We start from the raw sequence: 141,257 nt of genomic DNA, 5'->3' as shown, positions 1-141,257 counted from the left end.
GGCTCGGGGGCGCGGAGCCCCGAGGCCGGCGCACTGCAGTGCCTGGCGCGGGCTTGCGAGGCCGAGGGAGCCCAGCTCAGCACCGTCAACTTTGGCGAGCTGGACTTCGGCGAGACGGCCGTGCTGGATGCCTTCTACGACGCGGGTGAGTGAGGGCAGCTGGCGGAGAGAAAGGAGGCTGGAGGGGCAGCCCCTCCGTGCAGGGGAGGGGGCGAAAGTGAGGCGCCGGCTCCCTCAGCAACAGGCGCCCCCCAAGGCGCCACTAGCGCTTCCAGCCTGCCTGCCTGGCGGCGTGTTTTCGCTCAGCAGCTGAGGAGAAGCTGTTTCCTTGGCCGGGCGAGGGCCGCCCAAGCCAAACGCCTGCCCTGCTGCCCCGAGGGCACGCGAGGCAGCGGGGACGCTCGGCAGATCTTTGAAGACTGGAATCGCTGGTTAAAAACAAAACAAAAGCCCTTCCCCCGAGGTGCGCCCTCTGATCTGGTTGCGCCCTTTGGCCCTTTATCCCAGGAAGGTTGTCTCGGCGCCAAGAGATCACAGCTTTCCCCCTCCTCCCGCAATACGTGTGGATTTCTAAGCAACTCTGTTCAATGCATGAGGAGAGGGCTCTCGTGCTTTTAGAAGTTGTGCCGAAAGGCGGGAGGGGTTGATTTCTGCAGGCGCCGCTTTTCTCAACTTTGCAAGAGGACCGATGCTGCACGGCTAGCGTCAAAAGCGCAGGAGCCCGGCCTTTCTCTGCGTGCTGCCACAGGCAGGGGTGCCAACTTGAAAAAAATATTGGGCGTGGGGTGGGGGGCAGGCGAGCCCTGCTCTGCATAATCAATCACGTGACACGGTGTGCGCACACTTTTTGAATGGCAATGCTCATCAACTTTTTCGGCGGGGGGGGGCAGCCCTTTCAAATATTTTATTGAAGGAAGGGGCGAAGTGAATTCGGCCCCTAGGAGTCGCACTGACGATCCCATGTTCCTGTATCAGGTTGTGTATGCATGCAAATGTTTTAAAAGCTTCTATTTAAATATATTTCCAGCTGTGAAGCCTCTTGCTGTCAAAAAGGCTGTTTGCAATGAAGAGGAGGTTGGCATTCATGCTTAACGCGCTGCCTTCTCCTCGTAAACCGTTTAGGTGCAAGATAAAGTGCATCGTTGCGGTAAATGGGTAGGGAGGGAATCTAAGTATCTCCTTTCCTCACTGTTCCAAATAACACCCCCCCCCCCTGCAGCTTAGCAGCAGTGAAGAAGGTCGGGATTTACTTTCACGTGTAACCTCATGTTGTGGGGGAAATGCATTATGTACATGCATGGAGGCAATAAGCCTAGTATTCGTTCACATCTTCCAAGACAGCGCCTATTGCAAACAAGTTACACGGCCAAGTCCTGAAACTAGCAGGGAAGTAGTACAGAATAGGAAGGAAGTGACATGGAGATGCTCATTTGCTGTCCTTGAGCAATAGATATTTCAGCCTCAGTTTGTGCAAATAGAATTGTAGTGGCTAAGCAGGGTTGTGAGGCTATACGGGCACGGAAGAAGCCCTGCAAAGAGCTTTGTGCAGCTGAAGAAGCACCATAAACAAAGTTTAATGGAAACCAGGATAATCAGCCATCATATTTCAAAATGTGTAGTGAAAGCACAATGCAGGGGCACTTGTAGGGGCTGCAGAATGCTGGGTGCAGAATGCTGCAGCGAGGCTCCTCACGGGGTCTCTGCCATGGGAGCATATTCACCCAGTGCTTTTCAAACTGCACTGGCTCCTGGTAGAGTACAGGGTCAGATTTAAGGTGCTGGTTTTGACCTTTAAAGCCATTCACAGCCTAGGACCCTCATACCTACGGGACTGCCTCTCCCGGTATGCCCCACGGAGAGCCTCAAGGTCCATAAATAGCAACACCCTAGTGGTCCCGGGGCCTAAGGAAGTTAGATTGGCTTCAACCAGAGCCAGGGCCTTTTCAACTCTGGCTCCGGTCTGGTGGAACGCTCTGCCTCATAAGACCAGGGCCCTGCAGGATCTGATTTCTTTCCGCAGGGCCTGTAAGACAGAGTTGTTCCGCCTGGCCTTTGGCTTGGAGCCAATTTGATTCCCTCCCTCTCTTTCTTTTTTCCTTTCCTTCTCCTCCTGCGATGAGGCTACATTTTAATATTTTAATGTTTCCATATTTTCATGTTGTATTTTAATTTTGTTTTTAAGTTGTAATCATTCAGCTTGTTTTTATTATTGCTTGTAAGCCGCTCTGAGCCCGGCCTTGGCTGGGGAGGGCGGGGTATAAATAAAAATTATTATTATTATTATTATTATTAGGAGTGTAAGTGAAATTTTATTGGGAGGGGATAGCAGTTGAACAGCAACAACTGAAAAGTAAGAAGAATCCCTGTATTTAAAACACTCAGTAGCTCCTGCTGTACACACATATAGGAAGCCACTCTGCCATGCTTCCCATTTGGCCCAAGACACCCCAGATCCTACAGAAACGAATACACAGTAGCACGGGAAAGTCAAATCACCAAGAAACCCCTGCAGAATAAAAAGGGAATGTGGAGAATTGAACTGTGTTGAACACTCTTTAGTTGCATTAACTACATTTTCATTTCATCACTGTAATAATAATAATAATAATAAATAAATAAAAAAAAACACCACAGTTGCTTGCAGGAACTGGTTCAGATTTATTTTTAAATACCAGAAACTTTAGTCCGCTCCATAAGTGTTTGGAAATTACTTATGTTTATATGGAAATTAAGCCAGGATTAATACTTTTCTACAGCAGTAAATGCACACCAGGAAGGCCAGGACAAAACACAAATCAAGGAATGGAGTTTTCCCAAAGCTGCAGTGTGAAAGGACTATAAATTGATTTCCATACACATGGATGGCTTCTCTTTGCTCTAGGAAATCCAAGTGGAGCTATAAGGAATGAGACGTGTCAAAAGGTTTCTTGAGAAGGGGAATGACACTCCATATGCAGTTGAGTTTTCTGAACCTCTACAGCATCACATTCTTCTCCTGCGCTGTCTGATGTCCGAAATGTGAGGTTGTCTCTAAGCAACTGCATGACGAGAGTGCTGTCTTGGTACGAGTCTTCATTCAGCGTATCAAGTTCTGCAATGGCTTCATCAAAAGCTGCCTTGGCCAATGTGCAAGCCAGCTCTGGGTTGTTGAGGATCTCATAGTAAAATACGGAAAAGTTAAGCGCTAAGCCTAAACGAATTGGATGTGTGGGTTGCATCTCTTTCTTGCTGATGTCAAACGCCTCCTGATAAGCCGCCTGTGAATTTTATATGGTTTGTTTTCTGCCATCTCCGCTGGCAACCTCCGCCAGGTATCAAAAGCAGTCTCCCTTCATCTTCAGATAGAACACCTTGCTCTCTAGGTTAGTTGCATTAGCTATTAAGTACTTGTCTAGCAACTCCAGAACTGTAGTGCAGATGGACTGAAGTTCAGACTCCACTTTCTCTTGGTAGTCCTTGACAAGCTGCATCTTCTTGTCATTTCCGTCAGTTTTCTGCTCAATGCTAGAGATCACTCGCCAAGCAGAGCGTCTTCCCCCAACCACATTCTTGTACACCACAGCGAGAAGATTGCGTTCTTCATTGGATAATTCAGCACCTTGCTCTGTCACTGCCTTCATGCCAGGAATATTCTATGGCCTTCTGGGAGGAGGCCTGGGCAGCGGCCACAGCGGTGCAGGGGGGAGATTCTGCAAGAAAGAAGGGATCTTTAAAGCAGAGGATCTTTCAAGGGATCTCTAAACACTAAAGGTTGCTTCCCCCTGTCCCATTACCTCCGAGGCAGGTATCCTCCGCCTGGGCTTCAGTCCCTCCCGGGATCCGGCGGCTCCGAGGCTGAGTCGTTCCCTCGCTGCAAAGCAAAGGAGACATCAGCCGGCGCCGCTCCCAGCCAGGCTAGCCCCAGTCTGGGGCAGGAGGGTGGGGGACCTGGGAAGGGGGCATTTCCTCCTACCTGATCTTACAAGTTCCCCAAACCTGGCCTCCGCCTCCGTACGGGCGTCTTGGATCCGCCCCGGCCGGCCTAGCTCAGAAGCAGCAGGCAAGGTTTCCTCCCTCTCTAAAATTACTCGAGATGTTCTTCGAATTGGAGGAAACCTCGTCTGCTGCTTCTGTGGCAGGCAGGGCCGGGGAGGAGCCATGGCCGCACGGAGACGGGGCAGTGGGGAACGGGCGCGAGGGTCCTCAGCCGGGAACCGCCGGGATGGTATCTTGCTCTTTGTCCCGGGAGCCGGATCTGAAGCCTCATCCCTAGAGAAATTAGGAGAAATATGGGTTAACTACAGGACTATCTAAATCTGGCCTTCCTCCTCCAGCTGGCTGTCCCATTGCTGGCATGAGGAAATGGCAATCCCCACCCCCAGCAACGGGAGAGCCACTTCTTCCCCTGGTCCACTTCCACACACCATGTCCGCTTCTGTCTGAAGGAAGGAAGGACGTATGGGGTGGGGAGAATTCTGGGATGCATCTCCAAGCAGAGCCAGATTGCCCAATGGGCAGAGCAGGCACCGGCCCTCGGCCCCTGCAACAACGCATCACCATAGATATTCTTGGTTTTGCGTAATAAAATTGGATTATTGATATTACTGGTTGGTAAAATCAAATCACAGCATACCTGCACACTCGGAGTTTCCCCCTTGCACCGCTGGGCTGCTGCTTCTGGTGGTGGTGGTGGTGGGCCGGAGCCTTTCCTCCCAAACCATGGCCCTGGGAGAGACGAAGGACATTGCATTTTCCTGGCAAATTCCCCCCCCCCCCCCCCGTCCTCTATGGCACATGTGGGGAATGGATTCCCCATGGAATTAACATACCACCACTTGCAGTGCTTCCTGGCGCCACAGCTGCTCCATTCCCCTTCCTGTCAGAGGAGCTGCGAGACAGAAAGGAAAATAAAAACAGGAAGTTACTAACCAGTTATTCACAAAAGAAAATATCATCTGGGGAGCTGCCAAGCTATCGACAGCTGTGGACAAGGCAAGCCAGGGAGCCAGGCCACATGAATCAGTGAATCAGTGATGGGTGAGCTAATAATAATAATAATAATAATAATAATAATAATAATAATAATAATGTTTTTAATGTAATACTTTTATTTTGCTTTAAACCAATACAGATAAATATAATCAACCAAAATTACAAAAGAAAAATCCTTAATAATAATAATAATGAAAAAAGCTAAAATAAACTACAAAAAATATCAAAGTACATGGCATAGAGCATAAGCCATTATGGGAAAGAAAAAAGAAAAAGGAAAAAGGAAAGAAGCCCTGAGCCCGGCTTCGGCTGGGGAGGGCGGGATATAAATAAAATTTATTATTAATTTATTATTAAGAAGGAGGAGGAAGGAAAAAAAGAAAAAAAGGGGAAAGGGGAAAAAAAGATGAGCCGAAACACAAGACGACTCGTCTATTGTACGCTTCTGTCAAGGTCACAACAGATCATTATCCTTATCAATTCTCTCTATCTGCATTTCATAGAATCCCTCATCTTGGTATCAGGGAACATTTCCCTATGTGGTATCATTCTAAACATAACCTTGATGAATCCTAGATAATTATTTAAACATTCCCATTCTTCTTTCACCATCTTTTTAGGTTTATCTCTTATTGCATCTGTCAGTTTGCGAGCTCTAAGTACTCGCACAATTTGACTACCCATTCCTCTTTAGTGGGTGTATTTTTATCTTTCCAGTGTTTTGCCACTATAACCCTTGCTGCTGACGCTGCATACATAAATAACTTGGTTTTATTTTTGGGAATATTATCTGAAACCATTCCTACTAAAAATTCTTCTGGTTTCTTGCTAAATGTAATTTCTATCAATCACTTTATCTCTTCATAAATCATATTCCAAAATCTTTGTATCTCTAGACAGGACCACCACATATGGTAGTAATAATAATGTTATTTCTATGGGCCTCGGAGCTCCTCTTACCTTCAGAGTAACTTCCTCTCAACATTGTTGATAAGTCTATCACCAACATCTGACAGGCATCCCTCTTGCAGGGCAATTTAAGGCTTGCTTGCAAAATGGCACTTTGTGACATCAGGGGCCAGGCTGCTGGGTTGTCAGGCAGATGAATTAAGAAAAATAAAATCAGGGGGGTCAAAGTGTGCCCTTTTTTCTCCTGCTCCAGAAGCTCTCACGAGCTGAAGCCGTGGCTTCAAGCTACAAAAAGGAGATTCCGACTCAACTTCAGGAAGAACTTTCTGACAGCAAGAGCTGTTTGACAGGGGGGGGGGAATCCCTCGGGAGCCAGTAGACTTTCCTTATCCTGGGTTAACATGTATGGGTGGCATGGCTATCTAGGCCATGATAAGGTTAAATTTTACAAAAGATTCTTAAATCACATTGTGGAAAAAAACATATGAGGTTTGGGAGGGAAGGAAAAAGTCAGTGGTCACTAAAACACCCTGGTGGCTTTGACCGATGGAATCTCTTGCTGTACATAGGAAACATATGAACAGGGACTGGTTAACATATAGGACTTAGTAGAGGAAATAAGGAGTGACCCAAAATTAAAGGACCTAGGAGAATTGAAAAAGAAAGAAATAACCTGGTTGGAATATTATCAGTTAAAAGCCACCTTTGAAAAGGATAAAAGGACAAAGGGATTTGATAAAAAATAAATATATCTCATATGGAGCTAGACATATTATATAGTAACCTCTTTCAAAAATCTATAAATTATTATTGAATTGGCAAAGGAAAGATGAAGATATTTAAAAAGTTATAACAAAATGGGAGCGAGATCTGGGGCATATGATTGAATCCGATAAATGCAAGGAATTATGGAGTAAAAATATAAAATTTACGGCTTGCTATCTTATAAGAGAAAATCTTATGAAAACGTATAATAGATGGTATTTGACCCCTGTAAAATTGGCGGAAGTAAACAAATCATACAAAAATAAATGCTGGAGGTGCAAGGAGCATGTAGGAACACACTACCACATGTCGTGGTCTTGCCCAGTGATACAAAAACTTTGGAATATGATTTAAGAAGAGACAAAAAGATTGATAGAAATTACATTCAGCAAGAAACCAGATGAATTTCTACTAGGAATTGTTCCAAATAACATCCCTAAAAACAAATTCAGGTATTTATGTATGCGACGTCAGCACCAAGGATTATTGTGGCAAAACATTTGAAAGATGTACTACATGCACCTACTAAAGAAGAACGGTGAGCTAGGAAACCCCACCAGGAGGTGGGGTTGCGGGCGGCACGCCCTTCCCCACATTCACGGGGGGGGGGGCTGGCTCCAGCCCCCGCGATACCTAAGGGAATCCCCGCCCGTGTCATACCCCGGGCCAGCCAATCGGCTGGCTCCGGGGGCGGGGCCTCGGCTATTTAAACCTGCTGCAGCCGAGGCTCCTCCTCTTTTCCTCCTCCGCTGCTGCAGCTGACCCGGTTCTTGGTGTTTTAGATTCTGTAGCTTGTTTGCTTGGTCTTTGCTTGGCTTCTTTTTCCTCTCCTTTTCAGGTTTGCGAGTTCGAAGAGCAGACTTTAGATCAATCTTCTGGTTTTTTTAAGCCCTCAATTCAAAGGCTCTATTTTACTTGCGGATTATACAGTGGCTTCTGTAAGGCTGCAGCCCCCGTGTGAGGTTGGTGACGGGTTTTTTTTTTAACATTGTGTGTGTTGTTTATTCAAAATTTTCCTTGCATGAGTGAAAGGGGAAGCAGCTTGTAAAAGGGGGCCAGGGTTTAAAGTGTCGGCAGCTCATTTCGCGCTTTAACATTCTCTTTTTTATATATTATATTTTTATTAGTTTTCCAATACAAAAACAAATTTATATATTCCATACATCTTACTTCTCTTTTTTGACTTCCCTCAATTTGTCTGCCATTCCTTCCTATTGTTCCTTTTTACACATTTCTGCCCTTTTAACCCTTTGCCCTCACAGAGCTTCCTTAAAGCTTATAAACGTAATTTTATTATCACTCAGTTTTTGCATATATTGGATAAACTTTTCCCAATCTTCTGTAAATCTTTGATCTCCTCGATTCCGGATCCTTCCTTTCATTCTGTCCAGTTCTGCATAAACCATCATTTTAGTTCTCCATTCTTCTATCGTAGGTAATTCCTCCTGTTGCGCTTTAACATTCTCAGGGTTTTAACCTTGATTGTGTCGTTTATTCTAAATTTTCCTTGCACGAGTGAAAGGGGGGGCAGCTTTAAAACGGGGTCACTTTTAAAGGAAAGGCGGGAGGCAGTGATCGCAGGGTGCTTTACTAAGAACATTGTTTTCTGGTTGCCTTGGTTACCGCTGCTAGCCGGCGCCATTTTAACTCAACCACGTGGTCAAAAAAAGGCAGCCGCCATCTTAGGAGAGGCATTCACCCTCCGCAGGGTCAGTTCTCTTTAAATAAAGCTGCCTCCTCCTAGTATTTGCAAATTTGTTTTACCCTTCCTTCTTAGCAGCAGCTCTGAAGCTTCTTATAAATTGCCAGCACAGGCTAAGCTGCTCTGTGCTTGGGCTGCTACATTGTTGTGATCCCTTGGCTGGCTCCCGGATTACTGGCTCCCGGATTACAATCTATTATTGTAGCAAGTTGCTGAATGATAGGCTCTTAAAGTGCGGTTTATTGGGGGAAATACTTAAAAAAAAATATTATAATAGTCTTTGGAAGTGCTGAGTACTGGTTTCAAAGTGCTGACTGCTTTTGAAATTAATTGGTGTAATTAGCAAACGCTGTGGCTTGTATGTTATTTCAGCTCTGCTTTTAAAAGCCTTAACTCATAAAGGTAACTAAAGGACTTGCTTACACTGTGGTTGGTTCTGGCAATTGAGGACTGCCTCTTTAAGCTTTTATTCACAGTGGCAGCTAAGGGGCTTCTTAATTAAACCTTCTTGGATATTCCCTCAATCTTACACGCAGGCTGATAGTGACTCACTTCCTTTTATATCACATAGAGTGTAGGATTGCAGGTTTACAGGTAGTGTGTTTACTGCGGAATTACTGCGTTTTACCATTGTAATCAAACACCTGGCAAAGGGTATATTCATACACAGCCCATTATATTCATAGTATATACTTATTGCATAGTCATCTTATACAACTCAATTCATTCCATTTAGCATGATTCATTACTCATATTGAGTGCATATATAGTAAGATCGTGGGATACCCTTTGTCCAAATTGGGTTTCCTCCTGCTGGCGTAGTTAATACTGAACAGTGTGGAGCTGGTCTAACCATACTTTTGGTCAGTCATCTTAGGAAATACTGAACTAAGCTTTAGTGGTCTAGTGACACGTGCGTTATATAAATTCTTAAATTACACAATTAACAAATAAAAAACATTAATAATAATAAAAAATAAAACGAACAATAATAAATAAATAAAAATTAATTTTATTTTCCTTTAAAACAATAAATAAATAAATAAATAAAATAATTAAAAAATAATAATTAAAAAATTGGGATTAGGATTAGCGGAGGCACGGTTGCGTATTAGTTCTTGCCAGACCAGGTCACCTAGCCAGGTGCTGGTGGTGTACGCTCCTTCCAGCATGCCTTTTGGTAAAAAACAACAGGCATCTTCCCGCAAGGGGAACAAGGAAGCCAGTCAAACGAATTCACTGGTGCCTGTTATGCCGTGTAACCCGCAAGCATTTGCTCAGTTCTTTGCGGCAATTGAAACCTTTTATAGGCAGTGTTGGCCAGGGGCCATACCACTACCAGCGCCACCGCTGGCCTCCCAAGGTTACATTCCTGGCACCCTTCCCAGTAATCAGGAACAACCAAGTACCTCTGCCTCTGGTTCGGGCATAGCCCCACCGGGACCCGCCGCTGGGTCACCACGTATAACTCGCTCTCAATCTGCTCGCTCCCTTGGGTCTAATTCAGGTTCCTCTGGTGGCAGAGCGCCTACTGAGAGGTCTAGCAATACTAATTCTCATCAGGACATAGGTGTGCCCAGTTTCTTTCAGGAAGCAGCGCAGCAGCTCACGTCGGTGGAAGGAGATTCCGTATCATCGTACAAAGAGGAACAACAGGGACGCCATTACGACCCCCTGGCCGCTGCCCAGACTGTTCCTGACGCTGAGCAGCAGGGTGGGAAAAGGAAGTCCAAGAAGAAACACACTTCGAAAAAAGGCAAGAAAAGCAGGAAGTCAGATTCCGAGGATGGGTCAGGTACCTCTTCTTCTGATTCGGATAGCGACGCCCCCATGGAGGCTTACTGGGGCTTGGGCGAGGATAATTCTGGACTTCCTTTGTGGGTGCATGAAAGGAGGGCTAACTCCCACCGTAAGTCCTTTAACGGGTCCCTGGAGTGGAAAGGGGCGGCATTGGTGGAAGACGTAAAAACATCCACCAATGTGTCGACCGATTTTATATTGGGAAATCATTTATCTAAGAAAAAGAGGACCAAAATACTGAATGGGCACTACATCGACATATTTACGCTCCTCCCCCTGACAGGTAAAGGGGAGAAGCGGAGATACAGAACCCCGCAGGCGGAGCGTACTTTTGAAAATTGGTTAGATGGCTACCAAGTCTTCATGGGGGTAGTTTCCGCAGCTTATCCAAAACGCGCTATGCATCTCATAGCACACATGGCACACGTTAGAAGGGCCTTTACGCTAGCAGGGGAGAATGCCGCCTTATCTTATGATGAGGATTTCCGTAGAAACGCGTCACTTCTGCCATCCGCTCGCTGGGAATTGAGGAACAAGAACTATTGGATGGATCACGTAGCTCCATATGTTAAGAAGAAATCCCAGGATTCTCCAAAGGTGAGAAAGATGGAGCCAAAACGACGTCGGCAATGTTGGGATTTCAACAGGGGGGTCTGTTCCCGACCCGCATGTAAGTATGCACACGAATGCGAAAGGTGCCTCGGTAATCACCCGGGCTCCGCCTGCCCCAAAGGAAAGCAGCCCTTTCGAGGCGGCAGGGGGTACTCCCACCAAGGTCCTAGGGGTACCTTCGGACACCCGCAGGGGACCTCCGGGAACTTCCAGTAATGTGGCCCTTGGGCTAGCTCACACACCCATCAAATTGCACCCGTCAAAAGCCCTATTAGATCTATACCCCAATAAAATAGCAGCGAGATACCTTTGGGAAGGGTTTTCCTCAGGCTTTAGAATCCCAGTCTCCTTTCTACCAAACCCGGGCGATCCACCCAACCAAAAATCAGTGAGGGAAATGCCAGAGATAGCCAGAAAGAAAATTCAAAAAGAAATTGCAGCTGGGAGGGTGGCCGGTCCCTTTAGCCAACCCCCTATCGAAGGCTTGCACATCTTCCCCCTGGGTATTGTTCCCAAAAAAGCCCCTGGGGAGTTCCGTATGATACACAATCTTTCATACCCAAGGGGAGGTTCTGTCAACGATGCCATTCCCCAAGAACTCTGCTCTGTGAAATACACGTCTTTTGACCAAGCAGTTAAACTGATTCATAAATTTGGAAAGGGGGCGCTGCTCGCAAAATGCGATATAGAATCAGCCTTCCGCCTCCTCCCAGTGCACCCTGAGGGTTTTCATTGGTTAGGCCTTAGATTTGAAGGGTCTTACTTTGTTGACAAAGCTATGCCTATGGGCTGTTCGGTGGCTTGTGCAGCCTTCGAAGCTTTCAGTACATTCCTGGATTGGGCGCTTCAATTTAAAACCGGCTCTATCGGGTTCTCTATTACCTCGATGACTTTATTCTCGTTGCAGCTACAGCTCCCCAGTGCACCTCTTTGCTGACATCATTTGTCTCTTTAGCTGAGGAGCTCAGAGTCCCGTTGGTGGCAGACAAAACCGAGGGGCCCACCACCAAAATGGTGTACCTAGGCATTGAATTGGATACAATTGCACAGACTTCCAGGTTGCCAAAGGAAAAATTAGTCGCCCTTAGAGAATTGATTCAACAGCTTCTTCCATTGAGAAAAGTCACCCTCAAACAGATCCGGGTGGTATCTCCTGGGCGCCCCTTTTGCACCCGCCTAGCTAGATTGTCTGTGGGCCTACGCGCTCCTCAGCACAGGGTATGCCTTTCCAAGGCAGTTAAAGCCGACTTACAAGTATGGCTTCATTTCCTGGACAATTATAATGGTATATCTCTGTGGCAAGACACAATGCTACTTCACTAGGATTCAGGGTTTCTTTAAGGCGGCAAGCCTGGGCTCGAGTAGCAGTTAGGCATTGGTAGGGGTACTGTCCTATTGTTATGCAAATGAAGGGGGAAGGAGCGCCATCACCTTCCCCCAAGCAAGGGTAGTCTGGTAAAGGATTCTGGGGGGCGTGGCCTTGCCCTAAGCCTAAGGAGGTGTGGGCCCACGGCACGCCCCCACGCAGTGACGCCCGGGGGAGGTCCTAGTTGACGTGCCTCAGCAGGACTCCTCCCTCTGGTGATTAACCCTTCCAGCCTCTAGCCGGTTAGTAGTTAGGACCAATGCCTAAGCCAATACCACTCAATTCCTGTAATCAATAAAGTTGTGGCCTAATTTGACCCATTAACCTGAATTATTGTGTCCTGTGTCTTTATTTCATCGGGGGGAGGCGGGAACTCACCACAGAAATTGTGTGAGTACTTAGAACTTGCTAAGATGACAGATTTAATTAGAGATAAACCTAAAATGATAGTAAAAGAAGAATGGGATTATCTAAATTATTTGAGGGGTAAGGGCTCACCAACAAAGATCTGGCTATCGATACCACAAAAGAAGGGAATAATGATCTGTTGTGCCAAACAAGTTTTTTTGTATACGGCTCGTTCTTTCCTTTCCTTTTCTTTTCTTTTCTCCTTTTTTATTTTCCTCTCTTGTTTCTTTTCCTTTTGTATCTTATATCCTTTGTTTTTTGTATGGTTTTTTTTTTTTTTTTGTATGTATTGAAAGTTAAATAAAGCTTTGAAAGAAAAAAGAAAAGAGAGGAGATTCCGACTCAACTTCAGGAAGAACTTTCTGACAGCAAGAGCTGCTTGACAGTGGGAAGAAATCCCTCAGGAGGCAGTAGACTCTCCTTCCTTGGAGGTTTTTCAGCAGAGGTGGGATGGCCGTCTGCCATGGATGCTGTCGTGGGGCCCATTGTGTAAATAATGTATATAAAGCAGACAGTTGGGGGAAACTCCCATTCCTCACTACTATGAGCTGAATAAAGAGCATGAAATCCACACTCGACTCCAAGTATATTGCAGATGATTTAGCTGAGATTCCTGCATTGCAGGGGGTTGGTCTAGATGACCCTTGGGGTCCCTCCCAACTCGACAATTCCATGTTGAAAAGGGCATCCAATGAGCCTTTAAAGCACATGATGTTCCACAAACGATCTGGGTCATTGCACCTTCCCTCTCACGGACCTACAATCCCCAGAACCCCTTCCCAGGATCGTTTGGGGGAAGACACCTGCTTTTTAGAACAGGGATGATGAACCTGCAGCTTTCTTTCCCTGGTTTCCTAGGAACCAAGAACGGAAAGCTCAAGTACTTCTAAGAGGGTGGTTTCAGGGAGCAGGGTGTATAAAATATTGTTCCAAATGTTAGGTGTCTCCCCTCTCTCTGCCAAGCAGTGGCAAGAGCCCATGGGGTTCAAGGCTCTCTCCTTTAGAGAACTGAGACATGGCGGAGACTGTCCTTGCTTTAAGAAATAGTTTATTCACCTGTTTACATCTTCAGTCTGCATGGAGGGAGTCCAGATCTTACAGCAGAGTCATTGCAGTCTTCCCAAGTCAGATTCCAGACTGTCTTTCTCCTCCTCATTCTTCTTTCCAGTACCCCTTGCTCAAAACCTCTCTTTTCCTGCCACCTCACACCAAGATGGAGTTCTCTGGCATTTCCAGTTAGGCTCTCCAAGGCCTTGAATTATTTCTTAAAGGCCCTTGCTTGGCCAGGTCCTTTTGCATAGGCTAGCCCAGGAATTCCGCTGTAGCTTGTATTTTTCGCTTCACATTCCAAATAATCCCAAATCATACCATTTATCAATTTATTCAAAGTGTTGGTGTTGACCTTTAAAGCCCTAAACGGCCTCGGTCCTGTATACCTGAAGGAGCATCTCCACCCCCATCGTTCAGTCTGGACACTGAGATCTGGCGGTTCCTTCATTGCGAGGGGTGAGGTTACAGGGAACCAGACAGAGGGCCTTGTTTCACCTGTCCCCAATCATGGAGATTGGTATAACCAATGATACCTTCAGGAATCCATTTAGAAAACCACTTCCCCATGGTCGCAAAATCAACTATCAAAAGACCAAGATACTCGCTTTTGGGGAAAAACCAAAGCTTAGGAGCTGGGAACTCCAAGGCCATAAATTACAACAAGTCTCAAACTGTAAGTATCTAGGAATGGTGGTACAGGCCTCAGGAACCAACAAACGACACATAAACTCCATCGGGAGCTCAGCGGGGAAAAACGCAAACTGTATCCTTAAATTTTTCAGAGCACAAGGGGGCTTCTTCGTCCCCGCAGCTCTAAAATTATACAAGGCCAAAACATTTGCACAGCTCCTTTATGGATCTTTTCTGGGCCCGCCTTCCTCTGCTTTCTCCCCCCTTGAGAGAGTTCATTCCAGACTTCTTAGAGCTCTCCTACAAGTCCCCAGATGTGTCTCAAACGTCTGGGTTAGATGGGCCCAAAACTACGGAAGCCATAGGTGGGGAGAGTGTTCGGTGTTTCCCCTAAGTTCCCTCTGCCCCAGTACCTGAGGGCTGTCAAATCTCCCCAGGGATTTGGCCAGTATATGTTGGGGAAAGGCTCCCTCCCTGCAAAGAAAACAGAGCAATCAGCAAGCGCCTGGCTCCCAGCCATGCTAGCACCAGTCTGGCGCATGAGGGTGGAGGACCTGGGAAGGAAGCATTTCCACTTACCTGATCTTAGCAGCTTTTCCCACTTGGCCTCTGTACGGGCATCTTGGCTCCGTCTCGGCCGGCCCAGCTCAGAAGCAGCAGCGGAAGTCTCCTGTCACTCAGAAATAAGCTGAGCAGCTGTTTTAATGGGAGGAAACTTTGGCTGCTGCTTCTGCGCCAAACAGGGCCGGGAAGGAGCCATGCCCCACAGAGAAGGGGCAGTGGGGAAGAGACGCATTAGTTGGCAGCCGGGAACTGCCAGGATGTTCTCTTGCCCTCCATCCTGGGAGCTGGAGCCTCGTCCCCAGAGCGTGGCCCTGTGGAGGAAGCAGGATACAGTATGGGCTCTCATGTGAATGGGAGAGTCAGCAAGGTTAACGGCAGTCTTGAGGGGACAGTCAGATCAAAAATTAATAAAAGAATGGGACTGTTAAAGAGTACATAAAAAACATGGTTCTGGAATAAATATATCGATATGTAATGAATGACCTTTGCAGGGTTAGTGAAATGAAGAAACAGCTATAAAAGGCATAAAACCAGAAGTAACATATATGTAAATAACATCGCACAAAAAATAAGATAAATGGGAAATTTGAAGTCTGAAAAGGGTGGAAGGAAGTCAAAATGTATGTATGTTTTGTCATAGATATTGTTTTTCTTTATTTTTCTTTTTTCTTTGGTTTTTCTTATTTATGCTTTATTTTTGAATCTTATATTGTAATTATGCATTGAAAATAAAATTAAAAAGAAAGAAAGAAAGAAACCATAGGCTGTGTACCCACCATACCTTTGGGGCTCATCCCCACTTCCCCTTGGGCGATGTGTCCAGTGAGCTCAGGTGTGTTAACAGTTTTGCTCTTTTCTTAAATCTTTCCTTCCTCTTACCTGTTCTTTTCACGAGGGGGGCTTTGGCAGCAGCAGTTTCCTCAAAATTCTTTTAAATCCTATTCCTCCACTTAAAAAAGAAGAAAAAGAACCTTGCAGTTTTCTCAAATTGTGTTCTAAGCCATAATATCAAGGGTGTGAGTGTACTTAGAGGGAAGCCTCATAACAACTACACACCCACACACCCCTCGCTGTGGGTTAAACCACAGAGCCTAGGACTTGCCGATCGGAAGGTCGGCGGTTCAAATCCCCGCGACGGGGTGAGCTCCCGTTGCTCGGTCCCTGCTCCTGCCAACGTAGCAGTTCGAAAGCACGTCAAAGTGCAAGTAGATAAATAGGTACCACTCCGGTGGGAACGTAAACGGTGTTTCCGTGCGCTGCTCTGGTTCGCCAAAAGCGGCTTAGTCATGCTGGCCACATGACCCGGAAGCTGTATACCTGCTCCATTGACCAATAAAGCGAGATGAGCGCCGCAACCCCAGAGTCGGCCACGACTGGACCTAATGGTCAGGGGTCCCTTTACCTTTACCTGGAGGCGACAGTTCCTACATTTCGGGGGAACTGAAGCCATAGGGGAGAGGCATGCCTTATGCCACCACCTCACAGGGAACCTAACTACTATGTTCCTCCTTTAAAAGTGGCTCCGTGTTAGAGCGTCTCCCTTGCAGACAGAAGGGCCCAGATTCAATCCTTATTTGCTGTGAGTTAGGTGCAGCCATGGCAGATACCTGTATCTCCACTGGCATTCTGCGCCACCTTTTTAGCTGTTTTCTCGCTGCATCATTCATCCGTCTTGACATCCAAGTAACATCAACAGCTAGAAGCCAAGTTAGGAGAGTAGGGAGGGGAAGCGAGATCAAGGATTCGGAAGGAAGAGGGACCTCAAGCAGTTGTGGAAGTTGTGCTGGGTCCCGTTGGGTTGCCTCCCAAATCTGGATAATGCATTATTGTTGAAGAGAATACCTGGATTATAAGTATGCCAAAAGAACACGCATGACCTGACGTGTTATTATCAAGCCGCGTTCTTGCTGGACACCGACCTGCTTTCAACAAATCACTGAGGTGAGTAGCATAGCATCTTGGATCAGGGAGTCAAAATCTCAGAAGCGTCAATTCGGAAAGCTGAATTCAAGGGAGGCAATAGCTGAATCCAGCTCTGGCCACGTGGGGGCAGCAAAATACAGTTTTTGAAAGCATCTGCATTACATCCTATGGTGTATTGTCACTAACTAAATGAAAACCTGTCATTTGGAAGGCTATGGAAGAACAAGAAGCAGGGTTGAATTTGTGTTGGGGATCTATCAATACCAGCCTTGGATTATATTCAATACAAATTTTACCTGGACATGTGCCGAGCTCCATTACAGAACAATCATCCTGGATAGCTCAGTCAGTAGAGCACGAGACCCTTAATCTCCGGGTTGTGGGTTCAAGCCCCATGTGGGGCAAAATGATTCCTGCATTGCAGGGGGTTGGACTAGATGTCCTCAAGGTCGCTTCCAACTCCACAATTCTGTGATTTATTCTATGGCCATATACTCTGAGACTAAAGGTTTAGCTGTACCCCCAGACCCATCCCACAAAGTGGCAAGATCGTGAAACTTTGGGAAATTCTTTTTAAAATGAGCCTAGGGCTTGCCAATCGGAAGGTCGTCGGTTCGAATCCCCGCGACAGGGTGAGCTCCCGTCGCTCGGTCCCTGCTCCTGCCAACCTAGCAGTTCGAAAGCACAAAGTGCAAGTAGATAAATAGGTACTGCTCCAACGGGAAGGTAAACGGCGTTTCCGTGTGCTGCACTGGTTTCGCCAGAAGTGGCTTAGTCATGCTGGCCACATGACCCGGAAAAACTGTCTGCGGACAAATGTCGGCTCCCTCGATCAGTAAAGCGAGATGAGCGCCGCAACCCCAGAGTCATTCCGACTGGACTTAACTGTCGGGGTCCCTTTACCTTTTAGAACATGTTTAGGAACGATGAGTGTGTAGGTTGCCATTCTAATGGAATGACGTCGTGACTTGAAGGAGTGATGTATATGCAGCCTTAGAGTTAAGAGAAGAGAGGCATGGAAAGGCCGTATGATTCAACCTTGTACTCAACCAGATATTCACAACAGAAAATATAATCTGGGGACCACAGCTGAGGACCTGCCAAACTATCAACAGCTGTGGACAAGTCAAGCCAGGGAGCCCGGCCACATGCATCAGTGACGGGTGACGCTAATAATAATAATAATAATAATAATAATAATAATAATAATAATTCTTTTCCACTCATCCCTCTGCTGCCCATAAAATATTTTGTTTCCAAATTCAGGTGGGTCAAGGCTAGCTATCTTTACCCAACTCTTGGGGAAAGATACTCTGTAAATGCTCAGATGTGCTCAGTTCTTTATTATTGTTCCAGGGACGAATGCCAGAATTTCAAAAGAGGTTCTGGGACTAATCCCTGCTAGTTCAATAAATGCTGATGGGCTAATTTTTTGGATGCAGTTCATGTATGAGTAGCCAGGGAGCGCCAGTGCAAGATTTTGCATTGCTGCCTTTTCCCTGAGAGCTGCACCATGTCACCATCAGGGCAATCCGGTCTCCAGAATTAGCAAAATCAATTGTTTTTATCCGGCCAGCTTATCCGCCAGCTGTTAAGTAATGCCAGTCCCTGTATTGATGTAACAGCTCATCTGACCCCTCCAAAGAGGGTGCTAAAATAAGTAACAGGTCACCAAGTGGAAAGAGAGCCTGTGGAGCCAACATAATAAGAATCTATGAGGATTTTATTTATAATAATAGGATTCTATTCTATGGGTAGCCAGGGAGAGATTGTGCATCACTGCATTTCCCTAAGAGCTGTGCCATGTCATCATCCAGGCCCGTCACATCTCCCTTGCAGGCTGCCAGATGGACTTCAGAAGGTGCAGAACGTCCACTTGCAGTGTGGCCACCTGGGTGTTTGGCTGAAAAGTGGGAGAAGAAGGCCAAGGCACTGGTGATGAGGAGAGCCAAGTCCCGGCGGAGGATGACTTTGCAGCTCAACGCCTGGTGTCCCATCAAAGCGGTCATGTCCAGTGAGGTAAGCAGTGCATAGGGCAACTGCAAAGCCAGGAAGACCAAGACCAGGGCCAAAATCAAGCGCAGGGCGTTGAGAGACTGGGCACACAGGGAGGCCAGGAGAGCACAGGTGATTGCTGTGTAGCAGGCCACTATGACTGTGAATGGGAGCACAAAACCCAAGGCCACTTGCACCAGGCTGACAACCGCTGTGATGTCCGCCATCCTGTAGAGGTGAACACCCCCGTAATCCTCAACGCAGGAGTACATGAAATAGGGCAGTGCCAGAGCAGCCACACCAGCCCTGAGCAAAGCCGACCCCAGCAGGTGGCGGAGGAGTGCAGGCGATGGGCGACGGGTGCCCCCACGATCAGGCATCTCTGTCGCTTTGCTTCACGTTGCTTTGGTTGTATTCTGTTTTACTCTGACTGTTGGGAAACCTTGCGTACTACAAGCGAGCTCTCTGTCTCCCATAAGGAACAAGAACTGGTTTTTTTTTGTCCTTTTCAGCTGAAAAGCAAGAGAAAAAGGACAATGGTCAAGGACAATGGGAGTTGTAATCAAGCATCACCTGTAGGAGAGCTGCGGTTCCCAAACCCGTCTTATTAGTGTCAGCCTTTTCCCAGAAACGCATCCACAGCACGAACACGTACGTTCAACTTGTAGGGTGTTCTCCCTGCCCCATGCAATTTTCCCCTTCCTCTTACCTGTTCCATTTACATGGTGGCTTGGGCAGCAGCCACAGCAGGGCAGACAGGAGATCCTGCAAGAAAGAAAGGATCATTGAAGCAGGGGAGAACTGGACGCTATGCACTGCTTCTTGGGTTGGAATCCTATTTGCTGCTTTCCCAGTGGCATCTGGGTGGCGCCTGTGAGAAGAGGAGGGTCGACCAGACGGGCCCTTGGCCTGATCCCACAGGCCCTTCTTGTGTGTTTCCTTCTCCCTGTCCCATTACCTCTGAGGCAAGAGTCCTTAGTCTTAGTCAGGCGATCGCTGTGTAGCAGGCCGCCATGACTGCGAATGGGAGCGCAAAACCCAAGGCCACTTGCGCCAGGCTGACTGCTGCTGTTACGTCCACCACCCTGCAGAGGCAAATGCCCCCATAGTCCTCTACACGGGCATACAAGAAATGGGGCAGCGCCAGAGCCGTGGAGAGCAGCCACACTAGCCCTGAGCAAAGCTGACCCCAGCAGGTGGTGGAGGAGTGCAGGCGATGGGCGAGCGGTGCCCACACGATGGCCACGTAGCGGTCCACGGTGAGGCCCATGAGGGACAGGAAGCCGCTGTAGAAGCTGAGGACGTGGAGGCCCTGCAAGGCCTGGCACGTGCCGGTATCTTTTTTTAAAGGTATTCTCTCTTTGCAGCTAAACGTCCAGAGGACTCCCTCACCTCGCCTCACGGTTTGGGTTGGGGGTCCCAAAAGATGCTGCAGCAATTCTCCTCGAACTGGGGAAAGCCTCCTCAGTCCCTTGGGGGTTTGTGCATCCTTACAGCTCCCTCCCCCCCCCCCAGCAGCCACACCCTCCCTTTAATTAGGGTTGGTTTGCGCTGACCTTGCTATGCCTGTCATGGGGTTGTCTGCTTTGGAGCAGGGGCCTGGTAGGAATTTTACCATTTGGCTGATTGGCTGGGGCCATTTGGGTTTGCCTACTGCGTAAGGGATGTGGTTGGCTGTGCCTGCCCCTCCAATGCTGGACGTTGGATTGAAGAGAAGGAGGATTTGGAAATATGGCTAAATCTGAAGTTGTTATTGTTGGGCCGAGTTGCTGTGGTGGGAATGAGGGTTGCTGTGTTGTCGGGGATGTTGCTTTTGTTTCAAACATTGCAAGTTTTGGATGGGATGGATTGTATCAGGAGGTGGCAGAGGGACGTCTCTAGATTTGCCTGGCAGGGCAGGAAGCATAGGCGCCGACTCCATGGGGCCTGAGGGGGCCTGAGCCCCCTCAAAAATTCGTTTGGGGGGGCTTTGCCCCCCCAATAATTTAAGAAAATTATTAGTTATATTATGCTTTGTAAAATCACAAAATTATGTTGGTATTTTTTATTTTCCTTGTTTGACGATAGTTACCTTTTAAAATACATTCAGTAATGAGTTAAAACAAAGCCACTCCCGATCTAGAGAGGGGGTGGGGTTGCGGGCTCTCGACCCATCAACAATCTCGCGGGGCTGGCGTCAGCCCCGCGAGAAGCGGGGATTCCCCCTAGCTCATTAATATTCACCGCCCACGGCGGCAGCCAATCGGCTGCCGCAAAGGGCGGGCCCTCACAGGTTCACTTAAGGTCGGGGCAGCCCGGGGCTCGCCCCTTTCGTTCCCCCAGCAGCAGCGGTTTGGAGGTCTTGGCCCCCCCCCAATATTTTTTATAAGTCGGTATGGGCCCCCCCAATATTTTTTATAAGTCGGCGCCCCTGACCGAGGGCACGATCTGGCTAAACAGAACCACTTTATCCTTTACTTATTTATTGCATTTATATACGGCATCCCTCCTTTTCCTCCAATGAGCTCACGGTGTGTACCTGGTGCTCCCCCTCCTCATTTTATTGCCACAGCAGCCCTGTGTAGTAGGTTAGGCTGCAAGGCAGTGACTGACGCAAGGTTGCCAGGGAGCATTTTGGAGATGCAGTCCATGATCTGGGACCAGGCACTGTTCTTTGGATGAGGGGCAGGATACTTGCAACCACAAATTTTAAAATTTGCCACCTAGACTAGGCAAAATGTGTGGACTCCTTATGGCAACTTGCCAGTGTGGTGGCAGTGGTTAAGAGCGGTAGTCTCGTAATCTGGGGAACCGGGTTCGTGTCTCCGCTCCTCCACATGCAGCTGCTGGGTGACCTTGGGCCAGTCACACTTCTTTGAAGTCTCTCAGCCCCACTCACCTCACAGAGTGTTTGTTGTGGGGGAGGAAGGGAAAGGAGATTGTTAGCCGCTTTGAGACTCCTGAAGGGGAGTGAAAGGCGGGGTATCAAATCCAAACTCCTCTTCTTCTTCTTCTTTATTAAATGTGCTAAAATGTAAAATGCATATTTAAAAGATCTAATCAGAAAACAATTGGGAATTCTGAAGTGTATAACAAGAGAAGCTAGATTCTGCAGCATATATAAACTATGCATACTAAACAAATTTGCATGGTTTCTCTTATTTTGAATAATTTATTCTGCAGTTTTTGCATAATTTATTTTGGTTGTGCAGGTCTTTTAGGATAGACAAGGAACTGTGCAGGGCACTTAAACTAGGCTTGCCATATTTCAAAAAGTAAAAACCAGGACACCATGAAAGTTGTTGAGCATTTTTTAGGAAAGGCTCAAAATTGTTGAGCTTTTCTTAGGCAAACCCGAAAGTTGTTGAGCATTTACAAAAACACAAACAAACTTGACTTGCCTAAGATCCAGGAAAAGACGCCACATTTCCCCCCAGATGTCAATTCTGCCTTCCAAATCCCAGTAACGTCCAGGAAAATCTGGATGTATGGCAGCCCTAACTTAAACCCCACTCCCAGCCAGTAGAAATTTGACATGGCATATTCTTTGGGCTTCTGAGATTTCTGCAGGTATTGCTTGCTTACTTTGAAAGATATTTATTTTTTATTATGTGTTCCACTGTTAGCTGCCCAGAGAATCCTGTTGAGGGGCAGGATTACGCACTCTAAATATATTGGCAGTCATGTTGAGATTGTCAGGAAGTGCACCTAACACCTCACCCAGTGGATTATTGGTAAAGGTAAAGGTTCCCCTGACCTGCTAGGTTGGCAGGAGCTGGGACCAAACAACGAGAGCTCACCCCGTTGCGGGGATTTGAACCGCTGACCTTCTGATCGGCAAGCCCTAGGCTCAGTGGTTTAGACCACAGCGCCACCTGCCCCTTTTGGATTATCTGTACTCCTGTTCAATTAAGGCACACGCACAAACACCACATGTAATGACTAAAAGAACATTAACAAGACACAGAGGAGGGGATTACTGAACGAGGGAGGAAATGCCACACAACAAAAGTCAGCTTTTATAGAGACATAGTCCACATGCTGACTTTGGGGTTGCGGCGCTCATCTCGCTTTATTGGCCGAGGGAGCCGGCGTTTGTCTGCAGACAGCTTCCAGGTCATGTGGCCAGCATGATTAAGCCACTTCTGATGAACCAGAGCAGCACACGGAAACGCCGTTTACCTTCCCGCCTATTTATCTACTTGCACTTTGACATGCTTTCGAACTGCTAGGTTGGCAGGAGCTGGGACCGAGCAACAGGAGCTCACCCCGTCGCGGGGATTCGAACCACCGACCTTCTGATTGGCAAGTCCTAGGCTCTGTGGTTTAACCCACAGCGCCACCCGCGTCCCTACTGAATGGTTTAGTTTAAATTGAGCATAAACATAAACTGAATGGTTTAGTTTATGTAAAATATGCAGGGATTTATGTTATACAAAATGAACCATGGAAAGCGAAGAAGGGAAGTCATTGATATTTTAAGATTATTTAAATGAATATTCTAAAATGTAAAACAGAAAATTTAATGAGAGAGAGAGAGAGAGGAACTGAGCATGGAACCTGCAGGCATAGCATTTACACTCCCACAGCTATAATGCGTCACACAAGTGCAGGAGTTCAGGAGGAGTAAGAATTAATTGTTTCTCATAAACCTCACCCGATGTGCTTCTTCATGAGTCACTGTTTGGGATATTCCCTCCTATCCCTGATTGGACGGTGGCAGAGGCAGAACATGGAACCTTCTCTGAACGCAGGTAATTAAGAAATTTCTCTGGTGGTGTGTATGCAGAGACCGGGTAGAATTACCCATCTTGAGCATGGGCTCAGTGGAAGGAGCCAAGGTCAGAGCACTGTGGCATCCAGTGTCGCAGTGGACAGCCTCGTCTGTGAATGGCTACTTTGGCTCACAGGGGCTTTGAGTCTGTTTTCTCTCTTCTTGCGTTCCTGTGTGATCATGTGGCACACAGTTTGGAAATTACTGCCCTTTAGCTGTGACTGACAATTGGGAGGCTTTCCTCTATGGTGACCAGGAGAGGTCACTGTTGGAGTCAGAATAGTAGTTTACAAAGATCATAGAATTGCAGAACTGGAATGGACCCCAGCGGTCATCTGGTCCAAGCTCTGGCAATGCAGAAATCACAGCTAAAGAATCCCTGACTGATGTCCGTCCAACCTCTGTTTAAAAACCTCCAACGAAGGAGAGCGCACCTCCTCCTGAAGGAATCCATTCCACTGTCAAACAACTCCTACTGTCAGAAAGTTCTTCCTGATGTCAGAATGTTTTCCCTGAATCTCCTTTCTTATAATTTGAATCCATTGGTTCAGGTCGTACTCTCTGGCACAGCCAAAAACAAGCTTGCTCCATCTTCCTTTTTTAAAAAAAATAAAATAAAAATATATTATTCTTTATTGATTAAAAATTTACATATCTATACACTCATTGTATACCAGGCTTCCTCAGCCTTGGCCCTCCAGATGTTTGGGACTACAATTCCCATCATCCCTGACCACTGGTCCTGCTAGCTTGGGATCATGGGAGTTGTAGGCCAAAAACATCTGGAGGGCATCTGGAGATGTTTGGGGAAGCCTGTTGTATGCTATCTCTTTACATATGAAGAAAAAGGAAATTATGTAGAGAATAGAAAATTTATAAAGGAACGAAAAAGAGGAAAATAAAAAAATAAAGAAATAACAATGATACGGAGTAAAAAAACCAAAAGAGGAAAAGACAAGGCAAGAGAAGATTATTTACACAATAAAAGTGTTCATCGACACAATCTTTGCTCCATCTTCCATGTGATCAAAGCAGCATATTGGAACCAAAGCAGATTTGAAAAGATAAACAAGTGGACCTTTTGCTCATAACCCAACTGATTGAGCTTTACCCTCACTGATAAAGATTTGGCCCCTCTGTTTGTCCAGTTAACATTTTAGTTTAACATTCTGCTCACTAAGTCATAACTAAAATATACTGAAAATATCAAGTCCTACAGAACCTTGTGTCTCTAACCTTAGGGTACGACCCAGCCCAATCTAAAGACTTCCAAATCCCATTTGTTTTTGTGGAAGATATTTAAGTGCTCACCTCTGTCACTGAAATCAAGTGTTATTTGCATCTGAAAGTGTGTAACTTTGATCAGATTATGCCCCTGATACTATATATGAAGCACGCAATTCATTTATTATCCTCATTGTTGGTTTTTTTACGTTTATTATTAAATAATTTATATTTGTGTGAACTTTTTCTTACATTGGTACCCCACATTTCCTTTTTTTAATTTTTTAATTTTTTTATTAAATGTTACAAAAAATGAATAGAAAAAAAGAAATAGAAACAATACATAACCATACATAAAAACATTTTGTCAACACAATTTTCCAGAATGCAGACTAGAAAAGAAGAAAGACAAAAGATAAAAGAAAGAAACAGGAAAAAGAATGAACAGTAAAAATACTTTTCATAATCAATTATTCCAAATTCATACTTCGAACATTACAATATTTAAATCCTAGTTAAAATATTATAAAAGACTTCCACCACATTCACCACACGTCTCTTGGTTATCTAACTCACCTTTACATCTGTTCTTCAGTCACTTCTTTCCTTAAATTCTTTCGTAGTCCATCTAATCTTTGCATTCTCAATATTCTTCACAAGGTTTGTCTAAGCACAGCCAAACTTTTGTGTTTGATCCCTGTTTGTGTAAATATTCATTTAAGCATTCCCATTGTTTTTGTAGATTTATGCCTTATTATATCCGTCAATTTTGCTAACTCCAGATACTCACATAGTTAACTTAACCATTCCCCTTTTGTTGGGATGTTATTTCCTTTCCAGTAACTGGAATGAGGACAGCACAGACTTCCAGGCCCTCATATGCGGCTTGGTTCCTAGTGTGGCACATGTCAGATCTCTATGAAGTTGCTCACCCCAAACCATTTCGCTTCCGTGAGGAAAGAAACCTTCAGGGCATTCTTGCCAGAGTTGCAGTCTATTTCAAACGAGGCAGAATAGTATCAGCCCAGCCTGATGACACAGAGCCCTGATTACTTCATTGGTTTGTCTTTGGCGGAATGAGCCCTATTGGGTTTCCATGCTGCAATCCATCTTATGACTAGCAGGAATGTTCCTGGAAGACAGCTTTTCCGCTGCCCATGTGCTGAAATGCTTTGGCCTTCATCATGCTTGGTTTCTGTAGAACAGGCTTGATTACACCAGATGCAAGCCAAGGGTACTGTGAAGGCTGGTAGAGGGCGGAAGGCGTACCTGTCTGACCCACGGGGCACAATCCATCAGGAAGTTTTCCTGGGCAAGCCCTGCAGAAAAGGACAGGAGCTCTTGCGCAGTTTCCTCTCATTTCACTAAGGAGAACGTTCTGATTATTAATGAGCAGGAGACTAGTTGCCTTAGGCTGCAATCCTAACATACCAGACAGGTCAAACTCCCAGTTGGACTTAACTTCTCAGTCTGCACTATAAATTATGAAGTTATCAAATTCAGTGTGCAACACCATGTTGCTCCATCATTGCTGGTGTTTGTATACATTCAAGCTGTATAAATAAATGCATATAAAGTTCAAGAGTTTAGGGGAAGAGGTTTTGGATGAGAAACCTCAATTCAGATTAAATGGGAGCAGGATCCATCCAAACACAGCCCAAGAACTGGTGAAGAATATAAACAATATTAAAATAGAAAAGTATAAAGAATTAAGTATATTTTTTTTATTAAAATGGTATAGAACTCCGGCACAAATGGCGTATATAGTGAAACGGTTGTCTCAAATGCTGGCATTGTGGTTAGGAAAAAGGACTATATTCACACATGTGGTGGGAATGTAATCTGGTTAAGGAATATTGGCAAAAGATTATAAAGGTAATTTCTGGATTATTTCAAATAAACATAGAAGTTAATAGGGATTTGTTATTTTCAGGAATACTGGGAAATAACAAAGTAAAAAGTAATAAGCAAGAGTTGTACAAGATTATGATTCTAGCTGGAATGGCAGTTATTGCTTTGGGATGGAAAGAAAAGGCCAAATGGAATATGGAAGAATGGAATGATTATGTTTTTGAATACATACAGTCAGAAATATTCGCACAGATAGTGGCAGAGGATAGATGGGAAAACAAATGCCAAAGAATCACAAATAAATGGGCTTTTTACAGGGACTAGATAGAAAGAGGGGAAGCCAACCCTAACATACAAGCTCGAATGAACAGACTGTGTACATGGATAAAGATATGAAGAAGGAAGGCCTGACTGGGGGGCGGGGGGAGGGTTGGAGTGGGGAGGGAGGAAAAAAAAAAAAAGGTAAACCGGATGGTATTTTGAATGGATTTTGTAATGTAAGCCCTTTTTCAGAAACCATATATATTAATGATATGTAGGTATGCATTGTAGTATTAATGAATTGTGTTTTGTATTCTTTGTTTATATATAATAATGTTACGTTACTAAGCAAATTTAATAAAACAGATTAAAAACAAAAGAAACCTCTAGTGCAATAATCTGTTTTCAATTTGCAGGACAGGAGCCACCTGAAGCCCCTAGACCAGGGTTTCCTAAACTTGGGTCTCCAGCTGTTTTTAGACTACAGTCCCCATCATCCCTGACCACTGGTCTTGCTAGCTAGGGATGCTGGGAGTTGTAGCCCAACAACAGCTGGGGGCTCAAGTCTGGGAAGTCCTGCCCTATCCCCTCAAAGGCGGGGAGGAGAATGGAGGAGAAACATACATTAGGAATCTTGTGACGGTTGTGTTGCAAGGTCCCTGACTTGAGGGGACTGGTATTGGTATAAATTCTGGGCAGTCCGTCCTAACTATTATTGCCTTCGCAAAGTTGGGATCTCTGCATGGTTTGAATTATGATCTCTTAGGCTTTTCTGTGTGCTGTGAACAAGGTGGTCTCTGGTTAAAATTTCACCTTTGACATAAAGTGCTAAGTATTTATTGTATATTTTCCAGAGTTATAACCATGTTATCAGAAGTTGAATGGTCACTGAAAGCTGCATTTCCCTCACACCACCAGGCAAGCAGGTCATGTCCTGATCTTGAGATGGCCTCTGTTAGGAGGATTGGCTTTATCAAGTTTTAAGTCCTGCCTGCAGTTAATTTTATCGCGTGATCTATACTGCAATAATTTTTTGTATTGCAATTGCATGTTTATTGTTTATTTTGTTTTTCAGTGTACTCTTGCCTAGAGAACTTTGTTTATGTAGCAGCACAGAAGCATCAATAGAAGCTTCTCCCTTCACTGACAGGACTATGGTAGCTGAATCATAGGTGATAATATCCTGTTCTCTGTGAGTCTGTTACAAGTAAATGAGGGTTATATAGTACACCAATATCAGGGACACATTGTGCCTCTGAATACTAGTGCTCTCATGTCCTGCTTGTAGCCTTCCCAAAGACATCTAGTAGGCTACTAGGAGACAGGATGCTAGAACATACCATGCATTTAAAGTAAGGTAAAGGTAAAGGTGCCCCTGCCCGTACGGGCCAGTCTTGACAGACTCTAGGGTTGTGCGCCCATCTCACTCTATAGGCCGGGGACCAGCGCTGTCCGCAGACACTTCCGGGTCACGTGGCCAGCGTGACATCGCTGCTCTGGCGAGCCAGAGCCGCACACGGAAACGCCGTTTACCTTCCCGCTAGTAAGCGGTCCCTATTTATCTACTTGCACCCGGCGGTGCTTTCGAACTGCTAGGTTGGCAGGCGCTGGGACCGAGCAACGGGAGCGCACCCCGCCGCGGGGATTCAAACCGCAGACCTTTCGATCGGCAAGCCCTAAGTGCTGAGGCTTTTACCCACAGCACCACCCGCGTCCCTGCATTTAAAGTACATGCATTTAAAGCTCCAAAACATGAAGGAGTCTTGTGGCAATTTGAAGGTTAAACAAATTTATTATGGCATCAACCTTTATGGACCAAAGTCTATTTTATCATATGCATGAAGTGTTGGCAAGTATATGGATGTAGAGAAATACACACACACACACACAAATGAATTCAGGGGGAAATGGAATGCAAAAACAAATTGGGGGGGGACACACTGATAATTACAGCAACCATTCACAAAGCAGTGTTGAAGATAGCAAGCATCCTGGCATTTGTAAGCTAATTGACACCTGTAGTGAGGTTAAAAACCCGTTATGTTGATTCAGACCACAGGTGATAGAACCTAACTTCTTGTTAAGTTGCAACTTATCAGTTTCACACTGAGGAGTCCCTTTGAAGTCCTTTTGTCCAAGAAGGACAAAGGTCTGTAAAAGAGTATTGTAGGAGGCTGAAATGTTCTCCCGCTGGTTGTTGAATATTGCCCCTTTTGATGTCAGATTTGTGTCCATTATTCTTTTGCACAGACTGGTCTCTTTGTCCCTTGTAGATGGCGGAATGGCATCGCTGGCAGAAGATGGAATCCCAATGAGATGAGCAGGTGACAGCACAGGACCATCAATGTTGTGGCTATCATTATCAGATCCTGTTATAGTGCTGCCCTTTATATTGACTTATTCCCCACCCCCTCAATAATACTTAGTGCTTATTCAGGGGGAGAGTCAATATCCCAAGGTTTTTCCTTTCAACTGTCGCTTTAAGAATGTCCAGGCTATATGGCAAGTCTGGAGACCGGCAGCTTTTTTTGCAAAAGCGTTTGACAGGAATGGTGACGTGTGCGCATTTTTGGAGCAGATACTGGAACGGGATGCTACCTGGAATTGTCCTGTTGCTCTATTTAAAGAGCGAAAATGATTCAGTTAATGCGATTAAAATCCTGCCGCCCCCCCCCGGATTAAATGAGGGGGGTTGGGGTGGAGGAAACCCTTGATGTCCTGCTCCTTTAGCCCCAGAGGCTGGGCGGCTGAATTCTTCCACAACAGGCCTAGTTTAAAAGTTTGCTCCTTACGCTTTCACATTGGAAACGACTTTTCTTCCTGGTCATTTTGTGAATGAAGGTGGTTCGCAGCGGAGCAGCTCGGCGGCTCCCCCGCCTCCCTCGAGTCCGGTGGTGAGGAGGGCGAGGGCGCGGCGGCGATGAGCCCCCGGGGAGTGACGGGCGGCGGAGGCGGCCCCTTCCCGGCTTGGAATGCGCGCCTCGCCACATTGTTGCCATTCCCAGCCGGCTCCAGAATGTTGTGAATGGAAGGCTCGCAGCGCAGGCCCCGCCCACATAGAACCCCACCGGCAGGACTGAGGCCGCCCCCGCCTTGCCTGATTGGCTGGGTGGGCCTCTCGACCTTTGATTGACACCTTTTCCCCCCAGACGGCCCTCCCCTCCCACTTTCCTTTCTTTCCTTTTTTTAATATTTATTTAAACCCCACGACATGGGGGCGTGCATTGTTTCCTCCTTGAGCGGCAGCCGAGCTGGCCCAATCCTCGCCGGTCTCTCCCTCGCCGGCCACCCAATGGGAGGCGAGCAGGTTGAAAAGGGAGGACCGGCGAGGCCGCGGCCGCCGAGCTCATTGTTGTGGGAGCTCCTTAAAGGGGCCGCATCCGACGCCGCCAGCGGAGAGGGAGGAACGGCCGACTGAGCGGGCCAGGCCCGGGCCGCCTCCGCCGCTGGGTTTCCGGGCAAGGCGCGCAGGAGAGGCCGGGGATCGGCCGGGCCTATGGAGCCCCCGCCCGCCAAGCGCAGGTGCGGCGGCTCCGGGGAGCAGCCCGAGCCGGGGCCGGGGCCGGGCGCCGCCGCCTCCGCCGCCACCTCGGCCCCCAGCGCCGTCGAGACGCTTCTGGACCTGAGCGCCCGGCGGGTGGCGGAGACGTGGGCCTTCGAGCAGGTGAGGGCAGCAGCTTCTCCGCTCCCCCCCGGGGCCGCTGCGTGGGAAGGAGCCGGCGCGTCCGAGGCTCCCTTCGCCTCTCTCTCCGCAAGAGGTGCCGGGGCTCGCAGCTGCCCGGCAAGCCTTCCTCCCGCTGCCCCCGAGGGTGCTGGACGGCGAAGGCACTCTGCACATCCTCAGGAGCGCGTCCCTCTATCTCGGCCCCCCATCCGCCTACGAGCCCTTCCCCCTTCTAAAGCCCCCCGCTTTTCCTCCCCCCTCTCTTTTTCTTTTCTCCGACGGCTGCGGCCTGGCCTTGCAAAGCCGATCCCGTGGAAGTTGGGGCTGCCCGCTCCTTCGAAGCTGCCCTTGTGGGGCTCGGCCCCTTCGAACAATGGGTCGGGGTGCAGGTGGCAGCGTCGTCGAGGGGCTTCCTCGGCCGGATTTATGCGGGCAGGAGAAGGGGACGCAGGAATTCTGCGCGCCCCTTGAGTTGACAATCCTACTTACTAGCCAGGCTTGAACAAAGCCGAGCCTAATCTGTTTGTTTTTCTCTCCACCAATCTCTACCCTCTGCCATCTCCCTGTAGTCTTCGCTGGGGCCAACTCCTTTCTTCCTTTTAATTCTCCCCCCTCCTGCTGCTGCCACCCGATCATCTTGTCATTCATACTTAGTTTTGTATGCTCTATCTCCTACCATCCTTTCCTGGGAGGTCAAATTTGGGCTGGCTGGGTTATTGGGGGCAGGGTGTCCCCTCTAAGTAGCTTTTGAACCGGGGACAAGACCCATGAGCTGGGTAGGGGGCTAATGGCCTAAATGTGGCCTTGCTTGGTATATTAACTTGCGATTTAGTGGACTTCCTCTAGGTCTCACCAGAGTGACTGACAATTACATTCCGGATCTCCTCCTTTCTTTAGTCCATATACCTTGACTTTTTTTAGTTGTTGAATTGAGGAGAAGCTCCATCATTTTTCTGACATCCCTTTTTGTGTGACCCCACCAGGATTTACAGCCAGGCTTCCAAGGTCCGTTAAGATTGGAAGAAAAACATGATTTTATCTCCTGGCTTTCTTTGTGTACTACTTGCGCATGCTGTGTTTTATCTTCATCTGTTTGTGATTCTCTCTCACCCACAACCCCTGCCCTCTGTTCAAATGATGCCTTTACGCAGCTTGATCTGGAGGAAGTGGTTATCCTAGGGTGCCCTTTAAAGGCTTTCTCTGTGTGTGCCTGCTGAGAAATAGGTGGAGTGGGTGTTAATTGGGATAGCTGAAACTAGCTAACTTTGGCTAGCCGAGAGAGCCAGGACTAGTCTGGGCAAAGCCTAGGAGAAGGTAAGGTTGTGATACTGTGGCGTGGAGGGTGCGGGGAGGCTAGGCTCGCTACACACGTTCTTCTCCTCTTTCCGAAATTTGTCAGAGCCACACTTGCTCACAATTCTTGGAGATCAAAGCTCAGCTACTTCCTTCCCTCAATTCTAAGAACTCCTTGTAAGCAGCTGTAGTTCCGTCCAGGGAGACGACAGGGTTTGATTTCTGTGTCAGGCTGGGAAACTCATCAGACAAGAGTCACTTGTCACTGCCATCAATGAGTGAAACTTCCAAGTCCAAGCACTTGCACACCTGAAATAGGAGGGAATGCGGAGGAGCTCTGGGCTGAAAAAGCATATCCCCCTCCAATCTCTTTCATTTTCAAGACTGGAAAGGTTTCATCAGGGAACAGTAAAAAGGAGAGGAGTGTCGCTAGGGAAAAGGCTGCTGTGTGTGCGAAGAACCCATTGAAAAATTCTGAATTCTGCTTATTTAATAGACTAGTCCACAAGGATGGCTCTCTGGACTACTGTGCCAGTGCTTAGAGTAAGTGTAGACTGTTTACCTCCTCAATTTGCCTTGGCTTTGAGGCACATTAGAACTCTGGAGCAACGAGAGGATAGAACTGGGTGGCCCTCCCTTCCAAAAAAAGCCCTCATTTTGTCATTTGGAGCAGGCATAGTCCTCATCTTGCATGTGAATTTGAACTGAATAGCTGTTGTAAAACACAGCCAAAGAGTTGCCTTTTAACTTGGTACCTCGCCTCAAGTTCGATAAATGGAATTCTCACCGTGAAAGGAATGGCTTTGACTTGAAAGTGACAGGGTTGTAACCATGGTCTATAAATAAGCCTTTGTCTTGATCATTTCACCTAGACCTGTGTCTGGCCTCTTCCACTTAAGGCTGTAGGTGGTGGTGGGTGTATTACTAAATTATTCCCTAAACAAATCGGTTTCTTTCACAAGGAAGAGGAGCACATTTGGGAGAAGGTTTCTAGCCTATCTTTCTCCCAGACATATTCCATGTTCAAGGAAATTTGTGTACGAAGGAGTATTCTATCATAAGAGCTCCCAACTTCAATCTAAATAATAGCAAACAGGACATAGGTTTACTACCTTAGTGAAAACTAAGCTTGGTGCTCGCTTAGCTACATGAAGTGGCAGAGTCTATGTAGAAGTTGTAGTCAGTTGTACAGTTGACTGCTTAAATTCCATTGAGGATTTAAGCAGGGTCTGTGAAAAGGACTGCAGGTCCACTTGTCTGTAGCATATACCTGGTCAGAACTGGTCTTCTGTAGTTTCATACCTTGATTTTCAGCATTGGCTGGCTAACTTTCCTTCCTTTGTCACTCCCCCCCCCCCCCATATTTAAATTGAAGGACACTTTTGCCATAGTACACCATTCCTGACTGACTTTCTCATATTGTTCTTGGGCTGTCTGTTATGGTTCTCTCCATCAAGTCACTTTATTAAACTTTGTTCCTAGCTGACTGAAGTACAACCAGGAATATGCAGAGGAAAACTTCTGGTCAGATGAGGTGATATAGCTGTGATCAGGTGATGAATTCTCTGGTACAGTTTTAAGAGCAGTGAAGTTTGATGTGGACGACTCTGATTCTTTAGGTGAAATCCACTGGGAGGTTTGCTGTGCAAGCCCCATTTATTTATTGAATTAATTATTTATTAAATCATTATTTATTTATTGAATTTATAATAATTTCAAAGTTGCCCAGGGTGGCAGATGACCAGTGATAAAACATCTTTAAAACAATTCCAGTATAGATACAGACTGGGAAAGAAAAGGTTTGTTGGAAGGTGGAGCCCTTCCATAGGCACCATAGATGGTGACTGTGTAATATTTAAGGGGAGGGAATTCCTAGGGGGCAGGTGCCACAACACTAAAGGCCTGATTGCTATATTGTGCGGAACAGACCTTCTCATAAGATGGTATCTGCAGGAGGCCCACATCTGCAGAGCCGTATAAGGATATGTAAGGGGTGAGACGATCTGTATAGGGTTGTATACATCAAAACCTTGACCTTAGCCTGGAAATTAATGGCAGTTGCTTTTATGAAGCTTACATTTGTTTCAATGAGGCTTGTGCAGGAGATCTTCCAGTGGGTTAGTGGGACACAATCCCTCCCCCATCTGGATTCCCCCCCTCCCCCATTGTTTGATAGAAGAATAGCCAGAAGGAGGGAAGGATACTAGAGGGAAGTTAGCACAGGAGAGATAGAAGCTTATTTATTTATTAAATTGATATACTGCCCTTCATCTGAAGATCACAAGATAAAAATACAAGACAAAAGCACAGACAAATAGTTAGAACAAAAGCAAAACAAGACAATAATTCTCCCCGCTCAAAAAACAACAACACCACATTTAAAAGGCCATAGAATATAAATCAACTAATGGCCTGGTTGAAGACAACCGTGTTTTCACCTGGTACCTAAAGATGTATAATGAAGGTGCCAGACAAACCTCTGTGGGGGTGGGGAGAGCATTCCACAAATGGGGAGCCACTGCAGAAGAGGTCTACCCTCTGGACCTCTCGTGGAGGAGGCATGTGAAGAAGGATCTCAGACGATGTTGGTTCATATGGGGAGAGGCGGTCCTTCAGGGATTGCAGCCCTAAGCCATTTAAAGCTTTATAGGTCACAACCAGCCCTTTGAATTGTGCCCAGAAACTAACTGGCAGCCAGTGCAGTTGGGCCAGGATCAGTGTAATATGCTAAAACCGTCTTGTCCCGGGGAGCAACCTGGCCAGTGAATTCTGCACCAGCTGGTTTCCAAACATTCTTCAGAGGCAGAACTGCATATAACGTGTTGCAGTAATCCAGCCTAGAACTCTCTGGTCCTTAGGGAGACTGTGTGTGAGATGAGTTTTGCCAGGAGGACTGGATGAAAGCAGGGCTGAAACTAGGCTTTATTTCACCTTGGTCAAAGACAACCCCCGCGTGCACACACACACAAACAGAGGCTGGGAGCCTCAATGGTGTGCCTCTGGAAGCTTCATCTGGAAAATATCCAGCTAGCGCCCTCCCCAGCTATGGCCCTGGCATCTGCTTCTTGTGTCAAGAGCAGTGTGAAAGGAGATGGGGGGTGGAATTAAGAAAAAGGGGTGTTAAAAACAGAACCTGCATGGAGACACAGGGAAAGCGCTGGAAGAGAACTTTGAACTAGAAGCCCGATGCTGAAAGAGCTGAAAATTTTGGCAAGAAAGGTGGTGTGAGAATAGCAATACGGTGTGCGGGAGATGAATTTAATGAAGGCATCAGAACAGATTAAATGGGAGAAATTCCAGTAGTTAAGACGACTGCATGGAGAAGGGGGCCGAAAGGGAATGACATATTAAGACAGTGTGTGTGTGTGTATGTAGGGAATCCAGTTCTGCCCAAGTTTGGATTGAATCACAAGGTTACTTACAAATTTGGCACAGGAGGAGGAGGGTTTAGTGAAATTTTGGAGTCTTACGACCATCTGCCTGTGCCAAAGATTCAGCTGCTGCTTGTGAGACAAGAGTTGAGAATGCTCTGTTACCTGAGGAAACTGTTGGGTAGAATTTAGGCAAAGTTTTAGGCTGAAAGATTTGCTCATTCTTTTATCTTTAATTTGAGAAGATTGGGCGAGAGGGCAAGGGGGAAAAGAAGGCTGGATGAGATCTGAGAATATTTATAAGCAGACCATTGCTTAATATGGGAGAAAACTTCTGCCAGCGAGGAAGCTGCTTGTATTTACATAAATTAGCAAGAAGGGAAATACAGTAAGTTAGTTAAGTGTCAACATGTGGACCAGTTTCTGTTTTCTGGACAGAGTTGGAATTGTGTACCTATAAGCTACATAAACTGGACTAGGAGGAAATATCTGTGAGTGGACTTTTAGGAGCCTGCCTGATCCTTGCTGGCCATTCTCTGAATACCAAGACTTTGTGTGGCCACCATTTATGCTGAAGTGAAGGAAAAGTCTTTTCCTTGTGGCGTCAGTTGGTCGTGGCAACTGTGTGGGAGTCTGGAACCAGAAATAGAAGAGAAGGCCAATTTTGAGTATCCTTTGCGTGGAAATTGGTGTATAGATTTAGAAGTTAGTGTGCCTGTTGTGATGCATTTAAGAGATCTGGTTGCAGCAGTGCTGAAACTTCTGGCACCTGTTGGCTGAGCTGTTCTGTGGTGCCTTGAGCGTTCTGAGAAGCGAAAATGAAGTGGGGCCATGCAGAATGTTTGCACACAGTCTGTCACAGATGTGGGGAAGTGGGAAGTCGGTTTGGCTGTGGCTGAAGTCACCTGCTGTCTCTAGGGCAGGAGGAGCTTTGTGAGTAAGGTAAGCCAGGTGAATGAGAATGATCCCAAGAGATGGAGGCTGAAGGGCCAGGAGACTGTGCCCAGGCAGAAAATTCAGACGAAGTGGGAGAATAATCCATAGACTGGAATATGAGAGAGGAGTTGGAGCTGGCTCTAGGTTTCGGAGGGCTGTTGGGCAAGATGCCCTCAATGCAACCCTTCCTTGGGAAAGGCCACCTTCTCCTTGCTATCACCTCTGCTTGGTTACACAACTTCTCCTTTTAAGCCCAGTCTGCGCAGCTATCCAGAGAGAGCTATCACTGTTCATTTGCTTGGGGACGGTAGGTAAGAATAGCAAGAAGGAGGAGCAGGAGGCTCCAGAGACTGGCATTTGGCCACCTGTTGCAATGTAGCCCATGTCAGGTGCCAACAACATCCCCATTCCCAATACTGCTCTTTGACCTAGGAATCTCCTTTCTTGTAACTAGAAACCATTGGTTCAAGTCCTACCTAACATTCTGAGCAGGAGAAAACAAGCTTTCTCCATCTTCCATGTAACAGCTCTAAAGATAATTGAAGATGGCTATCATGTCTCCTCTCTGTCTCCTCTTTTCCAGGCTAAACATATCCGGCTCCCTTAGCTGTTCCTCACAAGGCTTGGTTTCCAGACCCTTGATCATTTCGATCGCACTCCTCTGAACATGTTCCAGTTTTATCAATATCCTTCTTTAATTTTGGAGCCCAAAATTGGACACACTATTCCAGGTGTGATCTGACCAAGGCAGAATAGAGTGGTTCTATTACGTACTTCCCTTGACTTGAATTCTATACTACTGTTGGTGCAGCCTAGAATAACCTTAGGTTTTTTTTGCTTCTGCATCGCACTGTTGACTCATGTTAAGTTTGTGGTTTACTAAGACCCCCTAGATCCTTTTCGCATGTACAACTAAGCCAGGTGTCCCCCATTTTATATTTGTGCAGCTGGTTATTCCTTCCTAAGTATAGAACCTGACATTTGTCCCTGTAAAAAAATCATTTTGTTTGGGCCCAGTTCCCCAAACTGTTAAAACTAATATTGAATCCTAATTCCATCTTCGGTGGCATTAGCTACCCCTCCCAGTTTGGTGATGGTTTTGTTTTGTTTTGAGAATGAGTGCTGGACTGAAAGGTTGAAAAACATGGACCTAAGGCATTTGCTCTTTGTTCCAGGCTGTTAGATGATTTGTGCTCCAACCCTTTGGGGTTCCTTTTACCTTCTCACAGCAGTTACCCAGAAAGTCTTCCTGCATCTTCACAGCAGCAGCAATCCATCTCTCTATTGGTGAATTCCCTTGAAGGAATAAACACCTCATCTGTTCAGTTCTTCTCCAAAGTATTTATTTATATTACAAGTTGTGTAACACTATATCACTACTGGTCTACATAAAATAAAACACAACTGTATACAGAGATTTCAATCCTTTGCCCAGAGAGACAGGCTCACAGTCTCTCACAAAGGCCAGCACAGGGGGGTTGTAATCAATGTGAATGTTGTTCAGGCTTGGTCTAAAGGGGAATGAGGCTCCGAGGCTCAGTGTCCAAAATGGAGGGTGAGCGAGGGGAGAGAGGAAGGAATTCCAAACTTACTTGCATTAACTAGCCAGATATGCTATGACCAAAGGAAGTCAAGATGATCACGGGACCCAGTTCTCACTGGACAGGAGCTTAGCATGGTGTGTGGTAGTACCTGGCTTCACTCCCCCCCCTTCATTTTATCTGTGGCAGCAGGAACTCTCTGCTCTCTGGGAGGAATGGGTGCTATTGGCCCAGAGCAGGCTTCTCCATAGCTGCTCTCCTTTATCTGAGCTACGGGCTACTAACAAGCCACAACAATGGCTTTATGCCTCTGGTTTACGGTAGATGATGCTTGGCGATCGCATCTTTGCGTAAGCATTTGCATTCCTTTCCCAGGCCTGTCACAATTCTGTGGCTTCCACTATCATGTGGCTTCATGTCGTCTCCACCCTCAACCCCACCAAGTACTTAGGAATTCCAATTCACTAGGCACCTTCTTATAGTACAGAGAGCTCAGAGGGGTGGGTAGCAGCCCAAATAGCTGGCCATCCATCTGCTTGACCACATTGGTGTCTGGGAATTTGAAAGATTTTTAGTCATACCCTGGTGTCATGAAAATATGGTCTTTGTGCCCAGGCAGCCAATGCAGTTTCTCTCCAGATGTTGCTGAACTCCAGCTGCAGTCATCCCTGATCACTGGCCCTGCTGGCTAGGGCTGATGAGAGGGCGTCTAGCGCCAGCTTTCCCATCCCTGCTGCATCAAGGCCGGGTTGGGGAATGCAGCTTTGCCTTGTGATCAAAGTGTATACGGTCGTACCTCTGTTTACGTAACCCTCTGGTTATGTAAGCTTCGGGATGCGCGCACGGCAAACCCGGAAGTATTTTACTGGGTTTCGCCGTGCACGCATGCGCAGAAGTGGTCCTCAGGTTGCGGAAACCTCGGGATCCGACGGGACCTCTGGAACTGATCCTGTCTGCAACCGGAGGTACCACTGTATCAGTTTATGGCATCCCTGTTCTGGGATGTCAGGCAGAGGGCCTAGCAGGCTTGTTTGGGGGTGGCCAGGGCCGAAAGATGTACCTGTGTATTGTACCTGTGTATTCTCATCTTCTGTGTTAGGCTGGACAGTTGAATAGCAATGAAAGTAAAGCTCTGAATATAAAACATTAAAGTTTTAACAGGAACCAAGTCAGTCATGAAAAACCCAGTGATTGGCCCAGGGTCACCCAGTGAGCTCCACAGCTGAGTGGGGGGGGGTCTGGAACCTTGCCCCCCAGGTCCCAGTCCAACACTGCTATACCACAGGGCAGTGTAAAAGCTAAGAGTTGCTGCCAGGCAGATATCTCAGGCGAGCGAGTTCCATCACTCAGGTGCCACCACAGAAAAGACTTGATCCTTGGGTCTAAAGGTTGGGGCTGCAAGGATGGCATATGAAGGATGATCTTAAGAGATGAATGGGTTTATATAGGAGACAGTTGTCATTCAGATCCCTGGTCCCAGGATGTTATAGTCCTAATGGTGATCTTATTCCTCTCGTCCAGGTAGAAGAGCGTTTCTCCCGCGTCCCGGAACCTGTGCAGAAGCGCATTGTTTTTTGGTCCTTCCCACGGAGTGAGCGAGAAATATGCATGTACTCATCCCTTGGCTATCACCCTCCGGAGGGTGAGCGAGACTCACGTGTGCCCTTTAACCGTGGCCTAAATTTGTTACAGTCGGGTGCTGTTGACCGTGTCCTGCAAGTAGGTAAGTGGCTTTTGTGTTGGATGAATCTTGCACACTGCTCCAGAGGGTTGGGGGAACCCCTGGAATAGATTTAGGAGGCATGCAGGGAGGGGGAACTTTCTGTTGAACAAGCGGAAATCTTTGTGCTGATGGAGCAATGGCTGGGAGGGGGGAAGGAGAGGGAGGGGATGTCCCATTGAGCAAAGGAAAATCCTTGTGGCAAAGTTAAAGCAGTGATAAAACTATGCTTGCATGCAGTTGAAAGGTCTGGAATGGCACTTCAGCATATGCATGTATGTGGGAGGAAATACTCTCAAATTCTGAGTAAATATGCATTGGACTACGGGACGTGGGTGGCGCTGTGGGTTTAAACCACAAAGCCTAGGACTTGCCGATCAGAAGGTCAGCAGTTTGAATCCCCGCGAATCCCCGCAGTGGGGTGAGCTCCCATTTCTCGGTCCCTGCTCCTGCCAACCTAGCAGTTCGAATGCACATCAAAGTGCAAGTAGATAAATAGGTACCACTCCGGTGGGAAGGTAAACGGCGTTTCTGTGCGCTGCTCTGCTGGCCACATGACCTGGAAGCTGTACGCCGGTTCCCTCAGCCAATAAAGCAAGATGAGCGCCACAACCCCAGAGTCAGTCACGACTGGACCTAATGCTCAGGGGTCTCTTTACCTTTACCTTTATGCATTGGACCAAGTGGCCAGTCTTATTTCTCACGTAGACAGGCTGGGGAAACAAGGGTATGCGATCTTGCCATTTGTCGCAACCGTGAGCGAGCAAGAAAGCTGCTCACTGCTGCCATAGAGGTTTCCAAGGTAATGGGGCAAGCCAAGTTAACAGCTGCTCGTGTAAGATCATGTGGCGGGTTGCTACACTCTTGCCATTCTTGGATTAACATACAAAGGGGATAATGATCAATGCTATAGTTACTGGATGTCACGTGCCTTTTTGTTCCTGTTGCTTTAAATATACCTGTCTTGTCTGTCTGTCTGGGTTCAGAAACTTTGCAAATGTTTTAGGTGGCATGGGTTGAATGATACAGAGGGAAAGGGGGACTGATTTCAGGGCAACCTGGGAAGGGAATACATCCTTTCTTGTTTGTTCCAAGATCTAGGTTGTAGAGGAAATGTTTTTGAGGCAATCAATTCCAGGGCAGGGGATGTTTAAATAAAACAGAGTGTATCTGCCACAAAAATACAACTTTCCCCCCTATTCCAGCAACCCGATTTATGTCCAAATGATCAGTTGGAGCTTTCTGAGAATGCTTTAAATAACCAAAGGTGGGGAATACCATATTTTTCGCCCTATAGGACGCACTTTCCCCCCTCCAAAAATGAAGGGGAAATGTGTGTGCGTCCTATGGGGCGAATGCAGGCTTTCGCTGAATGCAACCCCTCTCACTCTCCAGGCTTCTGGCAGATATCCGCAAGCCTGGAGAGCCCGGCGGGAGTTCCTGCCAGGCTCCCTAGGCTTGCGGATAGCAGCCTGCACCCCGAAGCCTGGGGTGCGCTGAGCAGCGCGCCCCGGGCTTCGGGCAGATATCTGCAAGCCTGGAGAGCCCTTGCGGATATCAGCCTGTTCTGGGGGCTGGGGTCCGGGGAAGCTCGCGCCTGGGGGGGGAAATATTTTTTTTTCTTTATTCCCCCCCCAAAAAAGAGCTGTATAGGGCGCAAAATACGGTGCCAAAATTGAAGGTCTGCTGTAGAAAGCTCCCTCCTCTATGTCCTTTTTGTATGAATTAATGAAGGGTGTGTTTTGGGTAATCATGATGAGGCACTGAGCAGCAGGCGACGCCAGCCTGGCCTCATCTACTTGTATAGTGTCTTATGGGAAGAATTGGACTCTGGAGCTCTGCATAGCATTTGCTCCTGACAGTTGCAATCTCTGCCTCTTGCTTTGTTGTTGATCATTTCTGCGCAAACATGAGGCTTAGACTTGCTTGAATAAAGAAAAGGCTTCATTAGGTTGCCAAACTGTGGCCTCAGATTCTGTAGTTGGGCAGTAAAGTTGCCGAACGGCACACATCCCTGATGAGACCAGGCACTTGTTGATGATCTTGAGCAGAAAAACTTCTCTAATAACAGGATTAGTGGCGGGTGGATCCTTGATGACTGTTGCTGAAATATTAATAGGCTATCTGTGAACTGGGCTGGAAGGGAAGTGACTAGCTCAGCCGACTAACTGGCTTTCTTTTGGCTCAAGAAAATCTCTTCACTTTTTAACTTTGCAAAGTCATCAATTTGATAATGTATTTCTGTTAATACCAGCACTTGCGTCTTGTATACACCCCTCATAAAGGTAAAGGTAAAGGTACCCCTGCCGGTACGGGCCAGTCTTGCCAGACTCTAGGGTTGTGCGCCCTTCTCACTTAAGAGGCCGGGGGCCAGCGCTGTCCGCAGACACTTCCGGGTCACGTGGCCAGCGTGACAAGCTGCATCTGGCGAGCCAGCGCAGCACACGGAACGCCGTTTACCTTCCCGCTGGTAAGCGGTCCCTATTTATCTACTTGCACCCGGGGGTGCTTTCGAACTGCTAGGTTGGCAGGCGCTGGGACCGAACAACGGGAGCGCACCCCACCGCGGGGATTCGAACCGCCGACCTTTCGATCGGCAAGTCCTAGGCACTGAGGTTTTACCCACAGCGCCACCCGCGTCCCTCATAGAATCCTATAATTATTGAGTTGGAAGGGACCCAAGGGTCATCTAGTCCAATCCCCTGCAATGCAGAATTCTGATGCTTGCAGACTTCTATCAGCATCCTGCAGGGAATTGGCCCCATATATGTATGGCCAAAATGGAGCCCTCGGCATTAATGAACATGAAATCCTTGCTATGTTTCTGTTCCCTGAGCCTTGGCTGCTTCCTGTCTCTTCCTTGTGTCAGCCCACGTTAGAACACACGCGCTGCTGAGTCTTCCTGCTGCTTCATTAACAGAAGTGCATTGGGCAATTTCTTAACAGCTGTTTTATTTGAGCTCTGCTTTAGTATCCCAGCACTTATTACTTTACATCTAAAAACAACAAACAATAACATTATCTTCTATTCAACATAGTTGAATTTATGACTTGTAGTTCAATCCTATATATATCTGTTCAGAAGTAAGTCTTATTGAATTCAGCTGGTCTTACTCTCTGGGATAAGCGGGATGTTAGGGGAGGGGTACTACCTCTGGTGGGGGACACACTCTTTCTGGAATAGTTTGTCCACCTTTGGTCCCTGCATTCAGCTCTTGCCTGTGGTTCCTAGAAGCTGTGAGCGTGCGACAGCGGTCACATCCCGCAAATGACTTTGACTGGCTGGCTAAACCAGGTGAGGGCAACCCGATGGGTCTCAAACCTTCGGTGAGTTGGGGACTTCCCCTGTGTGTGAAGACAGGCTCAGTGGATTGAGTGGACGAGACTAATAGTTGGGTCCAATAGTCAAGAAGGCAGTTTCTGCATTGTGCTGTAGAGGGAAGTGAGGGGCAGATGGGGCTCATCAACCTGGGAAGGTTGCCCATCTAGGAGAAGGAAAACTGATCCTAAACCTCTGCTGCCTTGTGGGACATGTTTGGGAGAAGAAAAGACTAAGGAGTAAGTCCTACACAAATCCGAAGTGGAGTCCCTTAGATGGGTGGATGGCGCCTTGTACACCTCCTTCCAGCAACTCTTGCAGCCAAGCTGGTGCCAAACATATTGTTCTGCTTTCCTTTGGACCACATCAGCGAAGCCAAGAGAGGGGTCTTGTCATCTGGGCAGCCCAGGATCTCCATACACGCTGCCTAGGCTTGTGCCCCGGAGAGGTTGCTTCAGTGCTGCTAATGCAGCAGTTTGACTTCACCCCTGGAGGCACACTCCATTGTCTTTTGCGACAGACGGGTGCCAGCCAATTCCCTGGTTAGGTGGAAATAGGATTGCAGCCTCATGAGGCTGCCATGAATTGGAAATGCCACGTTGAAAGTCCTGTTCTAGGTTTTCTCATTGATTTAATTGCAGGGAATGTTTTTTTTTTGTGTGTGTAAGCCATGAAGTATTTTGATAATCTGTGGCTGTGTCTTTAAGTAAGGCAGAGACTGTGGCATGTGGTAGGTGCTGAATATCCTCCAGTCCATGTAATGTTCTTGACAACCTCTTGCTCCAACTGCGTTTCAGTAGCCCTTACTTTATTAGAAGGGTATTTAGAGGACCATGACACTTTTTTCTCTGCTTGAGTTTGTGCCATATATTGTGAGTGGCATGTTAGCATTTGAGAATTCATATTCTGTGTTCCTCTGAATGCTTGGAGAAATAGCATGTTTTACAGTGAATGAACCTCGTGAATGTTACACCCAAAACATGCTGAGAATATAGAACTAACATTAGGACTTGCTCTGTTTTTGTCGTGAGACTTGTTGGCAGCAGCTGTGTTCTGTGTTGGTTCTAGCTCTTCTGGTCCTTTCTTGCCCATCTTCAGTTGCTGTACTCCCATCACCTGCCTGATAATAATCTGCTGTCTCCTGGTCATATAAAAGCAAGGTAAAGGTAAAGGTACCCCTGTCCGTACGGGCCAGTCTTGCCAGACTCTAGGGTTGTGCGCTCATCTCTCACTCTATAGGCCGGGAGCCAGCGCTGTCCGCAGACACTTCCGGGTCACGTGGCCAGCGTGACAAGCTGCATCTGGCGAGCCAGCGCAGCACACGGAATGCCGTTTACCTTCCCGCTGGTAAGCGGTCCCTATTTATCTACTTGCACCCGGAGGTGCTTTCGAACTGCTAGGTTGGCAGGCGCTGGGACCGAGCAATGGGAGCGCACCCCGCCGCGGGGATTCGAACCGCCGACCATGCGATCGGCAAGTCCTAGGCGCTGAGGTTTTACCCACAGCGCCACCCGCCACCCTATAAAAGCAAACAGAACATTAAATATTTTGTAGTGGCTAGCACTCGAGATTTAGGCATAATATAGTATCCCAGTGATGTGACCTTGAAACGCAAGACTGGAGGTCAAGGGGTCAGATGTAACCTTGGCGAAACAGGTTCTCTTCCTCCCTTCCCCTTTCTAGTATACGTGTGATTTTCAAAAAAACCAACAACAACCATGCCCAGTAAAGACTGGAAATTATTTTAACATTTCTGTACAATAGATGTGAAGCTCACCACCACCAACAGGGTCGTTCTGCTATGTAACAGTGCTCAGGAGACAGGCTTCCACTTTCAGATTTCTGGCCACCAATACTAGATTTACATTCCTTTCCCCTCTTCCTGCCCCTAGCCTAGAGTCTTTTGGTAACAGAAAGGCCAACATGGTATTGGGTTTCCTGCCTGCAACTCCCCCTAACCTGTTCAAGGGATCTTGGAAGCTGCCTGAGCTGAGCAGACTGCCATGTCATCAAGACCTCAGAACTGCCCCATATGACTGCTGCAAATGTTACAGACTTGCTAAGTCAAAAGTAGAACTGATGAGCAGGAGCTGCGTGCCAGGAAATCCCAGTTCAACTTCCACCTCAGCCATAAACTTGGTAGCCTTAAACAAGCCACCGTTCCCTGGGGTTCGGCACCCACAACATTGGTATGATCCTGGCCTGCCTTGCAGGACAGGCTGTAAATACATCGAGACAATATGTGCGTTTGGAATACTTGAAATCTGCTCCATGAATACCACGGGCAGACTTAGTTTGGCTGATTTGCAAAACTCAGGTTACGAACTTGGGACCCAAGTTCAGCTAACTTAGTTTGGATCTAAGCCATTGTATATAAAAGTAAAAGTGTGAACTGCTTGTTGCAACATTTATTGGACAGAGTTAAAACAGAGAAGCAAGACTGTCTGGAACTCATGCCCTTCTGGTATGAAAGCCATTCTTAATATTGGATCTGCGTGGTGTATAGTTCTGGCTCAATAAAGGAATGGCATTCTGCACCTACTGTTTTTTAAAGTAAAGCCATGCCACTGGAAACAAGTTCTGGAATTTTAGCTCTGGGTCACATATTAAGTCCTAAAGTAACATCTAAAGCAGGGGTGGGTGGGAAACCAGTGGTTTTCTATATGTTGAATGATCTGCCCTGATCATTGGCCATGTTCGTTGGCGCTGAAGGGAGTCCAGAACCGTCTGGAGGCCACAGAATCCCCAACACTGGTTTTCCCCTCCTACTCGGTGTTGTTTTGGCCAAGCAGTAGGTAAAGCGCTCTCAGTTGTCTGAAAAGAAAGATGAAGTAACTTAAACAGCTGGATCTTGTTTAATAAAAATGACTTAGTGCTGTCTTTCCCATAATAATCACAATTTTTTCTGACAGACAACAAATCTGGAACTTATGTACTGGATACAGACCAAACATAACATTTTGTTAAAGTCTTTCTTTTATCTCAAGATTCTTCACACATTTACAGTTCCAAAATATTCTGTTGAGCTCATGTCCACTTTGCAGGCTTCCCACAGGCCTTTGGTTGGCCACTGTGAGAACAGAATGCTAGATTAGATGGGCCATTGGCTTGATCAGGCGGACTCTTTATGTTCTTAATCATGCACACTGTAAATATACTTAGTTTTTCAAGCCGGATTTAGTCCTAATGGAACACAATCTGCTCAGAGTAATCAGTATCTCTCTTGGGAGGGTGCTTGCACATGGGATGGGAGATAACATGAGGGTGGTGGTCAAAATTCAATATTTTAAAACCACTGTTAAAAACTCCCATTGTTCTAGGCGCGTTTTGCGTCAAGGAGTTTCATTGGCGCAAGCCGTTTCTGAGGCCCGGGCGCAGTGGTGGGCCTAAGATTTCAGATTAAAACTGCAGAGTGGAAGGTAAGGGGGACCTTTTTCTGCCTCCCCACTTCCAGCCACTCTCAGAAGACTGGAGAAGAGACCCTCTTGAGAAAAATAGGGGGGTGGGCAGGGGAAACATGGCTTTATTTTTTGCATGTGAAAAATGAACGTAATATTTTAGCTGCAGTTCATTCATTTTCAACTTTGTATTCTTGTTATTAAAAAGTGTGCATTCCGTTGTTGTGCCCATAACCTAGGTTTAAGGTGCCATTTAGTTCCTAGCTTTCATATCTCCGTTTCTAACACTGTTTAAAATGCCGTGTAAATCTGGGGTAAATAACTAATTGCCCTCCCAATGTTTTGAACTCCCAAATCCCATTGACCCCAGATAGCATGGCTAATACTGAATGGTGCTAGCATCTGTGTTTCATCAAAATCTGGAGGGCACCACCTAGCCAAAATGTTCTGGTTACCTCTTTTCAATTTCTTTTCTAGAACTAAAAGGGTAGTGGGAAAAGAGCAATTAAATAGGGGTAAAGCCTATTACTGGAACAGGTTGAAGTGTTTGGGGCTTTTCATTTAGAAGAAAAGACTAAGGGGAAAGGTATTTCTGTCAAAATCCCGCATAGTGTAGAGTAAAATGTGTCTCATTGTCCTAATATTGGAGCTCAGGGCTTGTCCAGTGAAACTGGCTGATAGACATGGTAGACAAGTTTTTCTTTGCATAACAAGAGTTCAGTGAGTAAGCTATGGAATTGTGCCAGTGATCACTTTAAGGAAAGACATTTTTACTTGAGGATTATTCTTGCGATAGCTGTGAGCTGGATAACTTAATAAAACCTTTGTGTTCAGAAGTGTTTATGTCTGAGTAGCAAGTGTTGCTACCTGCTGGTAACTGATCCTGACCCCTTGATACGGTTTCTAGCTGCCTGCCCTCTTTAACTACCCATTTTTATAAAATGGGGGTGAGGGGACTTGAAGCCATCTCCCTGTTCTTTGAGCAGCTCAGCTATGTGTGCTCACTATTCATTGCAAATGAGCACACATGCTTGCTTCATTTGATAGCATGAACAGTGCCTATCTTTTCTCAAATGTTGCTTCAAAGACAGTGCTTATAAATGGAGGCAGTCCGCATGCTCAGTGGAGAGTCGCTGTGCGGTGTGTACGCATGTTTGAATAATTCTGCCTCAAATATGAGTTTGCCTCTTGAGTAGTTGCAGCACATGGATGCCCACTGAGGTGCCCTCTAGATGTTGCTGGAGTGGAACCCGCACCATCCCTGAGCTAGTGTTAGAAATTAGCCAGGCGCCAGGCGCATTTTGCCCATTGCAACCGCATGGAGATCTCTGGATGCCAGGTTGACAACTCCATCTGACTGGCTCCTCCAGCTTTCCTAAGCAAGTAAGCAGATGAGCTTATTTATTGCATTTATCTTTTTCTGCAAGGAGTGTATGGTTCACCCCCCCATACTTCTAACCCCCTACCCTGTGAGGTAGGTTAGGAGGCTGTGACTGGCCCAAGGTCACCAGGCGAGCTTCAAGACTGAGTGGGGATTTGAACCCTGATCTCTCAGTTAATAGTCTGACACTCTAACCACTAGACCACACTGGCTTCCTAGAGTTCTTCTGCTATGGGGCAGCTACATAAATTAAATAGGTAAATAAATATGGGGTAAGCAAAATGTCACTTAGAGAAGGATCTGAAATATTTTCCTTGAAGCTTGAATTTGTTTTAGTCTGGATTGTTTTATTTGATGTTTTAACTATTTCATTTTTATTTTATTTTTTTTGTAACATGGGTCCAAGCAGTCTGCTGGGAGTATGACGAATATCTCCCTAAATAAACTTAGATATAAAAGAGAGCAAATGTGCTGAGAGCATGCTGATTAATTTGGATACTACCCCCACACGTTATTTGAATACAAAAGTCCTTTCTGTCCTTTGGAGTTACAGCTGTTTTGTTATGCATGCAGCAGGTATTGCTATTCAAGCAAGTTGTTGAGCTGTATGAGAGCAGAGCTTGGCCTTTTAATGAAAATGAGGCTTTGGAGTTGGAGCTGGGCTTGCAGCATAGCGAAAAGGGATCACGGGCTGCACTGCTCTGGTGCAGGTGACTGGAATCCTGCTTCCAAATGCTCCTGTGCGTTATAAACTCTCTGCTAGTTAAAAAAAGAAAGAAAGCAAAAAAGCTAACACAATAAAGAGAATAAGAATTGGGGGATCCTTCAAGATGACACCCCCATCCATGTCTGAAGTGGTACAGTCCACCCTTTCACCTTTTTCTTCTGCACTGGTAGACCTAAGCTGAGATTTGCCTTGCCACTAGCGTGTTTTAAAGCCTCCAATCAAAACCAGAAAAGTTACCACTTCAGATTAGACTTTGGAGTTGAGTCATACGGAAGCAGAAATGATAACCTACCCTGCAAGGCTTGAGTTACCGCTTATAGTATAACGGATGTGAAATATGTGCAAGTCAAAAGGTTGCTAGCTTCAGGTGGGCTGGAGTTTAGGGGTTCTCTTTAGTACTCCTGATGCAGCAAAAATAGAAAAATGCTTAAACAAAATATGATAAGCAGTGGCATGTTTTTACCACTGTCATCTTGCAGTCGCCATACTCCAGGTAGCTAAATAAGCCGTAGTAGTAGTAGTAGTAGTAGTAGTAGTAGTAGTAGTAGTAGTGTTCCATTGTGCCAGAAACGGTTTAGTCCTGCTGGCCACATGACCCAGAAAGCTGTCTGTGGACAAATGCCGGCTCCCTCTGCCTGAAAGTGAGATGAGCTCCGCAACCCCATAGTCGCCTTTGACTGGACTTAACCGTCCAGGGGTCCTTTACCTTTACCATAGTGTCCTAGGGCTGGGATGAAGCAAGAAGTCCTTAAGCTCACCCCATAGCCCCAAGCCAGGGTCTTCCATTAACGGCACCATCAGTTAAATGCAAGGCACAGTAGCTCACTTTGTCGCATTAAACAGTAGCTTAAAGCTGTGATTTATTGTGAGCAGGCTATTCCCGCGGCATTTCACCCCTGCTCCTGCTTAGCCACGGATTAAAAACAGCTCTGAGGCTGGCTTGTGGTCTCGTCTGAACATGGACCCCTTGTCAGTTCCCCCCAAAGTAAACATCGAGCAATAACCATATTCTTGACGTACTGCTTTGGATCACGTGCTGCTGGTTCGCGGTCAGTCTTACGCAGACATCCCCAAAGTCAGCCCTCCAGCTGTTTTGGGACTACAACTCCCATCATCCCTAGCTAACAGGACCAGTCGTCAGGGATGATGGGAATTGTAGTCCAACAGCAGCTGGAGGGCCGACTTTGGGGGTGCCTGGTCTTGCGTAAACCAGGCCAGTGTGTCTTCAGGTGATTCTGGAGCAGATAATTCTAGGCAACTCACAAAGGTGAAGTTAAATATGGGATACTGGAGAAGCCTCTACCTCTTCCCGCCTTTCAGTACCATCTCCAAATTGCCAGTCTAGATTTATCAATTATATTTTAACATATTGTTTTATAGTTGCTGTCGCCTTAAAATAAGATAGATAAATATTTATTGACTTCTCCTTCTGCTCCTGTTGGATTTTTTTTCCTCCTCGAAAAGAGTGGCCAGGTTCGCCTTCTAGATGACATCTTGCCAAAGGCTTGTGCAAACTCATTAATGCTTCCTGCTTGAAAGTGCTCCATCTCGTACAGCGAAGAATTACATTTGTCTCCTTTACAGCTGCATCTCCTGGGTGGCTCATAGCCTTTTGTGACTGAGCAGGATCTGCCCAGTTCTTTCCTCATTTGTTATTTGCAGCCGATGAGTCCTTTGCTAATAATACAGAAAACTGTGGTAGTTTCAGCGTATGACTCCAACTCTTTCCGCTGTAGGATTTCATTCCATCGCTCTGCTCAGTGAATTAATCCAGTTTGTCCTCCTGGTTCTTTAGAAGCAATGGCTTTTCACCTCCTTTCATTTGTAGACTTTATCAATGAGCTCCTCCTACCTAATAAAAAATATTGATTAAAATATGTCCCAAGACCAATCCCTGATGCTTCAACACGTTTCTGTTTTATCACAACTTTTAATCAAAGCTGCTCTTTTTCCATCTTACTGTAGATGTTTATGCCAATGATGGGGCAACACTCTGATGTACAGAATAGCTAAAGACTTTTTGTGGCTATATTTAATACAAGATTCTCAATGCATATCATTTTTCAGGAGCGAGTGGTAGCACAAACCTATGGAGACTTCTTCAGAAGTAAATACCGCTAAGTTCAATGGGGCTTAATTCCCAGTATTTAGGAATGCAACCTTAAGGCTTGTCCACACTGCCACTTGTCCTGTGGCTATAAGGCATGGCTCTCAGAGGTTTTACATTTGCCCTGCTGCTTTCCGCTCGAAAACCTGAATTGGAATTGGAGCATACGTCAATCCACAGAAAATCCAATTGATGTTTGCTACAATTCAGTGGTAAAGAGCGGGTTTTCCCTGGGGGAAAGCAGCAGAACAAGTGGAAGTATAGATGAGCCCTGTGTGCAAAAAAGTTGTTTGAAAATACCACTTAAATGTACTGCTTCTCTTATTTAGCTATCCTAATGTCTTAGAAGGGACGTGGGTGGCGCTGTGGTCTAAACCACTGATCCTCTTGGGCTTGCCGATTGGAAGGTCGGCGGTTCGAATCCCCGTGACGGCGTGAGCTCCCATTGCTCGGTCCCAGCTCCTGCCAACCCAGCAGTTCGAAAACACGTCAAAGTGCAAGTAGATAAATAGTTACCACTGTGGTGGGAAGGTAAACGGCCACATAACCCAGAAGCTGCCTGCGGACAACTGCCGGCTCCCTTGGCCCGTAGAGCGAGATGAGCACGCAACCCCAGAGTCGTTCGCGACTGGACCTAACGGTCAGGGGTACCTTTACCTTTAATGTTTTAGAACCGATGTTCAAAGAGCTTTGACAGAAGTTCTATTGTTTTGAAGTTCTGTATTGTCCAGTATGGGGGGATGCGGGTGGCGCTGTGGGTAAAACCTCAGCGCCTAGGGCTTGCCGATCGCATGGTTGGCGGTTCGAATCCCCGCGGCGGGATGAGCTCCCGTCTTTCGGTCCCAGCTCCTGCCCACCTAGCAGTTCGAAAGCACCCTTAAAAAGTGCAAGTAGATAAATAGGTACCGCTTTATAGCGGGAAGGTAAACGGCGTTCCGTGTGCTGCGCTGGTGCTGGCTCACCAGAGCAGCTTCGTCACGCTGGCCACGTGACCCGGAAGTGTCTCCGGACAGCGCTGGCCCCCGGCCTCTTAAGTGAGATGGGCGCACAACCCTAGAGTCGGACACGACTGGCCCGTATGGGCAGGGGTACCTTTACCTTTACCTTTTTATTGTCCAGTTTATTAATTTCCTGGGGGCTAGCTACTTTAATTTTGTTCCCCTTTATTATTTGCCCTTCTGTCCTCTGCCACTGAACTTGAGCTTATAGCTCTGAAGTCATCATGACATGTTTCTTGAATATAGGACTGAAGATGGACCTACAGGTTACATAGCATTTGGAGTTTCAAGGAAACTATTCCACTGAATTATTATGACGTATTTACTTTGTCCCCTGTTTTCCTAGAATAGGGGTAGCCAAAGGGGTGTCTTCCAGATGTTGCCAGAGACCCCAGCCCCTATCAGCCCCAGTCAGAATGACTGATGGCCAGGGGCAGTGTTAGAAATTTAGATATATAAGCTTATCACCAAATGGCACCATAAATCTAGGTTGTGGTGGCCACAATGGAATGTTCAGGTACCTTTGGGGGGATTTTTATATTTATATTTTTATTAGTAGTAGTAGTATTCATTTCATTTCTATACCACTTTATATTTTAAGGGGGGGGGGCGGGAATCTCAGAGTGAATTACAACACACGAAAACAAAGATATTTACAAAATTGAGTAATATCCATTCTGCTGCACCACAGATGTACATATTGGTGTTGTGATACAGACATGCTGTTAACAGGACTGGGAGTACCAAGGTGCCAAGCACCAAAACGGTGCTTGTGATCTCTGAAATGTGGGCTTTCTAGTTGTGTCCTTATGGAGCCCCATACCTAAGGCTGTTAGTAACATTTCCCCTGCAGGAGCAGTTTGTTTTTCTACTTTGCCTATTATATTGTGCCTGGGCTGTGCCAGGGTGGATGTCCAGGTGAATTTGCAGAGCTCTAGGTCTGCTCTCTCTCTCTCTCTCTCTCTCTCTCTCTCTCTCTCTCTCTCTCTCTGTGGTTGAGGACAGGGTTGTGCCTGGCTGCTGTCTGTGTAGCCAGTAGCTTCCCCGTGCCAGAGGGCTGAGGACAAGCTGCAGGGTGTGGGGCCAGTTAGAGTGAGTCACCCTACTGGTCCGTATGGCCTAGCTGGCACTACCAGCAAGGTGTCCTCCTTTGCTGTGCTTGGGCTGTGATGCACCAGGGTCTACAGGTGTGGCCTTGGGCCCCGCCTGCTTTGTCAGTGTGCCTGCTTTCGTCATCTGTGTGTGACTCACCCACTTGGTCAATGCAGCTGAGCTGCACCTCCCAGGACTTCCTCCACCTCGCTCAGGTGTGTTACCTGCCTGGTACCACTTCCAGGTTAAGCTGCAGGTGCAGCCAAGATCAGAACCCTGCAGGCAGGTCTGGGCCAAGCTCACCTATTTTTGAGTGGGCGGGATTTCCTCTGGCTTTTCAGCAGCTCCGCATGATCCTTGGATGAAGGACAGCCTATCTGTTTAATGAATAATAATTTTCAAAAACCACCTGCTTTAAATTATGCTCTAGGGTCACCCCTGAAGGGGGCTGACTGTGAACTTTCTGAATAAGGATTGTGCTGTGGGTTGGGCTCTTTAGATTTCTGCATTGCAAAGGGTTGAACTAGATTCTAGAACTAAATTCTGCATTTCTGTGATTCATATTTGTCCTGTTCCTTTTTCCAGGCATGGCCAAACTCAGCCCTCCAGATGTTTTGGGACTACAACTCCCATCATCCCTAGCTAACAGGACCAGTGGTCAGGGATGATGGGAATTGTAGTCCCAAAAATCTGGCGGGCAAGTTTGGCCATGCCTGTTCTAAGCTAAGAGGACTGTTGTGCCTTGTTCAAACTGAGCAGGATGAAAGTTAAGTGGTTGGACTCCTGGCCTGTCAGTTTCCGTTAATGTCTGTTCACTACACAGCTGGTTTCAGGGCAAGGATTTGTGTTCATGGCCAAACGTTAGTCCCCTAAAAATGTCCCCATCAGGCTGGTTTTTCCTAACCCCCTGTGTAGCTTAATTAATTTGGTCGTGCTTGCTGTCTGCGAGACCTTCACCTTCCCTGCTGGGGGAAGGGAGGGGGAATGGTCCTCATTTTTTGGTCCTTTAGTTCTCTTGGTCACGGGCAGACACTTTGTATGTTCACTGACTATTTGTTTCTTTTCTTCCTCCTCTTTGAACACACAGGTTTCCACCTGAGCGGGATTGTGACGGAACCTCCAGGCCCCAGCGAGCCTGAGCACAGTTACCATGTCTCCATCAGTTTTGACCGCTGTAAGATCACGTCAGTGAGCTGTGCCTGCGACAACCGGGACATCTTCTACTGTGCCCACGTGGTGGCCTTGTCCCTGCACCGCATCCGGCAGGCCCGCCAGGTGGAGCTGCGCCTGCCCATCTCGGAAACGCTGTCCCAAATGAACCGGGACCAGCTGCAGAAATTTGTGCAGTACCTGATCAGCGCGCACCACACGGAGGTGCTGCCGACCGCGCAGAGACTTGCTGATGAGATTTTGCTGCTTGGCTCCGAGATCAACCGAGTGCATGGTATGAAACTCTGTTTGGGTCCCCAGGGGAGACAGAGGAAGCAGCGCAGAGGGCACAGGACAGCTGCAGGTGCAGCAACATCCCTTGCTTGCTCATTTCCTCCTCCTGGTCATGGAGTGGGTAGTTGAGTGCTGGGGCTCTTCCATGTCAGCTGCCAAAAAGGAACAGCCTAAATTCTCCTTGACTGCCGAGTGAAGGCCAAAAATCTGATTCACCATGACCGCCACTGTTACAAGGGGACAACACCTCTTACACAGAAAAGAGAGGGTGTAGAGAGAATCTGTATTGTAGACTAGCAGTGCTAGGTAAAGGGACCCCTGATCGTTAAGTCCAGTCGCGGACAACTCTGGGGTTGTGGCGCTCATCTCGATTTACTGGCCGAGGGAGCCGGCGTTTGTCCGCAGACAACTTCTAGGTCATGTGGCCAACATGACTAAGCTGCTTCTGGCCAACCAGAGCAGCGCACGGAAACCCCATTTGCCTTCCCGCCGGAGTGGTACCTATTTATCTACTTGCACTTTGACGTGCTTTCGAACTGCTAGGTTGGCAGGAGCAGGGACTGAGCAACGGGAGCTCACCCTGTCGTGGGGATTCGAACCGCCGACCTTCTAATCGGCAAGCCCTAGGCACTGTGGTTTAGACCACAGCGCCACAGTGCTACATTGCTGCAAATGGTGCAACAATTATATAATGAGATATGAATAAGGCTAGTTCCGCATGGGTGATACTCACATTCCGTGAGCATCAGATAAGCTTTGTATTTCTATTCCTTGCACAAGTAGCAACTCTGATGGGCCTGTCGTCTTATCTCTTATCATTCCAGCTCTGCTTCCAAGCTCAGCTCCAATGCCAGGACACTGCAGCTCTCACAATTCAGCTGCACAGGCGTGTTGACCCATTTCTGTTTCACTCTTGTGCATGAACTTTTATACATGTATATTCACAAACCTTTTATGTTGAGGGGATCACGGTCTATATATTGCAAACGTCCTCTCTTACTTTTGAAGTTCAAAAGAACGATGGTCACACTCTTCCTGCCCTCAGCTCCCCAAAGGCACCTCGTTCAGCCGCCCCTTTTCACTTTACTGGACAGGAGGTTGAACTCTACTCACTTTCGTTAAACTGGATTCACTTATTGTTACGTGCACTCGTGGGTAACCCAGCTGGGTCAGGTCTTGGGTGTGTGTAGCAATGGATGCTTTGGCCGTCTCTTGCCAGGTGCCCCTGACCCCACAGCTGGTGCTGGCATTGAGGATGCAAACTGCTGGCACCTGGATGAGGAGCAGATCCAAGAGCAGGTGAAGCAGCTACTCTCAAATGGCGGCTACTACGGGGCAAGCAAGCAGCTCCAGTCCATGTTCAACAAGGTAAAAGCCTCTTATTTGTGGACCCAGCCCTCTTTCCTCCTCTTACGCATCATTGTGGGCATGATTCGAGCCACATCATCTCCTTGGTCAGCCCCTGCCTGGTCGGTGGAGTAGTAACTCTGCCCATTCACTTAGTCCTTTAGGGCGGTCTTTTTGCCTGGCGGGGGGGCATACAGTGTGTGGCATGGAAAGTTGCCATTGCTTGGGCATAAGAGTTATAATGTTCCTTCATCCTGTTCCTAAAGAGATCGGGAAGCACCCCCCGACCTCTGGTTCCTTCTAAAACAAAGCTTTTTAAAAGTGTTGGGTTGCTGACATTTTGGGGATATAGAAAGATGCCGGCAGCATGGAGAAGATGATGATAACTGGTAACTGGGCAAAGTCAACTGGCCGTTTTGACATGCAGGACTCTTGAGTGCTGAGGTGTCAACACAGCCCAAAGGAGGAGGGCACGGGGCTCAGGGTAGCTGGAGGTGCTGGTAGGTGGAGAGGTTTGTGACAGTTGTCTGCACATGGCTTTACATCTTTGGGAGAGAAGAGGCAGTTGCTTTCTGGATCCCTTGGCCTTCTCCTTTCCAGTTGTGATCTCTCTCCTTTCCCAGGTGCGGGAAATGCTGCGAATGCGAGACTCCAATGGGGCGCGAATGCTCATCCTGATGACCGAGCAGTTCCTGCAGGATCCACGCCTGGCCCTTTGGCGGCAGCAAGGTGCTGGCATGACTGACAAGTGCCGGCAACTCTGGGATGAACTAGGTGAGTTCATATTACGCGAGGGTTGGGCCTGCCCAGGAGAATCTAAGGCTAGGAGCTGTGTGCTTCATGTCAGCGGAACTATTCAGCTTTCTCTCCTTGTCTTTTTCTTTTTAAAAATGAAGTTTCTAGTCCTTAGGATTGCAAAGAGAAGTTTGGAAATACGGGCAGAGCCCACTGAAATCCCAGGTGTTGGAGGTGGGACTTGGTTTGCCTCATTTGGGTTTTTTTTTAAAGCTCATCCCATGCCAAAATGATGTGAGCAGTTTGCAGTGTTGAAACGCATTAAAGAAGCAATATTTTTTTAAAAAGATAACATCCACTGATTCCACGATTGGCTGAACTCTCAGTTGAAATTGCTCCCCTCACTCTCTCCTTTCCGCCAGTTCCATGTTTTGGGCAGAAAAGAAAATCTGAAACAGGGGTTTTTTAGCCTGCAGGCAGAACTTAAGCAAAGATGGTGCCAGAGGTCCTTCACAAGATGATTAACAGCTGACTTCTCAGCTGTTTAAAGACTGACCCATGGCAGAGTGCAACATTATATGGAGAGATTTAAAAGGAACTACGCAGTCTCTAGCCGTGTCATTAATACCCCAAGCCTGCCTTCTGATGACATTGTGTAGGATTTGGGAGGAAGAGAAGGCAGTTTCTTGGGGTGTGCTGGCCAATACTCCTTGAGCAGAATTCTGCCCTTAGAGGTGCCCCTATATTTTGCCTTTAAACTCCCTGGCCTTCTGTATCCCTGCTTTGGTGAATCCTCCCAGTTCTGCTGCAACCTGTTTGCTAGATACTCTCATATTTTGTTGTTTGTTGCTGTCTGTCTTTCATACTGTAGCTCAAGGCCGCAATATGTGTGGACCCCAGCGCAATTGCTGCACCCTGTGGCCCTGGCTTATCACACAGCTTTATTGCAGTCCATAGACCCAAAACACACAGTTCACCAATAGTATATTGTTAAAGGTAAAGGTACCCCTGCCCATACGGGCCAGTCTTGACAGACTCTAGGGTTGTGCGCCCATCTCACTTAAGAGGCCAGGGGCCAGCGCTGTCCGAGGACACTTCCGGGTCATGTGGCCAGCGTGACAAAGCTGCATCTGGCAAGCCAGCGCAGCACACGGAAACGCCGTTTACCTTCCCGCCAGAGCGGTCCCTATTTATCTACTTGCACCCGGGGATGCTTTCGAACTGCTAGGTTGGCAGGCGCTGAGACCAAGCAACGGGAGTGCACCCCGCTGCGGGGATTCGAACTGCCGACCTTTTGATCGGCGAGCCCTAGGTGCTGAGGCTTTTACCCACAGCGCCACCCGCGTCCCCAGTATATTGTTATTGAGGTGTAAAATCAGCCTTCCTAGCCAACAGAGGAGCTTTAGCCTGTACATACCGATTTCTCATTTTTACAGCTTCCGAGAGGAATTTTGCTACAGGCAGTGTAATAGTATCAAACTTATCCTCAAGGAGAATCTGGACATTCCAGGTTGTTCTATTAGTATTGGATTGATTAGATGTTGTCTAACCCTGTTTATGCAGACTACAATGCAATAAAATGTGTTCCATACATTCAACACCCTGGGAACATGGGCACAGCCTATCTTGGTATGGGACACCAGCCAATCTTCCCCATAGCACTTCAGAAGGGAAAACATTTAATCTGGCTTTAGAAAACAGACGAAAGTTAACCTGACTGTTCTCCCCTACCCCTTCTCCTTGTGCCCCAGGCGCCTTGTGGGTTTGTGTGGTCCTGAGCCCTCACTGCAAGCTGGAGGAGCGGACTCTATGGCTGCAGCTTCTGAAGAAGTGGAACAAGCTGGACATCTGTCCTCTGGAGGAGGGAAACTACTCCTGCGACAGCAGCGGAGCCAACAGCACTTTGCCACCGAACCCAAACCGCAGTGCAGGTAGGGAAGCCCAGGCCAGAACTTCGGGGGCTGCGGGGGGGGGTCAGAGTTCCTGGCCCTGGGCTTGATTGCCTTCCCCTACAATCTCTTGGCGATCATGGCTAGTAGTCAATAAAGTCATTGTCACAGGCAGTATGCTAGGGAGTGTGTTTGGGGAGAACGTTATTGCAGCCAGGACTCTGCATCTAACACTCATGCATTCTACCTCCTGTGACCTACTATATGGGATTTATTGCAACGATCTATGGTACAGTTGCCATAGTCCCAAAAGTGAAAATCTGGACAAAGTTGTAGACCTTTTTTTAAAAAAATATCCCAGCTTTTTCCTCAAAAAATCACCCAAGTTGCTATAAGTCTGGGTTTCCCCAGACATTTTGTCGATTCGTCAAAAATCCGCCGGGACACCATTTTGACAGTCCGATTCCCAGATGTGTCCAGGAAGACCTGGACATATGGCAGCCCTAATCTATGGAGGTAACATACGTGAAGTGCCGTATCACCATTAAGATCTTACTGAGATATGCAGTGACAAGCAAGTTTATGAGAATTTGGTATGCAGCTCTTGCTGACAAAAGAGAGAAAACTAAGGAGGATTGTATCCTTTTTATTTTATATATCTGTGCACACCCATAGAGCTCCTGACCCTGTTGTCACGGTGCTCCTTTTGGAGAGGTGCCCTGTCCTCAAATATATCCCCAGTTCCAGATTTGTGCAGCCCACATTTCTGTGATGACGAAAGCAAACAAAATTTAGCACTGAGAATCCATTTCTATTTTAATTTGAAATGTAAATTGTTATTGATTGAAGTTACGTTTTAGAAGAGTGTTCTAGTTAGATTTAAACCAGTGTTCCTGTCGGAGGAACTCTTCCATAATTTTCACCTGCCCTGCTCTGGTCTGTTTCCTCCTTGGCAGCTGGTGTTCGGCAGACCGTCTTTGGTCGCGCTATCAAGGCTGCAGAGCTTCGCTGGGGTGATTGTCACCTGCAGAAGATCTTGAGCAGTGACTGTTACGGTGTCTCCTTGAAGAGTGGAAGCGACAAGCTGGGCTTTGACCCCCAGGGCCACCCGCTCTGGCTGGGCGATGCCTTCCCCATGGCCTGCGCACGAGTGGACGCCTTGCGCTCCCACGGTTACCCCCGAGAGGCCCTGCGCCTGGCTGTGGCTGTGGTCAACGCCATGCGCTTGCAGCGACGCCATCAGCTGGAGAGCTACAAGCAACAGAAGAAAGGCAAGCAGGGCTTAGCACACTGGGATGGGAAGGAGGGAGGCCAAGTCTGGCAGCAGAGCCCAGGCCTCGCCATCGCGGCAGGACTGCAAAGGAGACACTGGAGCTTGGAGAAGGACAGGGGCTCTCTGTTACTTCCAGGGTGCTTCTGAGGTCAGGTCCCAGAGTGGGCAATGGAGCAATCCTGGTCCAAAAATGGACTTGCTGCTGAGGAACTGGGATGTGTCGCAGTGGGTTTCTGTTCATTGAAAGCAGCAGAGAACAGTTGAGACACACAGTCTTGTGAGCTTGAGCAGTGATGGCCCTGGAGGTGACGGAGGCAGCTGCCGGCCTTTTCCACGACTGCTTAATCACACAGCATTGCTTTTGGGGACTGACGTTTGGGGTGGGGCTGCTTTGGCTTGGGGTCTGAAGTATCCCTTCCTCTTCTCTTCCGCCACCCAGAGCTCTTGCACAAAGGCACAACCAGCATCACCAACTTGGAGGGATGGGTAGGGCACCCCCTGGACCCCATCGGTTGTCTCTGCCGCACCTTCCTGGAGGCCTGCCGGATGGATGATGAGGTGCTGGCCCTCTACCCAGGTACTGTGGGCACATGGGGGAAATGGGGAGGGGGGAGCTGCAAGGCCCTTCTTCATAGCTGAGCATCACTGGCACCTGGTCTATAGATCCACCAGAGATTAACTGACCGTAGCTGAGGTTCTGATAGCCAAAGACCACTTTTGGGCCATGGTGGTGTGAAAGGGGTGGGAGTTAGTTAGAAGTTAGACTATCTTCCACCAGGGCCCAGGGCCTTTTCAGCGATGGCTCCGACCTGCTGGAATTCTCGGTCCCATGAGACTAGGGCCCTGCAGGATTTAACGTCCTTCTGTCGGGCCTGTAAGACAGAGCTATTCCGCCTGGCCTTTAATTTGAATTCATCCTGATCTTTTTATTTCCCTTCTCTTCCCTCCCCCTCCCCTTTTATGAAGATCACCCACTCTGAGACCCCACAGCTCATTCTCCCCTGGCCTCCTCGCTGGCAGGACCAATTCAGCCAGCTAGCCCTGGAGATTATTTAATTGATTTTTGAATTTTATTGTTATTCATGTTTTTATACTGTATTTTATGTTGCTTTTATAATTAAGTGTTTTAAAGTGTTTTAAATTTGTTGTTAGCCGCCCTGAGCCCAGTTTTTGAACTGGGAAAGGCGGGGTATAAATAAAAAAATATTATTATTATTCTGTGGCCATATGAGGAAAGGGCTCTGCACATGGTGGGTTGTGCCTGTGCAGGAGCTTACCCTTGTCTAGCCAGGTTGTGGCATGGCCACACACAGGCTTGCTGCAGCAGTGGGGCAGCTGCCTTATGTGAGCCCAGCTGTGCTGGCTGGGGGCTCAGTTCCTGCTCTGTGCCACCTCTCCCCAGATTCTGCATCGGAGCCCAAGAAGGCACTCTACCAGCACATTCCAGTGCCCTCAAGTCCTGGTGAGTCGTACTTCATGCTGGCCCTGGAGGTGGCGCTCCTGGGGCTCGGGCAACAGAGGTCCATGCCGGAGGGGCTCTACGCCCAGGACAAAGTGGTGCGGAGTGAGGAGCAGCTGATTGGACTCCTGGACGAGATGGAGCTGGATGAGCGGCTGGTTCCTGTGCTCCGGAAGCAGGTGGCCCTGCTCCTGGATGGTAAGGGGGTGATGGGCTGGGCTGGGGGTTCCATGGGTCCCGTAGACCTGACACTCCCCCACCATGCCTCTGAAGGGAGCGGAGGAGGTAGCAAGGGTCTCCCAGGGTGGCAGGAAGGGATTTGCTCTTGGGCGATGGAGAAGTGGATGGAGCGCAGGGAAAGTAGAAGGCCTCTTGAGCGCCTTCAACGCCGGGTGCTTAAAGGAGAACCTGTGTGGTGCAGTGGGGAATGGGACATGTTGAACTAGGACCTGGAAGATCGGGGATGAAAGCCCCACTCAGGTGTGGAGGACTCCCTGGTCCTGAATGGGGTAACTGTGCCCCTGAAGGACCAGGTGCACAGCCTGGGAGTCATTTTGGACTCACAGCTGTCCATGGAGGCGCAGGTCAATTCTGTGTCCAGGGCAGCTGTCTACCAGCTCCATCTGGTACGCAGGCTGAGACCCTACCTGCTCGTAGACTGTCTTGCCAGAGTGGTGCATGCTCTGGTTATCTCCCGCTTGGACTACTGCAGTGCACTCTACGTGGGGCTACCTTTGAAGGTGACCCAGAAACTACAACTAATCCAGAATGCATCAGCTACACTTGTGATTGGGAGTGGCCACCGAGACTATATAACACCACTCCTGAAAGACCTACATTGGCTCCCAGTACATTTCCAAGCACAAAATGGTCTTCTGGCGGTTCCCTCACTGCGAGAAGTGAGGTTACTGGGAACCAGGCAGAGGGCCTTCTTGATAGAGGCGCCCACCCTGTGGAACTCCCTCTAATCAGATGTCAAGGAAATAAAAAACTCTCTGACTTTTAGAAGACATCTGAAGGCAGCCCTGCTTAGGGAAGTTTTTAACGTTTGATGCCTTATTGTGTTTTTAATATTCTGCCGGGAGCCACCCAGAGTGGCTGGGAAAACCCAGCCAGATGGGCAGGGTATAAATATAATAATAATAAATATTACACCCCCTGGGTGACCTTGGGCCAGCCACTATCTGTCCCCATCACTTGAACATGAACCTGACTTGCAACATGCTGACAGTTGGGTGCAGGCTCAGATGTTGAGTCGCTGGCAGAGAGAGGGGTTGGTTGTGTTGGGGATGCTGAGTCCCCTGGGGATCGGGGCCCTGCATGATGTTCCTCCTCTGCGGTGGCGGCCTGCTGGGATACAGAGAAGGACCAGTGATACCAGCTGGCACAAACCAGCCCCAGGTGGCTCGCTGTCCGCTTGGGAATTGCTACTTGCCCTTGTTCTCCTCTCTTCTTGGGCAAAGTGCTTTGAGCTGGGTAATCAATCTGTTAATCGCCCGCTTGCCTGTTCCTCTCAGGGGGACCCTTCAGTGGATTTGGGGAGGTCGTCTTCCGTGAAACTGTTCCCATGCACACCTTTGCTCGCTACCTCTTCACGGCCATGCTGCCATATGACCCGGAGCTGGCCTACCGCTTGGCCCTGCGAGCCATGAGGTATGTACCCTGCTTCCCCTTCGCTGGGCTTCCTTCATCTATAGAGAGACACACACAACAAAAGTTTTCTGGGTGGAATGAAGTTAAGTGGTTTTAGCAGCAATGTTATTAAGGGTTAATAAAAATGGATTGTTAATAGATGGGAATTTGAAGTAAAAATATACTAAGAAAAAGGATCAAGATAAGAACAAAGAGAGAAAGGATTTGCTGAATTAATTAACTGATTTGGGATGCAAAAAAGGGAGGTGTGAGGAGGTCCGGGAAACAAGTGAACGAAAGATAAGATATGGAAATACTGATTATTATTTTTTTGTAATTTTGTTTGAAATTTTAATAAATATTATTAAAAAACACACACAAGTTTTCTGGGTGGCTCATAATCCATTTCTTTCGGAAACATTGAAACGTTGATTAAAACACAGCTTATTGTATTTTTTTATAATAATTTTTATTAGTTTTCAATACAATCCAATAATAGCCTCATTATAACAATGCCAAATTATAATACACTTTCCAATACCAATCATTCAAATACCAAATTATATAATTTAGGTACCCCCCCCCCCAGTGTGCTAGAATTGATTATTTACTTTATTTCCGCGTTCCAAAATCTTATTTATTTCAATTACACTCCGGTCAAAACAACAATCCCTTATACAACAACTTCATATTGTTGCATTAAATAATTTATAATACTGCAAGTGAGGCACTCAAACTATATCCTTGTTCTTCCTGTGTGTGGCAGTTATTCTGTCCGTGGTGTTTCTTCCTGTTTAAAGCTGAGAAGCTGTTTTTAAAAGGTCTGGCTGAAGGTGCTGAAAAGGCCAATAAAGATGGCACCAGGCGAACCTCTCTGGGAAGGCTACTCTATAGCTGGGGAGGGACCAGGGCCAATAAGGCCTTCTCCCTAGCGCCTATTTGCCTCACCTTCGTTTGGAGAGGGGCATTCAGAGTCAGGCCTCTGAAGAGGATATTGAGGTTTCAGATGGTACATAGGGGAAAGGGCTGTTCTCCAGTGGCGGAGGAAGGGGGGGGGGCAGTACGATCCAGGTTGTTCTTTGTGGCCAGAATCCAGCCCATCAGGCCTTGTACTGTGTCCTACTTTGCTCTGTTTCTCCACTTCCAACCCTCTTCCTCTCCCAGGCCATCCCAGGCTCTTTTCCAGCTGCTGCCAAATACCATCAACCGCAAACATTGACAGTAGTGCTATCCAGAAGGAAGGGCCCCGGGGCCTTGCCGCTTCCCATTTCTGGCTTCTCCACCCTCTTTCCAAATTCTGTTTCCCCCAAATATCTGCTTGAGCCTGGTCTTCCTTTCCTGGGGTCCTCTGCTTCTGGCAGGCAAGGTTTCCCCGAAAATAAGACAGTGTCTTATATTAATTTTTGCTCCCAAAGATGCACTAGGTCTTATTTTCAGGGAGTGTCTTAATTTTCCATGAAGAAGAATACGGTACACATTTATTGTTTAATTGTGAGTCGGCCAGACTCCGCCAGGGCAGAGCGAGCAGCGGGCGGCAGCTTGTCCTGGCGTCAGCGCAGGCTCTCTGATTTAAAGAGACCTCGCACTGCCTGAACAGCTTCGGCTATGCTGCGGCCAATCAGTGAGCTGCGCGGTGGCGCCTGCCGCTACAGTCCAGGGGAGTCAGACGCCTAACGGTAGCTTCGGGGGCCTTGTGTTCGGGGGAGGCCTTATTATCGGGGAGGTCTTATTTTATATTACAGCGAGAGGCAAAACTGGAAGTAGGTCTTATTTTTGGGGAATGTCTTACGTTCTGAGAAACAGGGTAGTCCCTCTTTTACTGCCACGGCAACAACCTCACCCAGTTTCCCTCTCAATCCCCGCAGGCTGCCCGTGTTGGAGACAGTGCTTCCAGCCAGCGACATCTTGCACCAGAACCCCCTGGACTCCATGATGGCCAATCGCTTTCCCCGCTGGTTCACCCTCGGCCACTTAGAGACGCGGCAGTGTGAGCTGGCATCAGCCATGCTTACAGCAGCTAAAGGTAGCCCCAGCTGTGGATGGAGCTCAGAGGTCTGGGGGCCACAGGTTTTTCTCCTGCTCTGGAAGGGAGAAGAGCGCCTGTGCCCAGAGCAGTGGGCCGGAGGCGTGGGGTCTATTCTTGGCTCTGAGAAGAGTATAAACACTGTCCTTTCCTTGGCTCATTCTAGGTGACCCCAACTGGCTGCGCATGGTTCTGGGCTCCATCCAGCAAAATATCCACTCTCCAGCCTTGCTCTTCAAGCTGGCCCAAGATGCCTGCAAGACGGCCACGCCAGCTAACACCCCCCCAGACACCACCTTGCTTAACATCTCCCTGGAGCTTGGCCTGCAGGTGAGGGAGCGTTTGAGCAGATCCTGTCCCCTGCTCTCGGTGCAGGGCATCGCCATAGCCCAGTCCTCTCGGCTCTTCAGTTTTTACTCAGAAAATGGAAGATCCCAAGTGAGAGAGTTCTGCTCATGATTTTTGGCAGGACAATTTCTAGTCAAAAGCTCTGATGCAGCTGTTTGAAACAATAGATTCCTTTAGGAGAGGGGTCAGGTCAGCAACCTTTTTCAGCCATGGGCCAGTCCACCGTCCCTCAGACCATGCGGTGGGCTGGGCTATATTTTTTTTTGGGGGGGGGGGGAATGAACGAATTCCTATGCTCCACAAATAACCCTGAGATGCATTTTAAATAAAAGGGCACATTCTACTCATGTAAAAACACGCTGATTCCCGGACTGTCCGCGGGCCAGACTGAGAAGGCCCCTGGACCTACAAGAAGTTTTGTAAGGAGAAATGTACGAAGTGTTACAAGTGTTATATATAAAAGAGAAGGCCCCCGGGCCTTAGGTTGCCTACCCCTGCTTTAGGATGTGGATTCTCACTAACCAGGGACACTGAGCTTTTTAAAAAAAGGAATTTTAAAACAGTATCTTTGTACCATTTGCTCATTTCCCACCCACGATCCTTGCTGAAATCCTTCCTGGATGAGCAAGAGGTTTCTGCATTCTTGAAAAACTGTATAATTTTTATGGTAAATGCATGTTGAACTTTGATGGGTAGAGTTGAAAGGGACCCTGATGGTCCGGCCCCCTGCACTGCAGGAATCTACCTGCTTGGAGTAGAAAGTTAAGCGAAAGTCTCCTGCGTTGTCTTTGTGCTGTTCTTTTCTCCCCTGGGAGCCAACCGTATCACAAGGCACTTTCTTGGAGTTCCTCCTGTCCTTTGAAGTTCTCCTTTTGCAGGTGGGGAACTTGAGAGGGAAGGAATGGTTTCACCCTAGGGGCACGCAGGGTGGAAACTGCCTCTTTCCATGCCTACCACTGGATTGCAGTGCTAGATGCAGTGCTAGCAGCAGCAGCAGCAAGAACAGCCATCCTCGGAAGGGAGGGCATCCCAAGTGGCCCTCCTCAGATTCCTTGTGGCTCCTTCCACGCAGTCTTTCAAATGCCTGTCACCCGCTGCTCTTCCCGTAGGTGATGCGAATGACGCTCAACACCATGACCTGGCGACGGAGGGAAATGGTCCGCTGGCTGGTCAGCTGCGCCACTGAGATTGGTGAGTGCTTGTGATGAGGCTGCTGGGGCAGGCGGTCACTGCTGCAAAAATGTCCTTGGTGGCCGCAATAAGGAAATTTTGTCCGTGGCATGATTATTTTCCACCTAGTCTTTCGCAAGATTGAATATACTGCCTTTGGCTGTGCTTGAGGGTCGGTTTCAAAAACTTCCACTGGAAAAACGGTTATGTCCCTGTGGAGATGGCAGTATGGAGTCAGTGGCTCATGTGCTTCTGGCTTGCACTCTTTATGAAGATTTGAGGAGTGAGGTTATTACCCCTCTACAGTGGTGCCTCGCAAGACGAAATTAATCCGTTCCGCGAGTCTCTTCGTCTTGCGGTTTTTTCGTCTTGCGAAGCACGTCTATTAGCGGCTTAGCGGCTATTAACGGCTTAGCGGCTATTAACGGCTTAGCGGTTTTAAGAAAAAGGAAACAAACTCGCAAGAACTCGCAAGACGAAACGTCTTGCGAAGCAAGCCCATAGGGAAATTCGTCTTGCGGAACGACTCAAAAAACGGAAAACCCTTTCGTCTAGCGAGTTTTTCGTCTTGCGAGGCATTCGTCTTGCGGGGCACCACTGTATTATTGTCCATGCCGGGTCGCTCAACCATTGCCACTGTGTCCTTTCTTTTAGCAGATTAATAATAATAATAATAATAATAATAATAATAATAATAATAATAAATATTTTTTTATTTATACCACACCCTCCCCAGCCAAGACCGGGCTCAGGGTGGCTAACAACCAATAAGAAAAACAAGTTGATTGAAATACAACTTAAAAAACAAGATTAAAATGCAACATTAAAACATTAAAATGCAGCCTCATCACAGGAGGAGAAAGGAAAAAAGAAAGAGGGGGAGGGAATCAAATTGATTCCAAGCCAAAGGCCAGGCAGAACAACTCTGTCTTACAGGCCCTGCGGAAAGAAATCAGATCCTGCAGGGCCCTGGTCTCAGGAGACAGAGCGTTCCACCAGGCTGGAGCCAGTGTTGAAAAGGCCCTGGCTCTGGTTGAAGCTAATCTGACTTCCTTAGGGCCCGGGACCACTAGGATGTTGCTATTTATGGACCTTAAGGTCCTCTGTGGGGCATACCAGGAGAGGCGGTCCCATAGGTATGAGGGTCCTAGGCCGTGAAGATGATCAGGTGACAGCAAAAACTGCAAGGTGTTTAACGGGGGCAATTACAATAAGATCTGTTATTTGATTATTGATGTAAACTCCCCAAATGTATTTTCTGTGGTTAAGTTTTTACCTCTATCTTCAGTACATTTTTTTTTTATTGCCATGGGTAGTGGCTGAATCAAATAAAGATTCGTCTGATTCCGATTCCTTGATGGGTCCTGCTCCTTTCCCACCAAAGAGATGGCAATCTCTCGGGAGCTGCACCTTCCCTTCTTCCGCTTTGCCCACAGTGCTCAGGGTCCACGCCTTGGGGGGGGGGGTGCCCTTTGCTTCGTGACTTTTGCGCTTAACCCCCCCTTTCCCTTTCAGGTGTCCAGGCCTTGATGAACATCATGCAGAACTGGTACACGCTCTTCACGCCTATTGAGGCGACGACCATCGTGGCCGTGACGGGCACCACGCACGCGACGCTGCTGAGGCTGAGCCTGAGCACGGTGCAGCGGGAGGAGCTGTGCAGCTGCGCACGGACGCTGGCGCTGCAGTGCGCCATGAAGGACCCGCAGAACTGTGCGCTGCCGGCTCTGACGCTTTGCGAGAAGAACCACGCGGCCTTTGAGGCGGCCTACCAGATCGTCCTGGATTCGGCGGCCTCCGCCGGCATGGGCCACTCCCACCTCTTCACCGTGGCCCGGTACATGGAGCACCGCGGGCTGCCCTTGCGCGCCTACAAGCTGGCCACCCTGGCCTTCTCGCACCTCAGCATCGCCTTCAACCAGGACACCCACCCCGCCCTCAACGACGTCCTCTGGGCCTGCTCCCTCAGCCAGTCGCTGGGCAAGAACGAGCTGGCTGCCATTGTCCCGCTGGTCATCAAGAGCGTCCAGTGCGCTCCCATGCTCTCTGACATCTTGCACCGCTGGAGCCTTCCGCCCCCGGGCCTTGCCTCACTGGGTGGGGGGCGCCGCGGGGCGGGGGGCGCCGGTGCCGGAGGGAAGCTCTTTGCGATGGACAAAGCTCCTCTTTGCCAGCTCCTGGAGGCCGCCATGGCTGCCTACATCAGCACCACTCACTCGCGCCTCACCCACATCAGCCCCCGGCACTACGGCGAGTTCATCGAGTTCCTGGGGAAAGCCCGCGAGACGTTCCTGATGGCGCACGAAGGGCACATGCGCTTTAGCCAGTTCCTTGACAACCTCAAACAGACCTACAAGGGCAAAAAGAAACTGATGTTGCTCGTGCGGGAGCGCTTTGGCTAGGGGCTGCTCTGGGGGGCGCATGCTTTGGCTGGGGGCAGGGAGGGTGTTCAGAGGGGCGCCTCTCTCCCCTTGATCAGAAGGACTTTAGCTTGGAGGGTGGGGTGGTAAGATCTGTTTCCCTTGGGGCACTAGTGCTTTGGGGGTGGGTTGATGAAGCGGAGCCTGGACTTCTGCCTGGGTTCAGAAATCCCTTTACTTGGAGGCTGGAGAGCAGCGAGGTCTCTCTTCCCTTCGGCGGAGGTACTCCGGGGCTGTAGCAGATGGGCCTGCACTTCGGCTGGGGGTCCCATGTGGAGACCCTTGGGGTGGGGAGGGTTTTTTTTTTCCTGCAACACCTGGGCTGAGCATAGCCTCTGTTTGAAGCCTGAAGCCCCAGCTGCTCCCTCGGCTGCCTCAGTGGGGCAGGAAGGAGTTGGGCTTGTTATTTAGCTCCAGGAGTTGCCGGTTTTTCAGTATTAACTTGCAGGAATGCAAACAGGAAACCCCCCCCCCCCCACTTTGGTTGAAGGGTCCAAGCCCTGGCAGGGTCTTGCAAGTGGTGCGTGTGTGTGTGTGGGGGTGTCCAGTCCCATGGAATTTCACAGCTGCTGTTCTGATGTCATATTTCAAGCCTAGCAAGTCGGTTTGGGCTTTGTTTATGCAAGCTCAGGTGGGATGCATGAATGCCGATCATCTTCCCTGCTGAGACCCGCACGGGCTCTCTCGGTCCGTTCCCCCCGATCCCTTTAGGTCCGAAGCCCCAAACCTGTGTGTTGAAGTCTGGAGACTCAGAAGAGGGGCTTGAGTGTCCTCAACAGGGCTGGGGTAGGCGACCCGTCAACTTCTGATACCTCCTTGCACTGATAACGTTTGAGTTGCTCTCCCTTCGTGTCGAAAGCGTCTGGAGCTGAGCCCCTAGTGCCAGAAGGGGGGGGGGGGCTCGCTGCCGGAGCCATCTAAGTCCTTCCGGCGCAAATGTTCTCCAAGAAGTCGAGCGACGAGGGGAACAACTTCCTGCTGGATGAGCCAGTAGAAGAGTTGCTTTTGGTCTGCTGGTGGTAGGTGGGGCACATTCTGGGGTTCACCTGGCCCGATCTAATGAAGCAAGAAGTTGCCCACATCCACTGAGGCCAGGAACCCTGCTGCATCCCTTTTATGGAATTTCATCTTTGCAAGAGACCAGGAAGGCATCTGTCTCAGTCCCCAGAATGGGGTGTCTCGCACACATTACATTCCCCCCACCCTGCTGCCACAGAACGCAACCTGTCACTCCAAGCAAACGGGTTTCTCCAGTCCCTCGCCCATTCTTCTATTTGTGCATGGGGGGGGGCATCCTTCTCCCCCCTGCTCTTTCCTTCCCAAGCATGACTCCCTCTCTTCCCCCCACCCCTACCAAATTCGTCAGTATTTCAGCTTTCCCTTCGGCTTTTAGCTTGTCAGTGGCAGGTTGGCGCCAGGCCCTACTTGCAGGGGTTGGGGCACTTTAGCCATTTTTGGGGGGCCCCAGTGTCCTCTTCTGTCCCTCTAGAACTACCTTTGTTTCCAGTTAATGCCCCTCAGACTCCTACAACTGAAGGATTCCCGTTCTCTGGCTCCTCCAGTCTAGAATTCTGGAGCTGCTGGTGGGCAGACAGTTCATACCTCAAACCTCCTCCCCTGTTTCAGGATGATGCTGTGAAGTGTCAGGCATGCCAGAAATGTTTTGCCCTTCCAGGTGGCTGTGCCACAGTGATCCAATAAACACCCCCCAAATGCCTTTGGATGCTTTTCGGGAAGATCTTGGGGCTCACCCCTTGCGCCACACCTGACTTGGTTGGTTGGCGCCTGTTAGATCTTGCCGCCTGGGTGTCTTGCGCAGCCGGTCCGGTGTTTCCCGTGGAGGAAGGCGGGGGGAGGTCTCTAAGTGGCCCTAGTGGGGTGCTAAATGGTATTTCCAGAGACACCCCGCTCCAAAATCCCACTTCTTTTTTCTGCTGGATAAAATCTACTCAGGAACAAACCACAACAAGCTCATGCTACTAATTAGATTATTGTGATGACAAGATAATGTTTTAAAAAGTTAATATATATGAAGAGGCCAGGGGTCCCGAAGGGGCTCCTTTTCGTGCGCATGGGGCCAAGGGGGCTGCGTCCTGCGCTCAGCCCCTCTTGGCCCTTAGTGTTGGTGGAGATGTTGGTGTGTTGCACAGCTCCACTTTGGAGCCAGCTAGTCAGTTAGTTTTAAAGTTTCTGGGTTTATTTCTTTGTTTCCCTGTATTAAAAAAAATCCTGTAATTTTGTAATTTTTTTTTCTATTTATTGAATCATTTATTGTATTATTTTGTAAAAGGTTTAACATAAACCGCAACATTTGTTTTTTTGGCTTCTCTTTTGGAGATAATGTGTGTGTGTGTGTTGTTTCTCACTGTTTTCTTGCAAATGATCCTCAAATGAATTGACTCACCTTGGGTAAAAAGGTAAAGGGGCCCCTGACCATTGGGTCCAGTCGTGGCCGACTCTGGGGTTGCGGTGCTCATCTCGCTTTACTGGCCGAGGGAGCCGGTGTACAGCTTCCGGGTCATGTGACCAGGATGACTAAGCTGCTTCCGGAGCAGCGCATGGAAACGCCATTTACCTTCCTGCCAGAGCGGTACCTATTTATCTACTTGCACTTTGATGTGCTTTTGAATTGCTAGGTTGGTAGGAGCAGGGACCGAGCAACGGGAGCTCACCCCGTCGCGGGGATTCAAACCACCGACCTTCTGATCAGCAAGTCCTAGGCTCTGTGGTTTAACCCACAGCGCCACCTGCGTCCTACTTTGGACCAAAACCCCCACAAACACTGACTTATATGTGGGTACCCAGGGTGCTGGGGCAACGCTCCTGAAGTTGGTCCTTCACTCCTTCCTTCCACTCTTGCTGCTACTGCCCAGAAAGAAGCCGTGTTCTCACTGAGCATTACATCCAGCCTTGGCAAACAAGGTTTGCTTCTGGCTTTCCACCCATGGTTTGTTTAGAGGAAAGAAACCACGAGCCAGGGTTGAGACATGATGCTAAGCAAGACAATGATTTCTTTCCCAGAAGTACAGGGAGGATCAAAGCACCTGCGATCTCAGCAGCAACACATGCACTCCTTTAAAGCACAATCTATAACTATGGCTTCAAGCAATGTGCCAATTAGATCTTATTTGTACCTCCAGGACTAAAATGCACGTTAAACCTCCCAGCTTTCATATTTCCCAAATGCGCCAACACCATTCTCTGGTTAAAAGGCATATCAAAAGACGCTTAAAATATTCAGAAATATGTGTGCTCAGAGAAAATACATTTAGAGATACAAGTACAAATGCATACTTTGTGCAGGATGCATGCTGGAAGAGGACAGACCAGACTTTTGAGTAAACATACATGCACATGGGTGACATGGGAACAGGCTTATTTGCCCATCCCTGCCCTTAATATAGGTTTGTCCCTGTTCCATGCCTTCTTGGGCATTGATGGTTCAAATGAGCTTCTTATGTAACATCCATGTCTTCATTTGGTACAGGATTCCATAATCAGGTTGGGTATAGTGGCTTGTATCACAGTGCGACCATGAAGTAAGGAAAGCATACTGAAATTGTATTCCACAACCTGTCCCCAAATATTGTTGTGCCTGTGGCAGAAAGTCTAAATAACAGGACTTTGACAAGTATATTCAAAGGTAAATTTGAACACCGCTCCTATCAACCTCCAGTCACTGAAATGGTTGCCTAGCTGGAGCTACCTATTTCTCAACAAGTTTTGGGGTGAGGTCCCTGGCAAACCTGCAGGGCAGTTGTAGCACTGAGAACTCTATAGTCATAATACAAGCCTTGAGTGAAACCCAACAGTGCTGGTTGGGACATTTACTTCCAGATTACATAGTCCTGAGTCACAGATAGGGAGCAAGTAATGACTGGCACACAGCATTTAATTATTAGCAGGATGGTGGTGGCAGTGCCCCTGAGCCCCAGCCTTGATACTGGGTGCCGCATGGGCAGATAAAGAAAGCAGCCTTGTGCTAGGTGAGCAGCGGCTGTTTTGTGGGTCTTTGAAAGCTTTCTCTGAAAGCTGATCACCCAAATTTGAAATGCTTCTTGGGGTGTTTTTGTGTGTGAAAGACAGAGACAGACAGACCCACCTGTTCCCACCTGTTTCCTGATTGGTTAAATGCACAGGTGACACTAGGTACAAAAAGCATTTGTAAAATGTCGCATGTCAGCTGTTGGGTTGTGGCTGTTGTTGCACTCTGTGTGTCCGCATATCACCCAATCAAAGCGATGGTACCAACTGACAACATGAAGTGCCAATCAGTCAATGAAACCAAACATGAAAATTAAAACATCGTGCCAAATGTTTGCATAGAAAACAGCAGTGTAATATTTGGCACCTATTTACACAGGAGAGGAGGGGTGGCCAACTGAGGTCAGCTCTAATTCCTTTAACACAGATTTCACATGGGAGCATAGATGAGGATGTCCTTGTGTCAGCCTCTGTTAGTGGGGCTTCAAGCAATTGTCCTCTCTGGGTATCACTACTAGAAATTTGAAGAAAGACTCCTATGGCACCTTGAAGCTGGGAGCAGAGGAGGCAAACCTGTGGCCTTCCAGAAACAGACTGTATATTTTTGGTAAGCCTAATGTACACCACTTAAGAGACACGGGTGCTCAATGATACCGAAATTGTTCAAGCAAAGGAGATTAAAAATCAGCTCATTTTAACCATACTGTACAATCAGAACAAGTTTGCTGTTCAAGTGCTGGAAGTGTGATCTCAGCAGTGTCTTGAGTGCCACAGAGTAGGGTCCACTGTTACTGCTCACTGGGTGGAGGGGAGTTGGAGCCCAGTGGCCTCTGTAGGACCATACAGTCCTCACTTGGGTCTGAAAGGGGATCAGGTTTTCTTGTGGTATAAGGGACTGTATGTAGCCTTTAGCCTTCAAAGAGGAGAACCACCAGGAACATAACAGCACACTGGGGCAATTGGCTATTCCTTCTTGGATTTATAGCTTTCAGAGCCACAGTGGCACTTCCAGAAGGTGTAAGGACAGTAGCAGAACATCTGAAGAAGTTGGATCCATTAATCTTTGAGGCTCGGTTTCTGCTCTGAAAGACTAACCCTGCCTGCTGTGTAGCAGAGGTTAGAAATGCCTGAATTTTAATTAACCTAAAGGTCAACAAAGCCTGACTGACTACAGTGCCACAATAGGTAAAGGTACCCCTGACCGTTAGGTCCAGTCACGGACAACTCTGGGGTTGTGCGCTCATCTCGCTCTATAAGCCGAGGGAGCTGGCGTTTGTCCGCAGACAGTTTCCGGGTCATGTGGCCAGCAAGACTAAGCCACTTCTGGCAAACCAGAGCAGCGCATGGAAATGCTGTTTACCTTTCCACCGGAGCGGCACCTATTTATCTACTTGCACTTGACGTGCTTTCGAACTGCTAGGTGGGCAGGAGCTGGGACCAAACAACCGGAGCTGTACCTCAGGTTACAGACGCTTCAGGTTACAGAGTCTGCTAATCCAGAAATAGTACCTTGGGTTAAGAACTTTGCTTCAGGATGAGAACAGAAATCGTGCGGCGGCAGTGGGAGGCCCTATTAACTAAAGTGGTGTCTCAGGTTAAGAACAGTTTCAGGTTAAGAATGGACCTCCGGAACGAATTAAGTTCTTAACCCGAGGTACCACTGTACCAGTGGCGTAGCGTGGGTTGTCAGCACCCGGGGCAAGGCAAGTAATTTGCGCCCCCTAACCCGAGGATTTGCGCCCCCTAACCCGTGGATTTGCGCCCCCTAACCTGTGGATTTGCCCTAACCCCAGATGTTGCGCCCGGTGCAGCCGGCCCCCCCTGCACCCCCCACGCTACGCCACTGCACTGTACTAAGTAAAGCGAGCCACAAATGTGCATGTACTGATTTATATGTATCGGTGCAAAATTATAAATAAATGCTATAATTTAAATATAAATATACGTGCCCACTCAGCCTGCTATTGATGGGCAACTTTATATCTAAACTGGCCTTGGATCAGATAGCCCTTCAAATAGAGGAACATCTTCAACTACTGTCTTTTCTAAGGACACCTGACCATCCTCACAGTCTGTCTTTAAACAGAAACACTGTGTTGGAGGGCTGGTGGTTCTTCCAGCAGTGCATGGGCTGAGTCAGCTCACCTGGATGCTCAGTGTTTGTTTTCCTCTTGCATGATAGTAAAGGATGACTCCCATCCAGGTTGGCCAACCCAGGTAGGGCCATGACTGGCGGTTCCGTTTTGCAATCGTAGTTTCTTTCCCTGGAGGTAGTTGCATGGATAGCACACAAACTGCCAGATGCAGCAAATTTAGGAGGAAATAGATACAAGCTAGACCATAAGGAAGGGTGGCGCTGTGGTCTAAACCACAGAGCCTAGGACTTGCCGATCAGAAGGTAGGCGGTTCAAATCCCTGTAACGGGGTGAGCTCCCATTGTTCAGTCCCAGCTCCTGCCAACCTAGCAGTTTGAAAACACGTTAAAGTTCAAGTAGATAAATAGGTACTGCACTGGCGGGAAGGTAAACAGCATTTCCATGCACTGCTCTGGTTTCACCAGAAGTGGCATAGTCATGCTGGCCACATGATCTGGAAAAACTGTGGAGCGGACAAACGCCAGCTCCCTCGGCCTGTAAAGCAAGATGAGCACCGCAACCCCAGAGTCGTTCACGACTGGGCTTAATTGTCAGGGGTCTTTACCTTTACCTTTACCTTAGACCATGAGGAAGGGTGCTCAGGCAGGGTCATGCGCAAAACTCAGCCGGATGAGTCACCCAAATCAGCGCTGCCCACACAGAGGCTGATGAGCTGGGTGGGGTGGCCCTGAGCACCTGTTGCTCAGCACCAGCCTGACTGTTCCAGGCCCAAGGGAGGCCGCCTGTATCATGGAGACATTCAAGGAAGCTGGATGTGGAAGATTCAGGACAGACAAAATAGAGTACTTTTTCACTAGAAATGGACCAATCCAGCCATGTCAGTTTCTCACTAATTTTTCCAACTGCAATTTTAAAATAGTAACTTCATGGAAATTTGCCAGCATTTTTGTGCAAATATATCCTACTATAGGGTTGCCATCAGTGGCGTAGCGTGGGTTGTCAGCACCCGGGGCAAGGCAAGTAATTTGCGCCCCCTACCCCGTGGATTTGCACCCCCTAACCCGTGGATTTGCGCCCCCTAATCCGTGGATTTGCCCTAACCCCAGATGTTGTGCCCGGTGCGGCCGGCCCCCCCTGCACCCCCCACGCTACGCCACTGGTTGCCATACATCTGGAATTTTCCAGGCATAGCTAGTATTCAGCCCCCTTGAGCAGCGTGCAGGCAGAAATCGCTGAAATGTTCAGCAAAATCTGGATGTATGGCAGCCCATGTCGGTAGCGAAGATTTTGGTGATTTTCATTTAAAAAGAGCTCAAAAACTTTTTGTTGTTGAGATTTTGAAAAAAAGAGAGCTCAAAACTAAAAAAAACTCAACAACTTTTGTGTCTGGATTTTCACTTTTTGAAATATAGCCACCCTAAAAAGCAGAGACATCACCTTGCCAACAAAGGTCCGTATAGTTAAAGCCATGGTTTTCCCCATAGTGATGTATGGAAGTGAGAGCTGGACCATAAAGAAGGCTGATCGCCGAAGAATGATGCTTTTGAATTATGGTGAAAGAGGAGAGCGCAAAATATGCTCTGCAGCTCAACATAAAAAAAAACTAAGATCATGGCAACTGGTCCCATCACCTCCTGGCAAATAGAAGGGGAAGAAATGGAGGCAGTGAGATAATTTACTTTTTTGGGTTCCATGATCACTGCAGATGGTGATAGACTGCTTCTTGGGAGAAAAGCAATGACAAACCTAGACAGCATCTTAAAAAGCAGAGACATCACCTTGCCGACAAAGGTCCATATAGTTAAAGCTATGGTTTTCCCAGTAGTGATGTATGGAAGTGAGAGCTGGACCATAAAGAAGGCTGATAGCCGAAGAATTGATGCTTTTGAATTATGATGCTGGAAGAGACTCTTGAGAGTCCCATGGACTGCAACAAGATCAAACCTCTCCATTCTGAAGGAAATCAGCCCTGAGTGCTCACTGGAAGGACAGATCCTGAAGCTGAGACTCCAATACTTTGGCCACCTCATGAGAAGAGAAGACTCCCTGGGAAAGACCCTGATGCTGGGAAAGATGGAGGACACAAGGAGAAGGGGATGACAGAGGACGAGATGGTTGGACAGTGTTCTCAAAGCTACTAACATAAGTTTGACCAAACTGTGTGAGGCAGTGGAAGACAGGAGTGCCTGGCATGCTCTGGTCCATGGGGTCACGAAGAGTCGGACACGACTAAACGACTAAACAACAATGTACTATATACCTTTTTATATACAGTTCTGCCTAATAGACCCATTTTTGCAGAGCGATTTCCCCAAACAGAAAATGCTTTTGTATTTTATTTCACTAATATATGCATTTGTTAAGTACTCTGTATCTTAGTGTATGCGTTATCTGGCTGGCAAACTGCTTTGCATCATTTGCAGAAGGGGGCATTTCCAAGGATGGTTGTGTTTGTTTCCTTATCATTTTAGAAAGTGTGAATTAGGTAGATTGACTCTTCAAATGTGAAATGAATCAAGTTTCTGCTCTGGCCCTGTGCAAACTATGAATCTCATTCCCCCAACAGGTAATGATGGCCACCAATCTGGCTAGATTTAAAAGAGGACTAGACAAGTTCATGGAGAACAAGTCTAGCAAGGACTACTAGTCATTGTGGCTCCATCCCTTTCCAACTTTTTTGACAAGGAGAGCCAAATCTTACACTAAGCTCCTTGGATCAAGATAGAAGCATCACAGTTCTGATTTCATGTGCTGTTGTAGCCATTGGTGTCACAGAATTGTAGAGTTCGAAGGGATACATGATATCTCTGTTGCCTATCTATGTATTTTGGTGGCTCTGTGGCCTAAACCACTGAGCCTGTTGGGCTTACCAATCAGAAGGTCGGTGATTCGAATCCCCACAATGGGGTGAGCTCCCATTGCTCTGTCTCAGCTTCTGCCAACCTAGCAGTTTGAAAGCATGCCGGTGCAAGTAGATAAATAGATACCCCTGTGGCGGGAAGGTAAACAACATTTCCATGCGCTCTGGTTTCCGTCATGGTGTGCCAGAAGCGGTTTAGTCATGCTGGCCACATGACCCGGAAACCTGTCTGTGGACAAACGCCAGCTCCCTCGGCCTGAAAGCGAGATGAGCGCCACAACCCCATAGTCACCTTTGACTTGACTTAACCATCCAGGGATCCTTTACTTTGTAATATCAGTTGCTAGGAATCACAAGTTTGGACAGTGGTGCACAACATTGCCAGAGGGTGTTGCATGCCCCTTGGGAATGCAGCATGAAATAACCCAGGGAAGCAAAATATCTCAGCTTGGTGCTCTCTGGACTTCTCTTGGGTAGCAGGGAATCCAAATGTCCTTTTCTCCTCCTTACTAATGAACACAGGCACAACCCCAAGAGAGGGGTCTCTGTGCAAGTCCTACTGAAATGAACGGGGTTGCTTCAAAAGGTCAGAGCTTCCCACTACCCTCTCTTGCCCTCATTGATGGCAGCCCAAGATCTGCCATCACTCACCTCACCTCTTGGTAATGCTGCCCTCTGCTGGCTGCTGCCATCCACAATGGCATTACTGGACTTCTCAATAGGCCACTTGGGTTAAGGAAGGGCTCACGGGAGTCTCTGGCTCCTTACCCAGTTGGGAACTGGAAAAGAGGTGCCTGCCATTTGGCATTTTGCGTTCACTCGCTCCTGATGTGTGCAGGCTGCTTCACTGAGGCTCTGTGCCCTAGTCAACTCAACCAGCGCGTGCACACATCTGGGATTATTATTTTTATTTCATTTCTATACCGCTTTATAGGGACGCGGGTGGAGCCTAGGACTTGCCGATCAGAAGTTTGGCGGTTTGAATCCCCACGACGGGGTGAGCTCCTGTTGCTCGGTCCCTGCTCCTGCCAACCTAGCAGTTCGAAAGCACAAAGTGCAAGTAGATAAATAGGTACCGCTCCGGCAGGAAGATAAACAGCATTTTTGTGCGCTGCTCTGGTTTGCCAGAAGCGGCTTAGTCATGCTGGCCACATGACCCGGAAGCTGTCTGCGGACAAACACCGGCTCCTTCGGCCAATAAAGTGAGATGAGCACTGCAACCCCAGAGTCGTCTGCTACTGGACCTAATGGTCAGGGGTCCCTTTACGTTTATACTGCTTTATATTTTTATATATAAATGCCCGGCTGGCATTGCAAGAGCCAGGCAGAAATACACAGAGGGCTGCCAGAGTCAGCCAAGCCAGATCTGCGCTTTCCCTCTTCGGCACACCTTTGAAACAAACGGGAGTCTCATTCTTCTACAGCAGGCATGGCCAAACTTGGCCCTCCAGCTGTTTTGGGACTACAACTCCCATCATCCCTAGCTAACAGGACCAGTGGTCAGGGAAGATGGGAACTGTAGTCCCAAAACATCTACAGTTCTACGGTTTATAACTGGATTATTGGAAAGAGCTGTAAACTCCAAGTTGGAAGAACATGGCTTATACAAGCAAGTAGTTATACGACATCAATTTAGCCATCACTTCCAGTTGTGATTATTTAGACCTCTTCCAAGCACATTGCCAATTGAGAACCTAAAGGCTTGAAATCAGATACACACATACCTGGATCCAAAACGAGCGACCCTCTGGCTGCGGGCGACGGGTGTGTGTGTGTGTGTGTGTGTGTGTGTGTTTAGGAGATGCAAAACTCCCCCCCCCCCGCCATGCTTTGGGAGTTTTGTGTGATCTGGGGTGACCAACTCACCCCAACAGCGACGCCCCGCGGGATCCTCAGCGGCAACGCTCAGTCTCGGCCGCGAGAGGGCGCCGCGCCCCAGCGCATCCTCGGCCCGTGCGCTACGTGCGGGCGGCGCGGCTGCTTTTCCGCCGGCGGCTGTTCCCGAGCAGCCGCTTCGCCCGCCTTCCCGGCCCACGCTCGGGCGCGCCTCATCCGCCGCCGGGCGAGGAAGCCGCCGTTGCACGCGAGGGAAGCGCTTGCTGCTGCTGCGGCGGCAGAAACAGCGCCCGGCTGGGCCGAGGGAGGCGAGGGGTGTCCCCCCCCGCCAGTTGTGGGTGCTTTGCTACAACACATCTGGAAGCCCATCATCCCTGGCCACTGGTCCCGCTAGCTAGAGATGATGGGAGTTGTAGTCCAACATCTGGGGGGCCCAGGTTGTAAAAGGCCGGCTTAGCTGCATGGGTGTAGCCAAGATTTATTTGGGGGGGGCAGGTTTTATGCGGTGGGCAGAACCGGGGTATCTGTGACGCAATGGGTCAGTTAGTTAAGTATTTTTATTTACAGTGGTACCTCTGGTTAAGAACTTAATTCGTTCCAGAGTCCGTTCTTAACCTGAAACTGTTCTTAACCTGAAGCACCACTTTAGCTAATGGGGCCTCCTGCTGCCGCCGCGCAGCTGTCGTGCGATTTCTGTTCTCATCCTGAAGCAGAGTTCTTAACCTGAGGTTCTATTTCTGGGTTAGCGGAGTCTGTAACCTGAAGCATCTGTAACCTGAGGTACCACTGTACTTGATTTGAGGGGAGCAGCTGTCCCCTTCCCCCCTACACTGCAGAATCTTTAAAAAAAGCTTTTAACCAATTTTTTTAAAAGGAAAATTGCCAAAAAAACAACAGTTCCGATATGGAACTGCCATATGCCTGGGTTTTCCTGGGCCTTTGAACGCTTTGTAATAATTCCGCCTGGATGCCATTTTTGATGGACGAATCCCGGCTATTTCCGGAGAGTTCCAGATGGGGTGGGTGTTGCTGGGCAGTGATGGAGCCCCTGCCCCATCTGGCTGGGGACACGAGACTGGCACCAACAGGCCCCCTCCTCTCTTGCCCTGGCGGCCCCCTGGCTGACCCTGGGCCTGCCTCTCTGGACCTTCAACGGGACGACACTTCGCATTGCTCTTTTCGGTCCCAAGCTTCCCCCCCTCAAACACTTCTGCTTGGGCCTTGACTCATTTCCTTCTTGGTGTGCTCGCTTGCTCCTATTTTGGAAAGTTCCTGGGAACTGGGGTGCCATTGAGCTGCTGGTTAACAGTCCTGTGCAGTCCCAAGCCCCCATTTCCTTTTTTTAATTTAACTTGCAACATATCCTTGCCACAGAGGAAGTATGGGTGGGTTGTGGGTGCTGCTTAGTCCTTGCCCGCTGCCCACCACCCGCCTTCCCAACCCTGTGGTTGCATTGCAAACATGGCGTTGGAGCACAAAATGCCCAGAAGGGAAGTTCGGGGGGGGGGGGCAGGGGAGGTGGCAGGTGGCTGAATAAGAAGGATTAAGCATCTTCTCCCCTCCAAGAGGCCTAAGAGCCTCTAAGGGTAGCTGGGCTGGGAGGGCCAGGGCTGGGTGCAGCCGACAGGTACCTCTGCTTAACTTCTAAAATGGGAGGTTGGGGTCAGCTTTGAACAGTTTGCTCTTCCCCCAGTCCATCTCCCCAGCAATTAGGCAGGGGGGGGGATTACAGTTCTGGACTCTGGATGGCATAGAGATTCTTCTTTAGAGAATTCATGGCACCCTGTTCAAACTGCAGTGGGCGCTCGGGTTGTGAACGTGATCTGTACGGGAAGCACGTTTGCAACCTGCAACACCGCGGCGGCGCATGCACGGGCCATGATTCGGCGTTTCTGTGCATGCACAAGCGCTGAAACCCAGAAATAACCCGTTCAGGTACTTCCGGGTTCAACGCGGTGCGCAACCCGAAATCGCGCAACCCGAAGCGTCTGTAACCCGAGGTATGACTGTACAACCACAGGCATTCTTTGGGGAAAGTTAAAGTGGTATAAACATCAGGTTAAATGTTCCTGGTAGGTATGTTCTTAGCAAATAAGAGAGCAGCCCTAATTTGCTCTGATAACCTGATCTTCTTTATTGACCCGAAGAGGAATAGAATCACAGAATTGTGGAGTTGGAAAGGACTCAGACGGTCATCTAGTCCAACCCCTTGCAATGCAGAAAACTCAAACATGGACATGCGTCCCAATCTCTGCTTAAAAGCCTCCAAGGTAGGAGAGCCCACCATCTCCCGAGAAAGTCTGTTCCCCTGTCTTACTGTCAGAAAGTTATTCCTGATGTTTAGTCAAAACCTCTTTTCCTGTAACTTGAAGCCATTGGTTCGAGTCCTACCCTCCGGAGCAGGAGATAACAAGCTTCATCTTCCATTGGACAGCCCCTAAGATATTTGAAGATGGCTGACATATCTCCATTCAGTCTCCTCTTCTCCAGGCTAAACATATCCAGCTCCCTCAACCGTTCCTCATAAGGCTTGATTTCCAGACTCCTGATCATTTTGGTCTCCCTCCTTGGCACACATTCTGGCTTGTCAATATCCTTCTTAAATTGTGGTGCCCAGAACTGGACACCATATTTCAGGTGTGGTCTGACCAAGGTAGAATACAGTGCAACTATGACTACCCTAGACTTCTGTTGATGCAGCCTAGAATAGCATTAGGGTTTTGTTGCCGCTTCATTACACTGCTGACTTGTGTTAAGCTTGTGATCTACTAAGACCCCTAGATCGCTTAGAACCCTGGAGAGACGCTGCCAGTCTGTGTAGACAACACTGAACTAGATAGACCAAAGTTCCTCCTTTGTTCCTATAGTATGTTGCATTTGGGTGGGGCTCAAATCAGCCACGGAGGTACTTTGCTATTCTACATCCTCCTAGGGTTAGTGTGAGAATAAAATAGGCTAGCCTTACTTGGGGGACCTTGGAGGAAGACTGGGATATTGCTGTGATTAATAAATAAGATGCTGACATACTGTATATTTATTCCAGGGCATGGAGTGCTGTCTCCAAGGACCACATGAAACCTTGAAAGATTCCCTTTTCTCCACCAGGGCTGTCATTTGGCTCCCAGCAAAATGAGCCTCCAGCCACCAGGAGATATAAATAGCAGTCGCTTCAGAGTGATGTCTCTCATCTGGCTGTGGTGATGACTCTGTATTTTAGTTGCTCCGATCAAGGGAGGGAGAATTGCTGAGCTGCAAAAGGAGTGGGGGTATTTTTAATGCCACACTCTCTCTGGGTTTTGTCCTAGAGCTTGGCTGTTTTGACTGCTAGGTTGGAGGAGAAATTCTGTTACATTAAAATTTTAATAAGAAACTACCAAATTCACACACCAATGAGAAAACAGTATGCAGTGGTACCTCAGGTTAAGAACTTAATTCATTCCGGAGGTCCGTTCTTAACCTGAAACTGTTCTAAACCAGAGGTACCACTATAGCTAATGGGGCCTCCCATTGCCGCTGTGCCACCGCTGCGCAATTTCTGTTCTCATCCTGAAACAAAGTTCTTAACCCGAGGTACTATTTCTGGGTTAGCACCTCAGATCGTATAGCAAAGTCTGTAACCTGAAGCGTATGTAACCCGAGGTACCACTGTACAAAAAAGCCTATCAGGGAAATTGGGTTCTAAGTGTATATATTAATCAAAACTGCATGCACAAAAATGCTAGCAAATTTTCATGATTAAAACAAATTGCACATTGCTGCGGAAATGTGAAGAACTGTAAAAATGAGAAACTTGGAGAACTAAAATGAGTCATGGTTGTCTTTCCTTAGCTATGGGCTCAGCTCTGCTTAGCCCTGGAGTATGTGAAGAGAGTGCCTCTGAGCATGTGCAGAACACCTGGCCTCCCCTTCCATAACAAAAACCGACCTCTGCAATCTCCGAGGTTGTTGGTGGCCTTGAGTCCAGGCTGCACTCGCTACTGGCCTCTTGACTCTGCAGAAATTTCTTTGCTGGGTTTAGATAAGACCCAGCCAGGCCAGGGGACCCAGATCCCCGCTGCCTTGCCCCGATCTCCAGGCTGCATTGGTGAAAGGCCCCTTCCCTGCCCCCTGCCTGACTTTCTGCCCCCCCCCCCTGGCCCAGACTGCAGCTCAACCCGCTCAGCATGGGTGTGCAGTGGGGGTGGAAAAGGAAGGATCTGCTTCCAGGATAGCTCCATTTCCTCCAGGCCTATTTATAGTGGAGCATACATCAAAAAGCTCTGGACAGACGAGGACTTCCTGACGGGGTTGTTTCAACTGCCGGGCGCCCTCACGTCACCCCCTGCCTGCCCCCTCCCACTCCATGCGCTTACAACTGCAAAACAGAGCTTGCTGGGCCAGAGGGAGCTTGCCCTCTCTCCACACAGCAGCAGTGTCTTCACAGGGACACAAGGTCCTCCAGGAATGGCCTGTGCTCCCAGAGATGGGCTAGAGACAGACAAGGCCTGCAACTCTTACTCTGAGCTCGTGGATTTGCACACAGTGTGGCTCCCATAGGGAAATGTCCTGGCGGAGAATATCCCACGTTAATTATTGTTGGGAGTAGGGCTTGAATTCTCCTGCATCCTCCTCCTGCATCAAGATATCATGAGCTGGCCTTAACTCAGTGGCGTAGTGTGGGGGGTGCAGGGGGGGCTGGCCGCACCGGGCGCAACATCTGGGGGTTAGGGTTAGGGGGCGCAAATCCACGGGTTAGGGGGTGCAAATTACTTGCCTTGCCCCGGGTGCTGACAACCCACGCTACGCCACTGCCTTAACTTGAGGGTCTTGGCGTAGAGTTGCCACACAGCCAGAATTCCCTGGACAATGCCGGAATATGGCAGTCAGAAACAGTGGGCAGAAATTGTTGAAATGTCTGGAAGTCTAGATTTTGGTGAATTTTCTTAAAAATAGCTCAAAAAGGTTTGGGCAAAACAAAAGCTCAGTACCTTTGCTACCCCCCCCCCCCAAAAGCTGAACAACTTTGGCCAATAAAAGCTCAACAACTATTTTCATTTTTTGAAACCCTAGTCAATCCTGTGGCAACCCTAGTCTTGGGTGGACCTTGCCATGCTTGAAGCAGCCCTCCCCCAGAGACCCTAATCGCCCCCCTCCCAACTTCTTCTCTGAACCTGATGAGCTTATTTGCGATAGGTGCCTATGTGTATCCTTGGTGTGTTCCCTCATCCCTCTCTGGACAAACAGGTGCTGCAGGTTTTTGTAGTGTGCTTCCAAAACCTGGGGGGAAAACCCAACTATTTGCCCAGAGATAACAGTGAGACAAAGAAATGTGTGTGTCCACCACACAGGCATGATGGAGCTATCACACAACTTCACCTCACCTTAAAAAAATGTCTTCTGCAACTCCCAAAACAAAAAAAATTCCTTCCAGTAGCACCTTAAAGACCAACTAAGTTAGTTCTTGGTATGAGCTTTCGTGTGCATGCACACTTCTTCAGATACTCAGATATCAGGTGTGCATCTGAAGATATACAGATATCAGGTGTGTATCTGAAGAAGTGTGCATGCACACGAAAGCTCATACCAAGAACTAACTTAGTTGGTCTTTAAGGTGCTACTGGAAGGAATTATTTTTGTTTTGACTATGGCAGACCAACACGGCTACCTATCTGTTTCTGCAACTCTGTAATTGTTCTGTGGGAAAATGGGGCATGCTTATGAAGTGCAAGAAAGTACAGGAAAATACAAACCTATAAATACTCCTTGGGACATGGTTAGTTATTCAAGCGTGTGTGTGCACATAAACACACACATTCCATTTAGATGAACATGTAGTTCATCCTTATTATTGTTTTCTCATTCTGTTATATTATTACCTATACTTCTCCCTTGTTACTTGTCTTTTGATTTTTACTGGATCTCTATTGACAGTATTAAATAAAATTTACTTTTCGGGGAAAGAGGAATTTGTCGTCTGTCTCCAGCTTTGGACTAGCATGAGAGCTCCAGCTGAATTCATATATTTGAGAGGATATTTGAGAGCAGTGGGGACTTGGTGGGCAGTCAGATCTGCTAGTGGCCGATGAGCTCTCAAATTTCAGCGACGCTAATATTCGGCACCCCTGCCTCTTGCGCTCTGTTATACACCACCACAGGGAACCAGGCAGAGGGCCTTTTCGGTAGTGGCGCCCGCCCTGTGGAACGCCCTCCCATCAGATGTCAAAACGATAAACAACTACCTGACATTCAGAAGACATCTTAAGGCAGCCCTGTTCAGGGAAGTTTTTAATGTATGATATTTTAGTGTTTTTTGGTTTCTATGGAAGCCGCCCAGAGTGGCTGGGGAAACCCAGCCAGATGGGCGGGGTACAAAGAATAAATTATTATTATTATTATTATTATTATTATTATTATTATTATTATTGGTGTGGTACCCAGTGTGGCTGAACCGGTCGTTGTGCCCTGCAGCCACCTCTGGCCCTGCTATGAGGCAGCTCCTGCAAATGGTGGATTTGGAGCAAAATGAAGGGAGGCGGTTGATCAGTCCAAGGGGGACACAGTCTGGCGGAGGTTGCAGTAGCATTTGCATGGGAGAACTTCCTGGTCAGTTGTGCTGGGTCTTCAGGTGCCAAAATGTCTTTGGTTGACCTCGAGGACTTTGGACAGTTCTTGCCTTGGGCATTTTCCCACCTGAAGCAAAAAGTCCATCCGCGGTGAGGAGAAGAGGGTGACATGAATGATGGGCAACCAATCCCATCTCCTGCAATCCTGATGTTACAGCATTGGATTTGAGCTAATTCTCTTGGGAGCGAAGGGGCAGCCTGTGAGAATGCTAGTGACAAAGACTGAAGTAAACCGCAACATTTTGTTGGCAGGTTCCAGGGCAAATCGTCCCCCAACTCCCTGCACCCTTGGTTTTCGTTTGCATGGACCAGAAAGGGGGACCAGGAAATGCTCAGCTGTCTCTGCAGCATGGATTAATACTCAGTCCCCCAACAGGCTGCTCATCGGCTACTGGGCCAGGTTCAAGGCTCTTGTAAAGGGACCCTTGACCATTAGCTCCAGTCGTGGCCGACTCTGGGGTTGTGGCGCTCATCTCGCTTTATTGGCCGAGGGAGCCGGCGTACAGCTTCCGGGTCATGTGGCCAGTGTGACTAAGCCGCTTCTGGGGAACCAGAGCAGCGCACAGAAACGCCTTTTGCCTTCCTGCCGGAGCGGTACCTATTTATCTACTTGCGCTTTGACGTGCTTTCGAACTGCTAGGTTGGCAGGAGCTGGGACCGAGCAACGGGAGCTCACCCCGTCGCGGGGATTCGAACCGCCAACCTTCTGATCAGCAAGCCCTAGGCTCTGCGGTTTAACCCACAGCCCACCCGCATCCCTAAGGCTCTTGTATACAGATCCCCAAACAACTTGGATCCAAGATAACTTGTGGGCCGCCAGAGCTCCATCACTGAGATCACCAACTGTTCCCCATGCTACAAAGGCCTCAGACAGAAGTTGGGCACGTAGTGCCAGCACATGCCTGCTGTGGAACACTCTTTCAGTCGAGAAACAACAGGCACCCTTACCTATGATATTCAGGTGCCTCTTTGAAGACCTTTGTATGTATAGGCCTACGTCGCTGCTTAATTTTTTATTAGCCAGTCATTTAATGATTTTTTTTTAAGGTGCTTTACTGCATATATTGTTTACAGCATGTTATATTGTATGAATTGGACCTGCATGAATGCTTTTGTAAATAAAAGAAACAAAGGGATTCGATCGGCTGGGACAGTAAAGGTGCCTGGCAGCTGGTTCCCAGGAGTCATTCACAGAATGTGTCCTTTGTCTCAATGGGCAGGATGCACTCCCTCTCCATAACAGGTGCTGCTGAGCAGCCACCAAGGATCACCAAGTCCCCTGTCTCCAACCCCTGCACCCTGTGCAGGTGTACTTGGACCCCACCCTTCTGTGTTTCGCCGCCCCTGCTACCCCAGCTGCCCTCCCCTGTTGCGCCTTGGTACACTCCAGCATTAACATTCCAGCTCCACCATCTTACACCTACAGGCAGGGGTGTGCGGTGAGGGGCTCCCTCACCAGCTGCCCTCCCCTGTTGCGCCTTGGTACACTCCAGCATTAACATTCCAGCTCTACCATCTTACACCTACAGGCAGGGGTGTGTGGTGAGGGGCTCCCTCACCAGCTGCCCTCCCCTGTTGCGCCTTGGTACACTCCAGCATTAACATTCCAGCTCCACCATCTTACACCTACAGGCAGGGGTGTGCAGAGAGGGGCCTCTTGGGTTCAGCCCTGGCATGACTCAGAGTGGGTGGGATCCGCAGCGCCACTCCTCTCCTCTAATCCCTTAATTGCTCACGAAGCCTGGACTTGCTGGCAGAGTGCATGATGGGGTGGCTGCGCTGGGGAGAGTGGGAAGGTTCACTTTGTGCCCTGCCTGGGCAGATGGCTTCAGGTGTTCACAACACGAGGGAGAATGCTGCACCCCCTACAATGCCTCACCTTGTTGTCTCAGCGCATGATGTCACAGGGGCAGTGGGGTTCGGGGAGGGGAGGCCATCTATCCTACTGAAGGCAGTAAGAATAAAGCCCTGCTGGCTCCTAGATGCCACACTTACAATCCTGTAAACCAGTGGTTTTCAACCCGTGTGCTGTGGCCCCTTGGGATGCCTTGAATGATCAGAGGTGCCATGGGCAACACTGGCCTCTGTCCCTCTTTCTTTCCTTCCCTCCCTCCCCTGATTTTGTTTGGCGTCTCTGCCTCCCAAAGGCTTGCACAGCTGTTCATTGCAGCAGCCCTGACTATGCGAATGGTGCCTCTGGGAAGCACCCCTCTTTGGGGCAGGGGAAGTTCAGAGACCAGGGGTGGCAGCGGCAGCTTCCCGGAGAGGGGGGAGGGGGCCAAGGGAGCACTCCACAAGGGAGGGTGTTCGAAAAAGGGTGAGAGGCTGCTAGCTCTGTAGGCAAGGGGTGACAGAACTGGGCTCCTGAGCCCCACAGGGGTGCCGCAGAAAGAATGGAGTTGGTCAAGGGAGCCGTGGACTCAAAAAGGTTGAAAATCTCTGCTTCCGTTCGATTCAACAGGCGGAAATCCAAGCAAGGAGCCGACAACCGTTTAACAGCAACTGTTTATTTACATGTGGGGTGATGCAAGGCCAGCCCCCAAAGATGGTGCAGACGCTCTCACAGAGGGATGCGGAGGAACAGTGAAGCTGTATGAGGTCTGGTGGGGAAGGTGAGAAGGTTTTGGCTGGGTATTCCTGATATCCGGCAGAGGCAGCTGTTTTCCTGGGCAGCACACGGGCAGCTCAGGCTGTGCCCCTTCACAGTGTTGTTGGAGGCGATGACAATCCAGCTGTGACCATTGCCTGCGTCCTCGGAGGTCCCCCATCCAGCAGCTGACTCTTTGCAAGGTCTGGGCAAGACTCCTGTTCCTGCTGAACTGAGCCAGTTTATCTAAAGCAACTGAGTATCAGCTCAGTAGGCACGGGAGGCAGAGCCCCATGGAGGAAGCTGGGGTCTCCACGCCCCTCCTTTGCCTGCCCCGCCCCACCAACCCTCTCCAGCTCAGAACAAAGAAGGCCTTCTCTATCTCAATCCCCACCCACCCTGCATTTTCTGTCCCCTGTCAGGGTCTTCCATGATGCCATTAAGGCAGGATTTGGGGGCAGATGTCTAGGGCCCCACTCAAAAGGAGCGGGGCGGGGGGCAAGGGAGGGACAGGACCAAACACAGCAGGGACTGCTTGTCACATATTCAATTGCTCTGGACAAATAAAGAGGGCTGGGGGTCTCTAATCTTCTTGGGCCGGGGGACACATGTGGAAATCTTAAGGAAATGTAGGCACTAACCAAATACAGTGGTACCTTGGTTCTCGAATTTAATCTGTTACAGGAGTCCGTTCGAATCCCGAAATGGTTCGAAAACCAAGGCACGGCTTCCGATTGGCTGCAGGAGCTTCCTGCACTCAATTGGAAGCCACAGAGGCCCTGTCAGACATTTGGCTTCCAAAAAACGTTTGCAAACCGGAACACTCACTTCTGGGTTTGCGACGTTCAGGAGCCGATTTGTTCGACAACTAAGCCATTCGACTACCAAGGTACCATTGTATCCATTTAACACTCGTGAAGTCCAGGGCCATCACCCTGCTCCAAACTGGTGGAATGCTTACCCCCCCCCCAAAAAAAAAACAAAGCAAACCAAAGCAAACCCACAAACAGGCTACCCCCACAAGCCAACCCCTCCCAAAAGCATATGTTAGACATTGGGAAGGTCAGGCTCCAAGTGGGGGGCTGAGGGTGCCAAAGCAAGCATAGGTACCATGTCAGGAATCACAGCATGAAGCAGTAAGTCCAGAATCACCTGCTCAAGCGGGTACACACCATCGTACATTCCTACCCCAACACAATTAAGAATTCTGAGATCCATAGTTTACCCCTCAGAGAGCTACTATTTCTAGCACCCTCAACAAACTACAGTTCCCTGGATTCTTGGGGGTGCTTTAAAGGTAGAGTACGCTGGCTGGCTGGCTGGCATCCCTTCTTGGTGAGGCTTTGCCGAGCGAAGAAGTTGTGGCATGCGCCTGCATGTGGGGACAATGGACTCCAAGTGGCGGAACTTAGCCACTGTGAACATGATGGAACCAAACGCTGTTCACAGGTGGGCTAAGCCCTACCCTCTGCAGTCGGAAGGGCTTTCCTGGCGAACCTCATGCTCCTCGCTGAAGCCCCCAACCCCCACTCGCACATGAGTGCATGCGCCGCCGTTCCCCCACTCCTCAGGTATAACAACCACGCACGAGGCTGGTGGCGCATTTGCTACGCTTTGGGCAGACTTCTCACCTTCCCACAACCGCTGGTGAGCCTCTGCTGCCTCCCATCCAAGTCGGGTGTGGTCTCTCTCGCTCACCGACGGTTGGAAATCCCTGGCAATGTGATTCGGAGCGTCAAGATAAAATCACATCACCAGGAACCCCAACTGGCAGCGGCAGTGTCGGCAGGAGAGGGGAGGCATCGGGGAGAGACCTTGGGGTGTGAGCTGGAAGAGAAAAGAGAGCCATGAATCAGGTGGCAGCAGGTCACAAGGTGAGAGAGTTTTTTACTTCTTGAAAACCTCACCCCCTGCATCCAGCTGCGAGCCGGCTGCAGGAAGAGGGGAGTAGAAGCAGCAAGACACACAAGGATAGGCCCCCCCACCCCACTGTTTTGTCGTACAAAATGGGCATACGAAGGGGCCACGTCGCAGCTCCCTGATGAGGTTGTCTCTACAACACAAGATGTTTGATGTGCCTGACATGTCATATTTTTTTTTTAACATGTAAAAATACCTCTAAGTGCATACTTGAAACACGTCATGTGGCGAGAAGGGGACTGCTGGGAACCAAAGGGCACACACGTCAAATGAAATGTACCATTGCATTTAAGGTGGGCGGGCATCAGGATGGGGATTGTGGTGGGCACGAGTGGGCAGAGGGAGGCTTAAGGCTTTCCTCCCCTGCTACACAGAGGGCCTTCTCGGTAGTGGCACCCGCCCTGTGGAACGCCCTCCCACCAGATGTCAAAGAGAAAAACAACTACAGTGATACCCCTGGATATGAACGGGATCTGTTCCGGAGCCCCGTTCGCATCCAGAAGCGAACGCAACCCGTGACTGCGTGCCTGCGCATGCTGCGATTCGCCACTTCTGCGTATACGCACGACGTCATTTTGGCTGCGCATGCGCGAGTGGCGAAACCCAGAAGTAATGCATTCTGTTGCTTCCAGGTCGCGGCAGAGTGCAACCCGAAAGCGCTCAACCTGAAGCACATTTAACCCGAGGTATGACTGTACCAGACTTTTAGAAGACATCTGAGGGCAGCCCTGTTTAGGGAAGCTTGTAATGTTTAACAGACTATTGTATTTTAATATTTTGTTGGAAGCTGCCCAGCCAGATGGGTGGGATATTATTATTATTATTATTATTATTATTATTATTATTATTATTATGGTCCTAACAAAAATGTGCCCTGCAGTGGAAGGGAAGCTCTTGCGGGGGCAAACAACAAACAAACAAACAAACAAACAAACAAACAAACAAACAAACAAACAGCTTTGAGGGAGCAGTTTTAGTCAGGAACACCTCACACGACCCTGATGCCAACCCCCCTCCCAATCCATTTCAAATGCAACAACACATCTAAAGTAGCATGCCCTTTGGGCCTCAGTCTCAGAAAGCAGGGCCATGGGGCAGCAAAGTTCTCTGTGCCTCAGAGCCAGGGGGAGGGCCCACAAACTGGCTGCAAGGGAAGAGAACCCAACCTAAACTGGGGCCAATACTGGTGCCCTCTTACTAGTGCTAACCCCACTTTGCCAGAGCTAGCCTTTTCCTTTTGCTTCCACCCAGCCAAAACTGGACCCCTTATCCCCAAGGGTGTTGGAGCTTGTTCTCACATTCATACTTAGCATGTGATGACTGCAGCACTGACTCTCGACCTGCATGTGGGAATGAGCTATCGCAGACAACAAGCACCGCTGACAGTTTTTCATATTACTCGATGCCGGCTCAAAAGCAAGACTTTTCTATGGAGGCTGCCCACCTATTCAGCAAAGGATCATCTGAATGTTGAGATATGCGAGTGGGGAGAGGCAAAGTGATTTCGCACAAGTGTGACCCAGCCAGGAGAAAAGAGTTGGAACACTGAAAGACATGTTCATTTTTCCACACAGGTCCCACTTTACGAACACGATGCGCTCCCTGGAAATCGTTCGACAGGCAAGCGTTTGCATAACGAGCCAACAATTCCCATTGATTCTTATGCAACATTTTCCAGTGCGTTACTGACCGTGGAATTTTGACTCCCCAAGGCTGGAATAAAACCCAGGTGAACCCAGGGAAATTGCTCTCTGGTTTGTCCAATTGTTCCCTCTCACTCCCTCAGCCAACCAGCAAAAGGCAAACAAGGAAGTAAAAAATGCTTTCTGTTTGGATATCTGAATCTACAGTCCATACAGTGAGGTCTGGGTACTAATTCTTCGTGTGAATTTTCACATTGTGAACCCTTGCAAAGTGGGAGCTGCGTGTCTACATGGCTCAATTCTCATTGCTGAGACTCAGTCGCCTCAAGGCCCAAGGCCTGCTCCATGTACCAGGACCTTGTTTGTGGCACTTAAAAGCAAGTCTGAGGCAGGACAGCAGATCCATAACATCTTCACCTGTAACGTTGAGGGCTTATGCTTTCACCAAGCTCTCTCCTCTGCCAGTTTCTATGTATTTGGAGTAGGAATGAGGATGAGCTGAAGAAGGAATGATAGTATTGGCCTGTAATAACAATAATTTATTATTTATACCCCGTCCATCTGGCTGGATTTCCCCAGCCACTCTGGGCAGCTCCCAACACAATATTAAAATACAATAGTGTGTCAAACATTAAAAGCTTCCCTGAACAGGGCTGCCTTCAGATGTCTTCTAAAAGTCTGGTAGTTGTTTTTCTCTTTGACATCTGGTAGGAGGGCGTTCCACAGGGTGGGTGCCACTACTGAGAAGGCCCTCTGCCTGGTTCCCTGTAACTTGGCTTCTTGCAGTGAGGGAACCTCCAGAAGGCCCTCGGCGCTGGACCTCAGTGTCTGGGCTGAATGCTGAGGGTGGAGACGCTCCTTCAGATATACTGGCCTACCTTAGAGGGCTATTGTAATTCAACATTTCTCTAATCTTGTGATGTTTAGGGTAGACAGGGGGATTGTCCCTGGGGTAAAATTGGAGGTACACTTCAGTCTTGCGCTCAGAAGGATATAGACCAGCTTTCTGTCACATGGTGCCCTACAGATATTTTCATAGTTCCCACAATCGCTGACCATTGACCATGCTGGCTTGGCGAGAAAGGACAGAGCGGCAGCAAAGTACCTCCTCCGCCTCAGAGCCAGCCTTGTTTCTTAACGTTTGTGTTCAGGACTGTAGGCAAAGGGAGACCAAGCCTGGATAGCTCAGTTGGTTAGAGTGTGGTGCTGATAATACTAAGGTTGCAGGTTCGATCCCCATATGGGGCAGCTGCATATTCCTGCCTTGCAGGGGGTTGGATTAAATGACCCTTAGGGTCCCTTCCAGCTCTAGGATTCTTTGATCTAAGTGTCCATACCATACATTCAAAGCACATTTTCCCTCTCCAAAGCATTCTGGGAAGTGTAGTTCACCCCTCACAGAGCTACAATTCCCAGCAACCTACAGTTCTCTGGGATTTTTGGTGCGGGTGGTGCTTTAAGGGCAAGGTGTGCACGTGCAGCTGAAGAAGGGGAATGAGACTCACCAGAGGTTGAGAGAGGCCCAGGAGATTTGGGGTCTGCGATGCCTCGAGGGGGCCAGTCCTGTCGCCAGAGTGTCTCTGCAGAAAAACAAGGAAGGCGAGAGGTTGATTAGCCTCCTGCTCCGACATTTGCTTCTGAGATTGCAGACTGAAACATCCTTGCTGGGCTGGGGGGGGGCTAGAGAATTGGGGAGGTGGGCCTGCCCATTCCTCCGACCTACTGAGACAGCGAGGCCAAGGGCGAGTGGTGCAGCTCCCAAATCAGTTGAAAGCAGCCCTAAAAATAGAGCATTCAAAGCACCAAGATTATGTGGCAGCTCCGGAAACTCACTTCCCAGCTGGGTGGGGCCCACAGGGTTCGGCACATTTACCAGCCGGAATATTCCCTCCAGGCCTGCCTGCCGCTGCCGCTAATTCGTTTTGTACAAATTGTTCCACTGCAGCCTCAAGCCAGGCCTGGCACACCTGGGGCACAAGGCTGCTTTCTGGCTCCGCCACCACCAGCTGGTTGGGCAAAGCTCTCGTGTGGGGCAGAGCCGGTACCGGAGTTTCTTTGGGCACAAGGCAGAAGACAGGGCACCCCTAAATGCTAAAGTGCTCTGGCTCGAGAGAGGGGCAAATGTTCAGAATGGGGGGTGCCTCAGGCCAGGGGGTGGACAGGGACATTTGTTTGCATTGAGTCAAAGCGAACCAGCAGCCATCTGGGCTAAAGAGACAAGGCAGGGAGTTCAGAAAACGTTGCAAAACCCCAACCGCACAGAAATTACACAACCTTATTTCCCATCCTACCCCTGCCCACGCAGCCTTTAGTCTTCAGGTGCTGCTAGCCAGGCACACCAGAATGAACATGGAAAGTACAGCCAGAATTGACCCAGGGAGTTTAGTCCCCTGAACTGAGCCACTGGCAAGAATCCTATTGGTTTAATCCAGCCTCACCCGCCCAATGTGGTGCCTTCCACATTCTTTGGACTACAAGTCCCATCAGCCCCAGCTGGCACGACCAGAGGATATGGATGATAGGAGCTTCGGTACAACAACATCTGGAGGGCACCAGGCTAGGGAAGGCTAGTTTAGCCTAGCCTATTGAAAACATGCACCTTTTGTTCCCACAGGTTTTACTTTGAAAAAACTCTGTACCTCTTTCAATTAGTCATCTGTGATAAAACTCAGAGACAGGCATATGGGGAAGTTCAGTGGGTACACCCACACCTGCACGCGATGGGTATCACAACTACTCCAGGTTTGCCTGCTCCCAGCTCTTTAGGTAGTTTCAGTAGCTGATTTGCAAGGAGACAGCCCCTGTAAACTTGTGTGCAGAGACATGCGTGCTAAATGTCTGCTCCTAAAAACCATGGACTCTGGCTCAAGTCGCAGCACTGAAGCTCTCCCAGACACCTAAAAGGTAACGGGACTACTGACCATTAGGTCGAGTCGCGGACGACTCTGGGGTTGCGGCGCTCATCTTGCTTTATTGGCCGAGGGAGCTGGCATACAGCTTCCGGGTCATGTAGCCAGCATGACTAAGCCGCTTCTGGTGAACCAGAGCAGCGCATGGAAACGCCGTTTACCTTCCCGGCGGAGCGGTACCTATTTATCTAATTGTACTTTGACGTGCTTTCGAACTGCTGGGTTGGCAGGAGCAGGGACCGAACAACAAGAGCTCACCCAATCGCGGGATTCAAACCGCCGACCTTCTGATTGGCAAGCCCTAGGCTCTGTGGTTTAACCCACAGTGTCACCCACATCCCAGACACCTAGAACTCCCAAATTTCAAACTGTATTGCCAGTGTAGTAGCAGCTACGGGACTGAATTCAGATCTTGCCCATGCCATAAACCTATGGGGAAGATTTAACCCCAAGCCACATGGTCTCAGCTTTCTGAGGTTTGTTGAACCCGCAAGAGCACATTTGCCAGGCTGTACATTGAAACAGCCCAGAGCAGCAAGACATTAGGCAGGCTGCAGCTTTTTCTACCCTGTCCCATTGACTCCAGCTGTGCTACACAGCAGGATGATCAGAAGAAGCTGCATCTGCGTGTATTTTTTGCAGCATTAGCTATTTAAACCTTCAGCATAGACCTCCAAGTTGCAACATGACAGTCCTACAGCCAAACATGAACACTGGGTTTTCCTTGCCAACCACCCAATCTCTGGTATTTTGGACCGCCTGTGATCATTTATCAAGAGCACTCCTATTTCTGGCTAGACAGGTCATCTATTTGCCTTGTGCTGTTAATTTTGCCATAGGTCCTCGATGCCATGCAAAAAAGGTTTAAAATTCTGAACTGATCCAAGCGCAGGCCTTTGGGCCCTTTCTTTGACTCATTGTGGCCCTTTGCTGAAACCTCTTTGCCTTCCCTCGCCTGCAGACACATCCCAGAATGGCTGTGGACTTCCAGTTCTGGTCCTCCTGCTGCCTTGGCCTGCGCATCTAAGGCAATGCTGCTCCCAGCTGACGATGCCTCATTCGGGGCAGCTGAGATGGTTGGAAGTGTTGGGTTGCAGGAGTCCCGCAAATCTAAAAGCCAACCTTGACTTCTGGAGCTGTCAGCACTGCATTTGCAAAACAGTCTCTCAATGTGAGCGAAGGATCTGCTCCTGGAGCTGAAGCAGCAGTGGAAACCACAGGAGGCCTTAGGCTGGAACCCTTAATACAGGGGTCAGCAAACTTTTTCAGCAGGGGGCCGGTCCACTGTCCCTCAGACCTTGTGGTGGGCCGGACTATATATTTTTTTTTGAGGGGAAATGATCGAATTCTTCTGCCCCACAAATAACCCAGAGATGCATTTTAAATAAAAGGACACACTATATTCATGTAAAAACGAACCATCCATGGGCCGGATTTAGAAGGCGATTGGGCCGGATCCGGCCCCCGGGCCTTAGTTTGCCTTAATACCACAGGGGACAAACTTGTCTCGTCTCACTGTGCAGTAGAGACGTCATATAAAGGGAAAGATTATTCTTGGTTTAGACACAATTGCCTTTTATTAGGCCTCTGGGATGGTTCTGAGGAGAGGAGAGGCTGCCCATAAATAATTCAACTTTTTCCAGAAGTTTTTATATATCCCCCCAGCTTCTCTGGAGGCTGAAAGCTCACATTGCAGAGTGTATCTCTTCCAGCAGTGCAAAAGTGTGGGGCAGACTGGAAGATTATCACTCTATCGAAGCAGAACCATTTTCCTCAAAGCAATTGCCAAAATAAGAAATGGAGTCCCAAAGGGAGAGAAGGAGGGGAAAACATCACGAAACCAGCCCCGCCCCCCCAAATGAATCTGTGCTTGTTCTTACTCGGAAGGCTTATTCACAACCTTTTCACAAGTGGAAAAAAGGAACGATCTTCTGTATGTGTAGAAACCCTTCCTCCCATATTCAGGATGACTGCCTTAGTGGCCTCACTGCCCCCCTTACATATGGCTCTTAAATTTTCTTTCTGCTATACAACAGAATTCATTTACTCCAACAGCCCCCCCAACAGAGAGTGCTTGTAAAAGTTACACTGTTACCACATAACCACCTTATAATTATTTTGGATGATTGAATACGTTGTGTGCTGTTTGTTTGCTTTTTGTCTGCTTTGATAAATTTTTGAAGACGGACTACAGATTCTGTACATAAGGAAGAAATACGTCGAACGCAACATTGAATGTGACCTTTGCCAGCTGCAACCATCTGAGAGCCAAACTAGGCAAAAACGGCTTGTAAAAGGTCTTGAGCGGCAGCTGGCATCAGGATCTCAGCAGGGGGCAATGTATTGAAGCCCCTCACCCACCAGGAAGCCTGTTTGTTTCAGTGGCCTGATATTTCAATTATAAAAGGTCATTTGTGCAGTTACTAGCTCCTCCCCTCCTATGGTCCACAGAAGGTTGGTTCCTCATACATAGGAACATTTTTTTACCTGCTTGTGTATTGCGGACATGATACACCCTGCATGTTGCTACTAGAGAACTTGGCAAGGAAGTAGAAATCAGAAGAACAGCAACCTAAAAATCAGACCGGATTCTTATTTTTAAAGGCAGCCACCAAATTCTTCCAAAAGTCCAAACAGAGATAGTGATTTGCCCAGAACAGCTCCTTGCAAAATCAGGACTGCTTCTGGCAAATAGGGATGGCACTACAGTGGTACCTCAGGTTAAGTACCTAATTCGTTCCGGAGGTCCGTACTTAACCTGAAACTGTTCTTAACCTGAAGCACCACTTTAGCTAATGGGGCCTCCTGCTGCTGTCGCGCCGCTGGAGCACGATTTCTGTTCTCATCCTGAAGCAAAGTACTTAACCTGAAGCACTATTTCTGGGTTAGCGGAGTCTGTAACCTGAAGTGTATGTAACCCGAGGTGCCACTGTACAAGTAAAGGCTCACATAATAAAATGCTTCGCCCCCCCCAATAAACAAACAAAACCCTGCTCTTGGACAACTAACCCTTCAGAAGGAAGGCTAGCTCCACCACACCAAGTTTTCATTCTTAAGAGGTTGGGGAATGGGTAGGTGACCAGTTAAGATTGGCCTCTTAAGCTGCTCTTATTCTTGCTCTGGGATGGGGGGAAGCTGGGGTGTTAATTTGCTTTTAGGTTCCCCTGCTCTTTTAAAGTGGGGCGTTCTGATCACAGACCTCCCATGCCATATATGGGCCTCGGTCAACTGGAACACTGTGGGCTTCCAAACTCTAAATGGCCTCGGCCCAGTATACCTGAAGCAGCATCTCCACCCCCATCGTTCATCCCGGACACTGAGGTCCAGCTCCGAGGGCCTTCTGGTGGTTCCCTCACTGCGAGAAGTAAAGTTACAGGGAACCAGGCACAGGGCCTTCTCGGTGGTGGCGCCCGCCCTGTGGAACACCCTCCCATCAGATGTCAAGGAAATAAACAACTATCTGACTTTTAGAAGACATCTGGAGGCAGCCCTGTTTAGGGAAGTTTTTAATGTTTGTTGTTTTGTCGCTTTTTTGATTTATTATTATTATTATTCTGTTGGGAGCTGCCTAGAGTGGCTGGGGGAACCCAGCCAGGTGGGCAGGGTATAAATAATAAATTATTATACTTATTCTGGATAGGGGTGTCTTAGAGAAAGATCCTCTCAGCCCACCCGAGTCATCCAAAAGCCCAGAATGCCTCCCCCATCATCAACGTGGCTCTGCTAGCTTGTCTGGGAAGAGTTCTGGCGAGAAGCAGAGGTGCCCATCTAGAAAAGAGACTCCAGGTGGGAGACAGGTAGGAAAGAGGTGGGCAGCCAGAGATGGAGCAGCGGCTGCAGAGGACAGAGGCTGGCTGCTCAAGCAGCTGCTTGGACTGGTCATCTTTTAGGGGACAGCAGAGAAGCAGGACTCAGTCCTGGAGGATTTCCTTTTAAAGGATAAAAATGTCGCAGGACTCTCTGCAGCCCGCATTCCAAAGTCACATTTCCACCCTGCCTCAGAGGGCCTCATGCCATGAAGGTTGCTGACAGAGGCCCTTTGCAAATTAAATGTGCTAAGGCAGAGATTTTCGACCTTTTTGTGCCCACGGCTCCCTTGACCAACTTTCTTTTTGCAGCACCCCAGTGGGGCTCAGGAGCCCAGTTCTGTCACCCGTTGCCTGCAGAGCTAGCAGTCTCTCACCCTTTTTCAAACACCCTCCCTTGTGGAGGGTTCCCTCAGCCTCCTCTTCTCTCCCCTCTTCTTGGGAGTCCTCAGGGCAGCCACTGCTGCTGCTCATGGTCTCTGAGCTGTGCCCCCTGCCCAAAAGAGAGGTGCCTCCTCACACTGCCCCACAGGGGCCTAGGACTCCGCAAGAGCTGAAGGACAGGCTGGCTGGACTCCCTCACCTGCTGGCTTGCTTACTCTAAGGCCACCTCAGCTCCTGGCAACCAGCACCCCCTGGCCAGCCCCAGAGGCACCATTCACCTGTGGAGCTTGGAGCCGGGGCTGCTGCAACAAACAGCTATGGGAGCCTTTGGGAGGCAGAGACTCGAGAGGACATCAGAAGAAGGAGGGAAGGAAAGAGGGACAGAGGCCAGTGTTGCCCACGGCACCCCTGACCATCATTCAAGGCACCCCAGGGTGCCATGACACACTTGTTGAAAACCACTGTGCTAAGGGAATGCTGGCAGCAGAAGAGGCAGCCTCAGCAGTGATGGAGGAAATGTCCCTTATCACGTTTTGTATTTCATTTGCCCCCAGAGCATGAAGGCTGTGTCTCATAAATATGTAGGGAGGAGCACTCTGAAACCTGTCTTAAGGGTTGCTACCCAACAGCTCATGATGAAATTGAAGCAGGACCACCCTGACTTGTGGCATGAAAGGTCTACTGGTTACAATGTCCATCTGTAGCTCTTAAGAGTAAGGTAAAGGGACCCTTGACCATTAGGTCCAGTTGTGGCCTACTTTGGGGTTGCAGTGCTCATCTCGCTTTACTGGCCAAGGGAGCCGGCGTACAGCTTCTGGGTCATGTGGCCAGCATGACTAAGCCGCTTCTGGCGAACCAGAGCAGCGCACAGAAACACCACTTACTGCCCGCCGGAGCGGTACCTATTTATCTACTTGCACCGTGCTTCCAAACTGCTAGGTGGGCAGGAGCAGGGACTGAGCAACGGGAGCTCACCCCGTCGCAGGGAATCGAACTGCCGACCTTCTGATCGGCAAGCCCTAGGCTCTGTGGTTTAACCCACAGTGCCACCTGCGTCCCTTGCTCTTAAGAGTACCAAGACTATAAAAAGTGTCTGCTTCCTGCTCTCCCTCCACAAATGAGTATTCTCAGAGACAGTGAGGCATATTGGATATGTTCAGAGGAGCGTCTTAACTCAGTTGTTGTTGTTTTTTGCTCAGGTGCAGTCTGCCATGAGTGCCAGCGTTTTTGAAGACATATATATCTCTCTGTGTGGAAAAATACATAGATAGGTAGCAGAGATATCGTGTGTCCCTTCAAACTCTACAGTTCTATGACACCAATGGCTACAACAGCAAATGAAATCGGAACTGTGATGCTTCTATCTTGATCCTAGGAACTGAGTGTAAGATTTGGCTCTCCCGGTCAAAAACAGAAAGGGATGGAGGCGGATGAACTTCCAAAAACCAGTTGCTGGAGACCACAGAGTGCTCTTGTGCTCAGATCCTGCTTAAAAGTTCCCCATAGGCAACTGGTTGGCCACTGGGAGAACAGGACACTGGACTAGATGGGCCACTGGCCTGATTCAGCACGGTATTATTATGTTCTTGTGGGAATGCAGGTGGTCGGTGATTTGAATCCCCATGACGAGGTGAGCTTCCTTTGCTCTGTCCCAGCTCCTGCCAACCTAGCACTTCGAAAGCATGCCAGTGCAAGTAGATAAATAGGTACCGCTGCGGCGGGAAGGTAAATGGTGTTTCCATGCGCTGTGGCTTCCGTCACGGTGGCCCGTTGTGCCAGAAGCGGTTTAGTCATGCTGGCCACATGACCTAAAAAGCTGTCTGTGGACAAACGCCGGCTCCCTTGGCCTGAAGCAAAATGAGTCGTGCTCCCCAAAGTCGCCTTTGACTGGGCTTAACTGTCATTTACCTTTTACCTTTACGTAGTATGTTCTTGTTTAATCAAAAGGCTCATAGCAAGTTGTTGCTAATAACGGCATAAACACCCCACTATTTTAAAATCAGGGTTATGGGGTGTGAGTGTGTGAGACCTGGCTACCCACTTCCCCTTGCCATAAGCAGCGGTTCTCAAACTGTGGGTCCCCCGATGTTGTCCCCCGACAACAGGGACCGAGCAACGGGAGCTCACCCCATCGCGGGGATTCGAACCGCCGACCTTCTGATCGGCAAGTCCTAGGCTCTGTGATTTAACCCACAGCGCCACCCATGTCCCACATCCCAAGTTAAGATCGTGCTAAACAAGAATAAGCAAATGTTGTCAAGAAAAGCTGTGAGATCTCATGCGAAAGAAAACATTTCACAGCATTTTACAAACTACGTAGCTGCAACTAGAAAAAGCAGAGCATTTCCAGGTGGCCTGTTTATTGAGCATTCATCCTAATTCCTTTGCAGGGGGGATTAGATGACATTGGCTATTTAAAGAGCGTTTACCTGCAGGGAGTTAGATGATGTTGTGTTAAAGCAAGCGTTATTCCACTCTGGTTTACGGATAAGAGTGTTGGACTTGGACCGAGGAGATCCAGATTCAAATCCAGGCCTTGAAGTGATGCTACCTCACAGGGTTGTTGTGAATATAAAAACGGGAGAGACTTGTGTAGGCCACCTCAAACTCCTTGGAGTAAAGAAGTTTCGTATAAATGTATTTTTTATAAAAAAGAAGAAATGAAAAGAAAGAAAACTGGGAGGGGGGAGGGAAGATGGAATGGAGTGTCCTAAACAGAAGCCTATGAATAAAGTAAAAAAAAAAAAAAAAACTATGATAGCAACAACAGGCATATATTTTTAAACCAGGTTTCCCCCAGAAAACAAGTGGGGGTGGGTGGGAGAGGAGCATCTGATCTAAGTTGCATAAAATCGCACCTATCCCTCCCCTGCCCCACCCCTGGGTCGTGCGCAAAGAATTGGCAGATCAAAGCTGGCAGCTTCTGCTGTTGCACTGCTTCTGCTTTCTCCCTTCCTTGAAGGTTACCGAAGAGAGTCACAAGGGCCGAGGGAGGGTTGAGTCACTGTGGATAAATAGGGAAACCACGTCCGTCCGGGAAGGAGAGAGAGAGGGAGGGAGAGAGAGAGATGGTGGTGTGTTTGTGTGAGCACATAGTGCTTGCTCCCTCTTGCCTGAGGGTTGCACAGCCAGCTCTCCCCGCCTTCCCCTCCCCAGCCTCCAAAGCCTGCTCCTCCCTACAGGATGCCGGGCCCCCTGCCACAAACCCCCCAGTTCTGTCGGCCCCTGCCTACGGAGCAGCCCTGTGGTTATGCCCCCTGAGATCTATGTGGGGCACTATTTGACAAGGCGGAAGGATTGTGACTGCAGCCGCTTCCAAACTGTCACTGCTTTTTCCCCAGGTAGACATAAATCACATGCCAGCAAATTTAGCTTGTGCAGTTAAAAGCAGATTTGGCTCTGTCTCGTAGCAAACGGCACTTTAAAAAGCAGCCGCCACCGTGGAATTGTTATGGTAAGAAAAGCGGTGGGAAAGTGGACTGGGATGTGTTCTAGTGTGAGATAACAGCCATGTCAGGTGATGTCATACAACCTGAGAGTGAATGCTCAATAAGCAACAATTCACTGCATCACATCAGCGCAAAATATTGTCCAAACCAATTAAAACGAATGCTCAATATAAACTGTGATGCTGTATAAGCTCTGCACATTTTTTTTGCGGAAACGAATCGGGATGAATGCTGAAAATACAGGTTGTCTGGAAAAGCCCTCTGAGATCAGAAAGAAACGCAAGGTCTTGCAGGATTGCTCATTGATGTGGAATACTGCCAACATGAGGCACCCCTGTGGAATTCCCCTTAGGAAGGTTGGCTCTGCGGGTGGATTTTTATATATCCAGGTTCTGAATGCCATTTTTGTAGTCGGGAAGAAGGCATTGCCTGGGGTCTGCATTCTTCTCCCCCACTCTCATCTGTTTCTGCAAGTTGGTTTTGTTTGCGTGCGCTTAAAAAACTTGCAAGAACTGTCTAGCCAGAGAACAACAATGCTACAAAAGAAATAATTGAAAACGTTGCTTCTTGCACACCACCTTCGGATCTCTTTGGAAATCCATTTTCTTGCCAGTCCAGGATTAGCTAGTAGATCGGGCTGTGCATGCGTTATTCTTCACCTTTCCCTGTAGCATCTAGCTTGGCTGATTTGCCTGCGTGATCTGAGTTTGCAGCCACTGCGCTGCAATGGACCTGCCCTCTGCATGCAGCAAGCAGTGACTGCAAGTGGGCAAAATGATCAGATATCATCTCACAGTTGGGGGAGGTTGTGAAGTTTCTAGGTCTCTCTGGAAGCCACAGCCTTTCCCTGCAGGACTGGGAGCCAAACCCCATCCACCTGGCTTCCATTTCCCCCATGAATACCTGGGAACCCAGCCACACAGGCCTTGCATCCCTTCCAGACAACTCTTCCTGCTCTGATCAGACAACCACCTCCCAGGTATTCTGTTCATAAGATGAGACCTGCTGGTTCAGAGCAAAGGCCCCCTCCATTGTCTGTACAGCAGTCTTCTCCAAATCATTGCCTTCCCATACCTTCCCTTCCCTCAATCCAGATTTTATCTCACACACCCTTTTTCAGAGTATCCCTGATTTGGAGAAGAATGTCATATGGGAAATGGAGAATTAATGGAGGCACAGGAAGCTCACCATCCCCATTAAACGGCAGTATGGATGAGCCCAAACTCTCTTTCTTGAATCTGGTGGAAGTAAAGAGAAAGAGAGAAAGAGAGAGAGAGAGAGAGAGAGAGAGAGAGAGAGAGAGAGAGAGAGAGAGAGAAGGTTGGTTCCTTCTGTAACAGCTTCCTGCTTCTCTAAGCATTCCTCTTCAGCCAACTCAGCCACCTGGCTGTTGCCCTGAGGCCAGGGCTGGCCCAATCTAAAGAGGTGTGCCCCAAGATTTCTCACAATGTGGAACCACAGCTCAGCAGTCAAGCACATGACTTGTTTTGAGAAGAACCAAACGGTTCAGTCACTGGCATCTCCAGCGAAAATGATTTTGGGTAGAAAGGCTGGGAAATACAATTCTCCTCTGCAGCCCTTGGACAGGGACTGCCAGTTGGAGAAGATAATAATATTAGAGCCACCCGGACATGTGCAAGCCCATCAGAAGGTCTGGTCCCCTAAAAGGCAGCTTCATTTCATATGTTTATAGGGGCAGCTGGGGTTCAACCCTTGGAATGCAGTCAATGGCGCCTCTCCAAAGTACTGCTGCCCGCAAGCAACCGATTGTGCAGTAGGGCCCCATCCCAGGCGCCTCTCTGTACGGTGACGATGGAGCTGTCTGAGTAAAAATAACTCTGGGGTTGATCGGTTTTGTGCTGCATGGCAGACAGAAAACATGGCACACGTTTCCAGGGCCCTGCCAGGTCTTGGCACAGGGACTGGGCAACGCTGTCTAACCCAGCAGGGTATCCAACTTGGGGCCAGTTATAGAGCCTCTCCCTTTATTGGCACCCTTCGAAAACAGTGCTCTTTCTTGGGAAGTGCCATGGTGTATTTATCCGTAGTTTTTTGTACACGTACATTTTTGATCGCCTGCCATTTTTCAGGCCAATCTGTTTCCTCTGTGTGCCCCCAAACACTCCCTGCGTCCAGCAAGAGTACTGTTGAAACTGTGTTCAACTGGCCAGATCTGCAGACAATGAACACATGGAGGGAGGAGGGTGGGATTCCTTCTCCTGGCCCCACCCCACCCCAATCTTCATCACCAATGTTCTACACAGAGCCTACGTGCGTACAAGCTGTATCCTGTGTTTCTGCCGGGGTACAAACAGCGTTGACGGAAGCCTGTTCACACGCAGGCAGGAAGCGCAGAGGCTCCGCACAGAGGTTCAGATGAACACGCAAAAGTCGGGGTCAGCAGGTGCAACGCTGACCTCCTTCCTCACACTCGGCGGGGCTGGATGAACAGGCTTCAGCCATTCCATCCCCTATGCAGGCTCACGTCTCTCCACTAGGTGGGTCTCTCACAGCTTGAGCAACTAGATGCCTTCAGGGAGAGGGAGGTGATGACTTAGCAACGGCAAGTGTTGTGCGCTGTTGCCATGGCAAAGCAACAAGAGCAAGTGTGCGCTGCTCCCCTTGTGCCAAACTCCACCCAGCAGTTAAGAGATGCAGGTGACCTGCGCGGGAGAAAATCGCTTGTACAAATATTGAGGCACAGCCAGCATGAGACGCTGCTCTCAGTTACTGTGGCGTAAATCCAGGGACTCCTGTCAGATTTTCACCAGGTGCCCGGCCCAGTATGGGGAGGGTGATTAGGGGTGGAGAAGGAGATATTTTCAAGCAGCATGGCCATAATGAGGAAGCCCCTGGGACGCAATTGGTGTGTGGCACAGGCAGTACCCTGTGGCACCCTTGGATGAGAGAAGGACAGCCCAGAATACTTGGCCAGGGATGGAGAGCCTGGGGCCTTCTCGATGTTGTTGGCCTCCCAGCTCCCATCCACCCCAGACAGGATGGGCAATGATCAGGGATGGTGAGAGGTGTAGCCTGCCCAATGCCGGCGCGTAGATTTTGAGTATTAAAAGTTTAAATGTTATGGCGATGGGGGAGAGGCAGAGGACCAAGGTGGGAATCAAACTGGGGTGACTGAAGCAAGCAAGATGTCCTTCAGTCTGTGGGAGACAGCGACCAGGGGACAATCCATTCGGATGTTCTCTGTTTACAAACCACTTGTAGGTTAATGGGAACGGCTGCACATATAATTAGTATTAACACGGCTCCTCACCTCAGGCGCCTAATTCTGTTTGGGCCTGCCTTGTCAGAGTCCTGTAGGAATCCCACCAAAACCAAAGTGAGGCCCATCTCTGTCCTCCTCCTAAGAAACATAACTTTCATTTTTAAAAAAGAAAGTGCCTCAGTAGTGCATTTCCTTACGCCACAACTTCACAGTGCCAGAGAATGTAACAGAAACACAACGGTACATACCTCATCCTTTCCACAAAGAATACAATGACTGCTCCTACGTTCAGAATGTGTAGCCCTAGAATGACTCCCATTTTATTATTTTACATAAAACAGTCCTGTTCCTTAATCCTAACCCTGGCAGCCTGCTTAAAAACAAATGAGGCTAAAACATTCCTCACTCGCAACATCCTTTAGTGAACGTTTTCTTGATCCTGGAACTCAGAGAAGCGTTGCCATGTGTCCTCTTTTTCCAGGACATGCCCTCCTTTTCATAGGTATGTAAAATGAGAGTCGTCATAGAGATCCATAGTTAAAAGTAGAAGTTGGCAAATATGTCCTTCTTTTCGCTCTTCAAACTCAGAGTCACCCACCGAAGGTGACTGGCGGTAGGCTCAGGAGGCCAGACTAAAGAAAGGACATTTCCCCACATAGTGCAGAAGTGATCCATCCAGGGGCGGAGGAAGGGGGGTGCAGTGGATGTGGGCTGCACTTGGTGTCACCACTGAAGGGGGTGAAAAAATGCCACAACACGCCCGAGCCACGCGTCTCTCCTGGGAGTGACACGGTGGCTTGGGTGCGCACAGGCTCCACACTGCCCAAACGGTCTACCCGCTGCCTCCCCCCCCCAAGCTGTAGGGCGGCTGAGTGGGAGGAGGCAGGCAGACCCCAGAGGCCCCATGGCGCACCCCACCCCTATGGGCAGCTCGCCCTGTCCCTGGGCGCCCGAGCGGCTTCCTCCACTGCTGGATCCATCGTGCCTAATCGACAAGATGTGGTTGTGATGGCTTTAGGAAAGGATTTGGGCAAACTCCTTGAGGCTACAGCTACCAACAAATATTAGGGGGAAGGCCATTAATTCCATTCCCATGTGCTCTCTGGTTGGAAACAGGTTGCTGAGCCAGACTGACCTTGGCCTGTTCCTGTAGGGCAAATCCTTTCCCTCTTATGGATTAATTGTTTGAAAAAAGGGGCCTCTTCATGGTCCTGTGTTATTACTAGCACATCACTCTGCTCTATAAGGAGTGTGCCGACTGCGATGTGCAAAAGCGCATTAGAAGACAATAAGATGGTCTCTTGGTGAAATGCACCCATAGTCAGAAACATTGATTAGTTGGCACTGAGGTGGTAAACCTATGTAAACCTTCACAATGCAAGTTGGGGCTCCCATAATGATACAACCCCCCACCCACCCCCAAAAAACAACAACAATGAAGAAAGAGACATCTTTTGCCCTAAGGTTTCTTCAGCTGGATGAACAGGTATGCAAAGCATCAGATCTAATTACACACGCTGCTTTATAGGACGTGAGCAATATGTCCTTCGTTTGTGCGCCGTCTCAGTTTTAATTGCATGTGTGCTTGTCTGAGGACCAAGACTTTAAGTTTCTTTGTTTCACATGCTTTCTCGGATTCTAGGTCTTCAAAGTTATGTTCTGCCACAAGTTCTCATACTTTCCCAGACGCCCCCCTCCAAATAAAAAAAATACAAAAATCTGGGACATTCTTGGCTTGCATATACAACACCTGTCCTGAGCAGTCAGTACGAAAGGATGGGTGAGATCTTGTTGAAAATCAAAGCTTTGTTCAGTTCCTTCAGGGTGTGCTTGAGCCACTGATGTAATTGCTAATTCAACAGGATGTGCAGCACAATCCTATGTACTCAGATGTCTGTCCAATTGTATCTAACAGGGCTTACTTCCAGTCAAACATGCATTTAAGACCTTAGATCAGGGGTCAGCAACCTTTTTCAGCTGTGGGCTGGTCCACCGTCCCTCAGACCATGTGGGGGGCCGGACTATATTTTGGAGGGGAAAAATGAACGCATTCCTATGCCCTGCAAATAACCCAGAGATGCATTTTAAATAAAAGCACACGCACATTCTACTCATGTAAAAACATGCTGATTCCCAGACCGTCCGCAGGCCAGATTGAGAAGGCGTTTGGGCTGCATCCGGCCCCCGGGCCTTAGGTTGCCTACCCCTGCCTTAGATGCATTAAAAATACATCTTTCGGAGCTATATTTGCTGCATATATAGTCTTGGCCCACACGTGTAACATAGGCACACACACAAACACTGGTTAAAACCAACAATATTTATAGGAATGTGCAGCTATTTAATTTCCTCTCTAAAAGAGTAAATCCAGTTGCTTCTGACTTTGGCATTCAAAAACTTCTTCTCTAGCAAAGTCTTTCCGGCGCTAGTCTCTGTCCCTAGAGCAAAAACTTCTTTTGGGTGGGTGGGTGGGGGCTTGGATTTAGCATAGAAGTGGAGTGGGGGAGGGAAATGAAATTCTTGCTATTATATAAATACCATTGTCCGACTGCCTTAGAGCCAGATCAGCTTTCGGGACCAATTCACACAATCATTCTGCAGCTGGGGCACCTGAAGTGTTTGTCATCTAACTAACTGCAATTTGACGTGCCAGCTCAAAGTTTCTGAAGTTGGTTAAGCGGTCATAAAATAAATACGCATGCCGTACCCATGACGAACACTTCAAATGAAGCTTTGATGGCTTGGCTGGCCCAGCAGACAACTGGGCAGTGTTAATCAAGAGCAAAATTGCACTGAAAACTTATTTGGGGTTTGTATCACTTGAACTGCCATGGCTTCCCTCACAGAATCTTGGGAATTGTAATTTGGTGAGAAGGGCTGTGAATTCTCCTTCCAGGCTCCCTCCCTTTCAGATCTCCCAGCATCCCTGGGGAAAGGGAATGACTGTTAAGCCGATGGAAGTCTGTGTTATTATAGACATGCCCCAGGGAGAATCCATAGGTGGCTGGTGTAATTCTCACGCAGTGATGTTCTGAGCACCAGACTGACTGGTGCAGTGGTTGGCGAACTCTCTGGGTGGTCTTGAGCAAGTCACCCTCTCTGCTTTTAATCTTGCTCACAGATGTTGTGAGGTTAAAAACGCCACTTTGTGCTCCTTTGGAAGGAGGACAGGATCAAAATTAAATACCTTCAAAGTGGTTTGCCAAAACGGTGGTTCAGTTCAGGCTGGAAAGAAGTGGCCACCCATACGCTGTGGCTGTTTGATGACGGCCACAGCCACGTGATGACAGAAATGGCACAATCAGTGGGTGGGGCTGGGCACTCGCCAAAGCCTAGGTCCATTAAGGAACCCACCAGGAGCCAAAGTCCGTCAGCTGTCCCCTTTTTAGTAAGCCTACAGGGATGCCCAGTGGTCTCCACCCAAGCTCTACTTAGCTTCAAAAATGCTACAGAAGCGGGTAGTTCCTGACCCCTTACTGGGCTTGGCTAGAAACCACATCCAAAGAGAGCATGAACTCTAAGGTACTCTCTCAGTTCTCATGCCTCACAATCTATATACATCTACCCCATTGCAAGAGAGTTAAGTGGGTCTTCTTCCATGGCCCAGAAATTAACTGAATCCAGTTCTACACAGGACTTCTGGGTCCAAGCTTGCCTGTTTTGCCCCACTCTCCCTCCATTCCCTTTACCAGGAATAGAACCCACCCAGACTGGTTGCCAGTTTCTCTTCAAATATTGCCTGAATTCCTAAGCCCCAGATCCTTGTCAGTCACAAACACTCTTTCATTCCACAGATATGGCTTAATTCCAGATAGACTGGCTTGATTTTTGTCTCGTGGAGACCACTAAGACCCATCCTCTCCAATGGCATCACTGTATCCATAGTAATTATGGGCAACTGTTCTTCAGAGTGGAAGGGCAGAAGGAGACCAAACAATATGCCGCTTAACAACGAATAATCTTGGGGACACAAACACATTGTGAGTTGGTGTTCCGGAGGAAACTGGAAAGGTTTCGTTGTCGCTTTCTAGAGAAAAGACTTTTGAGGAGAGGCTGGAGTGGTGAGGCTCAGTGGAAGCACAAAGATAATACTTCAGTGGCGACCAACATAGCCCTGGCTCATCATGAGTTGCATTTACAAAGACCAAATCCAACAGGTATAATCTGATGTGATTAAATCTTTTCGGGTATCTCTATTCATGGTGGTAGAGATAACCTAAGAAAAGGGTGACTGGATAGCAATGATGGGCCCAACTGGGGTTGAGGCTGGTTGGGGACACACACACACACACACACACACACACACATGTTCACAGTTATAAACCTGGTACCAGGGTTGCCATATTTCAAAAGGTAAAAGCCAGTACGCCCTGAAAGTTCTTGAGAATTTTTTTAAGGAGACCTCAAAACCATTGAGCCCTTTTTTACACAAACCCCCAAGTTCACCCCCAAGTACTTCAGTGCTTTAGAAATTAAGTGGTTTCTAGCTAATGGTATAAAAGAATATGAGAAAATGGTATTTTAATGTAAAAATTTAATGTTATAATAATTTAAGATTAAAGATCTGGGTAGAATAAAGAGGGAAAGAAACTGCTGAGCTAATAAATTGAACTGGAATACAAAAAAGGGAGGTACGAGGAGGTCCGGGAAACAAGTAAATGAAAAATAATGTGATGAAAGGATTGATTGTTTTTAACTATTTTTACTTTGTATTTTTTCTTTTTTTCTTTTTCTATTTTGTAATGTAAAAACCCTAATAAAAATTTCATTAAAAAAAAAGTACTTCAGTGCTTTAATGCCCACCCCCATTTCTTATGGTTTAAATAATTTCCCAGCTTATACTACTAAATATTCCAATTTGCACTGCTATAGGATCTGAAAGTGATTTACAGGCCTAGAAAAAAGATTTAATAATACGTGGCCTGGAGACATTGCTTGGGAAGGACATGGAAGACCAAGTGTGGATAATGACCTTTCCAATCAAGGGTGGAAGCCATGGTAGTGAGCCCATGTGTTTCCCCTTTACCCAGGCTTGCTTTTTTAGGAAAACCCTCACAGACGTCAATTCCACCTTTGCAATCCCAGTAATGTCTGGATGTATGGCAAACATGCTAGCATTCCAATAGCGGGCAAGTAAGCAGAAACTATAGGGACGCGGGTGGCGCGGTGGGTAAAACCTCAGCGCCTAGGACTTGCCGATCATATGGTCGGCGGTTTGAATCCCCGTGGCGGGGTGAGCTCCCGTCTTTCGGTCCCAGCACCTGCCCACCTAGCAGTTCGAAAGCACCCCTAAGTTTCCGTGTGCTGCGCTGGCTCGCCAGAGCAGCGATGTCACGCTGGCCACGTGACCCGGAAGTGTCTCCGGACAGCGCTGGCCCCTGGCCTCTTGAGTGAGATGGGCGCACAACCCTAGAGGTGGACACGACTGGCCCGTACGGGCAGGGGTACCTTTACCTTAAGCAGAAACTAGCAGTGATGATCTCTTCAGAGAGGTAGCTATGTTAATCTTCTGGAGCAAGACAAAGAGACCTGTGGCACCTTAAAGACTAACAACTGTTTTGTTGTGGTATTAGCTTTCATGAGTGACTGCCAGGAAGAGAAGAGAGAGCAATTACGAAGAGTGTCACTGATGCAGGCAGGGCAGGAAGATCCTTACTCCAGACAAGAATGTGAAACAAGGAGGAAGATTCTCGTTCCCTTCACTGGCAGGCAGATGGGGATCATAGAGTTAGGAGGGATCATCTAGACCTGTGGGTCCCCAGATGTTGTTGAACTACAACTCCCATCACCCCTAGCTAGCAAGGCCAGAGCTCAGGGATGATGGGAGTTGTAGTCTGACAACATCTGGGGACCCACAGGTTGAGAACAGTGCTCCTAAAGTATCCCATTGTGCAAATGTTGCCTTGAAAAACCTCTTTGAAAGGAGTTGTCGGGATCACTCACTGGGCACTGGCCGACACCAGTTTTTTCCAGGTGAGGTCCCAGATCTCCAAAAAGGAGAATCAGGGAGAGAGCAAGATGTAAATGGCCTTTTCGTGAGGCAAGGTGGAGTGGCTGCTTTGGGTGGCTTTCAGAGTGTCATCAGAAGTGGCAAAGTGGGGAAGTGATAGAACCACCCTATGGGATATAATCCACTGTGACATTTTTTCTGCCCAAGACCCACTGAAATGAATGTGAGATGCCCAAAAGCAAAATAATGTTTATACGGAACTCCCATTAATTCCAACAAGGTTTTATGCAGAAGAAGTTTCCAGTGAGTCGCACATCATGTTGATGAGTGGGCGGGTGTGTGACATTTGGATTATCCAACTCAGGCACCAAAACATTTTGTCCTAGGGCAATGGAGGATTCAGACAGGTTTTGTTATAATCAGGGAGGGTTGATTCCAAGTAACGAGTCTTGGGTTGGGCAGTTTAAAAAACACACAAAAAGTACAGAACTTTTGGCAAACCACAAAGAATGGATTCTAATTCCCCACCTCCTAAAACATTACATTTTATGCCTTCAGATCCATGCCAGTGTTATTCTGAAACTGTTAAGACTGTATCAACTTCATGATGATCTTAATCATAGCAATGTAAAAAAAGGTAGAGGACAGTTAAGTCCAGTCAAAGGTGACTATGGGGTTACAGCGCTCATCTAGCTTTCAGGCCGAGGGAGCTGGCGTTTGTCCACAGACAGCTTTCCAGGTCATGTGGCCGGCATGACTAAACCACTTCCGGCGCAACGGGACACCATGACGGAAGCCAGAGCGCATGGAAACGCCATTTACCTTTCCACCACAGCAGTACCTATTTATCTACTTGCACTGGCGTGCTTTTGAACAGCTAGGTTGGAGGAGCTGGGACCGAGCAACGGGAGCTCACCCTGTTGTGGGGATTCAAACCACTGACCTTCTGATTGGCAAGCCCAAGAGGCTCAGTGGTTTAGACCACAGCACCACCCCGCCCCATAATCATAGCATACCACCCTTGAGGCATGTGATGTGGTTGTCTTGGGACCAAAACTGAGAGCCATTCATATGACTTAATTTTTCGTATATGTTCATGCCTTGACCAATATGAGAGGGGTCTTCTCTTTCCTGTTCTGAAAAGCCATTTGCCCCAGCGCTGAGCATTTTATAGGACAAAATGAATGTGCAGAGAGCCAAAACTACTTGCCATTTTTCAGCAACATTTTTAGCAGTCAAAAAATGTATGTATATAATGCTTTCTTCAGCGACCTTATGTAAAAAATTCATTATTTATTAAATTACCCTCATTTGCCTCCAGTGAGACTAATGTGGAGCCAAATCTGATTGACACAGCATCATGATATCACCCCATTCACTGCATGATTCCCTCTTGGGTGGGTTCACTCATGTGACTAACACAGGAAAGAAGCAGCAGCAGTAGCCGGAGGAAACGAGACAGTGCTTTAGAAGAGTGAATATTCGTTCACACAAGAAAGAGAACACCCCAATGAAATCACCCTTTGCTATCCCAAAGCTCAAGGTGGAGATTATTTAGCACAGCCTTGTAGTCACCGTGCAACAGCAGCAGCTATGACAGCCATGTGGACATTCGACCTCGCAGAAACACAACCAGGGTTTCGGATCCAGATGGAAGAAGACCACCACATCAAAATAAGCAAGTGAATTGAGCCAAAGAGAGAAGACAATCACTGGACAAACTGCTGCTTTGTCAGGTAGCCTGCCCACCTGGACCACAGTAGTCAACCCAAGCTTCGTCAAGAGGGAGCAGCTACAAAGCACATGATTTTGAGCATCTGATTAACGGTGCTGAATTCGTGAGGAAGCCAAGCATTGGGAGCTGCTCAACTTGGTAATTACGAATTTCAGGGTCATCACTTGAAAGCCTTTCTAGGAGCACCGATCCCTCAAAACCCTTCTGAACCAGCAGGATGAATATATATTTTAGACAACTCGACAGTCCCTTGCCACGTGGTCTTTTACTACCCAGCTCTTTTCACTGTTCGGAAACATTTATTGACATACACTTTGTTAAATGCAACTGTTTTCCTTAATGGCAACACTTGAAGATGCTTAGCCCCCTCCCTCCAAAATAACCTTATTATCCTGTCCTCCCCAAGTCTTCTCTAAGGGCCTGTTCGGATATTACTTTAGCCTAGTGCCTGCTCTATCTGTGTGATAGCATGCTGCATCAAGCTATGTTGAATGAGGGAAGCAGTGAGTGAGGTGTAAGAGTAATTTCTGCTTGGGCACCCCTTGTCCCAAGGGAGAGAGCCTACTGTCAAGAAGGAAGTCCTCATGCATGACCCAAACCCAGGCATAGGCAAACTTGGCCCTCCAGATGTTTTGGGACTACAACTCCCATCATCCCTAGCTAACAGGACCAGTGGTCAGGGATGATGGGAGTTGTAGTCCCAAAACATCTGGAGGGCCAAGTTTGCCTATGCCTGCAACCCATCTCAAACATCATGGCAGTAGCTTGGGAAGAGACCACACAGAAGTGGCAACCACATCATCACAGTAATGTATGTATACTCCAGAGTTCAGTTCCTTCATCTTTGCTTTACATTTTCTTTGTTCCAATCCATGTTCTCATCTCCCCCTCTTTTAAATCTTCTTTAGCTTAAAGCATGGAAGGGAGGGCTCCAACTTAGACCTAACCAGCACAGAAGTATCACAGGACTATTAGCTTAGCAGCTGGTCTTTTGGTTTGAAAAAACACACACGATATTTCTGTTTGTGCATCTCCAAATAACACCTGCCCTAGGACTAAGCAACCCCAACTAGAGCAGCAACCTGAATGTAAACTGATTAACCATGTACCTGTAAGTCTCAGGTTGCAATCCTATACATGTTTATCTGGGAGTAAGCATGCATAGGATTGCACTGCTGAAATCTGCATATGGGGAAAACTATATTCCTGTAGCGAGAGGTATACAGTAGACGCTCAGGTTGCAAATGTGATCCGTGCGGGATGCACGTTCACAACCCGCAGTGGCGCATCTGCGCATGTGCAGGTTGCGATTTGGTGCTTCTGCGCATGCACAAAGTGCGATTTAGCACTTTGCGCATGCGCGGCTGCTGAAACCCGGAAATAACCCGTTCCAGTACTTCCAGGTTTCGGCGGTCCACAACCCAAAAAAACACAACCTGAAGCGTCTGTTAGCCAAGGTATGACTGTATTTTATTTTTAGATGATGTCATAAGAGGCATCTTCTTAGAAGACACATTCTTCTGGTGTGTGAGCAGGACTTTGAGGCAGACATTGGGGGGCCCAGCCAGCAGAAGGAGCATGACGGGGTCACCCAACACAACACAGCTGGCTGACCACATTTTGAAAGAAGTTGGGGGTGGGGGTCTAAGACTATGAAGTCCAGAGTCACTGGAGAAAAGGGGGAAAGCCTCTTTTAAGATGGTATTTGTCACCTACAGTTTACATAAACTCAAGACCAACGTTTTAGCTTATTAACATTTTTTAATAGAGTAAAACAACAATTGAACATTGCAGCTGTAGTACAAACCCCAAGGCCTCATCTCAATGTATGCTAGACACCAGGGATTTCCTCCTTTTTTATATGTATATATTTAGGACTGTTCTAGATGGCAGCTATCCCAGTCGTGGTCACAGGCAAGACACAGCACAGCAGCTGCCTCAGCTGGCAGATTAAAAGTGTCAGATCTGACCCCCACGGGGGCACAATCCGTCTGGGAATTTGCCTGTGCAAGTTCCATTAAAATGGACAGGAGCTACAAAAGGTCTTATTTATTTACTTCACAAGTCCTGGTCCTGAAAGAGGTTCAGTGACAGAGCATTGCTGAGGCAGCTCCCGAAGGGCCCCAATAAATCTGGAAGAGGAACACCTCTTTCCTTTTGTTGTTCCAGTCTTCTTGGTTCTTCCCAGCTCCTCTATCTGCCACCGCAACATCTTAAAATCCCAGCCCTTCTCCAAAGCCATGCCTGACCCACAGGATCTTCAGCTTTCCTGCATCCTGTAATGCCAGGCAATCTCTTCAATCCTTGATCCTCACACACTCTTGCTCCATCCATGTTGGATGTCACGCTCTGCCTCTTTGTAAATGTTAGTCTAGTTACTGTCCCATCAAAAGCAATGAGTTGCAAAAGACTCGGAAGAGCAAGCTACGAATGAAATCTGCTTTGGCACAGCAATGCTTTCAGTGGCATGTCCCTTTGTACTTGATATAATGTGTAGTTTTGCCCTAAGATGCTCCCAGGCTGCAACTTGGATGACCAGGTGTTTTCCTTTAGATACCAAGCAGGAGTCCAGGTGGCGGTGCCTGCTCCCTCCCTCTCTCTCCAGGTCCTTTCGTTGGATTTCTTCCTCTTGCAGTTCCACAAGGCGGGGAGGAAAGGTAAAGACATGCTCCCCAGGTTGCAAACTGGCAACACCAGCTGTAGAATTTGGGTGTGGTGGAATGGGAGGGGAAGGCTCAGGAAAAGCACCCTCAGTGGATCCCCTTGAGTGGATCCACTGGGATGCACAGATGGAGAATTCTTCCCTCGCATCGACTCTGGTTTTCTTGGATGCTCCACGCAAGTCACAGTGGTGCGGCTGGTTGGAAAGTATTTAATTTTTCGGTTATCACTTAACCAATGTCAAGGAAATAAACAACTATCTGACTTTTAGAAGACATCTGAAGGCAGCCCTTTTAGGGAAGTTTTATGTTTGAAGTTCTATTCTGTTTTTAATGTTCTGTTGAAAGCCGCAAAGAGTGGCTGGGAAAACCCAGCCAAATGGGCAGGGTAGAAATAAATTATTATTATTATTATTATTATTATTATTATTATTATTATTATTATTATTAACAACTGAATTTATATCACACCTTTCCTCCCAAAAGAGACCAGAACAGTAGGGTTTGCTGGGTAAGGAGGCCAATGTTGAGGCTCTAGCTAGTGTTCCAGCTCTCCAGCCTCTACAGCCTTCACTGTCCGGCAATCCTATCTCGCTCCAACTACAGCTACGGTTTATGTTGACTACTTCTTCTTCTTCTTTGGTGATCACTCGTAGCCGAGTAAGACTGTCCTCCATAGACACAGTTTTAACAATGAGTCCATAAGTGACTGTGGAGGCCAATTTGGGACCCACGCGTCCTTTCACAGTGGGGACATTGGTTCCCGGGCAGGAGCTGATCACAGTGTGGATTTGCTAAGTCTGCCTTCCTCTTAGCACATTTCTCCCTTTCGTCCTGAGTTTGAGCGTCTTCAAAGCCCATGACACCTTTGGTAAAGGCTGTTCTCCAACTGGAGCGCTCGCAGACCAGTGTTTCCCAGTTGTCAGTGTTTAAACTACAATTTTTTAGATTTGCCAGTTTTTAAACCTCTTTTGTTGACCACCAGCATTCCTCTTTCCATTTTTAAGTCGGAACAGAGGAGTTGTTTTGGAACACGATCATCAGGCATCCGCACAACACGACCAGTCCAACGAAGTTGATGTTGAAGAACCATTGCTTCAACACTGGTGATCTTTGCTTTTTCCAGTACACTGATATTAGTTCGCCTGCCTTCCCAGACTATGGAATCTTTGAAGGGATATTCAGAGACTGTTCCTAGATATAGCAGCACAGGAAAGAAAAGGTCTCAGGAGAAAATGTGGGAGCCTGGAACTGAGACATGAGTGCCCCATGTGAAGGACTGAGAAACCTCTGCTGAAGGAGATTTAGGAGCAGCTTGCCAGCCCCTCTCCTCCTTGTGAGCAGGGCAGGCTGGTCGGAGGGGGGCTGCTTCAGCAGTCTCTCCCCCCTTCCCCAAGGCAGCAGCACACACCCAATTCAGACTGGGCAGGATTCAAAGCAGTCTCTGCTTTTGGGACTTTCAGATCTTGCACGCTCTGCTCAGCGGTAATGGATCCAGCTGGCTTACAGCTTCCCACGCCTGCCCTGGGCTGTCTAGCACACAAAAGGCGTTTTGTATTATAGTTGTATATGGGAAAAAAGGGGGTTATGGCATTATACTAAAAAGGGGCTGAGATCAAGGACTAGACGGAGCAGGGAATTAGGAGAGGAGGGGAGCTGTAAGTGGAAGAGAATGGCAGTTGTCTGCAGGACTGGAAACAAAGTTAAAGGCATAGAGGAAGTGAGCCGGTGAAATATAAATGTGGCTTGTCTACAGCTGGCCCAAGACATTTTGGTGCCTGCGGAAGAAAATTAAAATGTCAGGCCCCTCCTCTGACTAATTAATACAAGGCACAACCAGTCAGGGAAGTCTCTTGTGAATGCCCCCCACGCCACTGAAACAAGCAAGAGCTGCAGCCGAGTGCGTTGTCAGTAGGGAGGGGCACATTTATCCATTTCAGTTTCTCTCTTGTTTCTCAATTTTCCAATCTTCTATTCAATTCTCCAAATGTCCGCCTTAGTTTGCAATCTTTTGTTTAAAAAAACATCCTCACGAAAATTCATCAGTGCCAATTCTCCTACCGTATTTTTCGCATACCACACATTTTCGCAAAGCATTTCCCCCTAATATAACACATTTTTGCATACTTTCTGTAATACGTGCCTTTTTGGCGTGTGGACTGCAATGCAAAATTCAGAGACGCAAGACTTTCCCAAGAGTTTTAGTTCTCCTATTGTTTCGGGAAACTGCAAATCCGGTGGATTCGCTTTCAAATGTGAACCGAATTGAATTTACCCTCATCCCTGATTGTCACTCATATTAAGTAGCACAGATTGTTAACACTCTCTCTCTCTCTGATTGTGTGTCTCACTTGAACGTCTTGGGCTTCCCTGCCATGAAGCAAACAATGACCATACTAGGCTGCCCTCTAGAAATGTGTCTGGTGCTGAAGAGTTTAATGGCCATTCCTCACTCACTGAAGTGTCAACTGCGCATTGAGGTTATTGTGCACATTCATTATGTCCCTTATTAAAAAAATGTATTTTTTTTGTAATGCTTTTGATATTTTGCAGTTTAAAAATGTCCAAAGCTAGTCTTAGGATATGGATACAAGGCTTTCCCCCGGTTCCTTTAATAAGCATCTGTTACGCTAAGGCAGTTTGAGTCGCTAAAGGGATTGCCTGAACATCTTGGAACTCTGTTTCCTTCTCTATTAATCCACATGTGGTATACACACGCAAACACTTTATTCTCAGATGGGAAAATAGTGTGTGTGTGTGTGTGTGTGTGTGTGTGTTTAAAGAGAAACAAATTGGAACAATCAACCCCCACTGAGAGTGCTGGTCTCCTTTTTGGATTAGGTATTAATTGTTAGAATTGTGTATATGTATGCCTTTATTATAGATAAAGGGTAAAGGGACCCCTGACCATTAGGTCCAGTCGTGACCGACTCTGGGGTTGCGCCGCTCATCTCTCTTTATTGGCCGAGGGAGACGGCGTACAGCTTCCGTGTCATGTGGCCAGCATGACTAAGCCACTTCTGGCAAACCAGAGCAGCGCACGGAAACGTCGTTTACCTTCCCGCCGGAGCGCTACCTATTTATCTACTTGCACTTTGACATGCTTTCGAACTGCTAGGTTGGCAGGAGCAGGGACCGAGCAACGGGAGCTCACCCCGTCGCGGTAGGTTGTCTCCGGCATCCCCACCAAGGAGAGAGGATGGCAGGACTGAGAAGGGTCTCAAGACCTGAGCGGTTTCAAATAAGAGAATACGCTCTTTCAACTAGATTGGACGTAAGCCATGTAGGGCTTTATAGCTCATAACCAGCCATTTGAATTGTGCCTGGAAACAGACTGGTAGCTAGTGGAGCTGTTTTAACAAGGGTTGCCATATTTCAAAAAGTGAATATCCGGACACAAAAGTTGGCGAAATCTCAACAACAACCACAAAAGAGTTTTTGAGCTATTTTTAATGAAAATTGTCAAAATCTACACTACCGACATGGAATGAAAATTGTCAAAATCTACACTACCGACACAGGCTGCCATACATCCGGATTTCCCCAGATATTTCAGCGATTTCCGCCCAGACGCTGCTTAAGGAAGCTGAATACTGGCTATGTCTGGAAAATTCCGGACGTATGGCAACACTATTTTAACAAGGGAGTCATCTGCTCCCTCTAACCAGTCCCTGTCAAACATCTGGCAGCAGCTCTTTGAGCCAGCTGAAGTTTCTGAGCACCTTTCAGAAGATATACTATATATCTTCAGATCCGTAAGCGAGGTGGGACGGTGAGTAACTGGTGCTTTCCATGCTTGTGAATGAAGGCTGCAAATCCTGCACTTACTTAGAGGAACTCAATGGAGTATACTTCTGAGTTTGATCAGTGTGGGATTGCACTGAAAATAAAGGAAGAACTTTAAAAGGCAGACATGTGATTGCTTTTGGTGTCGCCCCTTCATTTTGAGTGCTTTTGAAATCCTGTGCATTCAGGGACGCGGACTTATAAAAAATATTGGGGGGGCCCGGGAAAGCTCATGAATAATAAATAAGCTCATGAATATGCAAATAAAGTGGCGCCGCCTCCTCGTGAGCGAATAGGGGAGAGCGTGCTGCGCCTATTAATCAGCTCCAAAGGAAATTGGGTGGAGCTTTTGCTCGGGAGGGAGGGCAGGAGGCATGCAGCCCGCCCCTCCCTGTGCATTTTGGGCTGGGGGAGGGGCGGCGATGGCGCTCTGCTGGAGGGGTGCCGGAGATTATTGGGGGGGCGGAGCCCCCGCAAACGAATTTTTGAGGGGGCTCGGGCCCCCTCAAGCCCCATGGAGTCGGCGCCTATGTGTGCATTCCACTCAGAAGAAAGTCCTGCTGAATTATTCTCAGGGCTTATTCTCCACCTATGTATAACCCTAGTTCTGTCTGTCCTTCCCTCTGTCCCACATGCCCCTATTGTACCAGCTGTCACTACAGAGTGGTCTTCAGCCTAAATTCTTCCCAGTTACCGTATTTTTCTGTGTTATAAGACTATGTTATTTTGTGAAAATATTATGCTAAAAACTTGGGGTCGTCTTATACACGGATAGTGGAGAGGTGGGGCGGGTGATTGGTGGCTGCCATGAGCAGGATATTGTCCGCGGCATTTTTGCGGGTGATTGGCGATTGGCAAGGTCTGCTGGCTATTGGCTGCTGCGGCAATTGGGCAGGCGATTGGTGCTTGCTTTTAGCGAGCGTGCAGATGATTGTTGGTGTTGCCGATGTGCGTGCGATTGGCAGGCCCAGACAGAGGGGGGGGGCCATATGGGCCATTTGGCCCAGGCCTCCGATTCCAAAGGGGGCGTCGGTCAGCATATTCACAATCGCAGGGGATGTACTGGGGTTTTAAATGTAAATACTTAAAACAATCCTTTTCCCTATGTATTTTTAAAAAGCACTATTGTATATTTATATTTTCCATTTTGTGCTTATATGCAGATACGGTTCAAGCCCTGAAATAAAATTATTTGTCAGCATAACTTTTGTGAAAATTATTTATATACTTATTTATAAGACTTCAGTTATCCCCAGGGTTAAAAAAAAGGGGGGCCACATTATCTACCTGGCCCGGCCTTTGCCTGGCTCTGCAAGGCCCTAGCGATTGGCTGTTGTGTTCCTGCGGCAACCCGCCCCCCAAAGAAAGCTAAACAAGTCTGGGAAATCCCCCCCCAAAAAAGCTTAGCAACTGTGGGCAATTCCCCGCAAAAAAAGCTCAACAACTCTGTGCCATCTCCCCGCATTTTCTCTATTTGGAGTCCCCCAAAAGAGGGGGCGTCTTATACATGGGGGCGTCTTATACACGGAAAAGTATGGTATCTTTCACATGGATATATGGGCTTCAGCTCTGCAGCCACCCTGTCTGTGTGTTCTCTTCCATTCTGCTCTTTCACTTTCCCCCTCTCAAACGCCTTCCTTTGGGCCTTTTCCTTCCTAGGGCACACGCCAACTCATTCACGGCTCTCTTTGCCCAGTGCCTTCTCAGATACCTTTTTTATGCCCTTTTGCCTGCCCTGCTGCCGTTCTCTAGAATAACAGCAGCTCACCCAATGGCAGCCACTTCTGCCCGCCTTAAAACGCTACAATATTAGAGAAGCTTAGCCAACCACTGCCAGAGACTTCAGTACTGCCACCATTCAGCACCAAACCTCTTAGCAAAGTACAACATACGTAAAGTTATTTCTTTTGTATGTTGCGTGTATATATTAATTGTGTAGAAAGATTCTTTAAAATAATAATAAAAAAACATGTTTCGAAATTGCAGGGCAGCATGTGTTTTGCAAGCCTCGCTGCCATCTTTTAAAAATGTTACCGAACATTAATTACTCTTCTCCAGACAGATTACATGCCTAGGGGGAAACCTCACAGAAACATGTCCCAACACATACATTTAGGAATATTTGGACTTGCTTTGTCCAGGCTGCTAGCAAGACTTTCTCAACTCCCTCTCCCTCTCTGCCCACTGAGAGCGCTCTCTCTTTAAAGTGCTTAAGTGAGCCCCTGCTCACTGGCTTCCATCACTTTTATTCTAGAAACACATTTGGAAAGCCTTTTTAAAAGCCTTACTACACACCCAGCGCTGTGGAATGGTTTAAGCCTTAAACCAATCCACAAGATCGTGCACATGCAACAACCGCAGCTGCCAGAGCCCTGCAGTTAATGCAAGATTTCTGACTGCGACACCTTTTACGCCAGAAGAAGCAAAGTATTGGATGGTTTTAATTACAAAAATTCAGGGGCTGGCCCAGTTACTGGATGTAGACCGGGGAAATATCACAGCCCAGATATGTGTTAAATTCACATCAATCCAAGAAACTGGAACAAGAGCTGGGGTGTCTTGATTTATTTTCTATTGCCCCTGACTGCAAGCCAGTCTGAGATGTATTCTCTACCAAAACAACTGTACTGTATTGCTCTCCAATAATTTGTTCTCTCTCTTTTTTTGGCATCCACCCATCGAGACAACCCATTAATTCTCTGTGGGATGGCCTAGCTACACACACCGGACTGGGGAACGGTCAGATTCTGACCTTGTCCCCGTTTGCACATCACGCTAAGCTAACCCAAACCACGGTTTAGTGTTGCGGTTTTCAAGGGTGTGCCGCACCACACTGGTGTGGCAGGAGAGGGTGGCAAGTGTTGTGGGAAGATTCAAAGACAAAGAAACATCTAAACATTTCAGTGCAGTATATTATAGTATAAATTGTTGTTGTTGTTTACAGATACCGTTTCAAGAGCATCAAGTGATACTGAGAACAATACTTGTTGTGATCCAGAATCTCCATTCGAACAGAGTGTTGGAGAAGACTCATTTATAATTATATTTTGGGAATGATTCATGTTCTTACGTAGCTGTGTTGTTTTCCACTTTCTGGATGTCCCATGATCATATTACAAAGTAGTTGTGTTCTATGTTATAATACAAGCACTGCCAAGAGTTGTTTCTTTTTGTTTTACAATGTTTTTCTTAATAATAATAATAATAATAAATCAGTGTGGTGCGAGCAAATTTTTATTCTGAAAGTGTGGCCCAGAGAAGAAGTTTGGGGACCACTGGCTTAGTGTGAACACACTGGTTCCCAAAGTCAGCACACCATGGCAGCTAAGCCGAAGTCTGACTTAGCATGTTGTCCAAATCAGGGATCATATTTAGGGTTTCTCCTCTTAACCATGATCTATAGCCAAGGTGTGTTCTATGGTTTAGGTTGTAGTTAAGGTGGACAGATCTTTAACCATAATCCCAGGTTTGGACAGTGTGCCAATTGCACAGTCAATATGCTTCATTTCAGGTCTGTCACCTTAATTCTACAAATTGCATGAGTGATAGGATGGTCGATCAGCCTTGCAGATTGTTCCTGGTTATTTTAAATACATTTGAGTTGCTTTTTCTATATGAAAAGTGACACACCACAAACTTGGAGTGTGCCAAGTGAGAATCAGATGTGTGGCTCTTATGCATAGTTCCACGGGTCCCACTCTAGGACCTGGGAGCTGAAAACAATGCTACCCACTTTCTTCCAGCCTCCCAAAGACTCTGGAAAGGAGGAGTAGGGAGAAATGTTTAATCACAATCAGAGGTGCAACTAGCTAGCGATGCCTTTGCATGTGCCTGGCTGAAATGAATGGCGATTGCACAAAAGGGCAAGCAATGGGGTGAAGATGGGGGGAAACACTTCAGGATGGTACTGAATAGGGATGGACGACGACGTCCTTTTCAGTTTCCAATCAGTTTCCCAATCCCAAGTTCAGCTGTTCACATTTCCACACTTGTTGACAATTAAAAAAAAACCTCATGAAAATTCCTCAACATTTTAGTACAATTTTTTCTTAACATACACCACTTTCGTATGCAATTTTGACGGCTATACATCATTTTGAAAGCAACTTCTCCAGATGCCTTTTACTTTTATTTTCAGTAAAATATGCATTTTTATGCGCCCCCTGATATATGCATATTTGTACATACGTATTTGGGAGACCTGCAATACAAAATTCACAGGTGGACATGTTCATACGGGTTCACAAAGTTCAAATTAGGTGGTCTCTAATTTAAATGAAAACAGAAATAATTCCTGCCCCATCCCTAGCCCTGAACCAGAAGGTGAATGCTGCTGCTTACTGACCCGGCTGGAGATCTGATTCCTGCAACAAGTTCGGCTCACACTGCTAGAGCCTGGCTGTACAGTTTAAAAGCCACTCATAAGTTTTCCGCAAATGCTTTTCCTGCCCAGGTCCAGCTTTTGCCACTGCCACATTTGCTTAAAAGCGGGTGGTGCTGTGGTCTAAACCACTGAGCCTCTTGGGCTTGCCGATCGGAAGGTTGGCGGTTCGAATCCCCACGATGGGGTGAGGTCCCGTTGCTCAGTCCCTACTCTTGCCAACCTAGCAGTTTGAAAGCATACCAGTGCAAGTAGATAAATAGATACCGCTCTGATGGGAAGGTAAACGGCATTTCTGTGCGCTGCTCTGGTTTTGCCAGAAGCGGCTTAGTCATGCTGGCCACATGACCCGGAAAAACTGTCTGTGGACAAACGCCGGCTCCCTCGGCCAGTAAAGTGAGATGAGCGTCGCAACCCCAGAGACGTTTGTGGCTGGACTTAACTGTCAGGGGTCCTTTACCTTTTTACTTCCAAGAGCAACTGTAATCAACAAATTACACTAGTAGGACTACAAGAAGTTTTGTAAGGAGAAATATACGAAGTCTTACAAAGTAGAAAAAGATAAGAGATATTGGTTATGAGTTTGAAATGTAATAGAGAAAATAAGAAATGCATACTAAGAGATTATATTGGAAAATTTTCAGACAGGACTGTTGAAAGTAAAAAAACAACTGAATAAGATGTAAAAGTATGTTTAATTACTGTTGAAAATGATATGTTAAAAAACATATATATATATATATATATAGAGAGAGAGAGAGAGAGAGAGAGAGAGAGAGAGAGAGAGAGAGAGAGAGAGAGACCCATGGGCACAAACAACTTATCAAAATGGAGGCTTCCACATATGCAAAGGGCAAGTGAATTTGCCTGTTGCCGTACTCCACACTATCCACTTAGCACAGAGGCTTTTGCAAGTGTCAATCGTTCCTGTGCCCAGCACCTGAGGGTCAAAATAAAATCTAAGAGCAACAGCAGCCACGTAAATGCCATAGCCTCCAACATTTCTCCCCTTCCAAAATGACATTTTTACTCTTTATACCCCGCACATCTTACTGGGTTGCCCCAGCCACTCTGGGCAGCTTCCAACATATATAAAAACACCATAAAACATTAAACATTTAAAAAAACAAAAAACCCTTCCCAATACAGGATTGCCTTCAGACGGCTCAGGAATCAGATAATTCCATACCCTCCAACATTTCTCCAATGAAAATAGGGACATCCTAAGGAAAAGAAGGATCAAAACGGAATCCGGGATGGCTTCTCTAAATCAGGGGCGTCCCTGGAAAATAGGGAAACTTGGAGGGTCTGAAATGCACCTGTTCAGTTAATCTACTAAGCGAGGGGGTGGCATCTAATTTTTACAACACAGGACATGTGTGGGAGAAGCGGACTGAAACGACACATCTTCAAATCCCATGCTCTTTCCCATTGGATACTTTTCTTTCTTTCCTGGCTCATACGCCGCCACCAACACACACAGAGACACACTTTATGAGCAGATACATAAGAAAGCCATTGTGGTGATGGCCGCTGTCACCTTTTGGCATTTGACTACAATGAAGAAAACTGGCCAATCCCCATGTTCACCCAAAACCAGCTTTTAAACGGATTACTCCCCAATTTCAGGCTATGCAGTGAATTGAGAGAACGGAGAGATAGGAGGCTGCGGATGAGCTATATGTCACCAAAGCAGCAACTATTTCTCATACTTCTTGAGCTGGGGTATTGTGGGGAAGGGGGCGTTGTTGGGTGTGGGGTTGTTGCTATTGTTGCTGTTGGGGTTTTTTTTGTATCTTTATTTTCGATCTGGTTGGGAATTATGTGGAAATTGTTCAGTGTGCATTTTTAAATGTTTCGTTTATTGTTTATAACTACTTTTATTATGTCGTAGCTATGCATTCCTCTTGTGCCGTAAGCCACCTTGAGCATGGTTTGAAGTCTGGAAAGACGGCATACAAACAAAATTATGTGTGCATGTATAAAGGATAATGTTTACTAGGAAAATCACTTCTTTTTCTTAAAAGAGCACAACCGTCGACAGTACTCACGCACAGCCACCCACTTTTAGAAGAAATTTATTGACAGCAGGCCAGCATTTTAGACCCCTTCTTCCATTTAAGTGCAGTGTCTTCTGTTTTACAATTTGGGAACAAACCATATTTTCTTCTTGCTTTCCTTCCCCCCCCCCCATTTTTCTCCTAGACTGTCACCTGACCTATGGTTATGCAGCTGATTAGGGTGTTGTTTTTCACCCTAGCACAGTGATATGCCTTATGAAAGCTCAGACAAACTTCAACATGTGCCTCCACAGGCTTTTTCCTGATTCAAGCCACACATCGCAGGTTTTCCATGATACAGTGAGTCACCAGCCTCATGTTGGAGCATTTATTCGCAAGATCTGTCTGCCGCATCGCCCAAGGAACCAACTCATTGTTTTTCACTTTCACCACAAAACTGCCATAAAATGCCCGAATTGCCCCATGAACTTGACCGCATGGTGCGTTTGCACGCTTGCGCACATTCGGCCGAATCCAGCCCCTGCTTTGAATCATTCGGAGAAATAAATAATTGTAGTCGCTCATACACAAGACACGCCATTTTAGGTGGGGCTTCTAAGACACAGCTGCTGAAATGGCAGAAACTAAAGGTGCTTTCATTATAACGCTTAATGAGGCTCACATACATAAGCTCTTCTCACTTCCAAATATTACGGAACTATTAAAAAAAAACCTTTTAATTTTATAACCTATATTCTTTTTCATTTTTGCCCATTTCATTTTTTTTTATTTTTGGGGGGGATGTGTCTTGCAGCTTTTGGGTTTTACATCTTCAGACATTTCTTCACAAGTCAGAAGTAGTCTCATTATTGAAAAGAAGAAAGGATGGAACCCTGCTCTAAGTCCCTCTTGCTAACGTTTATCTCAAATATTATCTTTAATGTTCTCCTTTCACAAACAGGGCAAGGCAGAGAAAACTACTGACATGATCAAAAAGAAGGCCGAAAGTCTCGAATGATTCATTTCTGAATTTCCTGTGCTATTCTGAATCTTGAAAAGCCACCTGAAATTGGGTCTGGCAACCGTAAGGACAGACCTTATTTGAGACATAGCAACCAGTGAAGCACCAGGCATGCGGGGGCAAGAGACTGGAAGCCATAAATCACCCCCAAAGCAGATTCAGGGACACTGAGAAGAGGGAGGAACGGATCTGTCAGCTCTCATTCCGTTACTCCCTTCTCCAATCTGAAATTCCTTCCTTCAAATCAGCTTGTGAGTTAGTTAGTTAGTTAGTTAGTTAGTTAGTTAGTTAGTTTTAAAGTCCTCATGAAACTTCATTAGCATTTAATGCGGATTTCTTTTACGGACACTTTACCCTAGTTTATGAATTACATGGGTGAAGAACTGCACAGCAAAATCTGGAGACGAGAGAAAGGTGCTTGTGCTTCAGTTCCTGTGTTGTTTTTTGAAAGCGCAAATTATTCAGCCCGCATCCCTAACTGAGAGTGCAGTTTACTAGAGCTGGGCACTAAAACTCACAACCAAGGGCCCGGGCTCAGTGCAGAGAGTCAGCTTTGTGTATACTAAGTAGAACTGGCCGGTCCTGCGCACATGGACAGATGCCATTATGCTATCAAGACCAGTACTGTCTGTTCTGACTGGCAGCTGTTCTCTAGGGGGTCTTTCCTAGCCTTGCTGTCTGAGATCCTTTTAGCTGGAGCCAGTGGGGGGCTGAGCCCAGGGCGTTCTGCACACAAAGCGTGCCCTCGACTGATAACCTACAACCCCTTTCTAAACCCCTAACAGCTGCAAGATCAGCAACACATGCTCGTCTGAGCTGCTCAGAACCACTAATTGGGATCTTCCAAACGAGAGCTGTTTGCTCATCCCCACATTTTTTCAGTCTTTACCCAAACTGTCTCTGGGACTTCCCTGTATTTCTAATAGCCTGGTAGGTGGCTGTGAGGTGTCCGGCTTTGGGGGTTGGGGGGTGCACACGTTTGGATAATCAGCGAACGCTAGAATGAATGGGAAACCTGAAAAGGACTTACAGACATTTTTAAGCAGATGAGACGATCACCCTCTTCAAGTTACAATGCCGCGACACGGCAGCGCTTGAAGTACAAGCGAGTCGACGATTTGTGCTTCCCTTTGCTGATTTTTATTTTGCATCTGCCTTAAAATATCTATGTGCCACTGCTCCGAGGAAAGCCTCACAAAGTGACTTAACAACAATAAAAACCGTAAGTACATTTTGAAAAACAGTATTATTAAAACCACAATTAAAACAAAATTCGCAAAAATAAAAACAGATTCTAAACTCCGATAAGCTCCATCGTTTTTCAACAAGCAGACACCAGCTAAGATGGTGGCGGCTATGTTACACTACACCCCCCCCCCAAAAAACACACCCCACAAATCTGTGCCAGCAGCAATGTACAGCAGTAAGCAAAGACACAGAGCTCAGCACAAAGAAGGTCTTCACACCATTCTTCCCACCCTTTCCTGGACTCCTGAAGATCCCTTAAAGATTTCGCCCAGGTTTTGGCTGAATAGGGACCTGATACAGTCATGAACAAGTGGAAAAGGGAAGGAATTTGCTTTACCATAGCTAACAAAATGATGGGAGAGAGGGTCTTGTCGAAACTGACTTGGGAAGGAGGCGAGGATCCACCAACATAAAGTTTCCATAAATTTGGTGCTGCTAACACAGCCGTTTGACTGCACCTCCGGAGGCGCACTCCATTGTCTCTTGAGACAGACGGATGCCAACACGGAGAGCCACACCTCTGGCGCTGCTGTAGACTTGAGCATGGCTTTGGTGGGGCGCTGCTCGTTTTTGCCCACCCTGAGCACTTGGGCTGTGAACCTTACATGGGCAAGTCTGCATCTATAGCATGTTGTATAACACCCGTTCTCAATGATATTATGCAAAGCAGGAATTAACTGGAAGGAGGGAGGGGAAAACAGCCATCGAAGGCAGGGCAGTGGTGATTCATTCATGCTCTCGCTGAGTGCCAAAGCCAGTGGAAAATACCAGATCTGCCACACCCAAGGTCTGCATTGAGACCACTAGGCCACTTCATAGGCACAAGGACAGGGCAAGCGAAAGCGTTTAAGTGACTGGAACAAAAAAATCCAAATGGAAACCCTTCCCACTAACTGACAATGGGGTAGAAACTGTGGCAGAATTCTCCACCCCAAGCCCCACTGGAGTGAACGGCTGCGCTCTTGCCCAGCTGCGGTTTACTTCTATGGAGCCTGCAAGAAATTTTCCCTGTGGTTTATTTTCCCACTGAAACCTGCCTCCCAGCCTGCCCTGATTTTGAAACCTCATTTTGCCTGTTGTGGGCCTACCACCTCTGCAACCCAAGGTCCGCCAGTTGCAGGAACCGGCCTGTGCATCTATGAATGCTCAGTTAATCCTGGCGTCTCTGCAATGGCCCGTCTCTGCCATGGCCATTGAAAGATTCTCCACGCTACGTGGATCAGACGTCTACAGCTCTCCTCCACTAGCTTCCTTCTTTGTCGCACCAATGCCTGATTTCCCCTCTCTGATTGGCCTGACCAATTTGGGGATTTCAGCAATAAGAAAGACACATAAACTGGGCAGTGGTATATTAAAAGCACCGACTGTCAGCCTACCGGATCAACTTTCAAAGACGATCTGAAGTTCTGCGCAGGGGTTCCTTTGTCCCCCCTTCAGGCTGTAACACACAGAGAGGCCCAGGTTCGAAATATGAAGCACCCGTGTCAAAAAGCAGTCTACACACACACACACACGGCCCATCTAATGGACTGCAGAGAAAGGTCATGGCCGGAGGAGAGGGTCAGAGGAAGAAATGCAGACAAATGTGGGCAAATAATCTTGGTACCCTGACTTATATCTTATTAATGGTGCCAGTCGCTGTGGTATCTCAAGGTAACACCCAAGCTTCCAGAGCAAATAGCTTATCTTGCAAACCCCTCCCAGGCATCAAGGAGACGAGGGGATACGTCGGAGAGGTTAGGAGCAGGGCAAAGGGAAGGGGAATTATTGGGAGGAAAGGCATATTCTCAAGTCCATGTTTTTTTTTGTAATATTCAGTACTATATAAGGCAGGGGTCAGCAGCCTTTTTCAGCCGTGTGCCGGTCCACCGCCCCTCAGACCATGTGGTGGACCAGACTATATTTTGAAAAGTAAAAAAAAGAACGAATTCCTATGCCCCACAAATAACCCAGAGATGCATTTTAAATAAAAGCACACATTCTACTCATGTAAAAACACCAGGCAGGCCCCACAAATAACCCAGAGATGCATTTTAAATAAAAGGACACATTCTGCTCATGTAAAAACAGGCTGATTCCCGGACCGTCCATGGGCCGGATTGAGAAGGCGATTGGGTCGCATCCGGGCCCCGGGCCTTAGGTTGCCTACCCCTGATATAAGGTATTTAGGGTGGCATCAAACAGATGGCAGAATTGCCGTCCCGACTTTGGTTCCACATGGTGTTTGGAATTAAATATAATCCACAACAACAGCGCCACAACACACACACACACAAAAGCCGTTCACCATGTGCAACACACCCGTACATGGTGATTCCCCAACAGCCGCAGCCTGGGTTCTCAAGGTACATGCTTGTTTCAACACTTTGATGTTAGGAAGCAGGGCGGGACGTGAAAATTCTGTTCCCAACAGCAGAAACAATTTGGTGTGGCAAACGCGAGCCCTTTGCCAGCTTCCTCCTGCACACACATAAGGGGCTCTCACAAATCCAAACCGCAGGCTGCAGGGGCCGGACTTGCATCCTTCATCATGACAATGGGGTAGGTACCTTTCTATGGGGGCTGTCCAGTCATGGAAAGAATTTGTAGATGACTATTTATTTGTCTTTTAAAACCAATTGATTCAGTAAATTCAAATCAATTTGTATTTTAATGAAATCATCCTTTGGGGATTTTGAAGGAAATGTGACACAATTTACAGTGTAATCAACGAGACAAAAACCAAATATTTTCTTTTCATCCCCCTATTACATTAGTACACCAGAATCCAAACCTCAAAAACATTATTCTAAAATGCTTTTAATCAGTTTAAAATTGTGAACGATGTCATTATAAATATAATTGCTGTAATTCCTCCCCACTTCGAACCTATATATAGTAATTTTTCATCTCTTTGTACAGTTTGCAATGTATTTATTTGTCCAAGCTGTAATGTAAAACTTGAAAAATAAAAACTGTGGGGCTTTTTTGGGTGGGGGTGGAATTGCCAAGAATCCTTTGCCCCACCAATTAAAATTTGCCCTCACCAATGTAAATTGTCCTCCACCAGTTAATTGACGAAAGCTCGCGCTGACGGGGAAGCTACCAATTAACCTGAGCAAAGCTTGCAGCCCTGCCTTGCATTCATTGGCTAGCAATTGTTCCTCTAGCCTGAAACTTTGAGGAGATGCCGCTTTAGAATTTATACGGGTGTCGCGTTTGCCACAGCATTGCACTGGAGTTTAACACTATATAAAATGCAAAAAGAAGAACTGTGCATAGTGCCTTCTGGGTAGGTGCACTTGAAAATAAATGAATGAATCAATAAGTAAGTAATTGTTGGCAATAGTAAGAATAATAGCGCTACACTTTACTGGGAGGAGGGCCGATAAATTGGAAAAGGGACCGCATGGCAGGTGTCCCCACTGCTAAAATCCACTTCCTCGCTTCAGCCTCCATCAAAGTACATCATGCTCACATCCTGACATGCTCACAAGTTTCCACAAGGGCTTGTAGGATTTCACCTATTCCTTTCCCCCTCTTTTAGGAGATTTCCTCCATATCCAGACATTTGAAACAACCCTGGCTGTAGCTTCTACTTCTGAAACCAAGGCTAGACTCCCTAGGAGTGCGGATTAGGGGTAAGAAGTAAACATTTGCAGAAGTGACCTGAGCAGGAATCATCCCCAAGACGCTTCAGGCCAGAACGCATGTGACGCAGTAAGAACCATGAATGGATGTCCTGACATCGTTTTAAAGCTGAAAATTTAAAACGTACTTGTATATATATGCCTAGGGGTGCTAGCCCAGAGGGAAAGGGTTAAACAGCCCTCCCCTCCAGTACAGCTTCTCTACCCCAAAGTGAGTTTGTGCAAAGGGAGGCTATAGCAGCTTTTATATAAATAAGAGAGGTAATGAAATAATCTTAAACAGAACAAATGTAGTATTTCAATGAGAAAAGTGGGGGTGGCAGAAAGTTCTGATATACATCTGTCTCCCAATGGGGCACACTTTCCCCTATGCAAGCCTGATGGAAGTCATTTTGCTCAAGCTTGCATTTTCCCCTCGAGGCACCAAATGTCTTGGGCCACCCTTAATAGTGAAAAGTTGGGGGATCCTCAATATGTGACTCGCTGCAGACCAAAACGAAAGGGAGAAAAGCGTCGATATAAATTCGCCATTCTGTCTGTCCCCGGACACACCAGCAGTGCCACAAGTCTACTATCAACAAGCATGTCTGGGCTTCAAGAATGGAAAATATGAAAGGGAGTGGCCCTGAAATTTGCAAAGGACCATCCGTCCCGGCAGAAGCAATTTCACGCGGAAAATGGAGAAGTAAATCTACGAGGAAAGAATGAATCATTCTCCCTATGGGTGTGAGCCAGGCAGAGTGTGTGACTGGTGCCATTTTGAGGGTACCACTGGCGAGGAAGTGCCCCCACCCAAAACTGATGCCTCATCATGTTCCAATTGTCCTTATATAACTTAGCTGTGGGCGGTTATACAACCTCAAAGGAGACTCAACAGAGGGGGAAGCCACTCAACATTCCCAGCCAAAGTTATGTCTCTCTCTTTCTTTTGTCTTTGCTTGCCAGATTCACCAAGGAGGTTGGATTGTTTACCTCCACCCTGCTGCTTGTGTGGGGACGTGTTACCCCGTCTCTTTATGGCCCGGACACATTTCAACCCGAATGAAGTTTTCTCAACATACCACAATTCCCCACATCTCATGCACATACGGACGGGAAAGGAGCTTATCGCTGAGACAAGCACCATGCGCGCCTGGGAACTAGCATGCTCCAGGAGAAGGTCTGTCTTCTCAAACGGTGTCTGGAACATCCTCATCAACCCCCACTGTATTTTGCCACGGCGGGTTAAGGGGAAATTGTACCGTATTAATCATATTAATGCAGATTTCCGCCCAGGCAGAATCTTCCTATAGGACTAGCATTCTCTTGCATGCCTGCTCTGGACAGGCACTTCAGACTTACAAAAACCAGAGCACACTTGGAAGTGCTCAGAAAGGCCTGTTGTTCAAATGGGGCAGGTGCCTTCGTTCTATACCAGCTGTACTTGCAATTGACACTGTGGGGTTAAGCAAATTCACGTATGCACCTAGCAAAGGAAAAGTAGCAGCACTTGCTAAAGTCATTCTTCCCGAAGGGGCTTCTGTTAGGATCTAAAGAGCAAGAATGCAGTTTAACCAACTTTCATCTTTCTTTCTCCCCCCCCCCCCTTTCTCTCTCTCTGTCTCCCTAGTGACTTCAAGGGGATTTCGGGTGTGTCCGGCACCGTTCTCAACTACGCCAGTCCACGGTCAAAGGAAGACCCCGTGACTGTGATAAACTCCTGCCTGCACCAGCAGCAAGTCCTATACGTGGCCCCCAGTAGAAGAATTCCCCCCGTACTTTCCCCCAGCTGCCTTCTGAATTACATTTTTTCAAGAAAGTGAATGAGATTTATGACGCAAATCCCCTTCATTATGAAACCAAACACCATCCAAGAACATTTTGCCGCCGTGGGGAGCAATTTCTAGACGGCACACAACACATGCTGAAATACTTTTAAAAAAAAAATTGTAGCTGAAGAGCCAGATTGCAAGATGCAGAGAAAACCGCAAAAAAGTTAGCGCTTACCTAGCAATCTGAATGTTCCTGGTAAGAAGGTCCCAGCTGCTGTATAATTCCTCCTTGAAAGAGAGAGAGAAAAAGGGCAAGAAGATAAGAGAGAGGGAGAGAGGGAGGGAGAAAGAGAGAAGGAGAGAGAGAGAGAGAGTATCCAGCTGCCAAGAGTCTGAGCTGGGAACTTACCACTGAAAGTCACTGACTTTTAGTCAAAGAAGGGAAATCCTTTTTAAAACCTTAGCCCCTCCCAGGCCAGTAATTGTGAGGGCAGACAGATGAGACAGGACGTAGGAGGGGCCTCTTTACTGTAATGTGTGTGTGGAATAGGAATAACACCCTTTCATGTCTGCAAACTGGCAGCCAACATTCCTGCTCCATGGTATTTGGGGCTGAGGCCGTCGGTATTTAGGGAGTCAAAATGATTCTGGGTTACAAGGGGAGGGGGAATCAAGGTTATTCTAGGACACATGGAGAGTTGCCGGTCTCTGGGGTGGACTGCTGGAACGTAGCATATGCTGCTCAGAGCTGGATTCTCATCCCAAAACGACTGGGTGCCGACTATATTGTTTTCTCTTTTCCACTGTGTTTCGTTTTTGACCTGGGACTGAATGCAATTTTGCATATCCTGTCTTTTAGGCCTGGTTCTCAATCTGGGCCTGGCCTGCACCTCTGGCTGCCCATTGCGGGCTTCACATGCCTCGAACGGTTCTCTGTTCAAAAAATGGTCTGCATGTACAAAATTCGATGTGAGAGGAAACAGTTCACTTCTAGCCTAACCTCCTCCCTGACATGTTAGTTCTCCATGTGCAAGGACTGTGTGTGTCAATACAAAAATAATTCTGCCATCTGGGCAATCTAAAGGGAATAAAGATTAGCTACTGGTTTGCCATTTCTGTGAGAACCAGGTCTCAGCCACTTCTGGGACTAATGAACCCTACATATGATTGGTGCACCCTGAGAAATGTATGTTTAATACGCCGTTCTTGCTTGTCCTGAGGAACTCTGCGAGTAGATTGTCAATAAGTTAAGTTTTCCAGTTTGACTTTACTTGTTCCGATTGTTTTCTAATGACGGTTAAAGACATTTTCCAGCCCATACTGAATTCCTACCAGAGCCTCAGTATTGTGTAGATAAGGAAGGCTGGAGGTAACCAAGACATGTTTCCCCTGGTGTGGTCCAGTGTAGCGAGACTAATTTGCTCTCCAGGACTCGGCAGCTGCAATATGAACAAAACCAGTTCATATTTCGTGGAATTTACTGCTTTTCTGGGTCATCAAGATGCAAAGTTAGGTTTGGCGCTAATTATGGGTGCAGCCCCACCTCTGAGTCATTTCAAAGAAGCTTGTGCAGAACCAGTTCTTACTGGATTATGTGCACCCTTGGTTGTACGTATTTTGGCTGTTCAGAGAGTCGATCCAAAGAGCCGCCTTTGGTTCAAGCCATCTGGCATGCACTTTTTGGGTTGGGTACGGGCAAGAGGATGTAGAGCTGAAACAAGTAAGATCTGTTCAGGTTCATGAGTCAAATACGGATCTTTGTGAACAATCTTTTCTGCCTTTGACTCTGGGAGCTCTGTTGTGTTACTTCAGAATCAGTTTGGAGGGGCCACAGCTCGGAAGTAGCACCCCTAGTTTCATTCCAAGACAGCAGTAGCAAGTCTGAGAAAAGATGTGAAGACCTGGGGTCAAAAGTGATAGATCTGATGGTGATAGATTTGAGTTGGGCACAACCCACACTGCTGTTCCCGTGTGGTCGCTACCAAATGAAACCATCACAAATTGATAGTTTTTGACAAAGTTGTGAGTCTTGCATTCCAGTATTCCTAGTGTCAGGAATTTCAAAAGTTTCTCAGGGTCTGGCAAGCTGTGATCATGACAAATTCACAGCGCCTCTTCCCGTACTTCAAGGGTCATCGCCAAGAACCTTCTGATCTCCACCCAGAGCACCAACTCAGTTGCAAAAGGGAAGGAAGTTTAAAACGAAAATGAGAAAATAATATTCCAGTCAATTCTCAGCTCCACAGCCTTCTCTTACAGTGTTGAGAAGCAAGATCCATGCCACAAGACATGCTCGACTCCAGCACTGTGACCCTCTACCAGAAGAAAGGTTACTAATATGTAACAACCACTATGGAATCTCCCTGCTAAGTACTGTGGGGAAAGCCTTAACCCATGTAGTTCTCAACAGATTACATTCACTTGCTGACAGGTCTATCCCAAGTCACCAGGGGTCCAACTTGAATAAAATATCAATAATAATAAAAATAATCAATCACAAGACATCTCTCTCTCTCACACACAATTTGAATGACAATGCCCATTAACTTGTGGGGGCAGGGCCCCTCAAATATTTTATGGGGGGGAGCGAAGGGACCTTGGCTCCTAGGAGTTGGCTCCTACGCAAGTCACAAGGCAGCTTTTGAGCTCTGAGGTCAACAGTTGACATGATTTGATCACTGTGTCAGCTGCAGGAGAAATGCCAAGAGTAGAGGCGCCCCATGTAAATCACCTTCATAGACCTGACAAAGGGCTTTGACCTCATCAGCCAAAAATGACTCTTCACACTGCTCAGTAAGATAGATGCCCACCTAAACCCCATGAGATGATCATGCCCTTCCACAAAAACATGTACGCCTTCCTATAAAGAGCTGTGTTCTCACCCCAACTCTTTGGCATGTTCTTCTCCCTGTTGCTCTCAGATGCCTTCAGCTCAACAGAAGACAGTGTGTACATCCATTCAAGGAGCAATGGAGGCCTGTTCAACCTGGCACATCTCCACCCAAGACAAAAGTGTGGTGGGTCCTGTGAGATGTTTGCAAATGACGCAGCCTTGACTGTGTGCTCTGAGGAAGCTCTACAGAGACTCATCAGCTGTTTTGCCCAAGCCTGCATGGAGTTTGGCCTCACCATCAGCTTGATGAAGACCAACATCCTGGGTCAAGATGTCACCATCACTCCACGCATCAGCATTGGTGACCACATGCTTGAGGTGGTAGGTGATTTTGTCTGCCTGGGCTCCACCATAACTAGCAACCTCTCCATCGACTCTGAGCTGGACGAGCATGTTGGCAAGGCAGCTACAGCAATGACTTGTCTCTCCAAAAGTGTATGGGAGGCTGTGATGCTATTGACCACAATGAAGATCTACCAGTCTTGTGTATTGAACATGCTACTTTATGGGAATGAGATGTGGGCAACTTATACCTGCCTGGAGCAATGCCTCAACGCCTTTCACATGTGTTGCATCACATAGCAGGACAGAGTCTCAAGCAAAGATGTGCTGTCCCAAACCACATTCCCAGCATGTTCACACCCCTGTCTCAGTGATTTCTATGCTGGCTTGGTCATGTCCACAGAATGGAAGATGGCAGGACCCAAAGGATGTGCTGGCTTCAGGCACCAGGCCTGTTGGCAGACCTTGTCTAAATTACAAAGATGCCATGAAGGCTGGTAACATTAACCCTGCCTTGTGGAAATACCTTGCAGACATCTGCAGTGCCTGGGGCAGGCAGGCAGGTCATGTAGCCACAGCAATGACCAGAGGGGGAATGGCCATGGAAGGAGTACAGAAAGAAGAAATGTCTTGGTAACACGTATCTGCACAATCCAATGCCTTCATCTGCCTCACCTGCAACAAAACATGTCTCTCCCTTATTGGTCTGTACAGTCACAGCATGCAAGGTAACTCTCCAAAGGTTTGACTTCAAAGGCACACTCCTCCATTGTCTCCTGAGACAGATGGATGCCAACCAACTAGTTAATTCTCAAGTCAGACAATGTGCTATTTTGTCATGCTTCTCACTATATAAATAGATACAAGGGAAGGGTGCAGTGTGTTGGTTCATGTAGGACAGCAAAAAGAACCACTAGCCTGGATAACAACAAGAGTTCCATCAAATGCAACTTTTATCAGCCCTGTAGCATGATGAGGCTATACTTGCTGAAATTTCTCTTCCTTAAAAATCTCTACAGTACTAGAGGCCTGTTCTGGGATGTGCAGGCCATTGAAAGGCTTGGGATCTCAAACCGATAATTTTCAGCACCATCACCAAACTGCAATTCTCAGGATTATTTGAGGGAAGCCGGGGCAGTTAAACTGATGTACTGTATAAACAAAAACAGAATCAGAGTAAAAAAGGTGTTGGTGCACCTCTACGGTATGTTCAAGCCCTACCCCAAATCCTGTGTCTCTTCACCATGGCCATTTCCCAACTCCAGTTAAGACACACCATTGAAAACAGCACAGAGGAACCCAAGTTCAGTGCCAAAAGTGCTGTGTTCCCACACCAAGGATAAAACTCTGGCCGTTGCCTTGAGAATGAGTACCAAAGATTTCAAAATGCGCATGAGATGTCCCTTGTTCTGTCCAGCCAGCAGGCAGAGGGGAATCACCTCTGATGCCTCTCTCTTTACACCCCTATCCACACTGTTGCTCCCAGCGGCCTCCTTGCATTTCCTTCAGCGGACGCTCTCTATTTATGGACAGCATCTGGAAGGGCCTTGTGCAGGCTTGGGGCCAGCTGCAAAGAGCCAGAGTCTTCAGAGGCTGCCTTAAGCCCTGTCCCGTAGGTGCCTCCTTTGGTCTTTGAATCCAGCATTGAGTCACATACTCTGTGCTGCCTACAGTCCCGGACCTCAGTCATAAATCCTTTTCACAGTAGTTGCCTTCCCAAAAGTGTGTTCCTGTGAAGATAAAAGATTTACGGTGTGCGCATGCGAGAGAAAGAGGGCTAATTTCAGGCATGTATGGTGCGCTTCATGTGCCCACTTTGTCCTGTTCAAATGCACCCCTGTGTTCTAATTTTGCAGCGGAAGTGAGTGTACTCGGGATCTTTTAACGGTTAATGCATAGTTTTTCCTGTATCAATTCCAAAGTCCATATTGGGGCAATGCCATCATTAAGCCAACCAAAAGAGTCCTGGGGAAATCAAAAGCTTACACATTACTTTATGGCATTTTGGTTGGACTAACAAAGGCCTTGCCCTAATATGGACCTTGGATTTTTTTTCTTATGGGCCAGCAGAGCTACTTTTATTCTCTGTATTAAGTTATCCTGAGTACCAAACACTCTTTATTAAGAGCGATGCCCATTTGATCTATCCGTTGCAGCGTTTTTTTGCCAGAATCTCGGAAACCAGCAGTTTCCAGTAGTTCACCAGAGGACCAGTGCCCTTTCAGCCTATTCCTGCCCTGCTTCCTCTCTTCAGAAGCCACCTGTGTATCCCCAGAAGAGACACAACATCCTCCCTCCGGGGCCCCAGGCCTTTGCTTAGCTCACTCCACCCTGCTACCAACTTCTCCCCTTACTTTGGGTGTGGCCATTTCTGAATGGCAAAGTTATTTGTGCCAACATGTACTTCTGTGGGGAAGCTGTTCTGGGTTCAGTTTCCCATCCCCATTGTTTCCCATCTTGGATGATGATGGCAGGAAGTTCAGAATTTAAAAATGAATGAAATAAATTCAATAAAACAATTCTTTGTTTTTCTGCAGGCGTCACCTTGTAGGCACGTGCCAATTCTACAAATGGAAGCTACTAGTAATGGCTTCTGCTTGTCTAGAACAGCATTTATTTATTTATTTATTTATTTATTTATTTATTTATTTATAGATTATGGTTATGGTTATGATTATGATTATTATTGAATTTATATACTGCCCTATACCCGGAGGTCTCAGGGCAGTTCACAGAACAAAATCAAAATATAAAACTACAGAAATATATTGCCCTCAAACAATCCCACCACCACACACACACACAATATCAGCATGCTTGATAAGAAATCCTGAAAAGAAAAAGATTCACTAGGAATCTATCCCTGTCCTATAAAAAGGCAAAGGGACCCCTGACTGTTAAGTCCAGTCACGTACGACTCTGGGGTTGTGTCGCTCATCTTGCTTTACTGGCCGAGGGACCCTGCATTTGTCCGCAGATAGCTTAAGGCGAACCAGAGCAGCACATGGAAACGCCCTTCACCTTCCTGCCAGAACGGTACCTATTTATCTACTTGCACTTTGACATGCTTTCGAACTGCTAGGTTGGTAGGAGCAGGGACCGAGCAACGGGAGCTCACCCTGTCGTGGGGATTCGAACTACTGACCTTCTGATCGGCAAGGCCTAGTCTCTGTGGTTTAGACCACAGTGCCACCCACGTCCCAGTTCCCTGTCCCATAGGTGATTATGTTCTTTTTAAATAAAAAATAAAAGAGTGTCCTGTTCCCCCCCGTCCCCACTATGTTACAGCACACACTTTCCCACAGAAGGCCTTTTTCCTACTGGAATTCACCAGAACTCAGTTCCGGCACCTCTCAGGTGAGCGCCATTGCCATTGCACGAGAATAAGGGAGGTGTCTGTGGTGAGTTCTGGTGCCTCTTTTTCTAGAAAAATAGCATTGGGTGTGGCACAGCTGGGAAGTGAAGTGTTGGTGCATGAGAGAGTGCGCTTAACACACAGACAGAGGTTGAGCTCGGTTCAGATTAAGCAGCTGTTTGGGACTGTTCCTCTCCAAGGGACACAGCAGCCTGGTTTGTATGGAACTCTAAGCCAAAACATGGCATCAGGATTGGCGGAGGAGCAGAACAGCTGTGACCTTCACTCATGCGGTTCCTCGTTCACAAGAAACCATGGTTTGGTTTAGCATGATGAGCGAACCAGTGAGGCGACTGACCCAAGCGGTGGGTTAAAGCTCCATTAAGGGCCAAGCTAGATGTGGCAGAAGCTGTCGGGTGTTTTTGTTTTGGTTCATGTTTAAGCAACGAGAGGGGTGTCTCATTTTTAGGATACAATGTTTGTGGCTTTAAGAGAAACTAAGCACAACTTTGTGAATATATTCAGAAACGTTTGTCTCTTGAACATACAGTGGTACCTCGGGATGCGAACGGGATCTGATCCGGAACCCCATTGGCATCCTGAAGCGAACGCAACCCGCGTCTGCACGTGCGCGGGTTGCGTTTCGCGCTTCTGCGCATGACATCATGTTGACCATCTGCGCATGCGCGCATGGCAAAACCCAGAAGTAATGTGCTCCATTACTTCACGGTCGCCGCGGAGTGCAACCCGCAAATACTTAACTTGAAGCACATTTATCCCGAGGTATGACTGTATCCTGTTGTTTTCTTTTAATTCTCCTTTTATGTAACTGTTGCATATCTTGTGTCATCATCATCATCATCATCATTCTCTTCCCTCTACCATATCAGAACTCCACTTGTATGCTGTGTTCCCTTGAGCACATTTTCCAGAGCTCAGCTCAGCTGTAGTACCGGAAGTGGACCAGGCTGAGCAGGTGTGTGCCTGGAGCCACGGAATGTGGCCCAGTGAGGGGGGAGAGCGAAGCCTCAGCTCTCCTCACCTCCGCACCCATTGTGATGTTATAACCCCTCCCCACCCTCCACTTAATAAGTGAGTGGGGCAGATGCCTGAATGAATAATAAGCATGCTTTCATGAACTCTGCTGAATTTGGGCTGGGTGGCTACAGCTATCCACCAAGAGGTTTTCCTGCACCG

General features: G+C 47.8%; 1 protein-coding gene, 1 long non-coding RNA gene and 1 pseudogene across 3 annotated transcripts; 1 reads left to right on the top strand and 2 right to left on the bottom strand.

Annotated features, from left to right (window-relative positions):
• Window positions 1–2,638: 2,638 nt before the first annotated feature.
• Window positions 2,639–3,869, bottom strand: LOC114581558 (14-3-3 protein theta pseudogene; annotated as a pseudogene). Its single transcript, XR_013391092.1, has 2 exons — window positions 3,774–3,869; window positions 2,639–3,689 (listed from the first exon to the last, which is right to left on the bottom strand). The product of XR_013391092.1 is annotated as a 14-3-3 protein theta pseudogene (transcript).
• A 26,243-nt stretch (window positions 3,870–30,112) lies between these two features.
• On the top strand, window positions 30,113–70,399 carry ZSWIM4 (zinc finger SWIM-type containing 4). The gene is made up of 14 exons (XM_028711885.2): window positions 30,113–30,448; window positions 39,111–39,312; window positions 53,419–53,775; window positions 54,994–55,142; window positions 55,745–55,895; window positions 57,608–57,787; window positions 58,702–59,016; window positions 59,458–59,595; window positions 60,421–60,675; window positions 61,995–62,130; window positions 63,975–64,132; window positions 64,299–64,462; window positions 65,590–65,671; window positions 67,166–70,399. Exons 1-14 carry the CDS (start codon window positions 30,281–30,283, stop codon window positions 68,050–68,052), a joined length of 3,342 nt encoding a protein of 1,113 aa, XP_028567718.2. The 5' UTR covers window positions 30,113–30,280; the 3' UTR covers window positions 68,053–70,399.
• A 17,540-nt stretch (window positions 70,400–87,939) lies between these two features.
• LOC144325950 (uncharacterized) lies at window positions 87,940–133,919 on the bottom strand. Its single transcript, XR_013391118.1, has 3 exons — window positions 133,766–133,919; window positions 93,104–93,178; window positions 87,940–89,862 (listed from the first exon to the last, which is right to left on the bottom strand). It is a non-coding gene; the product is annotated as an uncharacterized LOC144325950 (long non-coding RNA).
• Between the last annotated feature and the right edge of the window lie 7,338 nt (window positions 133,920–141,257).

The sequence above is a fragment of the Podarcis muralis genome, chromosome 17, assembly GCF_964188315.1.
Source record: "Podarcis muralis chromosome 17, rPodMur119.hap1.1, whole genome shotgun sequence".
Lineage (NCBI taxonomy): Eukaryota > Metazoa > Chordata > Lepidosauria > Squamata > Lacertidae > Podarcis > Podarcis muralis.
This window is presented reverse-complemented; position numbering and strand designations above follow the sequence as displayed.

Coding starts and splice junctions, on each gene's coding strand:
- ZSWIM4 (XM_028711885.2), top strand. CDS start 30,281: ATGGAGCCCCCGCCCGCCAAGCGCAGGTGCGGCGGCTCCGGGGAGCAG. Junction 39,313..53,418: donor TGACCGTGTCCTGCAAGTAG/GTAAGTGGCTTT, acceptor TTGAACACACAG/GTTTCCACCTGAGCGGGATT. Junction 62,131..63,974: donor TTGGCCCTGCGAGCCATGAG/GTATGTACCCTG, acceptor CAATCCCCGCAG/GCTGCCCGTGTTGGAGACAG.